Source organism: Grampus griseus (genome assembly GCF_964374135.1).
Source record: "Grampus griseus genome assembly, chromosome: 8".
In the NCBI taxonomy this organism is placed as follows: domain Eukaryota; kingdom Metazoa; phylum Chordata; class Mammalia; order Artiodactyla; family Delphinidae; genus Grampus; species Grampus griseus.
Window position 1 is genome coordinate 79,882,486 of NC_139002.1, and position 133,721 is coordinate 80,016,206.

Below are 133,721 nucleotides of genomic sequence, written 5' to 3' on the forward strand. Positions count from 1 at the left end.
ACAGGGCTCAGGTTTTTTTTAACATCTTTATTGGAGTATAATTGCTTTACAATGTTGTGTTAGTTTCTGCTGTATAACAAAGTGAATCAGCTATATTTACACCTATATCCCCATATCCCCTCCCTCTTGCATCTCCCTCTCAGCCTCGCTACCCCACCCCTCTAGGTGGACACAAAGCTCTGAGCTGATCTCCATAACAGGGCTCAATTTTAACAAGTCAAATTGAAAAACAGATTTCAACAAATCACACACACGTACAAGCCTATTCATTTTCATGAAGAATCTGTTTTCAAGTTCTGATGATCCTTGATGATTTCTCCCTGTTTAAATTTTCAGCCCATTTGCCCCAATACAGTTTTAAATAAATCAAGAAAAGTTGAAGAGGGAAACTGTTTTCCCATTGCTCCCTGCTTTTGTTTGGATGACCATTCACATTTGTCATGAAGTTGAGAAAGGAATTGTGAAGTGTAGAAGTAACCCACCAAGTTCCTTCATAGATACCCAAACAACTTAACTTCAGCAACACCCAGGTCTTTCCAGTTCTTCCACCCTCTCCCAGGTGCCTCAGGCAGCCTCCATCAACCACCCTCCTGATGTGGCCACTGTTCTCGAAATACCCTCCTCAGAACATCCATTTCAGGAGGGCTGGGGGGAAGAGTCTCAGGTTCCCCTAATACCTGGGAATGCACTTTCCCTCTCCAGTTCAAATTTGCTAAGCAGAAGAAGAAAAATAAAGAAAAAAGAGAGAGAAAGCCTAAAAAGGAAGGTTGGATTGTAACTAGTGTCTGTTAGTGCAGATACATCTATTGGTGTGATCAGTTCAACAGTTAGTGTGACTTGGCACAGTACCAAGTTAAGTACAGAACAGTATTTATTGTGGTAGGAGATGCACCCTTCAAACAATGTATCCATTAAGAATTCAATGTGTTATGACCCAGCAATCCCACTACTGGGCATATACCCTGAGAAAACCATAATTCAAAAAGAGTCCTGTACCACAATGTTCATTGCAGCACTATTCACAATGGCCAGGACATGGAAGCAACCTAAGTGTCCATCGACAGATGAATGGATAAAGGAGATGTGGCACACATATACAATGGAATATTACTCAGCCATAAAAAGAAATGAAATTGAGTTATTTGTAGTGAGGTGGATGGACCTAGAGTCTGTCATACAGAGTGAAGTAAGTCAGAAAGAGAAAAAGAAATACCATATGCTAACACATATATATGGAATTAAAAAAATAAAAATGGTTCTGAAGAACATAGGGGCAGGACAGGAATGAAAAAACAGACGTAGAGAATGGACTTGAGGACAAGGGGAGGGGGAAGGGAAAGCTAGGATGAAGTGAGAGAGTGGCATGGACATATATACACTACCAAATGTAAAATAGATAGCTAGTGGGAAGCAGCCGCATAGCACAGGGAGATCAGCTCGGTGCTTTGTGACCACCTAGAGGGGTGGGATAGGGAGGGTGGGAGGGAGATGCAAGAGGGAGGAGATATGGGGATATATGTATATGTATAGCTGATTCGCTTTATTATAAAGCAGAAACTAACACACCATTGTAAAGCAATTATACCCCAATAAAAATGTTTAAAAAAAATTCAATGTGTGAAATTTATAAAAATCCTTTCTACCAAGACATTTTCAAGCTCATTAATAAACACTTTATTGACAATGAGTTAAGCTTAGAATATACACTGATACACATGAAAGTTTAACGATAAAAATAAGAAGGTTTTTTTCCTTAATTGTCTTACTCCTTGGGAGAACTTAAGATGGTATCATCTGTATTCTGGTATTCCCCAACCTCTTTCTCCTGCTGTTTACTTGGGTAATTGCCATAGATTTTTCACTGGGCAGGGATGTTTCCAGTTAATTTGGGATAATATAACCAGACCCTTAAATAGCATACAACACATATGAACAAAAAGAATAAACATAGTAAACTCTTCTCTAGCTCAGAGGTTGGCAAATATTTTCTGTAAAAGGGCAAATATTATATTTTTTGGCTCTGCAGGCTGTATACATTCCCTGTCACATGTTCTTGTTTTATTTTTTCAAACCTTATAAGAATGTAAAAACTATTCTTACCTCATGAGCTGTACAAAAACTTCTGGCCCACAGGCGGTACTTTGCCTGTCCTTGATCAAGTTATGTAAGTCATGCTTTTACTTCAGTAGATACAATCTTACTTAAATACAGAATAGAGTTCCATTTTTCCTCCTCATATGTAAAGCTAGAGTTATCATTCAAACATATATTAAATATCTTCTATGTGTCTGCTGCACTAGAGGATACAAAGATCACCATGAAGTTTCAGACCTCAAAAAAAAAGTGAGATAATTATGAAAGTAAACAAAAAATAAGGAAGACTGGGCACAAATGGCATTGATAGTTGTCTGAAAGGCTCCAAAATGCCTCCTTAAAGATGTCTATATGAGTAAGTTTTAAAGGGTGTGATCAATGCTGCTGAATGCATATTAACTCTATCTTATTCTCCTTCCTCACTAATAAAACATTGATTTCTGCAGAGCAAGCATGTGACTAGTAAACAGCTATGTTTCCCAGCTTCCCTTGTAGCTAAGGTTAGATTGTGATATAATTCTGGTCAATGAAATATACTTGGAAGTTGCTAGATGGGGAAATGTTTTAAAATGAGGTAGACTTAGCTGCCACATGACGTTTTTCCTTTTCCCTTCTTCCTCTCTGGAATGTAGATGTGGTATCGGTGATGCAGCAGTCATTTTGCAAACATGAGGCAAGAAGTAGAAGGAGAAAATCTACCAGTAGCCTGGGCTTCCCATGGTTCTGTGAAATCACATTACCATCACTGGACAGTCATGTTAGGACTTCTTTTCACACAAGAAAAATAAACTCCTTGCTTATTTAAGCCTTTATGTGTCAGATCATCTGGATACAGATAGGTTGGCCCATGAAAAGAAAAGTTTGTGAAAGGTCATCCCAAGCAATGGGGGCAGAATGAGCTGAGGAGCTGAGATTTGAAAGTATAGAGGTTGAACGATAGAAAATATTTAGTTTGGCTGGAGCCAGTGTACTTGGGCATCAGTTAAAATAGCACAGGTATGATTACTACACTTTCAATTTGTGGAGTATTTTTCTCCCTTAAAACATTTCCAGAGCTTTTATGCAAACATAAAAGTGCCTGTGTCTTTGGTTCTGAACTTATGATCTAAAATTACTGTGAGAAAAACAAGGAATTCTTTTCATCTGGATCCTGACTCAGCACGTTTATCTTGTTTACTTTCAGTCACTGTGTTTCTGTTTACAGCTCATGAAATACTCTCATCAGAGCAAAGGTCCTAGCGTTGATAAGTGAAACCACAAACTCAAGCAAATAGCAGAAGCCAGAGTCCATTTGAATTGAAGTCAAGTTCAGAGCCGATCTTCCTGAGAGTCGTTTTAACACTGATTTGTCATAGCAGGTAGCTGACAAGATTTACCCTCAAGGACCAGAAACATGCACTGTGCCATCCAAAAGGCAGAAGCACTGGAAGGGGCTCATTTGATGCGAATCCTCTGGCAGGATGGTGTAGAGTCTGTCTACCCCGCTGTGTGGCTGAGGGACAACTGTCAGTGTCCCGACTGTTACCTGGATTCTGCAAAAGCACGGAAACTTCTCATCGAAGCTCTTGATGTGAACATCGGTATCAAAGGCTTGACGTTTGACAGGAAAAAGGTAACTATCTCTAAATTATCTCTGCCTTCTCTCTCAACTTAAATAAAGGAACTAGTCTCCAATAATTTACATAATGAATTATATTTTATTAGATCATATTTTATAAATAAAGCCGTGATTGCATAGTCCTTGGTGCGAAGTCCACATGCTTACTAAATGGAAGCTTCTGCTATTATTAATACTATTTTTATCACTACTGCTATTATTTTAATAAAATGTACAGTGTTGCTCATTATTCCTTCAGTGAGTGGCAGCCTTGAAGACACAATCAAACTATGTCTGTAATAAAAGGAATGCCCCTGGGCTTCAGTTTGCTCATCTAGAAATGAGGGATACTAACAAAATTTGTTCCTAGAGATGATGTGAAGATTCAATGTGCTAATATGAGTAAAACTCTTAGCATGTGGCTGGCATACGGTGAGCGCTCAAAAACTTGTATTGATGAATATTTTTAGTCAAATTCGTGAGTAAATGTGTAAGGCTTTGTATGGGATTCCTGAGAGCATAGCTCTCAAAACCACAAACTAGATGTGGCCTCACCCTGTGTTTCTCTCTTCCAAATTTGCTAAGATAGTTATCAGAAGAGCAAGTGTGACCAGCAAGGTCATCCTCTCCCACTCTTGTCTCCATCTCAAATTAAGGACTTTACCCCCAGGGTTCAGTGCTTGCTAGCTGTGGGACCTTAGACATGTTATTTCCTCTTACTTTGCTCACCTGAAAAATGTGAGTATTAGTTATTGCTTCTCCCTCAAGTTGTATGAGGACTAAGTGGGTTATATTTATAGCGCTCATTGTACAGTATACACTCAAAATGGTGTTATTCTTACTATTATTATCTGCCTCATCATCATCATTACTATTTCTGACACTCTTGGCAGGAATATTAATTGATCTCTAACCATCACAGAAAGTTTAGGGACCACAGGTTTTCAGAATATAGAACAAGAACTCAGATCTAGCCAGGTTTTATTTCTTTGTGATATTTAAAGGACCTCAGATCTCAGCTGTATCCCCTTGGCTTTCAGTTTCCTTGTTTTCCAAAAGCTTATTCTATGCCTGTGAGTATATAAGTTAAAAAACAGAAAGAAAAAAGAGCAAGAGCTCATTCGATTCCCTGATAACCTTAAATAACATTCAGAAACAGCAAGAGTGGAGAACCAAAGTACATAGAAGCATAATAAACGTTTAAGTGATATTTGCTTCCTGTATTATAAGGTTCATATCACGTGGCCAAACGACCACTACAGTGAATATGAAGCTGATTGGCTGAAGAAAAGATGCTTTTCACAGCAGGCCAGAGAAAAGCTCCAGAGAGAATTATTTTTGCCAGGTAACCTTGCTATGGTCTTCAATGTCCTTTAAAACTTGTCTGGTAAGAAATTTGCTCAGAAGCAAATTAAAACCCTTGTGCTTTGGTTAAAGTATTATTGTAATTTATGTGGAACGTTTAATGATTTACCAACACAGATCATGTAGGTAGAGATGGAAAGAAACATAGAGGAGTTCTAGACATTCTAAAGAGAAAGAAAGAAAAGAAATGCAGCAAATATTTATCCTTGTCATCTAACACAAAAACTGGCACACCGTAGATATCCATAAGTGTTCCCTGCAAAGCAGCAGGATGAACCAGAGGCAGACTTGCCCTTAAGAATTTTATCTAAGGCCAGAACCACACAGAATCAATAAGGCAGAAATTCCTAACCTGGCATCAGATAAAACTATGTGATCTATGAACCTCATGAAATGATATACACAACATTGACAACACTGAGTGTGCATGTGAGCATGTGTGTGTGTGTGTGTGTGTGTGTGTGTGTGTATGTGTGTCAGGCTTGTGCACAGCAAATTGCTTGGGGAGAGTTTATATGAATCCCAAGGGAATCTGTGAACACAGAAACGTTCAGAAAATCTCCAGTAAAAAGATTCGGTGGAAAAGGAAGACTTTATTCTTTGTTGGTTTTTTTAAAATTTGCTTTCAGTCTTTTTTCTTTTTTTATTGAAGTATAGTTGATTTACAATGTTGTGTTAATTTCTGCTGTACAGCAAAGTGATTCAGTTATACATATATATATATATACATTCTTCTTTATATTCTTTTCCATTATGGTTTATCACAGGATATTGAATATAGTTCCCTGTGCTATACAGAAGGGCCTTGTTGCTTATCCATCCTATATAGAATAGTTTGCATCTGCTAACCCCAAACTCACTCCATCCTTCCTCCACTTCCCCTTTGGCAACTATGAGTCTGTTCTCTATGAAGAAGACTTAATTTTTGATCTGAGAGACAAAGTAAATACTTAATATAGATAAAAAGTTATTTTTTAAATACGATTTTTGGAGATACACAGTAATACAGCTCAAACAGAGGTGCTGGGGAGAAGTGGGAAGTATTAATACTTTACTCTCTGTGTATTTTGAAGATTTGTGTCATAAGATGATGTGGGTCAAAGGCCCACAAATTCATGTTTTCAAATTCTGAAAACATGCTGATTCATATGTATTTACTAGAACCTTGACTTCTACAAACACACTAACAAGCCAACTTTCCCTGAACATTCTTTTCTGCTGTTTACCAGATATATTGGACCACTGTCCCTTTGGGCAACTGACCAGCCTTGTTGGATTTTATACACACCTCTTCTGGGATTTCTGGGTCATACACCAAGATAGAGATTTTACCTTACTCCTTTCGAATCTGAAATTCTCAAACATGTGTGGTAACTGCATGGTTTTCAATGTTAGACTTACAGCAGTTTACTGGGTGTGGAGATGTTACTAAATAGCCAACTTGAACCCCACAGCTTCACCTTGTCCCATGGTTATCAATAGGGTATGACGTGGTCCCCTTCCTGTTCGAGCATAGTCCAGTCTTATCAAGAGCTAGCTTCCTCCATTCTCTTAATCTCAACATTCTGACACCTGACAATGTTTTGCTCTAGTGCTTTCTGTCTAAACCACCAGGAATCCATTTTCCTCTTTATCTAGTCCAGCTAGCTGGTGGACTCCAGATGGATATCAAGGGAAAGATGTTTTTCCTGCCTTCCCCCCAGTGAGTGCTTTGCTAGATTCTTCAAAGAGTCTTCAATTACAAAACTGAGTGGCAACTGTCTGGGTCAAATAGCAATATCACAAGTATATTATTATTTTTTATTTATTTTAGATTTCTTCTGGTACTCAAAATATTTTTCCTTAACTCTGCCCTAATTTTGTAATCCTGTTGGATTTTACTCTAATTTCCTTCGAGTTCTTCTTTTGATTATTTTCAGGGAATAAAAGCCAACTTTTTATTATTACAGCTTATGCTTTTAAGCATTGTAAAAGTATATGGCCACCCCCTCCATTAATATTTCTTGACGGGTTCAGTTTTATAGCTTACATTTCTCAGTACTATCAGGCAGTAGCAGGATGGAAATGATACTACATTCAGTTACACAGTGGAAAAAACTAGTCACACTGACAGGCTGCAATCATGAATAATATAAGGAGGACTGGCTGCTAGTTAGACAACGGAAACTATTTTAATGGTTTAAAACAAGATCAGATTTTGAAAATATATTCTCAAGCTGTGCAATTGGTAGGTGAAAGAAGAAATTAATGGACCATTTTTGAAATATTGCTTCTATGGCTTTTTGCCTGTAGAATTTGACACCTTATTTCCCTGCCATTGCATATTTTCAAACATTCATACTCAGAACAAGTAAACAAACTCAGTTACATTTGTCAAAGAATTTTGTTTTTAGTCCTCAGTGGCAATGTTTCCTCTACTGCTCTTTCCTTAGAGTGAGGAAACACTTTTAAAATCTGGCGTCAAGATGAAGATCACTTTTCCTTGATCTTTGCTTGGCACTAGATGTTGAACTCAAAAATGAAAAAAACATCAGCCAGAAAAAACTCTTGTCATGGGACAGCCACAGCTGGAAAGAAGGCATGGGTAACGATCATTCCGTCATAAATTTCTATTCAACTGCATGTATATCGCGCACCTATCTCGTGTGGGAAGCTGTAAGGAAATATCAGGTTTTAAAAAGACATGGATTCTGCCCTAGAGGATTTATCCAGTCGAGGAGGGGACACTAGGCATGGAAACAAATAAGTATAGTACATCATTTTAAGTACATGAAAGTGTGCATAGAAGGTTAATTAGAATGTAGAAGGACTCTGAAGAAATACTTGAAATACTAATACTTGAGCTGGGTTTTGAAGAATCTGTCAGACAAAGATAGAAGGAAAGGAAATTCTCAACAGAGAAAAGGGCATGGAGAAAATCAGAGAAGCATAAAAGGGCAGGGTAGGTGCGGGAAACTGCAATTAGTTTAAAATATGGGTGAAGTTAAAATTGTTAGGCAACAAGGAAGGAAGTGGCTTAAGTACCCTACTAAGAAGCTCAGCCCTAAACCCTTAGGCAAGGAAGTTTGCCCAGCACAGAGGTCAAGTATGTTTCCTTCCATTAGTTTCCCAGGCTGATTCTCTTCCTAAAATTCCAGAGAAATGAGTTTAAGGTCTTTATAAGTTTAAGAAGATTGCTCTACTTATTTTCTTTAGGATGCATTTTATATTTTCAGAGTTGTATCTTTCTGATTTTTACCAAATGCATGTAATTTCGTAAATGCCTACAAGGTTGTGAATGTCTTCTTAGCTTCCTTTTTCTCTTGATGCATTCTCTCCCCCTCCAGTGTACCCCTTTGGTTCTTGGTTTGTACTTATCTTACTAAAGATGGTGAAGTGATCAGTTCTGTGTCGTAGAAAGGTCTTGGGCATGGTCATCTGTGCTGGATGGATTGGCGTGGGTAGTGCCTGGGAGCAAGGTAACCATAGCATGGCCTAGAAATTGTCCTGTAAGAGCCATTAAGAACTTAAACTAGGGAAGTAGCAGAGAGGATGGGGGTAGAATTTGTACTCAAGAGAAACATATCATTGACCTGGAGGACAGGAGGTTGCTGGCCCTCTAATCTCTACCAATTTAAAACCAGACTGTTGAAGCCTTGCATGTGAGTGTTTCCAGATAGGTGGATGAAGTGGAAGACTTTAATAAAACATTGGAAATATGAAGATTTTTTAATGTAATTGTTTTTTAACCTCCATGTGAAACTGACATAATTATACACTCATTTTTTGTGACTAACTTCATGATGCAAAATTCCCAAAATAAAATTGATAAGACTAAAATGGGGAAAAAAATCAATACATAGCATGATCTTATATATATATGAACCTAAATATCTGTTCTTCTTATTAACACGCAGAGGCAGAATGAATGCTTGTTTTCCTACCTATCTCCTTGAACTGGTACTGAAATGTTTGTATATTATTCTCTGACATCAGTAGTATTTGTCATTGCAAATTGAGATTTAAAATGTGGTAATTTGAAGAAAATCTTTTGTTCTATGGAAGCAGTCTGCTCAGTTTTCTCAGCAGTGCAGGGAGTGAGTACATTGCACTGTCAGAAAAGGATATTTCCCCTTGTTTCAATATGCTCCACTTTAGCAGAGCAAGTCTTCACCTGTGTACGTTATCAGACTACAACCCTTCGGTACATAGCTATGACTCCCTCCTTTGTTTCAAAAGGAATATGCCACAAGAGGAGTGAAAAATCTCAAGGAGATATAAGGTCCCTCTAAGATCTCTGTGCCTTGCACATGGTGACAAAAACAACCCAAAAAACAGAGCTCCCCCTTTCTTACAGAGGGCATGTGTTTCCTTGAAGATGAAGCTTTCTATTATAGTGCAAAGAACAGAATTGGTTTGGTACCCAGGCTACTTTTACAGAAACTTTCCAAAAGAGAAAAAATCACTATCTTTTAAAAAAAATTAACAAGTAATGTACACAATAAACATGCCTAACTCCCATGTAATATTTCACCCATGTCCCTAAGCTTTGCCCCATCCTTCCCCCTTTCTTAAACCCCTACAGGTGGGAATCTGCAGTGCATGTCGGGGATGGGTGAGGGCATTTTTTTCACATATTACTTGGTAATTATAAAAAGGACTGGGAGTTTGTTTGTTTCAAGCTGCCTTAGAACGTTCCAACTGTATCAGAACTGCCAGGTCAGAATGGCTTCAGAAGAGCTCTGTTAAATCAGTTGCATTAGAGCAATCAATTCACCATGTTATGTACCAAAATACATTCCCTTCCCAAGAAAGACCTTATAAAAATTCCTTCCCTGAGGTCATCCAGGCTCACATTGTCTGATGCACAGGTGGGAGAATGGTTCAAAGTCTTCGTAAGTTTAAGAAGATAGTCTCTATTCTACTTTGCCTGCCATATGTGAAATGAACCTACTGACTTTCAGAGAAATGTCTTTGGGGTTTTGATGAAACGAATACAGGTATCTTAAATGCTTGTGAGTTTACAAATGCATATTTTGCTTCACTTTTTCTCTGTGCCATAGTGATGTCTTCCAACGTGTCTTGTTCTTTTCTGAATTACATATCATTTATCCCACTCAGTTTCTGCATTGTACTTGGTAAATGTGGGCGTAATATGTAAAGGGTCTAATATCCCTCCATGGGCTGTGAGTCAGTGAGTTCAAGATGGGAGATTCAAGATTCCAAGACTGGGAAGTACCCTGCAGTGCTGTGTACCCAGCAGAGGCCCCAAATCTGCGGGTTGTTCCCACAGCCATCTGCCTAGTTTTTGATTCCACTTGTAAACTCTAGGTCAGATCCTTTTTCTTTTGCCTTTTCTCATCTCCATCCATACCTCCAATTAGAAAATACATAACCACATACTCAGAGATAAGTATTGGGTTGACCAAAAAGTTTGTTCGGATTTTTGTAAGATGTTATGGAAAACCCGAACGAAATTTTTGTCCAACCGAATATTAAAGATGTCTATTTTACAACTAGATACATTACAGAAATACTGGGGGAAAAAGGCCTGTGTACTATATCTATTACTTTTTTAAATTTTTAGGTAATAAACATTATATTCTTTTTAAAAAATCATTTTTTATTACTCAACAACTTCATAAAACAAAGAATCGTGTCATCATCCAATGTTAGTGCGAAATAGTATTTTGAAAAGCTGGTGTCTTCAAAAGCTGATATCTTTAAAAGACTTGAAAAAGTTTGAGGATATTTTTGAGAATCTAAAACAAATCCATTTTAAGGAAGAATTATTATGTTGTATTCCCTTTTCATATTTTTTCAGTATACTTACCACATCAAAAATTAAGAAAAATTTACTAACTTTTTTATTCTTGGAAAAGTAATTTTCTAGAGTTACACTAAAGTAAATTTATTTCTTTTCCTTCCTTTTTCTTCTCAAACAGGGTAGAGTGGGCTTTTTTCAGTGAGTGAAGAACTCCATTTCTCACAAACAAGACTTACTTCTTCTTGCAGCCCAGGAATAAGTTTTATAACATTGGCAATTGGACTGCAAATTTAGGATTGATAAATTTAGAAAATTCCAAAGTGTGGCAATTTCAAGAAGTAAAGTTGGATTGCTTTATACGCTAGCTTCACTTTTACCAAACCTACACATAAGTTATAAACAATTATTCTCACTTCTGGTTCTACTTTGTTCTTCAAGATGACAGAACACAGCAGAACAACTATAGTTTCAGGATAGTAGATATCTTCATCTTACTTAAATTTCTTCCTTAAGATTCCAGTCCCAAACTTTCAAATATGCCCATGGAAAAAATTGATTTTAATTTCTTTTTAAAGTTTTCTATCCCTGTAGGAAAAATTTGATTTTTAAAAAGAATCTTGATGTTGCTATTTACCCATTCTGTGTATTTGCCTAATATCTAGCTGAGCAAATTAGGTAAATAATTTTTAATCACTGCTCCATTGAATGAATTCTCTAACTTTATTCTTTTCCTCAAAATTCCATATATTTCTCAATCTGTAACTTTGCTCTTAATCAAAAGAGCAGTGTAGCACTGAAATTAAAAGTGCTCTTGAACTTAGGTCTTTCTAGGTCTGTGATCTTGAGCAACGTACTTAACCTGTCTATGACCCTAAATCTTTAACTGCATGATGGTACCTACTTATCACCTTGAGTAGCGCCATGTTGAGAGAAAAACAATGTCTCACTTTACATATTAACTCACTTCATCTTCACAAGTTTCTCTTGAAAGCAGTTGTAAATAACTACAGAGAACAGCCTTGAGAGCCTTCTTGAACAGTATATGTTTACTGTTCAATGAAACATATGAAACGAAAAAACGTAGAATCCTACTAGTAAAATTCTTTCTCCTTTTTTCCATTAGCTGTCAAGCTTCCATGCACATCGCCTGTTTGCCCAGAGAAGACTGACATTCAAAAGGTTTTAGGGGGAAAAGGTTGTATAGGTTGTCCTTCTTGCCAACAACTTAGTTGAAGCCTTTTATTATCTCACACTTGAATCCTCTGTGTTCACTCCCAGCTTGCAGAACTCTGCAGGGTAATCTTCCCGATGCCCACCATCATCTTTCTTCCCCCCTGGCTCTGGTGTTTCACTGCAGCACAATAAAGTCCAAAGTCTTCCCTGGGACTTTCTAATCATCCCACAATGTAGTGCCCCCTCAGCAAGCATGTGGATTCTTACTTCTGTCCAAACTCCTAGTTTCTCAGATCACTTATTCTATTCTTTCTGTCTGGCCAAACTTCACCTTTCCATCCTGCAAGGTGTAACTCACATCCCAAAGAAGCCCTTTACCAACCTACCCTATATTTATATTTATATTTATCCCCAAGTCAAACTACAAAATAGAGACCAGAAAGAAAGCAAGCCCAGGAAATGGACATAATTTCACTGGTAACACTAAAATGCAAAGCTATAATGTAACAATGGAAGCATATATATTTTTCTAAAAGAATTTTGTTAGAATTTGTTAGGAGAAGAAGTGAAAGAATGTGGTCTGCTAGGAAAGCGCTTTCCCCCGTGAAACAACACAGTGTTTTGAAAGGAGAACAGCTTTGGAGTCAGCAGAGGGGCTTTAGACTTTCTGCTCTGTGAACCTGACCTAGTGTCATAAATGATCTGACTCTCACTTTTTCCATATGTAAAAGAGGCAATGCCTCTCAGCTCCAGGATGTGAAGAATAAATGGAAAAATGTAAGTACTTTGCCTGCCACACTGTGGATGCTCAAACCCTGTTAGGTCCTTTCCTTTCCCTTCTCCTTCTACTTAGAGAGCCATGAACATAGCAGAGGCATAGTAAAGAGCATTCAGGTAAGGGCAGGAGAGAGAAACAACAGTGGCATGATCACCTCTTATGCGTGAGTTCCCCTTACTTGACGAATAATCACGTTATAATCCGATTAAACACTTGAGAGTGACTCAGAGGTGAATTATTGCCACGAAAAGGATTTTAGTTATTCAGACATTGGTTTGAAGTCTGGGCCAAATTTTTGCCTACCTGACAGATAGTTTTCTTTAAATAATACTAAGGAAGGCAATGAAAAGACTGGTCAACTATGACCCTAATTCCAATCAGTGTTGTAAAAATGTTTACTGAAGCTGGGATGATCAGCAAACTTGGGGAAAAGTGGTGAGTTATCTACTAGTTAGTCAAGGATCACTACAGATGAAAATACCAGCACTCAGTAGATATATTTCATGTACAAACCTAGATACTTAGATGAAAAAAATTCCAGACCCATCTAGATACAGTCTCATCACCATATAGAAAACAGACAATATGAATAAGGAAGATAGAGGAAAGGTATCTAAAGAGAACAATTGCTCATGCAAGGAGGAAGCAGAGTCTCTCAACTCTAACTTCACTGAGACGTGATGGAAGTTTCTAGCCCAGAATAAATTGGTCAAGCACAATATATGATGGACAACCAAAAAGGAGATTTATAAAGTGATTTACTTGGAGCAATAAGAAAAAATGAAGAAAACCAGAGAAAAGGTGAGTCCTCTGATGGGAGCAGATGGTCTTAGGTAATCCTGTTTCACACACAGTCTTTCCCATCTCAGTTGATGGCAACTCCATCTCTCAGGCAGCAGGACCACCCTAGAGTCCTCATTATCCCTTATACCACACACCCAATGTGTCAAGAAAATCTACTAGCCCTATTACCAAAACAATCCAGAATCCATCCACATCTCACTACCTCCACCACCAACCCTCCATCTGAACTACCAACAGCATATGCCCTCTTCCTCCCCTTCCTCTTCCCCTATCCTTTGCCAGTCTTCCTTCTTCATATTTTTAAAGCATTGCTATCTGCCAGGCACAGAGCTCAATGCTTGATATGTATTACTCTATTTAATCCTAGCAACAACTTTACAAAGGCAACATCACTGTAACCAGTTTACACATGAGGAAAATAAGGCTGATAAAAGTAAGTAACTAGTCCAAAATCAAAGAGGCAAAGAAGTAACAGAGCCAAGATTTGACTGAAGAACATCTGCTTTACTGAATGCCTTTCTGTCATCCACCTCTTCTCTGTGCTTGCAGCAATTGGTGCCGGCTACTCTTTTTGTGTCGCTGCAATTATTGCACTGAAGGGTCAATGTCGGTGTATTTGACTGTCATCCCCACTAGACAATTGGAATCCAGCGAAATAGCTAATATTAATAACAGGTACCATTTATTGAACATCTTCCATGCATTATATTTATTCAGCAAGTACTTAATGAGTGTCAGCTATGTACCAGCCGCTGTTCTAGGTACTGGGAATGCATTGATGAACAAAACAGAGGTAGACTTTATCTGTAAGGAGTTTACATTTTGGTAGAGAAAGAGATCGTGAAATTTACCAATTTATCTACATTACATCAAGTGGCCATAAGGACTTGGACACAGGCAGGTTGGTCGATGTGGCGATGGGGTGTATGGAAGTCTCTTCTGATTCCTTCTAATTTTTTACTGAAATAGGAAGCAAAGTTATCAGCTAAGCATGAATAGGAGGAGGAAGCGTGGGAAGTTTGAGGACAGGGAACGTGAGAAACAGTCAGCTAGGGGAGCACGAGATAGAGTTAACTATAGACTAACGGATGTGCAATAAAATCACTCATCATGGTATGTTTTCCTCCAGCCATGTTCAGCTGCTCTGGGTCAAGTGCAGATTTAATTAAGTATACAATGTCAAGTTCTTTCTAGGTATCATCTTATTTAAATTTCCCAACAACCCTGCAGGTTGTTTAACTCTGTATTTTCCAGATGAAGAAATTGAACTGAGAGAATGCATCACTTTCTGAAGGTCACGTAGATGGAAGTATCAGAATTCAGATTTGAATCCACATCTGTCACCTTCAAACCTTGAGTGATGAATTTTGACACAAAGTCCCTATCAAATTGGACCCGCATCCTCAACTCTGTATGTGCTTAGTATGTTCTCAGTGAACTAGCTTCAGAAACCTGGCTGAGGAGGAATTCGTACACATTCTGGTTGACCGAAAAGTTAGTATGCGTCAACAGACTTGAGACTGCCAAAAAAAGTTAATTAGATTTAGGCGGCCTGAATAAAAATGTAGTAGCGAGCCCACCGTGCCGGCACGCCTGTAGTATTATGTCTGATCTGAGATGCCCAGGCTGCTGTGGGACATCAGCAAACTTGAAAGCATCACCCAGAGGAGAGCAGAGAGAGTAGTGCAGGGTTTGGGAGCCATAAAACATGAAAAATATGGGAGAGAAAGAGACTATTTAGCCTTGGAAAGAAAAACTCAGCTCAGGGCCTGTCTTTATACACATCTCCAAGACTGCCATATTCTGCGTGATTCTGGAGCACAGAATTAGTGCCTAAAAGAAGGTGACAGACGTAGATGTGCCTCTGCATAAGGAAGAAGATAGTGTTGATGGGAGCCGTCTGGAACCAGGATAGGCTGTACCATAGAGAGATGTGTGCTCTGGAATTAAAAGCCATCAAGAGGGTGTTCTATAACCTTTTGAGAGATGTCAGAGGGGATAGTCACAACAAGGACAGAGGGTAAAACTGAATTTTCTGTTAGTCCTGCCGATTCCAATGAAGTCTGAGATAATAATCTCCCTTATCAACATCCTTTGGTGCTTGTTATCCTTTGACAAATTTTTTTCAGAATATCCAGAGTCTAGCTCTTCGTGTGGGTATCCCAGCCCTGACATGTATTAGCTGTGTGACGTTGCCTAACTTAGGTATGATCCTGATGCCTGTCTAATCTATAAAGGGGGAATAATATAGAATCTCTATTATGGGGTTGTTGTCAGGATTACAGGCATCACTCCATGTAAAGTGCTCAGAAGGGTGCCTGGAATTATAAATGCCCAATAAGTGTTCACTCTCATTTTTTCAAGTGTTTTTCACACACTCCCCTTTAGTGCTGCTTCATTATTTCATGAGTTCTTGTTTTTTCCAACTAAATCGTCACTCTTGTCATATATCTATTATATATATGACTTTCTCACTTCCCCACCTCCTATTGGTGCCTCCAGGGAGACCTCCTTAGTAAATTGCTTGCATTCAAATCCTCATCTCAAGGTCAGCTTCTGGAAGATCTCAATCTAAAAAAGGACAAGTGACCAGAATCTTGAAAGGCATGTCGAGTTCACTAGGCAAGAGGTAAAAGAATTTCCAAAGAGGGCAGGATTTCCTTAGTGCAGAGAAGAGAATCAAAGTCCCAAAATCTGGGGGTCAGATTTTGATTATGGCTGGGCCCCTGCAAGATATTTATAGGAAAAGACAGTAAGCAATCAGCTGATCATCAGCACATGAGATGAGCTGTTTCAGAGCCAACAGCACAGTTCCGTGCAGGTAGACAGAAGGTCCTAAACTCTTGAAATAACACATTGCAACCCTGCACGCCGTACTCATGAATCTTTAACTGAAGACCTTCTTTGTGTCTTTTCCTTTTTTGAAATACAACTCAGGATCCAGGAATGTGAGGCTTAATCCTGAAAAGGAAGCCTTGTACAAATGGTGTCTTGGAAGCCAGCATGTAGCCTGTTCATAAATTTTATGATGTGTGAAGCACATGTTCAAGGAAGCATTTATTAGTAAGTCCGTAAGTTAAATTAGAAAGGGTGGTTCATGCCTTAACTACTCCGTCATTTTCCACACTGTTTATGTTTCCAGACCCAAGTGTGAAATTTAAATTTTCTTTTAATGTATTCACCTAAAAAATGATTTACTCTAGGCCAGCATGTTTTCTTACGGTCCCCAGTAGTGGTGTTTTGCAGTTGGGGGGAGACAGGGAAAATGCTTCTAAATAACTTTTTCAATGTCAAAGTTTCTGCACAGAAATCATAGAATGATCTTACTGGTGGATTTATTAAGAAGATGTAGTTTATTTCTCCCGGAAGATTGGAGTATTTTATATCGGGGATGTTTTGATGAATTTGGAAACTGGCTAGTCATAGTGCTGTCTCTGAAAGTCACAACTGGCATAACTGAGTCTGTGAGTGGCTCGTATTAGGAAACAGATCCTGTGATGGGTTGCGGCCCTTGGTCACTGACTTTTTCAAAGCTCCTGCCAAGGCACACCAAAATAGGAGCTATAGTTGGAAAACTGTAAACTCTGTAGAACTTAAAAGGTATTGTGACCAACCCCTGATTGTAAAATCCTATGAACTTGAAATTATGTATAGGACAGACTATGCTACGTATGATATGAACAGCCTCATACTGAGTTTCATACTGAGTCTTGGTGTGAATATGGTTAATTTTACACATGTAAAGAGTAACAAATTTATTCAAAGAATCTAACTCATTTTGTCATTTTAAAACAAAGAATATCTTGTGTGTATGTGCGTGTGTGTTTGAGAGCATGTGTTTGTGTGTGCGTGTGTGTTATTCTCTAATGGGCAAATGACTCATGTAGAAACAAAAGTTCATTAAAATATGCTATAATTATATATAGATGTATATAGTGTGTGCCCTTAGCAGAGCCTTCTTGAATCCACAAAATGCTCAAAATACAAAAGTTTTGAAAATATTTACATCTTGTGAAAGTGTTTTTTCCATCTCTATTTATTACATTTCCCTGCTACACAGTCACCAAAACTCTCTGGAAAGTGATAAAGGCCTTAAGTAAAACCAGACTGGCATGGATCACTGACATATACTGGCATAAATTTAAAAAACGAAGCTAGCTGATTTTTAAGCCTTGGTTCATTTCACAAAAGCAATGAATAGCAATGCTGTCAAAGAGCTGTGCCTAGTCATAAAGCCTTTTCTGCATTTAAAATCCTGACTGGGAGCCAAGGTTTATCTTTAAACACTCATGCTTGAACATGTCCAGACAGAGTGTTCCTAATTGTAACTTGCCCTGCTTTCTTTTTCATCTAGAAAGTAGATTTCCTTTGTAAGGGATAGAATAAGCCGTGGACATTCAGACATAGGACTTAAGAATACATGTAACAACAGTATTTCAAGGCATTAAATGTTTATTTTCTGTGTAGTTGTTGAAATTACAGACTTTGGAATTAGTCACCTGAATTGGCCTAACTAGCTCTGCAAATCATTAGCTGAAAGACTTGGATCTCTGTTCCCTTCTCTGTAACATGGGAATACTGAAAGCATCTATCGCATATATTTATTATGGACATTAAAAGAAATAAGGTATGGAGAGCACCTAGCACTGTACCTGACACCTAGAAAGTATTCAGCAAATATTAACTATTATATTATTATTATTAGTCTACTATGTGCCAGGCACTGTACCAAGCTCCTTGCATAATCTCATTGCATGGTCAACATATGACCTGCAAGGTAAATATAAGTACGGTTATTTTATAACCGTACTTATCTGGAGGATCAGAGAAAAAATAAGGAAACAAACTGGTAAGAAGCAAGACAATGACTCAAACCCAGGCCTCTTTAGCTCCATGTTCTTTATTCTGTTCATGTCCTGTTTCATACAGTACCAGTGATATGTGGCTACTTAAGTTTAAATTTAAATCAGTTTGAATTAAATGAAGGAAAAAATTTAGTTCCTTCGTTCCACTAGCCATATGCCAAGTCTCGATAGGCACATGTTATTAGTAGCTATGATACTGGATGGTACAGAGAGAGAATATTTCCTTCATTTGTTCTATTTGACAATATTGCAGTCTAGACCATACTATTTCTCCAGGCTGGTTTGCTCTCAATAGGACAACAAATTTTTTCTTTTAAATATTATAACAAAGGCTCATCAATTAATGACTTAACCCTTTGTAATAAAGACAACACATTGCTATAGATGGCCATGTAGATCGTAGCTAATCCATCTAACAGTCTACACAGGAATGAAAAATTTGCCCTTGGCCAGATCATCACAGTGCCCAAGAACTAGGAGAATCCTCCGCTGTAGTCTAGATGATCTTTTTATTCAATAATAAGAACCCATGGTGATGGGAAATCCTAAAGCCAATGTGAAAATGCAAGATGAGTCTCCACCTCTCATCTACCTCTAATATGCTATGGACCTATAACTTTCATTTGGGGCTCAACAAGCTTAAAGCTGTTTTCAATATTTTTTAAGTTTCTGGGTGTAGTCTACTTAGGTGTAAGCTTTGGAAAGAGGAGATAGTGATTTATTATGTCGTTAACAATGATATTTTGCCCAGGAAATTTTTCTCTTAACTGGAAGCCAAATGACTTTTCTAGCGTGGTAGCCAATAAGTAATATTGATGATATTTATCACCTTCTTTTCACAGACTTTTTTGATTAGTACCAGATATTACAATCTGGAGACTGTAAGTGCGAAGGGCAAATGGGAGTGGCAAAGCAAACAACCGTATAATCCAATATTCAAAACAAAGTCAAATAGATTGCCTCTTTGAACAAAAGCTCTTTCATATAAAGCCAACTCTTGTTGGAGAGCAGAGTGGTGCAGCAGAACCGCGCTGGGCCCATAAAACCAACTTTGATTTCAGAAGAAATAGTTGAGGCATGAGGGACAGACCTGAGGAACTTCATGCATATAAAAGAGCAGCTGGCATCGTAGAAGGAGCATTAGGTAAGGGATCAGAAGATCTGATATCTCCATGGTATCCTGAACGTACTTCAACTATAGCATCTACCATATTATGTTTTAATTGTCAGTTTCCGTGTCCAAGTCTCCCATAGACTATGAGTTCCTGAAAACCTACTGCCTATCACTGTGTCTCACGACATGGTAAAATATGTATTTTACACCATCCACCCTCCAAAAAAAATTATGATTATATCCCAAACCCTTCACACCCCATTGTTATCGCTTTAGCCAACTTGCTCTGGCCCATGTGCTGAGCTGCTTCTCTTTGCCAAGCTGACTTGGTTTAATAGTAAATTCTAAGGTCTTTCTCTAAAAGCACTTGATAAGAAACACTGAAAAAAAAAAGGAACAGGAACGGCTATAGTTCTTTCAGTTACGGTTAGTCCCACAAAGAGAAGAGTTAAAACAAAAATTAGGAACCAGTGGCTGAATATAAACTTGACTTCCTGAGAAGATACAGTAAGTCACCTGGAATGTATTCAATACTGAAGAATATTAACATTGTCCAAAATAATGAATGCAACCCCTAGGGAGGACTCATTTAGAGTTTGCAATTTAGGCCCTGAAAATTCTGCCTCATTATGCATTATGCAATATTATGCAAACTTTGGCAATATATGTGTTTATAATCTGATTAGTTCTCCCCCCATCTCCCCGCCCCGACACACACCTGCTCATCTCTGTGAATGTCCTCATGCAACTCGCTGATGGGAGATCAGGAAGTGGCTTCCTGCACCTGTAAGTATCTTTGCTACTACTAAACCAACATCTGACTCCTGAGAAATCCTTGGTTCTGCAGAAACAGCCATGCTGACATCAAAAAAGAAATGATTCCCAATCTACAACTACTACAACGGAACACTGACCCAATCTTTTGTCTTAAACTGGAGGCTCTGGGGTTGTTTTCTGTAACATGACATATATTTCCCAGTTAGAAAAGGGAGGCATTGCACAGGATGATTTTGAGATCATAAGACCTCATTCTGTCACTTGTTAGGAAGGCTTGCCTTCCTAAGGTAAATTCTTTCCCCCAAAATGAAGAAATCAAGTGGATTAGCTAGAGTGGTCTTTGCTGAATGCAATTGTTAATATCTGAGTTATTTTCCTTGGCAAAACTATGTTTCCTCTATGTTCTACTTCCTTTGAGAGAGCCTGGTTTGTAAGCAAATTATTTTCTACATTTGTTTTCCTTTCTGTTTTTTCAAGTAAACATTTTTATGAGCCATAAATCATGAGGAATCAGAAAACAAAGAAAGGCATTTGACTTTATCTCATGTGGCATTGTCACCAAAGCGTTTGTGCGTGCCATGAGCACAACTGTCATCTTTTCCTCCCCATGGACAGCTTTTGCTGACTCCTGTGAACAAGCTGACCCTAGAGCAAGCTTCTTATCAGGTAAAACAAGAGGAAGAAGGAGCAATTCCTACCATGGCAAACACTTCTCACCCCGACCCCCAGGGATAGGCATACGCTGTTGTAGCACATGATTCTGATTTTATCTCTATTTGGAATTGAACAATATAACTTAGCTGTTAAAATACACACTATTTCAAGGCTATTTCTAAGCAATGTCCAGGCAAAGAAGCCCTAAGGACCTATGTATCAAGAGCCATCACAAGCTAAACAACATTCTCTTGACAAATGTGCTATAGTGAATACCTGTCGTGGGTCTTCCACAGCTGTAGGCAGAAAGCATAGAGTAGACTGGCTTGGGTCCAGGGAAGAAGAGCTGGTAACTTAGGCATTTCTAATATGACTGAAATTTAATCAATTCCATGATAGAACAAAGGTCAGCTTCCATGAACTAGTCCCTTCTCTGAGGTTCTCATTGTATGTTAAAAACAGTGCAATCCCATCTGGTTTCTTCTTTTTCTTAATTCACAGAATGTCAGTACTGGGGCTCAGAGTTCCAGCTACCTACTCTGGATTTTGAAGATGTTTTAAAAGATGATGAGCATGCATACAGGTGGCTCTCCAGGCTCAAGAAAGTCGGCATAGTGCGACTCACAGGAGCATCTGACAAACGAGGAGAAGTTTTAAAACTTGGGAAAAGGATTGGTTTCCTTTATCTCACATTTTATGGGTAAGTCACCCAATAGCTGGTGTTCTGCCATCATATATAGGGTTTGATATACTTTCCAGACAGGGACTCTTTTGATTGATGATATAGAAATTTCCACAATGTCTTGACAGGAAGTCAGATGAGAATCTAAAAGTGGAATTTCTCTGAGAATGACTGGAATGACGTCAGACGCCAAAGACAGGATAGTTAAAGGTTAAGGATTAGTTTGCTAGGGCCGCACAACAGAATACCGTAGACTGGGTGGCTTACACAATACAAGTTTATTTCCTCACAGTTCTGAAGGCCAGAAGTCCAAGATCAAGGTGCTGGCAGGGTTGGTTCTTGGGGAGCGCTCTCTTCCTGACTTGCAGTTGGCCACTTTCTCACTGTATCTTCACATGGCCTTTCCTCAGGGTACCAGCACTCCTGGTATCTCTTCCTCTTCTTATAAGGACACCAGTCCTACTGGATTAGGGCCCTGCCCTTAAGATTTCATGTAATCGGGAACTCCCTGGCAGTCCAGTGGTTAGGACTCCACGCTCTCACTGGAGAGGGCCTGGGTTCAATCCCTAGTCAAAAAAAAAAAAAAAAAAGGATGTCATTTAACCCTAATCACCTCCTTAAAGACCCTTTCTCCGAATGTAGTCACATTGAAGGTTAGTGTTTCATCATATGAATTTGGGGAGGACACAATTCAGTCCATACCAAGTGGGATAGAAGACTGTTTCTCTAAGGCTTTTTAAAAATATTCAGCTTTACAAATGTGAACGTTCATTAAAGTTTTACCTCCCAAGAGTTGGCACAAAATTAGGTTGGGCCCTGGGGAAATGAAACCAGCCACCAGATGTTTTAAATAAAGCTAACATGCAGAAAATTAAGTCTACGCACTTTAACAAGTAACAGGAAATACAATTGATTTTAACTTTGGAACAAGAGGCTGTTTGCATAAGAATTGCCTGGGAGGTAACATTAATTACGGATAAAGAAAACACTAGCAACAGGAAACACTACCTGGAAGTGGGGGTATGACTGTATTTCTAATCTTTAGGGTGAGCCTGTCATTTGCGATGGAGACACTTATTCTTGGGCTCAGAGTAGACACTAAAAGTGAAAAGGACCTGCAAAATGCAAAGTTTGCAAACTGGTAGCACACGGGCAGTATTCAGATGTGTTTTGTTTGGCTCACATGATATTGAAAAAAAATGGGATCAACACTTAAAAACTGGAAGATTTTACATTAAATATGGAGCTGACTTTTCTTGAAAAATCAAATGTAGCAACAACTGAGCTTAAACCCCTGCTTGCCAGCAACCTGCTGGAGGTAAGAAAAGGCTGAGCCCGGAAGACAGCATATTCTCACTCTCCAATTTCACGAATTCTGCCCCCAACTCCCACCTCAGACCTGCAAGAGCCCTGCTAGCCTTTGACTTTGCACTTAGGTTTGCTAATCTAGAGCAAGACCTCGTCTGTAGGTAAACAGAAGGTCAAAAATATTCAGTCACTTGCCTTCAATGATTTGAGCATGTTTATTCATGGTAGAAGACTCTATCATGTTTAGGCTTGGATGACCCAGTCCCCACCCCCATCCCAAGAACAAACTTTTACCATTAGCGAGTTTGTGTCATACAAAATTTTTATCTCCCCTACATCTGTAAGAATTCAAGCTGCTTTAACAGATTACAGCAGCAACAACAGACAATGGGAAGAGGAAGAGTCTTGAAATTATTAAGAGCCCCAACTGTATTATTTTCTATTTTTCACAACTTTCTGGAATAGATATTATCCCTGAGTTCACTAATGAGGAAGCTGAAGCCCAGAGAATTAAAGTATAAACCCAAGTTTCCACAGATAGTAAACAAGGAACCAGAGTTGGAATCTGTGTCTGTCCCATCCCTGGGCTTTCTAATCTACCTCACTATCAATCATAGTATGAAGGAAGCACATTGAAAAGATGCCTTAGGGCACTGGAGGTAAACAGAACACTTCAAATATCTTCTAAGTTCTTTTTACTTCATTTTTATTTGCTGACAACAGACTTTTTGCACTGAGGCCAACACATTTCACAGTTTCATTACAGTGGCCAAATTTGGGGCTCTTTGTTATGGCTCCCTAATTTCCACCCCCATCCATCACATTAAGGGTCAGATTCTTAGTCCTGATTTATAACTTGTGTTTTATTTTGTTTTGTTGTTACAAATCCTAAAAAAGGCTTAATAATTTGGCCACTGATCTAATATTGTGAAATTTGTTGGAATGAATACTAAAGGTTTGTTGTCAAAACAAATCAGACTTCCTACTACTCTTCCATTCCCTTTGTCCCAGATCTTTGCATCTGACCACAGAGTTTACCTACACAATTTCATCTTCAGCAGTTGATCACATTTCTTCCCTAAATCTCTCAAACTATACCACACTCCAGAAAATGCCTTTCTTTCCACCTTACTGCTTCTTCCACCAATAATTGCCAAGATCTCTTTTTTTAATTTTTTTTTTTTTTTTGGTAATTTCGAATTCCCTACCTCAAGAACTTAACGAAGAGAACAGTTTTGTTGTTGTTATTGTAGTAGCTTTGATTTTGTTTGTTTGCTTACTTGTTTGGGGGGATTTTGTCAACAGAATGAGAAAAGTGAATATTTTCCCCGAAGTTACTTGCCTTTTCTATACTGAAGTTAGGGTAACATGAGATTTAAAAAAAAGGGAGATATTTAGGACAATGTTTCTCAGCCTAGGCTGCACAGTGGAATAACCAATTTAAAAAATACTGACATCTGGGTCCCATCTCCAGAAATATTTTTTTTTAACAGGACTTGGATTTGGCCTGGGTGTCAGGAATTTTAGAAACACTTCAGGAGATACTCATTTGCAGCAAAGGTCATAAGCCTCTGGTTGAGAGGAAGGGTAGTTCAAGAGAAGGCAGGTCACAGGAGGTGTGGAGCTTGGTTTCTTTACATCCTCTGAACTCTCACAATTATGTAGACTAAATGGCACTTGTCATGTTCTTCTTTGTACTGTGGTAATGCCTGGACGTGACTTTAGAACAGAATCAGTAGCTGCCTTAGACAGGGTCTCTCCCTTTCATATCTTTGTTTCTCCACCGGCCTTACTCTTTTTTTATTTATTTATTTATTTATTTATTTATTTATTTATTTATTTATTTTTGGCTGTGTTGTATCTTCGTTTCTGTGCGAGGGCTTTCTCTAGTTGCGGCAAGTGGGGGCCACTCTTCATCGCGGTACGCGGGCCTCTCACTGTCGCGGCCTCTCTTGTCGTGGAGCACAGGCTCCAGACGTACAGGCTAAGTAGTTGTGGCTCACGGGCCCAGTTGCTCCACGGCATGTGGGATCTTCCCAGACCAGGGCTCTAATCCGTGTCCCTGCATTGGCAGGCAGATTCTCAACCACTGCGCCACCAGGGAAGCCCTGGCCTTACTCTTGTTTGAAAAATAACTGGTTGGTGATTGAGTGAACAGAAAGAATAAATGAAGGCAATAAATAATGAAGGCAATAATAATAATGCCAGAAATAGGAAAGAGACAGAGAAAGCAAAGTGGGGAATGTTAAAGGTAAACTTTGCTTTCCGGGTAGATTTTTCAAGGAGCCTGGTTTCCGCTCTTGCTTAGCTGCCAAAAACAATAATAACTTGATGCTACTTCACATGTGCTTGCCTTGGGAAACTAACCTAGTACTTTTCCATTCAAATAGGGTTACTAGTTTAGAGAATTTAAACTGTGTGGGTCTAAAGTGAGAATTATAATGTCTATTTTGGGGTTTTGGCTGTCATCTACATTGTTAGATTGTTGGTTGGATAAACAAAAACAGTAGATTCCAGAACTTTCTGTATTTTTAGCATAGGGTAGGCAAGGAATAAATATATAATGAATAAATTCACACCGAGTTTTTAAAAGACTATAAAGCAGCTGACGAATGCAATAATTATTAGAGCATTTCATGTTATAAAATTATGTCCACCTATCAAAATGGCAATAGCTTTGAGGATATATGTTTACATCATTTTCCACAGCTGTATTTTCTCAGATACTTGACATTTTTTGACAGTGCATCATCTAGGTAATATTTTTTCATGCAGCCATATGAAATGCTCAGTAACCTTACTGCCTTAATGATGAAATCTTTCCTGGGAGAAAAGAATAAGAGTTGGTAAAGAAACCCCCATTGTCAATTTTGTCAAATACATATACATGTGGAGCAGTATGTAAAAAGATGACCTTTTCAGGAGGATTTAAACCTTTGACTTGGAACAATGTAGTTTTTACAGAATGAGGCCAAAAGCCTCATCCCATGTCCCTGACCACACCCCACCCTCACAAAAGGAATGAAAATAGCTTTCTGGATCATTTCTTTCTTTATTGAACAAAATATCTGAATTTTATGACATAATTTAACCCAATGGGAAATAGTCATTGTAAACTACACTCCACTGCCATCTTCAATGACTGAATGCAAGTTAGAATAATGCATTCGACAATGCATCCCACAGAGTAAATCTTAAAGAAAGTACAGTCACTGTCAATGAAAGAGAATGTCCTGGTCAGTGGTATTGTCGTCTTACTCATCCATACAACAACCATTCCTTGAATACTTTACCACATGCAAGGCACCATGCCAGGCATTTTGTTCTGAACTAGATCTGGGTTTCTACTTTATGCGAAACTATCTTTGGTGATTGCTGTATATGGGTGAATATAAAGAGTTGAGTTGACTTCATCTAGATAATCTGGAACAATAAATATTCCATAAAACCAAGGAACAAAGTGTAAAGTACCCCTGGACTTTTGGCATTACAAATGAGGGAACAAGATAGTCAATACATGCCAACAGTAATTAAAAGGTAGCACATAGCTCAAGGGTGATACTCTCTCAGCCTGGTGAAAGCAAGGTGAAGATGGGGTGATATTCAGCTATCAATATGGCAGCTAGAGAGAATGAAGCCAGACTCCTCAAACTTACACAGGCTACCACTGTATAAATAGGTGTGACATTACTACATACACATTTAATTACGACTATATAATTCTATACTTCTCCTCCCCATCTCAAGCTAGCCCAACTTAGATGCAAACCATTTTTTTTTTTTTTTTTTTTTTTTTTGCGGTACGCAGGCCTCTCACCGTTGTGGCCTCTCCCGTTGTGGCCTCTCCCGTTGCGGAGCACAGGCTCCGGACGCGCAGGCTCAGCGGCCATGGCTCACGAGCCCAGCCACTCCGCGGCATGTGGGATCTTCCCGGACCGGGGCACGAACCCATGTCCCCTGCAGTGGCAGGCGGACTCTCAACCACTGCGCCACCAGGGAAGCCCTAGATGCAAACCATTTTATCCACCAAAGAGAGTTGGTGGGGAACAACTACAGCCATAGCTCCTTTCTCACGTTGCTCAGGTTGCTTTCCTCCCTTCCAACTTAACACCTTCTTTCTTGCATGCATCTCCCTCGCTTTTCCATCTCCTTTATCCTGTCTACAAACAACATGTTCCAAGTCCTCCTCTGATTTTGGCTGCTTTTTGGCCTTTCGTGCCCTAGTTGCTTGACCTATTAATCTTTCTCCTCCTGTGTTCCAACCACCATCCCTGCTACATCCTCCCTTGATCTGGTAGCCTCTGCAGTTTTAAGGGAGAGAACCCCTCTCCCAGCCTCAGCTCTGTGAGATCACTACCAGTGCCACATCCCCATGCCCAGGCATTACAAGAAAACAAAATAAGTACTTTACTACTCATCCTAGGAGCCAGTTTTGCATTCTGAACCGCCCATCCAGAAAGAGGGGTGGAAATTCCCTTCTCTCCCATATATTCCTAATATCTAGTTAGGCAATTTCTGTTTCTTGTGGAAGATTCCACTTTTAGGGATAATGCATACAGTGTGAAAGAAAATAAACTACTGTGTTGTAAGATATCACTACTGTTAGTTTGCTGGGTTGTAGTAATATTTGCTAGTCATCATATTTTGAGACTGTAATTAAGACAACAATGAGAAGTTCACATGCTCTTCCCTAAAAAGGCACAAGCATAACCTGAGAATTTCTTCTCTAATTAGTTGGACAACTAAATTAACTGGTGTAGTCAGGGTATTACTATTTATATATACTTGTGTGTGTGTGTGTGACACAGAGATGGGGTGGGAGAGGAGGGTTCGACATCGTATTTTTTAGTGTTTACCATTAATATTGTGTATTAACTAGTTACCTTTCTTGTGACTACTAGCCAGGATAACCTTTGAAAATAAGGCATGTGTATCTCATTGCCATTGCCACCGTCATATTGAGCTCTTTGCAGGCAGAAACAGTGGCCTGCTCAATACTAGCTTGGTGTCTCACACACACTTATCTCTCAGGAAATGTTAATGAAAGGGAATGTATGCTATGATATTGAGAAATTCCATTTGATTAAGACATCAAAAATTCTTTCTTAGCATTGTCGACATTTATCAGTCCTGAGAAAATTAACCTCATGAACAACTCATCAGAAAGTCAAGAGGAAGAAAAATACAAATTTCAACCTTAGCTAGCAAAACTCCTCTTTTCCAGATCAGAGCCCAGAAGTTCAGTTCTTTCTTCTTCTTTCTTCTCTCTAAGAATATTTTATTTTCTAGCACAAGCAAGATGCAGTAACACATGTAACAAGGATTAGACTAAGAAGAATAATCAGGTGAAAATTAAAAAATATATTTTTCTGAAACACTAACATCAGGAATAAAATAAAGATGATGAGAGACAATGAGGAATAGGTGTAAAAGCAAAGAAATTTATGAATCTTGGTGGTAGTCAAATTTTATCTTGTGGAGACAGCATGAAAGATATGTAAATGCTAAATAAAACTTATAAGGCCACAAATTGTAGTGGAAAATAAATAAATACTTTGAAACACTTCCTTCCGTAAAGTTTAGGGAAGAATTGAGGACCCAATGCCCCAGAACATCTGTATTGCCTTACTACCCAGAGAGCTGCCCATGGGACCACTAGGGAAGCAGAGCTTAATCATGGCTTCACCACCAGCTATTTGTAGGTGAGAAGTTGGTCTAAACTTTTAGTTTCCCAGAGTTCTATGATTCTCCTCTACTGAGGCCTTGTTTCTCTTTCTAAAGGAGTGTTTTAATACCTATCATGCCCTTTGAGGCCTTTGGATGAAAATTTGCTGGAAAAAATCTAAAAATGCTACTATTACTGCTGAGTTTTGCATCTGCATGAGTACCTTGCATGCAGGCTTCATGAGATGAATAAAATAATGTCAAACAGCAAATGTTTCTATTGGGCTGTTTGTCAAATGCACCAGCCAAGCCAGTTAAAAATTAACATTATTGAAATAGCCTCTGGGGAGAACAAACATATCTCCTTTCCAGCATTCACTGGATTTCTGCTAGCATTTCTGTAAGCCAGCCCAGCAGCACTTCACACATTAGCTTGTATTAGAGATTGAGGATGTATGAGTGAAAAATATGATTATTCTTTGGCATCTGGCCCCTTAGAAATTGCTCCTACCATTAATACTTCCTCCAAATCTGACTTTGAAACAGCTACTTGCTTGATATACATGTTACTAGAAAACATTTGTGAAGTGTGGGGACTGAAGAGGGGAAGAAAAAACAAGTTTACCCATTTTGCTGAAGTTTCTAGCCAAGCAATTGCTTGAGAAAACCACACAGCCCTTCTTGAATAAAAATGGCTATAAAATAAAAACTAACCTAGAAGCAATTCAGACTTGGGAAGAAAACTTGTCTGAGTTCTGAATTGAGTTGTAATTTCATCCTACTTTGTGAAAAATCTACCCTGAAATTTCTTAATGAGCTGTTTTAGATTTAGTACTGATCACAGTATTTGAGGATTGGGTTGGGGGAGCTTTAAAATGTGTATTCTCCTGAGTATTAGGGTTTCCCAAGCAGAGTAACAAGCTGTGTTCTTTCGGCCATTGTGAATCCCAGTTTACGTTATCAGCCAAGAGCCAGTCTCTGGAGTTCCGTTTGTTATCTTGGGTTTCACGGTAAAGTAGCTGCCAACAAAACCACTTGAGTATGAGGTCATCTCATGAATGAAAGGAAAAATAATTTCTGTATCTCATGCTCCTCTAGAAATCACTTGAGGAAATTTACAGGCTACCCTACTAAGGCAGTTGCTTTTCCACAAGCCCTCTGATCCCCATTACCTCTTTGGTTATACTCTGTGCAGCCAAGACAGGCAGCTGCTGTTATTGAGATGGGAGAAAATAATTTTCTATTAAGCACTTTTTATGTGCTAAGTATTGAGCTCCATGCTTTACCATCATGATCTTGAATCTTGACGATTTTGATAAGAATCATTATCCCCATTTTAAAAGTAAAGAAACTGAGGCAGAAGAATCAGCTGCAAACTGTGGTTTACTTGACTCAACAGTCTGTAATCTTTCCTTTACAACACACCACTGCGGTGGTTTGTTGATATTAACATTTTCCCATAATCCCTAATGCCATAATAATTGTTGACTATCAAATGTGTCTTCAACTCGTACTGCTAGTCCAGATGCAAGGGTATAATTTGACAGGATTATGTGGAAAGTTCTCAAACTAAACCATAATGACAGTACCAGACTATTCATTCCCTTCCCCTCTATTAAATTCAAATTATAGCCAACTGTTTATGCAAAGGGAAAATGACAGTTGACAAACAGATAACTTGTCACAAGAGAAGATAAAGTTTGTATTTATTTTTCTTTTTTTAAAATTTTTTAAATTTTATTTTATTTATTTTTTTATACAGCACGTTCTTATTAATTTTAGTCATCAATTTTATATACATCAGTGTATACATGTCAATTCCAATCACCCAATATATCACACCACCACCACAACCACCCCGCCACTTTCTCCCCTCAGTGTCCATATGTTTGTTCTCTAGATCTGTGTCTCAATTTCTGCCCTGCAAACTGGTTCATCTGTACCATTTTTCTAGGTTCCACATATAGGCGTTAAAATATTTGTTTTTCTCTTTCTGACATGCTTCACTCTGTATGACAGTCTCTAGATCCATCCATGTCTCAACAAATGACCCAATTTCATTCCTTTTTATGGCTGACTAATATTCCATTGTATATATGTACCACATCTTCTTTATCCATTCGTCTGTCGATGGGCATTTAGGTTGCTTCCATGACCTGGCTATTGTAAATAGTGCTGCAATGAACATTGGGGTGCATGTCTCTTTTTGAATTATGGTTTTCTCTGGGTATATGCACAGTAGTGGGATTGCTGGATCATATGGTAATTCTCTTTTTAGTTTTTTAAGGAAACTCCATACTGTTCTCCATAGTGGCTCTATCAATTTACATTCCCACCAACAGTGCAAGAGGGTTTCCTCTTCTCCACACCCTCTCCAGCATTTGTTGTTTGTAGATTTTCTGATGATGCCCATTCTAACTGGTGTGAGGTGATACCTCATTGTAGTTTTGATTCCACAGGCTGCAGGATTGTAGTTTTTCTTGCTTCTAAAGTTTATATTTTAATGTTTCACATTAATAATCTAAACTAGCATCCAATTCTTGTTCTGATGAAATAAATTAAGCACAGTTTTCCTTTCACCCCCCGAAAAACTATTAAATATGGTAAATGTGGAAATCTTATAGTTTTGTTTTTTTTTTTTTTGCAATGTACTACATTCTAAGTTTTTCCTAATGAAGGCCTTTGGAACTTTGGAGCAAATTGCTGTAACATTTTTCTTTATGTTTTTAGAGGCAGCTGCCATCTTTCTATCATTACCTGTCTTCATTTTTATTGTTGGGGGTATTATTAACCTTTAAAAATAAATTTTCAAAAAATACTTCTCATGGTAGAATATAGATACAGAAAAATCACATAAAACAAACGTATAGCTTAAAGAATTACTAAGGCAAACACCCTTAAATACCATTTAAGGTCAAGAAATGGTCAAGAAATGGAACATTGCCAGCCCCTCTACAGCCCATCCACAAGTCCTAACCAATCACAAACCTCTCTTTTCTCCCCACATGTAATAGCGCCCCTGAACTTTAAGGTATTCACTATCATATTCACTTACATGGTTTTCTAGTTTAAAGTATTAGCACCCAAGTGTGACTTCCTTAGCACTACAGTTTGGTTTCCCAACTTTTTAGTTTTCTGATATCTTTTTTCCTTACCTACAATCAGTTCTATTTGTAAACATAAATTTATTAATCAGCACCAGTGCTATGTCAATGTATTTCTATTCACTTCGCTTGCCTGAAGCCCATTCTCTCATAAATTCCTCAGGAAGAACTCATGGGAACAATACTCTCTGAATTCTTGCATATTGAAAGCAACTTAAGACCTTTATACTTGAAAATCAGCTTGGCTAAATATCAAATTCTTGTCTCACAGCATCTCTAAGATGTCAGTATGGTTTTATTGGTAATCTAATTTTCTTTTCCTTATAAATAATTTGATATTTTTACCTAGATTCTCAAAAGATTTTATTTTCTTTAAAGACCAATAATTTTATAGACTATTTCTTCATGTTGGTTGCTCTGGGGTAACTTTTTCAGGGAGTATATGGGTTGATCTTTCAGTGTGCAGTTTCGAAGCTCATTTTTTTAATTTCAAGAATTCTTTTGAGTTGTAGATTTTAGTATTTGTTCTGTTCTTTACTTTGAGTTTCTTCTCTTGAGGACACCTATTATGTATATATTAAACCATCTTTGCCTATCCTCTTAATTTGTTACTTTCTCTCAAATGTTCTTACCTTTTTTAAAAATTTTTAAAATTGAAGTATAGCTGATTTAGAATGTTGTGTTAATTTCTGCTATACAGCAAAGTGACTCAGTAATACACATATATACTTTTTTATATTCTTTTCCATTATGGTTTATCCCAGATATTGAATATAGTTTCCTGTCCTATACAGTAGGACCTCATTGTTAATCCATTCTATATGTAATAGTTTGCATCTCCTTACCCCAAACTTCCAATCCATCCTTCCTCCAACCCCCTCCCCCTTGGCAGCCACAAGTCTCTTCTCATGATCATGGTATCTTCCCTGCCAGGTAATTATACAAGTCTGTTCTCTATGTCTGTGACTCTGTTTCTGTTTCATATATAAGTTCATTTCTGCCATATTTCAGAATCCACATATAAGTGATATCATACGGTATTTGTCTTTCTCTTTCTGACTTACTTTACTTAGTATGATAATCTCTAGTTGCATCCATGTTGCTGCAAATGGCACTATTTTGTTCTTTTTTATGGCTGAATAGTATTCCATTGTATATATGTACCACATCTTCTTTATCCATTCATCTGTCAGTGGACATTAAGGTTGTTTCCATGTCTTGGCTATTGTGAACAGTGCCAACATGAACATAGGGGGGCATGTAACTTTTTGAATTATAGTTTGGTCCGGATATATGCCCAGGAGTGGGATTGCTGGATCATATGGTAATTCTACTTTTAGTTTTCTAAGAAACCTCCATACTGTTTTCCATAGTGGCTGCACCAGTGTACATTCCCACCAACAGTGTAGGAGGGCTCCCTTTTCTCCACACCCTCTCCAGCATTTATTGTTTGTAGATTTTCTGATGATGCCCATTCTGACTGGCATGAGGTGATACCTCATTGTAGTTTTGATTTGCATTTCTCTAATAATTAAGGGTGTTCAGCAGCTTTTCATGTGCCTCTTGGCCATCTGTACATCTTCTTTGGAGAAATGTCTATTTAGGCCTCTGCCCATTTTCTGATTGGGTTGTTTGCTTTTTTGTTGTTGAATTGTATGAGTCATTTGTATAATTTGGAAATTAAGCCCTTGTGGGTCATGATTTGAAAATATTATTTCCCATTCCGTAGGTTGCCTTTTTGTTTCGTTTATGGTTTCCTTTGCTGTGCAAAAGCTTGTAAGTTTGATTAGGTTCCATTTCTTTATTTTTGTTTTTATTTCTATTGCCTTGGAAGACTGACCTAAGAAAACATTGATATGATTTATGTCAGAGAATGTTTTCCCTATGATCTCTTCTAGGAGTTTTATGGTGTCATATCTTATGCCATTTTGAGTTTATTTTTGTGTATGGTGTGAGGATGTATTGTAACTTCATTGATTTACATACTCCTGTTCAACTTCCCCAGCACCACTTGCTTTGAGTCTTTCTCCCATTTTATATTCTTCCCTCCTTTGTTGAAGATTAATTGACCGTAGGAGTGTGGGTTTATTTCGGGGCTCTCTGTTCTGTAAAATTTATGCATATGTATGTTTCTGTGACAATACCACATTGTTTTGATTACTGTAGCTTTGTAGTATTGTCTGAGTGTAGGAGGGTTTTGCCTCCTGCTTTGTTATTTTTCCTTAGGATTGCTTTGGCAATTCTGGGTCTTTTATAGTTCCATATAAATTTTAGGATAATTTATTCTAGTTCTGTGAAAAATATAATGGGTAATTTGATACAGATCTCTCTTTTTTTTAACATCTCTATTGGAGTATAATTACTTTAAAATGGTGTGTTAGTTTCTGCTGTATAACAAAGTGAATCAGCTATATATATATACATATACCCTCATATCCCCTCCCACTTGCATCTCTGTCCCACCCTCCCTATCCCACCCTCTAGGTGGTCACAAAGCACCAAGCTAATCTCCCACTGTAATGCTGCTGCTCCCCACTAACTATCTATTTTACATTTTCCAGTGTACATATGTTCATGTCACTCTCACTTCATCCTAGCTTACCCTTCCCCCTCCCCGTGTCCTCAAGGCCATTCTCTACATCTGTGTCTTTATTTGTGTCCTGCCTCTAGGTTCTTCAGAACCATTTATTTTTATAATCTATATATATGTGTTAGCATACAGTATTTATTTTTCTCTTTCTGACTTACTTCACTCTGTATGACAGACTCTAGGTCCATCCACCTCACTACAAATAACTCAGCTTTGTTTCTATTTATGGCTGAGTAATATTCCATTGTATATATGTGCATCTTCTTTATCCATTCATCTGTCGATGGACACAAAGGTTGTTTCCATGTCCTGTCTACTGTAAATAGTGCTGCAATGAACATTGTGATACATGACTCTTTTTGAATTATGGTTTTCTCAGGGTATATACCCAGTAATGGGATTGCTGGGTTGTATGGTAGTTCTATTTTTAGTTTTTTAAGGAACCTTCATACTGTTCTGCATAGTGGCTGTATCAGTTTACATTCCCACCAACAGTGCAGCAAGGTTCCCTTTTCTCCACACCCTCTCCAGCATTTATTGTTTATAGACATTTTGAGAATGGCCATCCTGACTGGTATGAGGTGATACCTCATTGTAGTTTTAATTTGCATTTCTCTAATGATTGGTGGTGTTGAGCATATTTTCATGTGTTTGTTGGCAATCTGTATATCTTCTTGACAGAAATGTTTATTTAGGTCTTCTGCCCATTTTAGGATTGCGTTGCTGGTTTGTTTGATATTGAGCTGCATGAGCTGCCTATATATTTTGGTGACTAATCCTTTGTCAGTTCCTTCGTTTGCAAATATTATTTCCCATTCTGAGGGTTGTCTTTTCATCTTGTTTATGGTATCCTTTGCTGTGCAAAAGCTTTTACGTTTCATTAGGTCCCATTTCTTTATTTTTGCTTTTATTTCCATTACTCTAGGAGGTGGGTCAAAAAGGACCTTGTTGTGATTTATGTCATAGAGTGTTCTGCCTATGTTTTCCTCTGAGAGTCTGATAGTGTCTGGCCTTACATTTAGGTCTTTAATAAATTTTGAGTTTATTTTTCTGTATGGTGTTAAAGAGTGTTCTAATTTCATTCTTTTACATGTAGCTGTCCAATTTTTCCAGCATCACTTATTGAAGAGGCTGTCTTTTCTCCATTGTATACTCTTGCCTCCCTTATCTAAGATAAGGTGACCATATGTGTGTGGGTTTATCTCTGGGCTTTCTATCCTGTTCCATTGATCTATACTTCTGTTTTTGTGCCAGTACTGTACTGTATTGATTACTGTAGCTTTGTAGTATAGTCTAAAGTCTGGGAGCCTGATTCCTCCAGCTCCATTTTTCTTTCTCAAAGTTGCTTTAGCTATTCAGTGTCTTTTGTGTTTCCATACAAACTGTAAAATTTTTTGTTCTAGCTCTGTGAAAAATGCCATTGGTAGTTTGATAGGGATTGCATTGACTCTGTAGATTGCTTTGAGTAGTATAGTCATTTTCACATTGTTGATTTTTCCAATCCAAGAACATGGTATATCTCTCCATCTGTTTGTGTTATCTTTGATTTCTTTCATCAGTGTCTTATAGTTTTCAGAGTACAGGTCTTTTACCTCCTTAGGTAGGTTTATTCCTAGGTATTTTGTTCTTTTTGTTGCAATGGTAAATGGTAGTGTTTCCTTAATTTCTCTTTCAGAATTTTCATCATTAGTGTTTAGGAATGGAAGAGAGTTCTGTGCATTAATTTTGTATCCTGCTACTTTACCAAATTCATTGAGTAGCTCTAGTAGTTCTCTGGTAGCATTTTTAGGATTCTCTATGTATAGTATTATGTCATCTGCAAAGAGTGACACTTTTGCTTCTTCTTTTCCAATTTGGATTCCTTTTATTTCTTTTTCTTCTCTGGTTGCTGTCTCTAAAACTTCCAAACCTATGTTGAATAATAATGGTGAGAGTGAGCAACCTTGTCTTGCTCCTGGTCTTAGTGGAAATGTTTTCAGTTTTTTACCATTAAGAACGATGTTGGCTATGGGTTTGTCATATATGGTCTTTATTACATTGAGGTAAGTTCCCCCTATGCCTACTTTCTGGAGGGTTTTTATCATAAATGGGTGTTGAACTTTGTCAAAAGCTTTTTCTACATCTATTGAGAAAATCATATGTTTTTTACCCTTCAATTTGCTAATATGGTTTATCACATTGATTGATTTGTGTATATTGAAGAATTCTTGCATTCCTGGGATATACCCCACTTGATTATGCTGTATGATCCTTTTAATGGGCTGTTGGATTCTCTTTGCTAGTATTTTGTGGAGGATTTTAGCATCTATATTCATCAGTGATATTGGTCTGTAGTTTTCTTTTTTTGTGACATCTTTGTCTGGCTTTGGTATCAGGGTGATGGTGGCCTCGTAGAATGAGTTTGGGAGTGTTCCTCCCTCTGCTATATTTTGGAAGAGTTTGAGAAGGATAGGTGTTAGCTCTTCTCTAAATGTTTGATAGAATTCGTCTGTGCAGCCTCTGGTCCTGGGCTTTTGTTTGTTGGAAGATTTTTAATCACAGTTTCAATTTCAGTGCTTGTGATTCGTCTGTTTATATTTTCTATTTCTTCTGGGTTCAGTCTCAGAAGGTTGTGTTTTTCTGCGAATTTGTCCATTTCTTCCAGGCTGTCCATTTTATTGGCATATCATTGCTTATAGTAATCTCTCACGATTCTTTGTATTTCTGCAGTGTCAGTTGTTATTTCACCTTTTTCGTGTCTAATTCTATTGATTTGAGTCTTCTCCCTTTTTTTGTTGATAAGTCTGGCTAATGGTTTATCAATTTCATTTATCTTCTTAAAGAACTAGCTTTTAGTTTTATTGATCTTTAGTATGGTTTCCTTCATTTCTTTTTCATTTATTTCGATCTGGTCTTTATGATTTCTTTCCTTCTGCTACTTTGGATTTTTTCTGTTCTTCTTTCTCTATTTGCTTTAGGTGTAAGTTTAGGTTGTTTATTTGAGGTGTTTCTTCTTTCTTTAGGTAAAATTTTATTGCTATAAACTTCCCTCTTAGACTGCTTTTGCAGCATCCCATGGGTTTTGTGTCATCATGTTTTCATTGTCATTTGTTTCTAGGTATTTTTTGATTTCCTCTTCGATTTCTTCAGTGATCTCTTGGTTATTTAGTAACGTATTTTTTAGCTTCTGTGTGTGTATTTTTTCCTCTAATTCATATCTAATCTTATAGTGTTGTGGTCAGAAAAGACACTTGATATGATTTCAATTTTCTTAAGTTTACCAAGACTTGATTTGTGACCCAAGATATGATCTATCCTGGAGAATGTTCCATGAGCACTTGAGAAGAAAGTTTATTCTGTTGTTTTGGGATGGAATGTCTTATAAATATCAATTAAGTGCATCTTGTTTAATGTGTCATTTAAAGCTTGTGTTTCCTTATTTATTTTCATTTTGAATGATCTGTCCATTGGTGAACATGGGGTGTTAAAGTCCCCTACTCTTATTGTGTTACTGTAGATTTCCCCTTTTATGGCTGTTAGTATTTGCCTTATGTAGTGAGGTGCTCCTATGTTGGGTGCATAAATATTTACAATTGTTATATCTTCTTCTTGGATTGATCCCTTGATCATTATGTAGTGTCCTTCTTTGTCTCTTGTAATACTCTTTATTTTCAGGTAGACTGCCTATTTCCTCTTCATTTGTTTGGTCTGGTGGGTTTTTACCTTGCTCCTTCATCTGCTATTTGTTTCTCTGTCTTCTCATTTTGCTTAACTTACTGTGTTTGGGTCTACTTTTGGCAGGTTGCAGGTTTGTAGTTCCCATTGTTTTTGGTGTCTGCCCTCAGTGGGTAAGGTTGGTTCAGTGGGTTGTGTAGGCTTCCTGGTGGAGGGGACTAGTTAGTGCCTGTGTTCTGGTGAATGAGGCTGGATCTTGTCTTTCTGGTGGGCAGGACTGTGCCCGGTGGTGTGTTTTGTGGTGTCTGTGAACTTAGTATGATTTTAGGCAGCCTCTCTGCTAATGGGTCAGGTTGTGTTCCTGTCTTGCTAGTTGTTTGGCATGGGGTGTCCAGCACTGTAGCTTGCTGATGGTTGATTGGAGCTGGGTCTTTGCATTGAGATGGAGATCTCTGGGAGAGCTCTTGCCGATTGATATTACATGGGGCTGGGAGGTCTCTGGTGATCCAATGTCCTGGAGTCTGCTCTCCCACCTCAGAGGTTCAGACCTGACACCTGGCTGGAGCACCAAGACCCTCTCAGCCACAGGGCTCAGAACAAAAGTGAGGGAAAAAAAGAAAGAAAAAATAATAAAATAAATAAAGTTATTAAAATTAAAAATTATATAATTAAAATTGTAAAAATGAAAAAGTAAGTTTAAAAAGAGAGCAACCAAACCAATAAACAAATCCATCAATGATAACAAGTGCTAGAAACTATACTAAAAGAAACAGACAGACATAACCTTAGGACAAATGGTAAAAGCAAACCTACACAGACAAAATCACACAAAGAAGTATACAGATACACATTCACAAAAAGAGAAAAAGGAAAAATATATACATATATATATATATATATATATATAAAAGGAAGAGAGCAACTAAATCAATAAATAAATCTACCCATGATAATAAGCTCTAAATACTAAACTAAGATAAACATAAAACCAGAAACAAATTAGATGCAGAAAGCAAACCCCAAGTCTACAGTTGCTCCCAAAGTCCACCACCTCAATTTTGGGATGATTTGTTGTCTGTTCAGGTATTCCACAGTTGTAGGGTACCTCAAGTTGATTGTAGAGATTTAATCCCCTGCTTCTGAGGCTGCTGGGAGAGATTTCCCTCTCTCTTCTTTGTTCGCACAGCTCTGGAAGTTCAGCTTTGGATTTGGCCCTGCCTCTGCATGTAGGTCGCCCTCTGGCATATCTTCTTCGCCCAGACAGGAGAAGGTTAAAGGAGCACCTGATTTGGGGGCTCTGGCTTACTCAGGCCAGTGGGGAGGGAAGGGTACAGAATGCGGGGCGAGCCTGCGGCAGCAGAGGCCAACATGATATTGCAACAGCGTGAGGCGCGCTGTGTGTTCTCCCAGGGAAGTTGTCCCTGAATCACGGGACCCTGGCAGGGGTGGGCTGCACAGGCTCCCAGGTGGGGAGGTGTGCATAGTGACCTGTGCTTGCACACAGGATTCTTGGTGGCTGCAGCAGCAACCTTTGCGTTTCATGCCCGTCTCTGGTGTCCGCGCTGATAGCAGCATCTCGCACCCATCACTGGAGCTCGTTTAGGCAGTGCTCTGCCTTCTGTGGGCACTTGGGGAAGGAATGCCCTCACCTCACACACCCCAAAACAATGGTCTCTTGACCCTTAGGCGGTTCCAGACGTTTTCTCGGACTCCCTCCCAGCTAGCTGTGGCACACGAGCCCCCTTCAGGCTGTGTTCACGCAGCCAACCCCAGTCCTCTCCCTGGGATCTGACCTCCAAAGACCGAACCTCAGCTCCCAGCCCCTGCCCACCCCGGCAGGTGAGCAGACAAGCCTCTCGGGCTGGTGAGTGCTGGTCAGCACCGATCCTCTGTGGAGGAATCGCTCCACTTTGCCCTCTGCACCCCCATTGCTGTGCTCTCCTCCATGGTTCTGAAGCTTCCCTCCCACCCACCCCCTGTCTCTGCTAGTGAAGGGGCTTCCTAGTGTGTAGAAACTTTTCTTCCTTCATAGCTCCCTCCCAGATGTGCAGGTCCCGTCCCTATTCTTTTGTGTCTGTTTTTTCTTTTGCCCCACCCAGGTACGTGGGGAGTTTCTTGCCTTTTGGGAAGTCTGAGGTCTTCAGCCAGCGTTCAGTAGGTGTTCTGTAGGAGCTGTTCCACGTGTAGATGTATTTTTGATGTATTTTTGGAGGGGAAGGTGATCACATCTTACTCCTCAGGCCACCTTGAAGGTCCCCTATCTCTTTCTCTTTTTTTTTTTTGACATTTAAATTTTCCTCCCTTTCATCCTGTAGTCATCCAAAGGCATTATTTGTAATGCTTATTTGATCTTGTATTTCTTCTAATTTAGTTTTCATTTTCTAATTATTTTTAATTTTTTTTTCTTTTCTGAGTATGTCATCCCATTTTTGAGTTTCTGCTTCTTATGTAAGTTATTCTTTCATATATTGTACCAAAGTCTTCTGGATTCATTAGAAGTAGCTATAAGTAGAAAATAGAAGTTAGAAACAGAAAAAAATATATTTTTCATCTTTTAGGGGCATATCCTTCTATCAATGATGTATTTTCTGTAGGTGTGCTATTTCACTATTTTTTCTTTCTCTTTTATAAATTAACTATGAGACTAAACCTTAATCATTTGTATGTTGCTTATCTTTATATAAAATGTGTTTTCTTAACTATTAAAGGGAGATGTGATTCAGAAACCTTTTATAAGTTATGGTTTTAAGCTATATTTCAAAATTATGGGCAATAACATTCTAAGACCTCCCAGTCCTTCTCCTTTACTTTCATCTAGACGTTTTTCCTTTGTCCCTGTAATGCTCAACATAGGATCTTTTTCACAGAAGGAAGCTTTATCATGGAAGGGAATTTAGTAAGATTTTAGAGTTCATGGTGCTCAGACTATTCCAACTCCTTACTATAGACCTCTTGTATTCAGCTATAGTGGAATGTCAAAATCCCCTCCCAGATTTAATTAACATTCTCAAGTTGCCCTACTGCACTTTCCAGTGAATATCTGTCAGTAATTTGGGAATTTTTCTGGTCCATCAGACATCTAGTTGCTTCCCTCTGCTTCCTCCTACACAGTTGCTTTGGAAGGCCCATCTCTATACTCACTCATTTTGGGGGTTCATGGAAATAACTTGTCACCTAATTTTAATTAGATATTGTCACTGAGTTTTGGGGTTTGTACTCTAGATGTCTTGCAGAGAGAATTCAGAGAGATTAAAAACTTTGTCACCACCAACATTCCAGAATCCTCCTTGTTTACTTCATATCTTTATGTTTTATGGAGCTGTTCAGTTCCCTGCTGTAATGAGATTTTTTTTTTTTGTAAGACTCTACAGGACTATATGGAAGCAGAAAGTTGAAGAGAAGCCAAGAATAGCCATTGAGCAAATCTTCCTTGCTCATCTCTCACATCCTCTGATAGATCATATTCTTTCCCTCCACTAGGCCTTCTCACAAGCTATTTTTTTCTGCCTGCAATGTCCTTTAGCCTTCTAAGTAAATCCTACTCAATCTTCAGTTCTCCACCTGACTGTCACATCTTTACTCTCATAACACCTTGTACGTTAGCTTTGGAAGATAAATCACACTAATATGTCTTCTGCATAGACTGTAAATTCCATGAAGTGCAAGTACCATGACTATTCTATTCACTTCTGCATCCTCAGTTCCTGGCCCATTGTATGTGTCTAATAAATGATAATGGAAAAATAAATATCTGGATGTCTGATGAGTGACTGCATCTAGCAAGTCACATGTGGAAGCATCACAACTATAGTTAGAAATAATAAGCAATATGTATTCCTTTAGATGGTTAACTATAAATTTTTTTGGTTTATTTTAGCTAGGAGAGTGTTTTCCATGTTAAAACTTAAAAAATAAAAATAAGATATGAACATTATGTTTTTGATACAATGGGATAAGTAATGATGTTCAAAAAGGCATTCTTTCTTATATCTGACAATAAGAGTTTGCAGCAGGTCAACATTGGAGGTTGTAGCTGCTGGGAACAATAAATCCAGGTTGCAGGTTTAGAACATCTTTTCATATAAATAGTACTTCAAAAAAGAAAAAGATTACAAATAAATTCAGCATGATTTTCCAAGTGTGAGCCACTAACCAAAAGAGTATAAAATCTATCACCCAGGTTATAAAGAAAAAATCTAGTGAAAACAAAATTTCAGCATTCCATAAATACTGAAGGATTCAAATTTGTCACAAAACACTATTAATATCATGAAATGCCATGGTATCTATGACTGGTCATCTAGATTAGGGTGAATCTAGTAAATTAGCATTCAAACCAATTCCATGAAATACAGTGCTACCTTAACATCATGATTTTAATGTACAGAAGATTTTGACAAAATTCTTGAATAGATGAGGAAAAATAGGGAAAGTTCTAATTAAATGTTGAGAATGACATGAATAGCTCAGTGAAAATACTTAGGCTTGTTTAATAACATCTTTGGCAAAAGCAGTATTATTTGTACAGTGACAATTACCTGCCCCAAGTACAATTACAAGCAAGTCTACACCATCAGATTTAGATGCTACACTGAGCCTGCTTCTTCCTCTTTAGAACAATCTGGTCCTGCACCTCTATTGCATGACAGCTCCTGATAATCTGCTTGAGTTGTTTCCTTTCTTAGAACAACCTAAGAATATGTCACTAATAAGAGGTGCATGTAAGTACACCCTAATCTCACTAAGGCTCCACAAGCGGACTTTTTAAAAATGCTTTCTACACAGGCCAATGGATCATACTTGCATTTATTTCTGCTATGTTTCATTGGAGGTTTGGATTTGAGAAGGATAAGTGAAAGCTTAGAGTCATAGAAGCCTTCCTGGCATGACTCATTTCTATAAGGAGGTAGAAAGGTAAATCAAATGACATTTCTAAGATTTTTCCAGACTTATGCTATAACTATTAAGAGAAGGTTTTATGATTGGAACTGGCAAACTACTTTCCTGGGATTTATCATTATGTGTGAGCATAGACTTTTAGGCTATACATCCCATACCGTGCCTAAGACACTTTAGGGCTATAAAATGTTTACCATCCCCTGCCAGTTAGCTCAGAGGGCTGGAGAACTGCTTTGAAGAAGTCAAGTCACAAGCCCCATCCCTGTAGAAGCCAGTTAGTGTCAAAGAAAAGATCTGTTCCCTGCCTAAAGCTTGCACCTTGAATCTCAGCCAGCTCTTGGCCACAGCAAAACTCAGTTCATTTACCCTTGATCGTAGGAGGAACCAGGAAAGAGAATGTAGATGGATCAAAGCAAAACGATCATCACTCTTGGACAGAAAATCTAAATAAAGTCATTTCCTCCTGACAGTGTCGACAGCATCATCTTCTTAGAAGACATTATATATTCTATAATTTGATGAAATTACTCTTTTTGTACCTAAATCCCTTCCTATATGTAGATTATTCTTGGAATGCTGATGTTGACAATAATCTGAATCTGTATTATATACGGACCATGGAGTGACACGAACTTCATAGAGAACATGTATTTCTTGGCTATAGTCACAACAATATAATGGATTGCCTGACTCATACTTGAGTTGCAGCAGGCTATACATACCCTTTTCTCCTTTCACTATGTCTCTTTCCAGTTTATGCCCACATGTGGATGGCTCTTTAATTTTAATGAAAGTTATACCAGGCTTTCCACCCCAAATTTAAATGAGAAAAAAAAAAAAAAAAACAGAGCAAAATAGCTAGTTTCATTCTCAGTCCCAGAGAATGGGGAAAAAGCCCAACCTTTTCATTTCAGAGTCCTCTGCCTCAAATACATCTCTCAGACATTCACATTTCTCCTTCCCTTATTTAATTCAGGTTTCTATGAAAAATTTCAGCTCTTTCTAGATACTTCCCAAAGCATCATTTCCACCATGATGTTCTCCTGACCCCAAGCCTTATCTCCTTGCCTTGCTTTATTTTCTTTATAGCACTTACCTCTATCTGATATTAGATTTGGTGATTACTTGTTTGTCCTTTTTGTTCCCTACTATATTACTAATGCTAAAACAATACCTGGAATAGAATAGGTTTTTTTCAATATATATTTATTGAAAATGACTTAATATGAACATAAATTAACAAATAGACATTATAACAGCAATAAAATGGCATGCATGTATAGTGACATCTTTTCAAATCAGCTTTGGTTTATTTTGAGACACAGCTTCCTTCCAATTACCCATTGTTTCAATCTTCCAAGGAAAAGCCTTACAAAATCTGAATAACGGTTGCTTCTCTTGCCACAGAGTTGCAAGTAATCTCTAGTTATTTTTTTAATTAACTTTTTATAACGTTTAAGTCAAGCTATTCTCTGGTAATAGAGGTAAAATTGACATAACATAAAATTAACCATTTTAACATGTGCATTTCTCTGTCATTTAGTACATTGGCAATGTTGTGAAACCATTACCTCTATTTAATTTTAATCCATTTTCATCAATGATGTTACTTTTTAGAAAACTTATTATTCATCTTGGAGTGGTAGAAAACTAACCCATTACATAGCAAAATGGTAAATAAAGGAAAGAATCAAGCATTTATCTCATCATCCCTATTTAAGCTATTCTATGGGGTAAACAAATAGTAGATGAGGGAAAATGAATCTTTTTAAAAGTATTCCAACTGATAAATAAAAAAGAAATTATTAATTTGGTATTTCACTATTTGGAATCCCCAGTGAATTAGTGGGTCTAGCTATTGAGCACGAGCAACAAATATCACAAAAAGAAAGACATCTAGATATTCTGTGCCTTGTAATAAAAGAACACAATCACATCTACAGTTTTGTCCAAGAGAGAAGAGAGAGTCTGCCCAAGCCTCTGCATTTAGCTGCCAATTTTCCAGAAACACAGAGGACAGGGAACATGTTGAAGTACGCCATGAGTATACAATCTGCAAAGTCCAGGCTGTGAGGAACTCTATAGGGCAAATTCACTAATTCCTTCAAATAATAAATTGTAAGCAGTATAGGCTGGAAGAGAAACATATAGATTAAGAGACTTAAAAGACATAACAATTGTTTTTAATGGGCAAGATTAAACATAGTGTCTTAGGATACATGTTCAGGGAATAAAAATGTAAAGAAATGCAAAGAAATGATAAATATAGAAGTCACAGTCATGGTTATTCTAGAGAAGAAAGGATGGTGACTGGGACAGGGCATATGTTTGAGCTTAAAGTTCTGTTCCTTGATCTGAGTGAAGTTACAAGAGTGTAATTAAAACTTCATTAAGTTCTCCCTAAGATCAGGAATAAGACAGAATGCTGTTTTTTACCACTTATATTCAACATTGTACTAGAAGTTTCGACAAGAGCAATTAGGCAAAAAATAGAAATAAAGGCATCCAAATGATAAAGGAAGAAGTAAATCTATCTCTTTTCTCAGATGGCATGATCCTGTATGTAAAAAACCCAAAAGAATGCACAAAAAAGTTACTGGAGCTAATAAATGAATGCAACAAAGTTGGAGGATACAAGATCCATGCAGAAAAGTCAGTTGTTATATGTATATCAGCAATGAACAATCTGAAAAGGAAATTAAGAAAACAATTCCATTTACAGTAGCATCTAGAAGAATAAAATACTTATGAATAAATTTAACCAAGGAGGTGAAAGACTTGTAAAATGAAAACTACAAAATGTTGCTGAATGAAATTAAAGATCTAATAAATGGAAGGACATCCTATATTCATGAATTATAAGACATAATATAGTTAAAGATATCAATACTAACCAAAGTGGGCTACAGAGTCAATGCAGTCCTTGCCAAAATTCCAATGGCCTTTTGGCATAAATGGAAAACCCAATCCTCAAATTGATAGGAAATTGCAAGGTGTTCAGAATAGCCAAAACAATATTGAAAAGAATAAAGTTGGAGGACTTACCCTTCCTGATTTTAAAACTTACTACAAATCAACAGTAATCAAAATATTGTGGTACTGGGATAAGGATAGACATATAGACTAATGGAATATAAGTGAAAGTGCAGAAATAAACCCATACATCTATAGCTGATTGATTTTTAACAAGGGTGCTGAAACCATTCAATGGGGAAAGAATACTCTCTTCAACAAATGGTACTAGGACAACTGTATACCCACATGCAAAAGAATGAACTGGGACCTCTTACTCACACCACTTATAAAAAAGTAATTCCAAGTGGATCAATTATAGAGCTAAAATCATTAAATTCTTAAGAGAAAACATAGGGGTAAATATTCATGACCTTGAATTAGGCAGTGGATTCATACATATAACACCAAAAACAGCAACAAATATAAATTAATAGGACTTCATCAAAATTAAAAACTTTGAACATCAAAGGACATTCCAAGAAAATGAAAAGACAACCTACAGAAGAGGCAAAAATATTTGCAAATCATGTATCTAAGGGTCTAGTATCTCAGATATATAAAGAACTCTTACAACTTAACAAAAAAAAGAGAGACAATTTTAAAATGGGAAAAATACTTGAATACATTTCTTTAAAGTAGATATACAAATGTCCAACAAGCACAAATGCTCAACATCTTTAGTCATTAGGATATCACAAATCAAACCCACAAGCTACCACTTCACACCGACTAAGATGGCTATAAATAATTTTAAAAAAACAACAGACAACAAGTGTAGTGAGGATGTGGAGAAATTGGAACCCTCACACATTGCTGGTGAGAATGTAAAATGGTTCAGCTGTTGTGGCAAACAATTTGGTGTTTCCTCAAAAAGTTAAAGATATAATTATGACATAATCCCATAATTCCACTCCTAAGTATTACCCCCCCAAAAAAATTTGAGAACAGTTATTCAAATAAATGCATGTTCTTGAACATGTTCACATGTTCAAACCAGCAATATTCACAATAACCAAAGAGTAGCAACAGCGCAAATGTCCATCAAATGATGAATGGATAGAAACATTGTGGTATATCCATACAATAGGACATTATTCAACCATAAAAGAGAATGAAGTACTGATACATGCTACAACATGGATGAATCTCAAAAATATTATGTTAAGTCAAAGAAGCCAGACACAAGAAGTCACATATTGTATGATTCTATTTACATTAAATAGCCCAAAGAGGTAAATCCACAGAGATAGAAAGCAGATTGTTGTTTGCCAGAGACTGGAAAGAGGACAGAATGGGAAGAAACTGCTTAATGGGTAAGAGGTTTTAGTTTGGAGTGATGGAAGTGTTTTGAAACTAGATAGAAAGAGGTGTTGGTTATCCACATTGTAAATGTTCTAAATGCTTCTGAAGTGTTCACTTTAAAGTGGTTCCTTTTATGTTCTGTAAATTTTGCCTCAATGAATCATTTTTTTCAACTGCATTAAGCTACTAAAAAACATAACCTACACCCATATACACCTCTTTATAAATTCTGCACTCTCTTTTGGAGAGGAGAAGAGAAATGAGGAGATGCTGATTCTGAAACGGTTACTTTGGACAAAGAAAGGTCAGACTCTTTTCCTGACTCATAGTCATTATGGTAATTATTTCATAAAATGAAGTTTCCATTTGCCCCATGTCTCAAGTTCATTCTAACACATTTCCTCTGACTTAGTGACAGCCTGTTTAAACACGTTTCTTGTATTTTACAGACACACTTGGCAAGTGCAAGACAAAATCGACGCAAACAATGTGGCTTACACAACTGGGAAGCTAAGCTTTCACACTGATTATCCAGCCCTCCATCATCCACCTGGGGTAAGGTGAGCTTCAACATATTTTCCACAAGGCAGGCCAAGGACGAATATCCTCCTACATTTTGAGCCTAGAAGATTATATGTTTCACTAGCTAATTTGTCTTATGTAGATCTTTCTCCAAACACAATCCAAACTCAGAAAATCTCTGTATTTAAATCCTGAATAGCCTCATATTCCCAAGGAATAGAAGATTTTCATGTTTTTGTTTTGTTTTGTTTTGGGTTTTTTTAACATTTCTTCATTTCTCCCTGGAAATAACTATTGGCATTTGTTGCTTTGCCAAGACATTTTACCACAGTGGTACATCTTGAGGTCTTTTTGAACATTTACCATTCCCAAGAGAGTTAAAAGAGAAAATAAAACCAGGAAACACAATGTAGAGTTTTTCCCACAAAGTCACATGGCCACCATTCATATCAGTTAGCTATTGCTGCAAACCACCCCCCCAAAAAAAAAACCCACTCCATAACTTCACAGCTTAAAAGAACAGCCATTTACTTAGCTCATGTCTTTACAATTTGGGCTATGTTCAGCTGCGTAGTTCTGTGGTTGCTAAGTCTGCTAGGGACTGGTTGACCTAGGTGGTAGCTGAGATGACTTGCCCCTGCTCCATTTGATCTGTCATCCTCTCCCCTCAATCAGCAGAATGTCATCTCTGCCATGTTTTATTGGTCAAAGCAGGTCATGAGTTTAGCCCAGATTCAAGGGGTGAGGAAATAGAGGCCACCTTTTATGGGAGAAGCTGCAAAGATGTACTACAAAGGAGTATGAATACAAGAAGCAGAATAACCCTGTCTGGTTGTGGAAATCATCTACTCTCCCAGCTATCAGATACTTCATTGAGCAGGGAGATGTTCACCATGGAACCACAAATCCTCCAGATTTTCTGGAAGCCTCCTCTTCCACTACATTGTTACAAAATTACCATTTTACTAAACCAGCTACATTTTTACAAAAGCATCATTTTGTTAAACCAAGAAATAAATGGTCAGGAAACTACCTTTGAAAAGATATTTTGTTCCTATTTTTAGAGCTAAATGAGACTAAATGAAATAGCCACACAGAAATTTATATCTTCAACAGTAAATGGAAATTTGGGGCAGTTCCCTAGCTAATGAAGGTGAAATGGGGGAAAATCAAAATTTCTGTGTTTTTCATCATATTGACTGGACACATTTTCCCTGTGCCTTTGTTACCCATTGTCCTCATCAGTATTAACTAAGCTAGTCTAGTATTTGACTTCACATATTTTATTTTGCTGATTGTAAAACACCACATGATTTCTCTGAACTAAATGACGACAGTGAAATGACCCACAATAGTCACCTTTTTGGGTAGGGATTGAGGGGAAGGCACACAATGTGATTTCTTTTAAACGTGGTCCAGAAATTTTCTAAAACCCTGAGGGTTAAAAGCCAAACTAATCAGCTCAGTTCATCTGCCAAAGACAGGTTGGAGAAGTTAAATGGAATAAAGTTTTAAAAATTAGACTAGAAAACTAGATTCTATTTGAATTTTTAAATTGTCTGCTTTTTATGAGTTTATGTTTGTTTCTGGGTTAAAATTGAAAGCCTATGGAAAAGTAATTAAAAGACTTCATAAATGTCCCTGAAGTATAAGGCTTGACATTTTCATAGCATTTTATTTATTTTTTCTGCATTTTATATTCTTTCAAAGCATTTTTACTTATATTGCTTTATTTGATGCCTCTTAGAATTCCTTTAAGGTAGACAGGAGACATCATGTCTTTTTATGTTAAATGATGAAATGGTACCCAGCATGGTTAAATACTTTCACAGGGTGACATCTGATTAATAGGGAACTTGAACTTGAAACCAGGCCTCCATCAAGTTTTTTCACCACACCATAGGGATCTTGAGTTGGACTTTCTAATTACCATAATTTCTATAAAATGTTGATTATTTATAGACATTGTCATATATTACAAACTCTCAAAATACAGGAATTGAATCATACTTCCATAAATTTCAAGACTTAACCCAGCACCTTGCATGTAATAGAGACTTAATAAATATTCCAAAAAGAGGTTTAAAAATGCCACAAAATTGTACCAATCTCTACCAGCAAGTGCAATATCCAAATCTAAGTGATCTGATAGGAGATTTTTAAATAAAAAATGATTCCTGAAATGTCTAGATTCTGGTAAAAATAATGAATAAAATGTAGCCACCTGCTTGTGCTATTGTTTAAATTTCCATTTTGAATTATTCAGGGATTAAACCAAAGTTTGCGCTCTTTTATAACAAATAAAATAAATCAATGCTCTTTTCAGTACAGATGAAATGATCCGGATAATGAGTTACCTGTTGAGAGTTCAGTTTGATCAATTTCAATCACGTGGGGGAGGATAAGGAGACATCTTTAATGAAACACAGATGTTGCTTCCTTCACTGTCTTTGTCTGGGCCAAAAGTCACATGCTGCCATAAAGTAACATTTAAAAAGAAAATATTTTTGGTTCTGAATGACTTACATGACATCAAATTTGGTTTTATACACATCAGGCGTATATTTACCTTTTGAATTCATGATGAAAGTATTGTCTGGCTCCATCGTCTTTTTTCTTTCATAAGATGGCATTAAAATGTAAATGTACAAAAGAAGATTATTAGTTGGCCTTGCCACATGTAAAAGACATCAGCTGACCTTTTTTTTTTAAGATTTGTATTTGCAATATTCTGTGACTTCATTATGGCAGAGTATAAAAGGATTTAAAGAACACTCAGATCCTCCCAAAGACAAAGTTATGCTATTGCTTTGCCTTCTTGGAGTTTGGAAGACTTGAGTTTGATATTTCCATTTCATCTTCTTTTTAATCATGCTGTTTCACCCCTCATTACCCTGGCGATGAGATAATTCTCTACAATGACTTGGTCAGCTTATGCACATATTTTTTCAAGCTTAAAAAAAATGGCATAAGTTTAAGGACTGAACCATTATTCATTTAGATCAGTTATCTCCTAATAGCAGAAAATAAGGTCTTATCAACCTGTAATGGAAGTTTAAGTTTACAAAACACATAAACACACACACCACATAATACCAAATTAGTAAGAGTACTATAAAGGGACTTCTCCTATTACAGGAAAGGAACTTGCTGTATGAGGACTTTGAAGCAAATAGGCTGAGGTTTGAACATTAGCTTTGCCATGTATTAGCAGAGTTCTTACCAGCTGGCCAGTGTTTACACCTGACTCTCAGTTTCTTCATCTATATAATGGAGACGAAATTATCGAATTCTAAGGACTGTTGTGAGGAATTAATAAATATGCATTATAACATCATAATTTAAGATCAAGTATGTATAAAATTTTAAATATTGAGAAATTTTGTGTGGACTTGGGAGGAGGCAGAATTTGTGTTCTAGATCTGCACTATCCAATATAGTAGTCACTAGTCATCTATGATTGTTTACATTGTAATTTAAGCTAACTAAGTCACACTAACCACATTTCAAGTGCACAGTAGTTGTATAGGACTAGGGACTACTATATTGGGCAGCACAGAAGAACATTTCCATCAACACAGAAAGTTCTAATGGATAGCACTGCCCTAGCCATCTACGGAGATAACCAAGCCAAATAGATATTTTCCCCCCTTATACTGATATCCCCCTAGTCTGAGTATTTGATTATATTTGCCTCTTCCTTTCTACAAGAACTGTCAGACACTGGCTTTTATTTTTATTTTATTCAGTAAAGAGGAAGTTTTAGTTTATAGTATTAGTTTCTTTAAGCTGAATAGTGTTAATTTCTTTAAGCAGAAAAATTACTGTCTAAATTTAGGTATTAAAAATTTAGGTATTCAGGGCTTCCCTGGTGACGCAGTGGTTGAGATTCCGCCTGCCGATGCAGGGGACACGGGTTCGTGCCCCGGTCTGGGAAGATCCCACATGCCGCAGAGCGGCTGGGCCCATGAGCCATGGCCGCTGAGCCTGCGCGTCCGGAGCCTGTGCTCCGCAACAGGAGAGGCCACAACAGTGAGAGGCCCGCGTACCGCAAAAAAAAAAAAAAAAAAAAAGTATTCAAAATCACCCACCCATGCTGACTTACCAAAAAGAATCATATAACCGAGGAAAACAAATCAACTCCATTCAGAAGAATATTGTTAAAATATTACTACATTTAGTTTTTCAAAATGAAATAATGTTAAACATTTTTCCCTAACTCTTAGTAAAAGTAACTAACATTCCTTTTGGTTTCTCATTCCCAGTGTACCTTGGGCTTATTCATCCTCATAGCCACATCCTTCCTCATTCCCTTATCATTATGCTTGAACTACTGCATTAGATTCTCAAGTAGTTACTCTCTCACTAGTTCCCCCCCCTTAAAAAATGTATCTCTTGTCAACACCACTAGACTAATAATTTCCAACTCAGTCTTGACTACATTACTTCCATATTCAAAAGACTTTAACAATTCCCCTCTGTGCACAAGAAAGTCCAATATCTTTCATCTGACATTCCAGACTCTCCTGATGAAATCCTAGATTACCTTTCCAGCTGGATCTACTATTCCCAGTTGTGACCCTCTACCACAGCCAAACTTTTTGAGACCCAGTGAAGTATGCATTTTTGCATACCCATCAACACTGCCACCTGATTAGCTCTTGCTATTCCATTCTATGTATCCAAAATTTTATCCATCCTCCTTTGCCCATGTTAAATCCCACCTCCTCTGTAAAGTCAACACAGAGTGCCCACTCAAAAGATCACTGCTCTTATGATCTGTGCCTTTTGTTTACTAATGAACATTATATGCCTGTGCCCTTGTCTTCAACTATAACAATGTTTGAACTATAAATTATTGATTACAAGCAACTTTTTCTCCCTAACCTCTTTCTCTGTTGTCACCAAAGAGACAGATATAAAAGGTTTGCTGATTTTAATTCAGTAACTTTTATGAATCTTTTCTTAAAACTGTCAAAAATGTTAAGTGCATACCATTTTAAAACATAGTTCTCTGTTTCTTTTCATAGGTTCAGCTTCTGCACTGCATAAAGCAAACAGTCACTGGGGGTGATTCAGAAATTGTAGATGGATTTAACGTATGCCAAAAGCTCAAGGAAAAAAATCCTTGGGCATTCCAGATTCTGTCCTCCACCTTTGTGGACTTTACAGACATTGGAGTGGATTACTGCGATTTCTCTGTACAATCGAAACACAAAATTATAGAGTAAGTACTGTTTCTAAATTTGTCAGAGCAGTAAAACTGTTGACAGCAAAGGCTTCATTAACCTAAAGCTTAAACAACAGAAAAATTCAGTTAACTCACGAACTTTAGTTTTTATTAACTGTTTACTCCAGTTCTTGAATGAAAGAGGAAAAAAGAACACTATCACCATTAAAAAAATTCTTTATCAAATTCCCTGTTCTTAATCAATATAAGAAGAGTAACTAAGACTTCATGTATACTTCATTTTAAAAATATAAGTTCTACAGAGTTATAATCAGTGTGATTGTATGCTAATCAGGACCCTTTCAGAAGTGAAAAAAATATAACTCAAATTAGGTAGGTCCAGGAGTTTTAAAATATCATCTGATATTGATCTCTTTTTTTCCTTCACCTCTTAGCCAACATATCTTCTGTGTTGGCTTCATTTTCAAAGATAATCAATAGAAGCTCCAAGTTTTCATTGTTATTAGAGCTGATAATCACAGCACACAGAAAACACTTACTTCCCAATAGCTAACACAAGGATGTAGATTCGCTGCTCAACATGTGTTCAAGTCTATACTGGAAGCAATCACCATGGCTAGGAAGTCAGAGAATTTTGACTGGCTGTCCCTGGATCACATGTTCACCTCTGGAGTAAGGTCAGGCTCACCTGAACTACAAGGGCTGAGAATGAAACAGTGACATCTCCCCAGACTGATGCCAAAAACTCTTATGTTCCCTACACAGAATGTTTTGTGTGCTTTTTTCATTTAACATTATTTCACAATAATTTTTCAAGTATCTACAAGGACCACACATTTATTCTCTTATATGAGAATTATCCTACATTGTGTTTCTAGGACATGTTTTATTTAATCCAACCTCAGTTAATGAATGCTGGGGTGTTTTCCAATTTTATAACTGAGTTTGTATTCTTCTTTTAGGAGAAATAACCAAATAATATGAAAATAAACTCATTTAATAAATAATCAAATCCCCAGTATACTAACTCAGCTTTATTATATACACATATGATCTTCATTTATTCATTCAACAAATATTTACTGAAGCCAGTCACTCTTCTTGGTGCTTGGGATACATCAGTGGACAAAACAAAGATTCCTGCCTTCATGTAGCTTACTTTCTAATAGGGGAAGGGAAAATCAGGAATTTTAAAATATATGAGTAAATTGCAATGAATATTAAAATATTTTAAGTGCTTAAGAAAAAAGGAAAAGTAAGGCAGGATAGGGGAATCTGTAGAGCCAAAGACTTAGGGAGGATAAAATTTGTATCATTAAATAGTGTGTCAAGGATAAGCTTTACTGAGTAGGTGATATTTCAGCAAAAATTTAAAGAAGTGAGGGAGTTTTTCCAGAAGATGAGCAGCTAGAGAAAAGTTCCTAGGATAACCCTAAGAAGATGCTGGGTGCATTCAAGGGACAGCAATGAGGCCAATGGGGGGATGGTATTACAAAAGGAGGCCAGGTGGGGGTAAGTTTATATAGAGCCTTACTAGTCATTGTAATAACATTAGCTTTAATTCTTAGTGAAAAAAGGGCTTGCTGGAAGATTTTGACCAAAAGAGAGGCATCTATATTTATATAAAGTCATTTACATTTTAAGTGGATCACCATGGCTGCTGTGCTGAATATAGTGTACAAGAGCAAGGGCAGCAGCAGGAAGACCAGCTTGGAAGCTCCTACACGACCAGAGGTCAGAGATGAGGGTAACTTGAACATGAGTGGTCCAGGTGGCGATAGCAGCAGTATGGAGAAGGGTCTGCTTGGGGATATATTTTGCATATCAAAACAGCATATTTTCATGACAAATTGAATGATGGTGTGAGAGAAAGACACATGTGAAAAATAAATCCTAGTTCATAATAACATACCCTGAGAGGTAGGTCATTGAGGTGGGAAGAAGATAAAATAGCTCCTGAGATTCCCAGTTTTAACAGGACAGATTTCACTGTTTAAAAGTTAACTTAGAGGGCAAACAGCAGAATCAAGAAGAACTACAATCCTGCAGCTTGTGAAACAAAAACCACATTCACAGAAAGATAGACCAAATGAAAAGGCAGACAATTATGTACCAGACGAAGGAACAAGGTAAAACCCCAGAAAAACAACTAAAGTAAGTGGAGATAGGCAAACTTCCAGAAGAAGAATTCAGAATAATGATAGTGAAGATGATCCAGGACCTCGGAAAAAGAATGGAGGCAAAGATCGAGAAGATGCAAGAAATGTTTAACAAAGACCTTCAAGAATTAAAGAACAAAGACCTAGAAAAATTAAAGAACAAACAGAGATGAACAATAAAATAACTGCAATGAAAAATACACCAGAAGGAATCAATAGCAGAATAACTGAGGCAGAACAACAGATAAGTGACCTGGAAGACAGAATTATGGAATCCACTGTTGCAAAACAGAAAAAAAAAAAAAAATGAATGAAAAGAAATGAAGACACCATAAGGGACCTCTGGGACAACATTAAACACACCAACATTCACATTATAGGGGTTTCAGAAGGAGAACAGAGAGAGAAAGGACCTGAGAAAATATTTGAAGAGATTGTAGTCAATAACTTCCCTAACATGGGAAAGGAAATAGCCACCCAACTCCAGGAAGCACAGAGTCCCAGGCAGGAAAACCCAAGGAGAAACACGCTGAGATACATAGTAAACAAATTGACAAAAATTAAAGACAAAGAAAAATTATTAAATGCAAAAAGGGAAAAATGACAAATAACATACAAGGGAACTCCCATAAGGTTAACAGCTAATTTTTCAGCAGAAACTCTACAAGCCAGAAGGGAGTGGCACAATATATTTAAAGTGATGAAAGGAAAGAACGTACAACAAACATTACTCTATCCATCAAGGAACTCATTCAGATTCGATGGAGAAATCAAAAGCTTTACAGACAAGCAAAAGCTAAGAGAATTCAGCACCACCAAACCAGCTCTACAACAAATGCTAAAGGAACTTTTCTAAGTGGGAAACACAAGACAAGAAAAGGACCTACAAAAACAAAAACAAAACAATTAAGAAAATGGTAATAGGAACAGAGATATCAATAATTACCTTAAATGTGAATGCATTAAATGCTCCAACCAAAAGACACAGGCTAGCTGAATGGATACCAAAACAAGACACATATATATGCTGTCTACAAGAGACCCACTTCAGACCTAGGGACACATACCCACTGAAAGTGAGGGGGTGGAAAAAGATATTCAATGCAAATGGAAATCAAAAGAAAGCTGGAATAGCAACACTCATATCAGTTAAAATAGACTTTAAAATAAAGAACGTTACATGAGACAAGGAAGGACATTACATAATGTCAATGGATCAATCCAAGAAGAAGACATAACAATTCTAAGTATATATGCACCCAACACAGGAGCACCTCACTACATAAGGCAAATGTTAACAGCTATAAAAGAGGAAATCAACAGTAACACAATAATAGTGGGGGACTTTTAACACCTCACTTACACCAATGGCCAGATGATCCAGACAGAAAATTAATAAGGAAACACAAGCTTTAAATGACACAATAGAACAGATATATTTAATTGATATTTATGGGACATTCCATCCAAAAACAGCAGATTACACTTTCTTCACAATTACACATGGCACATTCTCCAGTATGGGTCACTTCTTGGGTCACAAATCAAACCTCGGTAAATTTAAGAAAATTGACATCATATCAAGCATATTTTCTGACAATGACACTAAGAGATTAGAAATCAATTACAGGGAAAAAACGTTAAAAACACAAACACATGGAGGCTAAACAACACGTTACTAAATAACAAAGAGACCAGTGAAAAAATCAAAGAGAAATCAAAAAATACCTAGAGACAAATGACAATGAAAATACGACGATTCAAAACCTCTGGGATGCATCAAAAGCAGTTCTAACAGGGAAGTTTATAGCAAGAGCAGAAATCAATGAAATAGAAACAAAGAAAACAATGGAAAAGATCAATAAAACTAAAAGCTGGTTCTTTGAGAAGATAAACAAAATTGATAAAACATTAGCCAGACTCATCAAGAAAAAGAGGGTGAGGACTGGGCTTCCCTGGTGGTGCAGTGGTTGAGAGTCCGCCTGCCAATGCAGGGGACACAGGTTCGTGCCCTGGTGCGGGAAGATCCCACATGCCGTGGAGCGGCTGGGCCCATGAGCCATGGCCGCTGAGCCTGCACGTCCGGAGCCTGTGCTCCACAACGGGAGAGGCCACAGCAGTGAGAGGCCCGCATACCACAAAAAAAAAAAAAAAGAGGGAGAAGACTCAAATCAATAAATTTAGGAATGAAAAAGGAGAAGTTACAACGGACACCACAGAAATACAAAGCATCCTAAGAGACTACTACAATCAACTCTATGCCAATAAAATGGACAACCTGGAAGAACTGGACAAATTCTTAGAAAGGTATAACCTTACAAGACTGAAACAGGAAGAAAGAGAAAATAGGAACACACCAATCACAAGTAATGAAATTGAAACTGTGATTAAAAATCTTCCAAAACAAAAGCCCCAGACCAGATATCTTCACAGGAGAATTCTATCACACATTTAGAAAAGAGCTAACACCAATCCTTCTCAAACTCTTCCAAAAAATTGCCGAGGAAGGAACACTCCCAAATTCATTCTATGAGGCCACCATCACCCTGATACCAAAACCAGGCAAAGATACTACAAAAAAAAGAAAATTACAGACCAATATCACTCATAAATATACATGCAAAAATCCTCAACAAAATACTAGCAAACAGAATCCAACAACACATTAAAAGAATCATACACCATGACCAAGTGGAATTTATCCCATGGATGCAAGGATTCTTCAATATATGCAAATCAATCAATGTGATACACCATATTAACAACTTGAAGAATAAAAACCATATGATCATCTCAATAGGTGCAATAAAAGCTTTTGACAAAATTCAACACCCATTTATGATAAAAACTCTCCAGAAAGTGGGCAAACCATGGGAACCTGCCTCAACATAATAAAGGCCATATTTGACAAACCCACAGCAAACATCGTTCTCAATTGTGAAAAACTGAAAGCATTTCTCTAGATCAGGAAGAAGACAAGGATGTTCACTCTTGTCACTATTATTCAACAGAGTTTTGGAAGTCCTAGCCATGGCAATCAGAGAAAAAAAAGAAATAAAGGATACAAATTGGAAAAGAAGAAGTAAAACTGTCACTGTTGCAGGTGACATGATACTACACATCGATAATCCTAAAGGTGCCACCAGAAAACCACTACAGCTAATCAATGAATTTGGTAAATTTGCAGGATACAAAATTAATGCACAGAAATCTCTTGCAATCCTATACACTAACAATGAAAGATCAGAGGGAGAAATTAAGGAAACAATCCCATTCACCATTGCAAAAAAAGAATAAAATACCTAGGAATAAACTTACCTATTAAGGTAAAAGACCTGTACTCAGAAAACTATAAGACACTGATGAAAGAAATCAACGATGATACAAACCAATGGAGAGATATACCATGTTCTTGGATTGGAAAAAACAATATTGTGAAAATGATTATACTACCCAAAGCAATCTACAGATCCAATGCAATCCCTATCAAATTACCAATGGCATTTTTTTACAGAATTCAAACAAAAAATCTTAAAATTCGTATGGAGACACAGATGACCGGAATAGCCAAAGCAGTTTTTAGGGAAATAAATGGAGCTGGAGGAATCAGACTCCCTGACTTCAGACTTTACTACAAAGCTGCAGTAATCAAGACAGTATGGTACTGGCACAAAAACAGAAACATGGATCCATGGAACAGGATAGTGACCCAAGAGATAAACCCACGCACCTATGCTCAACTAAACTATGACAAAGGAGGCAAGGAAATATAATGGAGAAAAGAGAGTCTCTTCAATAAGTGGTGCTGGGAAAACTGGACAGCTACATGTAAAAGAATGAAATTGGAACACTCCCTAACACCATACACAAAAATAAGCTCAAAATGGATTAAAGACCAAAATGTAAGACCAGACACTATAAAACTCTTAGAGGAAAACATAGGAAGAACACTCTTTGACATAAATCACAGCAAGTTCTTTTCTGACCCACCCACTGGAGTAATGGAAATAAAAACAAAAATAAACAAATGGGAACAAATGAAACTTAAAAGCTTTTGCACAGAGTGAAGTAAGTCAGAAAGAGAAAAACAAATATATATTAAAGCATATATGTGGAATCTAAATAAATGGTACAGCTGAACCAGTCTGAAATGCAGAAATGAGACACAGATGTAGAGAACAAACGTATGGACAAAAAGAGGGAAAAGCAGGGGGGTGGGTGGTGGTGGTGGGATGAATTGCGGTTTGGGATTGACATACATACACTAATATGTATAAGATGGATAACTAATAAGAACCTGCTTTATAAAAAATAAAATATAATAAAATTCAAGAAAAAAAGAGAAAATGAATGGTAAGATTGTAGATTTAATCATGACCTTATCAATAATGACATTAAATATAAATGGGCTAAATACAACAATTTAAAAAAAAGTTACCTTAAAACCCTATGACAAATTACCATTTTGTTGTGACACAATATGGGTGCAGACTCTTCAGGGCTAGAGAACAGAGGCAAAAAAACAAAAACGAAAAGAAAACAACACTTAGCTATTGAGTGATTTTTTTTTTAACAGCTTTACTGGAGTATAATTGCATTACAATGGTGTATTAGTTTCTGCTTTATTACAAAGTGAATCAGCTATACATATACATATATCCCCGTATCCGCTCCCACTTGTGTCTCCCTCCCTCCCTCCCTATCCCACCCCTCTATATGGTGACAAAGCACCAAGCTTATCTACCTGTACTATGCAGCTGCTTTCCACTAGCTATCTATTTTACATTTGGTAGTATATATAAGTCCATGCCACTCTCTCACTTCATCCCAGCTTACCCTTCCCCCTTCTCCTGTCCTCAAGTCCATTGTCTATGTCTGAATCTTTATTCCTGTCCTGACCCTAGGTTTCTCAGAAACTTTTTTTTTTTTAGATTCCATATATATGTGTTAGCATATGGTGTTTGTTTTTCTCTTTCTGACTTACTTCACTCTGTATGACAGACTCTAGATCCATCCACCTCACTACAAATAACTCAATTTTGTTTCTTTTTATGGCTGACTAATATTCCATTGTATATATGGCCACATCTTCTTTATCCATTCATCTGTCAGTGGACACTTAGGTTGCTTCCATGTCCTGGCTATTGTAAATAGAACTGCAATGAACATTGTGGTACATGACTCTTTTTGAATTATGGTTTTCTCAGGGTATATGCCCAGTAGTGGGATTGCTGGGTCGTATGGTAGTTCTAGTTTTAGTTTTCTAAGGAACCTCCATACTGTTCTCCATAGTGGCTATATCAATTTACATTCCCACCAACAGCGCAAGAGGGTTCCCTTTTCTCCACACCTGCTCCAGCGTTTATTGTTTCTAGATTTTTTGATGATGGCCATTCTAACTGGTGTGAGGTGATACCTCACTGTAGTTTTGATTTGCATTTCTCTAATGATTTGTGATGTTGAGCATCCTCTCATATGTTTGTGGGCAATCCGTATATCTTCTTTGGAGAAAAGTCTATTTAGGTCTTCCACCCATTTGTGGATTGGGTTGTTTGTTTTTTCGATATTGAGCTGCCTGAGCTTCTTGCATATCTTGGAGATTAATCGTTTGTCAGTTGCTTCATTTGCAAATATTTTCTCCCATTCTGACGGCTGTCTTTTCATCTTCTTTATGGTTTCCTTTGCTGTGCAAAAGCTTTGAAGTTTCATTAGGTCCCATTTGTTTATTTTTGTTTTCATTCCCATTTCTCTAGGAGGTGGTTCCAAAAGGATCTTGCTGTGATTTATGTCATAGAGTGTTCTGCCTATGTTTTCCTCTAACAGTTTTACAGTGTCTAGCCTTAAATTTAGGTCTTTCATCCGTTTTGAGTGTATTTTTCTGTACGGTGTAGGGAATGTTCTAATTTCATTCTTTTACATGTGGCTGTCCAGTTTTCCCAGCACCACTTATTAAAGAGGCTGTCTTTTCTCCATTGTATATTCTTGCCTGCTTTATCAAAAATAAGGTGACCATATGTACATGGGCTTAGCTCTGGGCTTTCTATCCTGTTCCATTGATCTATATTTCTGTTTTTGTGCCAGTACCATACTGTCATGATGACTGTAGCTTTGTACTATAGTCTGAAGTCAGGGAGCCTGATTCCTCCAGCTCTGTTTTTCTTTTTCAATATTGCTTTGTCTATTCAGGGTCTTTTGTGTTTCCATACAAATTGTGAAATTTTTTGTTCTAGTTCTGTGAAAAATGCCATTGGTAGTTTGATAGGGATTGTATTGAATCTGTAGATTGCTTTGGGTAGTATAGTCATTTTCACAACTTTGATTCTTCCAATCTAAGAATATGGTATATCTCTCTATCTGTTTGTACCATCTTTAATTTCTTTCATCAGTGTCTTATAGTTTTCTGCATACAGGTCTTTTGTCTCCTTAGGTAGGTTTATTCCAGTTATTTTATTCTTTTGGTTGCAATGGTAAATGGGAGTGTTTTCTTAATTTCTCTTTCAGATTTTTCATCATTAGTGTATAGGAATGCAAGAGATTTCTGTGCATTAATTTTGTATCCTGCTACTTTTCCAAATTCATTGATTACCTCTACTAGTTTTCTGGTACCATCTTTAGGATTTTCTATGTATGGTATCATGTCATCTGCAAACAAACAGTGACAACTTTACTTCTTCTTTTCCAGTTTAGATTCCTTTTATTTCTTTTTCTTCTCTGATTGCTGTCACTAAAACTTCCAAACCTATGTTGAATAATAACGGTGAGAGTGGGCAACCTTGTCTTGCTCCTGATCTTAGTGGAAATGGTTTCAGTTTTTCACCATTGAGAATGATGTTGGCTGTGAGTTTGTCATATATGGCCTTTATTATGTTGAGGTAAGTTCTTCTATGCCTACTTGCTGGAGGGGTTTTATCATAAATGGGTATTGAATTTTGTCAAAAGATTTTTCTCCCTCTATTGAGATGATCATATGGTTTTTCTCCTTCAGTTTGTTAATATGGTTTATCACATTGATTGATTTGCATATATTGAAGAATCCTTGCATTCCTGGGATAAACCCCACTTGATCATGGTGTATGATCCTTTTAATGTGCTGTTGGATTCTGTTTGCGAGTATTTTGTTGAGGAGTTTTGCATCTATGTTCATCAGTGATATTGGCCTGTAGTTTTCTTTCTTTGTGACATCCTTGTCTGGTGTTGGTATCAGGGTGATGGTGGCCTCATAGAATGAGTTTGGGAGTGTTCCTCCCTCTGCTATATTTTGGAAGAGTTTGAGAAGAATAGGTGTTAGCTCGTCTCTAAATGTTTGATAGCGTTCGTCTGTGAAGCCATCTGGTCCTTGGCTTTGTGTGTTGGAAGATTTTTAATCACAGTCTCAATTTCACTGCTTGTGATTGGTTTGTTTATATTTTCTATTTCTTCCTGGTTCAGTCCCTGAAAGTTGTGCTTTTCTAAGAATTTGTCCATTTCTTCCAGGCTGTCCATTTTACTGGCATACAATTGCTTGTACTAATCTCTCATGATCCTTTGTATTTCTGCAGTGTCAGTTATTACTTCTCCTTTTTCATTTCTAATTCTATTGATTTGAGTCTTCTCCCTTTTTTTCTTGATGAGTCTGCCTAATGGTTTATCAATTTTGTTTATCTTCTCAAATAACCAGCTTTTAGTTTTATCGAACTTTGCTACTGTTTTCTTCATTTCTTTTTCATTTCTTTCCAATCTGATTTTTATGATTTCTTTCCTTCTGCTAACTTTGGGGGTTTTTTTGTTCTTCTTTCTCTAATTGCTTTAGATGTAAGGTTAGGTTGTTAATTTGAGATGTTTCTTGTTTCTTGTGGTAGGATTGTATTGCTATAAACTTCCCTCTTACAACTGCTTTTGCTGCATCCCATGGGTTTTGGGTCGTCATGTTTTCATTGTCATTTGTTTCTAGGTATTCTTTGATTTCCTCTTTGATTTCTTCAGTGATCTCTTGGTTATTTAGTAGTGTATTGTTTAGTCTCCATGTGTTTGTATATTTTACAGATTTATTTCCTGTAATTGATATCTAGTCTCATAGCGTTGTGGTCGGAAATGATACTTGATATGATTTTAATTTTCTTAAATTTACCAAGGCTTGATTTGTGACCCAAGTTATGATCTATCCTGGAGAATGGTCCTTGAGCACTTGAAAAGAAAGTGTATGCTGTTATTTTGGGATGGAATGTCTTATAAATGTCAATTAAGTGCATCTTGTTTAATGTATCATTTAAAGCTGGTTTCCTTATTTATTTTCATTTTAGATGATCTGTCCATTTGTAAATGTGGGGTGTTAAAGTCCCCTACTATGATTCTGTTACTGTCAATTTCCCCTTTTGTGGCTATTAGCATTTGCCTTATATATTGAGGTGCTCCTATATTGGGTGCATAAATATTTACAATTGTTATATCTTCTTCTTGGATTGATCCCTTGATCATTATGTAGTGTCCTTCTTTGTCTCTTGCAATAGTCTTTATTTTAAAGTCTATTTTGTCTGATATGAGAATTGCTACTCCAGCTTTCTTTTGATTTCCATTTGCATGGAATATCTTTTTTCATCCCCTCACTTTCAGTCTGTATGTGTCCCTAGGTCTGAATTGGGTCTCCTATAGACAGCATATATAGAGGCCTTGTTTTTGTATCCATTCAGCCAGTCTATGACTTTTGGTTGCAGCATTTAATCCATTTACATTTAAGGTAATTATCAATATGTATGTTCCTAGTACCATTTTCTTAATTGTTTTGTGTTTGTTATTGTAGGTCTTTTCCTTCTCTTGTGTTTCCTTCCTAGAGAAGTTCCTTTAGCATTTGTTGTAAAGCTGGTTTGGTGGTGCTGAATTCTCTTAGCTTTTGCTTGTCTGTAAATGTATTAATTTCTCTGTCAAATCTGAATGAGATCCTTGCCAGGTGGAGTAACTTTGGTGTAGGTTTTCCCTTTCATCACTTTAAATATGTCCTGCCACTCCCTTCAGGCTTGCAGAGTTTCTGCTGAAGGATCAGCTATTAACCTGATGGGGATTCCCTTGTAGGTTATTTGTTGTTTTACCCTTGCTGCTTCTAGTATTTTTTCTTTGTATTTAATTTTTGATAGTTTGATTAATATGTGTCTTGGTGTGTTTCTGCTTGGATTTATCCTTTATTTGACTCTCTGTGATTTCCAGACTTAACTATTTCCCTTCCCATATTAGGGTAGTTTTCGACTATAATCTCTTCAAATATTTTCTCAATCCTTTTCTTTTTCTCTTCTTCTTCTGGGACCCCTATAATTCGAATGTTGGCGAGTTTAATGTTGTCCCAGAGGTCTCTGAGACTGTTCTCAATTTTTTTATTCTTTTGTCTTTATTCTGCTCTGCAGTAGTTATTTCCCCTATTTTATCTTCCAGGTCAGTCATCCGTTTTTCTGCCTCAGTTATTCTGCTACTCTTTCCTTCTAGAGAATTTTTAATTTCATTTATTGTGTTGTTCATCATTGTTTGTTTGCTCTTTAGTTCTTCTAGGTCCTTGTTAAACGTTTTTTGTATTTTCTCCATTCTATTTCCAAGATTTTGGATCATCTTTATTATCAATACTCTGAATTCTTTTTCAGGTAGACTGCCTATTTCCTCTTCATTTGTTTGGTCTGGTGGCTTTTTACCTTGCTCCTTCATCTGTTGTGTGTTTCTTTGTCTTCTCATTTTGCTTAACTTACTGTGTTTGTGGTCTCCTTTTTGCAGGCTGCAGGTTCATAGCTCCTGTTGTTTGTGGTGTCTGCCCCCAGTGGCTAAGGTTGGTTCAGTGGGTTCTGTAGGCTTCCTGGTGGAAGGGACTAGTGCCTGTGTTCTGGTGGTTGAGGCTGGATTTGTCTTTCTGGTGGGCAAGTCCACATCCAGTGGTGTGTTTTGGGGTGTCTGTGACCTTATTATGATTTTAGGCAGCCTCACTGCTAATGGGTGAGGTTGTGTTCCTGTCTTTCTATTTTTTTGGCATAGGATATTCAGCACTGTAGCTTGCTGTTTGTTGAGTGGAGCTGGGTCTTAGTGTTGAGATGGAGATCTCTGGGAGAGCTTTCACCATTTGATATTACGTGGAGCCAGGAGGTCTCTAGTGGACCAATGTCCTGACCTCAGCTCTCCCACCTTCTCGGCTCAGAAGAAAAGGAAGAAAAAAGAAAGAAAGATTGGAATAAAATAAATAAAATAAAATAATTAAAAAGTAATAAAAAAGAAAAAAAGAAGGAAAGAAGAGAGCAACCAAGTGAAAAAACAAATATACCAATGATAACAAGTGCTAAAAACTATACTAAAAAAAAAAAAATGGACAGACAGAAGCCTAGGACAAATGGTCAAATCAAAGCTATAAGACAAAATCACACACAGAAGCATACACATACACACTCACGAAAAGAGAAAAAGGAAAAAAATATATATATATTGTTGCTCCCAAAGTCCACTGCCTCAATTTGGGATGATTCGTTGTGTATTCAGGTATTCCACAGTTGCAGGTACAGCAAGTTGATTGTGGAGATTTAATCCGCTGCTCCTGAGGCTGATGGCAGAGATTTCCCTTTCTCTTCTTTGTTCACACAGCTCCCGGGGTTCAGCTTTGGATTTGGACCCGCCTCTGCGTGTAGGTCGCCTGAGGGCGTCTGTTCTTTGCTCAGATAGGACGGGGTTAAAGGAGCTGCTGATTCAGGGGCTCTGGCTCACTCAGGCCGGAGGGAGGGAGGGGCACGGAGTGCTGGGCGAGTCTGCGGCGGCAGAGGCCAGAGTGACGTTGCACCAGCCTGAGGCGCGCCGTGTGTTCTCCCGGGGAAGCTGTCCCTGGATCACGGGACCCTGGCAGTGGTGGGCTGCACAGGCTCCCGGGATGGGCGGTGTGGATAGTGACCTGTGCTCACACACAGGCTTCTTGTTGGTGGCAGCAGCAGCCTTAGCGTCTCATGCCCGTCTCTGGGGTCCATGCTTTTAGCCGCGGCTCGCGCCCGTCTCTGGAGCTCCTTTAAGCAGCGCTCTGAATCCCCTCTCCTCGCGCACCAGGAAACAAAGAGGAAAGAAAAAGTCTCTTCCCTCTTAGGCAGGTCCAGACTTTTCCCTGGACTCCCTCCTGGCTAGCCGTGGTGCACTAACACCCTGCAGGCTGTGTTCACGCCGCCAACCCCAGTCCTCTCCCTGCGCTCCGACAGAAGCCCGAGCCTCAGCTTCCAACCCCGCCCGCCCTGGCGGGTGAGCAGACAAGCCTCTCCGGCTGGTGAGTGCCGGTTGGCCCTGATCCTCTGTACGGGAATCTCTCGGCTTTGCCCTCCGCACCCGTTGCTATGCTCTCCTCCGCGGCTCCAAAGCTTTCCCCCTCCGCCACCCGCAGTCTCCACCCGGGAAGGGGCTTCCTAGTGTGTGGAAACCTTTCCTCCTTCACGGCTCCCTCCCACTGGTGCACGTCCCTATTCTTTTGTCTCTGTTCTTCCTTTTTTCTTTTGCCCTACCCAGGTACGTGGGGAGTTTCTTGCCTTTTGGGAGGTCTGAGGTCTTCTGCCAGCGTTCAGTAGGTGTTCTGTAGGAGTTGTTCCACGTATAGATGTATTTCTGATGTATCTGTGTGGAGGAAGGTGATCTCCACGTCTTACTCTTCCGCCATCTTGAAGGTCTCCTTGAGTGAGATTAACAATATCTATCATCATAATTTGCTTTTGTTATTTTTTGCAATAACATTCTAGAATTTGGCCGTTATCAAGGTCTCAGGGATATCCATAAAGAATATCAAGTGGTTAACATTAATTCACTTAAAATGTATTTTTAACAACAGGAGATGAAACAAAGAGAGTTTTCAGTTAATCAAGGGCCTCGGTCCCCTGAGTGTTTGGGTTAATTTTCCTGGTGGTTAAATCTTTTAAGTCTTTTGAGATGCTTATGTCTTATCTAATACAAAAAGATCTTGGAGGCTGCTGAGAAAGTTAAGTATCATGCAGTACAATAAAAAACAAAGTAACTAGGACGAAAATAATAGTGAGATTAAGCTATAGTGTTGCATCCTACTGGTTACAAATTCAGTCACATGAACACAACTCCTCTTGTTATCTGTGAGTTGTTGGTCAAGTGACTTATTCTTGCTAAGCCACGAAAAGGAGTAATTCTCAGTAAAAAAAAAAAAAGTGATATTAATACTTACCACATAATAATTGTAGTGGGAATTATAGAGATAATATACAGACAGCCCTGTCAAAGTGTCTGGATCAGAAAGGGCAGAATAAATTTTAGCTAGCCATAATTTTCATAATCCAACACATTTACTGGTGATAGATTTTAATTTCAGCTCTGAGTTTCTAAAGACCAAAACAAGGAGGGAACATAATCCATTTGCAAGATTTGAGATGCTTTTAAAGTCTGAAATAAATTTTTCTTGCATAAAATGTGATGTGGTGGGCAAGACCATAATTCTCACAACAAATTCACATCACCTCTCTCAATGAGAAACAATATTTTAACTAACGAGGCGTGTCCACAGCATCCACCTGGATTGTAGGAGATGATTCTACAGTCTTTCCCTTGGGTTCTTTTATTGGCATCACTGATGATGTTTTGCTTTTACTAATTTGCAGTCATCATGTTGCTTGTTTCTGTTTAAATGCTTGTCCTTTATGCATAGCTAATACATAGCTGGTTATTCCTCATCTTTGGGGGCTTTTTACCCTTCCTCAGCATATAATCCTGCATCAAGACCTTCCTTTCATTCTGTTTTTGCACACAGAATATCCTGCTTACTAAGATTCAATTTTGCATTTTAGGTTGATCTTCAAGATGCCAGCCACTCATCTCCTCTAACATTCTTCAATCCTCAGGATAACATCTTCTCTAGACCTCATAACTAAATTTACTTTCTATTTCTCCTCAGGTCATTACTGAGAATGCTAAATAACAAATTTGTTTCTTATTTTCTCATATAGAAAGTAGATACCAGGTGAAAAGAGACAGAGGCTGTGTTACACACACGTACACACACAGAGAAATTGCTTCTTTTTGCCCACATGTGTGAACTCTGAGAAATGAAAACTTAATACAATGTACCATGGGACACACAATCCTGATTTCATGAGATTAATGAATCACAAAGTTCCTTTCAAAGATATGTGAGGATACATACATGGACTCCAAAAGAGAGAGCTCATAACTAGCATAACCATTCCCATGCAAGAATTACGGTGTTAGTGGAAAAAAAAAAAAAAAAACATCACCAGAGTGGCTGGGATGGAAGACCCCAAGAAGTTTCAAAGATGTGACGTACTTGTCAGTATCATGGAGGATGACACAAAGGGTGTCATTGGTATATGTACAGAAAATAATGCAGGGGGAGAGGAGGGAATGTGGATCAGGAGCAGTCAGGCTAGAATTTTAAAGATAAGATGAAAAGGCAAAATGCCCTCAGAAACTGTGAAAGGGGTCTGAAACCAGCAGTATGAACACTAATGGGGCAATTGAAAGGCCAAGCACTGTCCTTTGTACCCCTCAAACCCAGAGGTCCACAGTCTCTTCTGCTGACTGTCCTCTTCCTTGATTCTTTGTTCATAAAGCCACAACCTGCAGGCCAGAGAGCATCCTTTATCTATGTGGAGAAGATGGGGCAACAGGGGAGGGCCCTTCACTGCCTATTCAGTCATATTTGTATTTTATCAATATATATAAATTCAATTTCTAAGAGCCTTTTTTGAAAACCTGTTCCTTTCTTACATTCTTTCCCTATATGGTTCAATAGGTAGTTTTCAGTCACTGTTCAATAAGCAAAGAGTTGCTGCTAGTCACTGTTTCTTAGAGTTTATCATTACATTTGCCATTGGCTCAGAGGATTGACTATTAATCTGAGGTACAAAGCACAGGGGCCCAGATAGCCATACTTTGTATACCACAGGCCATTGCATCCTTCCTCCCATAACCTAGCTTGTTGATAATGGTTCACTCTGTGTGAGCAGCCAGCTAAGTGTAATCTAGACCCCAAATCAGTGTCACCAACCCCTGGAACATGTGACAGTCTGTTCGGTTTGACCCATCAGTCAGCTGTTGGTTCACATTACCACCTCCTAAGCTGGCTCAGGAGTAATTCTTGGCACTTTGTCACCATCCTTGCCCGCCTTCAGTTTTTATCCATCACTCCTGTACCTAAAGAAAAGGTAAAGTTGGCTGATGTTTTAGAACTGGAGAAAAGTTCACCTTCCGAATAAGCTTAAAAAAAAAATTGTCTCTTCCTTTTGTCTCTGTGTCTAAATGGTCATGCCTTCCTAATTATAACCAGCAAACTTAAATTTAGAAATAATGTTATCATTTGTTACATTGAAAACAGTATTATGTTACATTGTCATGATCAATATTCTAAGAAAGAATATAGAGATCACAATATTAGGCTCTCCCAAGGTACTAAAAAGACCTTGGTACTCTCTAAAGGTACTGAAAAAATATATACAAAGTTACATATGCAACAGATATTTAATAACTGCCTGTTATATCCAGGATCTATGTTAATTGCTGGGAATACAACGTTAAATGACATTCAGTATCAGTCTTCTAGAAGCCTATACACTAAGATACATAGTATAGATGGAAAGATCCAAAGAATGTGCCTCAGGCTAGACTCTTCTTTCTCTGTGCCTCAGTTTCCCCATCTATAAACTAGGGATTGAAATAGAACAGAGTATTTCCAATTTTTAAAAAACAATTTTTTGGGGCTCCCCTGGTGGCGCAGTGGTTGAGAGTCCGCCTGCCAGTGCAGGGGACATGGGTTCGTGCCGCGGTCCGGGAAGATCCCACGTGCCGCGGAGCGGCTGGGCCCGTGAGCCATGGCCGCTGAGCCTGCGCGTCCAGAGCCTGTGCTCCGCAACGGGAGAGGCCACAACAGTGAGAGGCCCGCATACCGCAAAAAAAAAAAACAAAAACAAAAAAACAATTTTTCTTCCCAATATTGTTCCAGTAAAATCATATTTAAAACTTCCATAGATGAAACATATAAAGTGATTGACCTATGAACTGTAACATAAAAATATTTTAATATGTAAAAGCTACTGTTTTAAAGAATAAAGAAAGAATTTATTTTCCTAAACAAATTTTAACTGGAATTTCTCAGAAACATTTATTTTAAATTAATTTGAATCAATTCTGGAACTTATGTAGTAAGATTTCAAAAAATTCTTGCTAAATGAATATGTGAAAAAAACAAATGAGTACATTGTACCACAGATAACCTTAATATCTTCTGTACATGTGTTTGGATTCTTTAATATTGTATTTCAGAAATATCTTCCAAGATGAAATGACCCTTACAAATGTAAATAGATATTTCATGACTTCTATATTTTAACTTTTTCTCTTTGAAAAATAGATTAGACGATAAAGGCCAAGTGGTTCGCGTCAACTTCAATAATGCAACTAGAGACACAATATTTGATGTACCTGTTGAAAGAGTTCAGCCTTTTTATGCTGCTCTGAAGGAGTTTGTTGACCTCATGAATTGTAAAGAATTCAAGTTTACTTTCAAGATGAATCCAGGTCAGTGAACACATTTTCTCAGACAACTGAAAGAATGGATTTTCTTCAACCTTAACCATTTAGCACAATATCTAGAGCAGTGTTTCTCAAACATGGCATGTGGAACACTAACAACAGAGTCTTGGTGAGCAGCCAGCTTGCTTAAATAGCAGACTCCTGGCCCCTACCCTTCCTCTAAATTGACTCTCCAGACTTTAAAATACTCATAAGTCCCTAGGTAATCCTTAAGCACACCAAAATTTAATAACCTCTAACATAAAGAATAAATATTGAAAGACAAGCTACAGACCAAATAAAATCTCATGTCTGATATGAAGACTGATGACTTATATTTTCTATTTTGATAGCCAATCAATACAAACTGAAACCTGTACTTAATTTTCCTATCTTGGTAAATAAATAAAATTATCTCCACGAGTCTCACTCTAAAGTACATGAGTAGGATTTACTCGTTACGCTTATCTGATCTGGCAAACATGGTGCTACCTGAAATAAAGTAGTACTTGAAGTATTCCAGCCACTTGGATAAAGGAGCAGAAAGCACTATGGTTTGTCTGGACCATCTCTACTCAATAAAGTGACATCAAACTTGAGGCTTTTGATATTTAAAATAAAAAGCATAAATTCTCCCTCCTACTGATTGGGCCAAGTGGAAGATACTTTACGTGTGTGATTATTTTTTGAATTGATCTTTGGTATAATAAGGTAATACTAGAAATCTCCATAAGTCCGCTGCTATGAAGTCAACACCAAGTTGAGTTTAAGAGCAGCAACATGTAAAATGGAAATACCGTGGGAGAAAAGTACCCCCAAAATAGGAGTTGGAATTCAACCTTCACCATTCAATGGCAGTGTATCTCCTGGCAAGTGCCTCAACTGCTCAGAGCTTCAGTTTTCTCATGTATGAAAATAGGAGATAATACTCTCAAGATTTTTATGAGGCATAGAAATTATGTACATAAAATACTAGGAACATGAAAGACAAACCAAGAATGTCACTACCCTTATAATTGTTTGAAGCTGTTAAAGTAGAAATAAATACTTCTTAAGTCAGGAGGAGAAAAACAAATACCATATGATACCACTTATATGTGGAATCTAAATTATGACACAAATGAAACAGACTCACAGACATAGAGAACAGCCTTGTGGTTGTCAATGGGGAGAAGGTTGGGGAAAGGGATGGACTGGACATTTGGGGTTAGCAGATGAAAGCTATTATATATAGAATGGATGAACAACAAGGTCCTACTATATATCACGGGGAATTATATTCAATATCCTGTAATAAACCATAATGGAAAAGAATATAAAAAAGAATGTATATATAACTGAATCACTTTGCTGTACAGCAGAAATTAACACAATATTATAAATCAACTATACTTCAATTTAAAAAAAACCCTTCTGAGTAAGAGATAAGTAACCATTAGGAAGACCAATTCAAAGGTTTTATACAGAGATAATACTTTAAGTAAGAATTATAAAGGTGTCTACAAGGGCCCCCCCCCAAGCTATGTAGTTCAAATGTCAAAAGGTCTAAAGCAGTCTCCATTCCGTGGGCCTGATTTGTATGAAAAAGCAAATGTGCAGTTTCATGTAAAGAAATAAACATATTGCATCTTGATGTGAACCAAGTAGCAATGCTGTTTTGCAGTTTACATTTTCTAGCTCAGAAAATCATTTACACATAGAATTATATTCATATTGAACAAAATCTTTTGTCTAGGTGATGTGATTACCTTTGATAACTGGCGCTTACTTCATGGCCGACGGAGCTATGAAGCAGGAACTGAGATATCCCGCCATCTAGAAGGAGCTTATGCCGACTGGGATGTGGTCATGTCAAGGCTTCGTATCTTAAGGCAGAGTGTCCGGAATAGAAACTGAATCTCCTGTCGATAAGATTCCAGTGAGTGTATTTTATAAGATATGGCAAGGTTATTTGTCTTCACAGGCCATGAGCCATGTCAGTAACACATTAATTTCTTTAACACAAGAGTTCTCTTTTCTTTGTAGTCATATACACTGCCAACTTTTTAGATGTTGTAGCCATGCTCTCTCTTTTTCAAATAATAAAGCATCTCTTCTGTCCAATTGCATGTATGATCTAATTTCTTTTGCACATCTGTGAGAGTCTCCAGAATACCTTCAAATAGTTTTGTATCAAAGTCTTTCTTCAAGTAAGGCTTCTTCTAAATAAAGCTTTTGTTTCAAATAAAGGTTGTGTTTCAAATAAAACTTGTCTCAAAACATGTTTCTGCTCTGTTGCCTGGAGGGTCTCATTTTTCATGACTACATGTGACTGTCCTTAGCATGCTTGGAAAGAGGCTTCATATTTTCAAAGATCTCTTTTGTTGACTCTTATTATAGAATTACGTGACCCCAATTTCCAGACCTCACCAAACTGGTGATCTCAGCATTTCTTTTAATACCTAAATTATGATATCAAACCCAAGAATATGCCAAATGAAAAGAAAATCTAGTTCCACCCCCCACCAAGTTGCTCTTGCCCCAAAGAAATACTCCCAAGGACTGCCAGCATAGCTTACCCCTGTCCGTGGGTCAGTTCTCCTCACTCCTTGCCTTCAACTAATAACTAGAAAAGGTAGAACCAAGATGCATGCAACACTCATAAGTAGACATGATGTTTTTTAACCTCTGGACAGCTTGACTTGCTGGTCTTGGCTTCTTATATGGCCACAGCCTTGCTTCCAGTGATGGAACACAGGTGTCACCACCAGCCATGAAAGTTCCACTCTGGTTGTGCCCAGTCCCTTCCCTACCTCTGCCGAAAAGGGGAGTCTCAGCATTTCCATTTGCTGAAATCCTGGTAGTACATAGATTTTTAGTCCATACATTTTGGGACCTAACCAAGCCTCCTATTTCAAAAGTCTTAATCACTGCCACCACTGTAGCGCTCTACCTGTCACCTTAAGACCGAGTGAAAACACTACTTCCATCCATGCTTTAACTTTTGTTTCACACTCATAGTGTGCCCAAGGCACAGGGAGTCTGGATCAAAAGTTTCTTAGGCCTATGTCAGCACACCCCTCTATTTTCTGAACTCTGGTAGTAAGTCCATGTTGCCTGCCCAGGCTCCTCTTTCTCTTGGAACACTGCCCCTTTCTGGGGCCTTCTTTGTCCTTTCCCATCATCTGGTCTTGCCTGGGGCTACTATAGTACACCACACATGTTTGATTCCTCTATACTTCAAATGAAATGGGTTGTGTTCTCAGTCTCACCTCTCCTAAGAGACTCCTAGAATGAAAACAGGTAAGTTCAATGGGGGCATGGCTTGATTTGAAGAGGCTGCATTCAATAACTGAAAACAAATAAGTTTCTGGACTAACCCTAGCTCCATCCATTTACAGCACCTAAACCACAAACACTTGCAACACTAAAGTGACTTGTTAGACTTTTATTCATTTGACAGATATTTAATCACATACCTGGTATATATCAGGCACGGTGCTAGACTAAGGACATAGAAGGACTTGGGATGTGCCTGCTTATAGTCTGGTAGAGGAACAGATAAGGATGTAGATGACGATGTGTTATGTTAACAGAACGGTTCATAGGGAGACAACCAATACTGGGGAGGTTAATGAAAGCTTCAGTGTAAATTGAATGAGTGTTAACAGTAGTTTTCCTGGCAAAGATGGGAAAATGACTTTCCAAGTCAAAGGGCAGAAGAAGCACAGAGAATTGAAAGTGATCACAATGCAGGCACTGAGAGAGTAGAGTATAGCAGGGCTGTAAATCCTGGGATTGGATGCCTAGGTTCAAATTGTAATAATGATAATCTGTTAACTATGTGCCTTTGGACAAATGACTTCTTCCCTTAAGCCTCAGATTTCTGTCTATAAATGAGACTAATAATAGTTCTTATCTCATTATATTTTTATGTGGATTAAGTAAACGTTCATGTAGAGCAGTGTTTTCCCAAACTTCTCAGATGATAAGAGTCATGTGTGTGTGTATGTGTGTGTGTGTGTGTTTAATACAACTTCCCAGACTCGGTCCCTGAAGACTAGGACTCAGTAGATCTGGGCTAAGAACTAGGAACTGTATTTTGAGCAAAGATCCCAGGTGATAGGCATCAACAGAGAAGTTTGGAAAAAATTAATGTAAAGCATTTAGCATGGCTCTTAGCTGAGGGTAAGCACTCAGTAGATGTTAACTATAATTAGTTATAATAACAGAGGTTGTAGAGGGAGAGGGTAGATAAGGATGGAAAGAGATATATGATGCCAGAGACGGAGATAGGGACCAAGTCATGAAATGTCAAAATGTATGTTGCACTAAAGAGCTGACATGTTATCTTGAAAGCAATGAAGAGCCATTTAAAGGTTTTTAAACAATAAAGTACCTTGGTCAGATATTCTTTTTTTTAAAGATCCGCCTGGCTACATTGTGGAGGAAATTGTAAATGAGCAAGGCTAGAAGCTGTACATCCACTTATGAGGTTATAAATCTACTTACTGTAGGAAGCCAGATGAGAGATTAAGAAAGATTGAATCAGAATTCTGGGAGAGGGAACAGAGAGATAATTAGAAGGCTGAATCTAGAGAACTTGGTGCCTCTCGGCATGTAGAGAATGAATGAGATGTCCAGGATGCCTGCTGTATTTCTAGTTAAGAAAAATGGATTAACAGTGATTCCATGCTTAGGAAGAGAAGCCACAAGAGCAGAAGAAAGCTTGTGGGCAAGACAACGAATCCAGTTTTGAACAGACTGAACTTGAATTGTCCTTGGACTAGTCCATTTGGCAGTTGGCTCTGTATATACCTACAGCTCAGGACAGAGACCTGGATTGGAGATCTGCATGTGGAAAGTATATAAATGATGGATGAAATCATTACTTGTTTTCCTGGAGACATTTAGTGATCATGATCAAGATTACAAGCCTCATGATATGATGATAAACTAATGATATTGGCCTAGTTTGTGGAATCAGTTACACCCTGAACATATCAGTGGTGGCTTACATTCAAAATCAGCTAGACCTCTTACATATCATATTTAGTCACTAGATGACAACATTCCAAACCAGCGCCCCATGGACTGGCTGCTTCCTTCTCTGATGAAAAATTATTTCTGCCCTGGAAAGAAGGGACAAAAGGATTGGATGCCATTGCAAAAATTTCTGAAGTATTATATAGGACATGACATATTATGGGCTACGACAACTGGTGCTGACTGAAGATGATTAGATTTCCTGGATATAATAGTCTAAAGATTTGACTTTCCTCCAAACTCATAATAGATCTGATGCAACTTGGATTAGAATTTACCCCTATTTGGCAGCGCGGACTCTTACTGTCTGTTCTATTTCTCCAATCTGAATTGCAGAATATTAGCTTCTTGGCTGGTTAATCAGAATAACTTCACAGGTCACCAGAATGACATGTCACAAGGTATCTTTGTTGTTCTCTATTTCTCCCCCTAATGGACCATTAAAAGGTAAATAAATGAATTTCATTAGAGGGAATTTATGCAAAAGAAAGAAATCCATGGAAAAGCTGAGTAACACTGAGGGTAATTTCTCTGTTCAGAATTTAAGCTAAGAAACAGGAGACACTTTATGAACAAAAATACCCTTTTATGTTAAATATCATTTTGAGGATAGATTTGAACCAAAAGTTCTTGCAATGAAAATGTGATCTGTTCAGACTAAATAGCTTAGAACATACCTCTGTGTCGCTGCACATACTTTTCCAACTGTCTGGACTATTCTTCCCTACCACCTTTTATGCCAGGAAAACTCGTCTTCCTCCTTTCACCTCTCTTGTGAATCCTTCCCTGATACTCCAAGTCAGGCTTAAGCACCCTTTCCTCTGGCTCCCAGTGAGCTTTAAATAAATGTTTGTATATTCATCTATTTATTCTATCAATATTCATTAGCACCTACTATGTGCCAGACACTATTCAAGGCATTGGTAACACAGTGGTGAGGAAGACAGACATAAGGGCCCTCATAGAGCTAATGGTCTAGTGGTAATATCAGGCATTGATCAAGTAATCACAGAAGTAATTAATTACAAATTGTGGTAAATGCTATAGATGAAAAGTCTAAGAAGTTACAAAAGCATAAAATAAGAGAATAGGACTAATTTGAAGGGAGTGGGGCTCAGCCTTCCTTGAGGAATTGACTTTTGAGTTGTTTGATGAAGAATGATATATATAATGGTACTTTTGACATCAACAGAAACTCTTAATCTAACAATAAATAAAAATTTTATCTCACAACACTTGAAGTCCAGGAATGAGGCAATCTCCCCACATCACATTTCGTCAGTCCCACTCCTCTGTATCTCTCTTGTTTCTGCTTTACTTCATATGTGTGCTTCATCCTCAAGTTGGTAAAATGGCTACAGAAGTTCCAGGCATCACATCAAGACACGGCTGTGTGAAAAGGAATAAAAAGTCTGATATTTTTCTTGGAAGCAGAGAAACATTCCTAGAAAGCTCTCTTTCTTGGAAGCAGAGAAACTTTTCCTAGAACCCCTCCTACAGGCTTCCTCTCATGCCTTCTCAACCACAATTGTGTCAAATACACTCTCCTAAGCTAGTGACTGAAAAAGAAAATGAGATTTCCATGTTTAGCTTAGATGAATCAGGATCTGCCCTTGGACAGGGGAGGTAGTCTCTATCACTGGTGCAGGTGGTTGTGTGGAGAAGAGCAAATAACTAAAACATCAGGATGAAGATTAAGGTTAGATGATGTGTAGGCAACCACCAGTGTCTGCTCTAGATAGGAGAGACTTGTCTAGGTGAAGGAGAAAAACAGGCAAGGAGAGCATAGCAGGCAGACCAAAAAGAGTAAGTGCTCTGATATGGAAGGCAATATGGTACCTCTGAAGAAATAGATGAACGCCATGAGTCTAGAAGCTGAGTAGCCAACCAACAGTGTCCAATAGATTATATACTCTTTAGACAGAGATATTTTCATTAGTATATCCCCAGTGCCTAAGTATGTGGAATAAATGATTGAAGCTAGGGCATACTAGTACTCTCCATTTTACATCCTAGGTCACAACCCCAGAACCTCAGTCATCTAGAAAAACCTCAGTTTTTGTGTCAGGTGGGACCTCATTTCTTTTCCCTCTTCCACTTGTATAACACATTTTATCTATGCACATACCCAGTTTTAGCCTCAGAAGCTTTTTCATTCTCTACCAGGATCAGTCCATTCACCAATTTAAAACAACCCAGCAGGGAACTTTCAGTTTTCAGACCAGCATGCAAGGAGCTTCAAAGCCCTTGCTCTCTTTACAACAAGTAAAAAGTAAAACAAACTGAAAAATCAACAACACTTCCTAGATCCATCAAACAAGTGAGATCACAGGGTAAACTGCTGTGACAAACTCTACAGACAAAAAAGCAAGTACAGAAAATCACAACTTATCAGAGCAGAAACTTCCACAGGACCAGTACCAGGGTAGGAAACCCTAATTTATAATTGACAAATTGCTGGAGGCTCAGAGTAGACATATCTAAGAGGGAAAATCTCTAGGGGACCCCAGTCATAGGGAGGCCTTCACATTTTTGTGAGTTTTATCTTCAGGAGCTCTACAAGTTCTCATAGTGAATATCAGAGAAAAATCCCCTGCTCTTCCAGCAGCGGGAGGGGAAAGGAACCATTTTAAAATGTGCCAGATCATTCTGTTCTTAACAAGGCCTTCCCTCAGGGGAAACTATGTTACCAGAGCCTAATCTGTTGGTGCTATATCAGAGCCTAACCTACCTGAGGGAAGGGAAACACAGAGCTCCAGACCCCTCCAGTCACCCTGTCTCACCTAAGAGAGTGAAACTGAGATGTACTGGTGAAGTTCACAGTCCAGGGGCATAAGTTCACCAAAAGACTGAGACCTAATCATAAGACTAAGGAACACTTTCCTCACTCACCATCTTACCACTACATTATTAAAGGCCTAGTTACTAGTTTCTTTTACCTAGTGTATCATGACCACATTTCAACAGAAAGTTACAAGGCGTACTAAAAGACAAAAACACAGTTTTAAGGGACTGATCAAGTATCAGAAACAGAGTCAGATATGGCAGTTAGAATTATCAGACCAGGAATTTTTTAAAGTTATGATTAATATGCTAAGGTCTTTAATGAAAAAAGGAGAAAACTTGCAAGAACAGATGGATAATATAAGCACAGAGATGGAAATTCTAAGAAACAATCAAAAATAAATACTAGAGATAAAAAAACACTATAATGGAAATGAATAATATCTTTGATGGGCTCATTAGTAGAGGGGCCACAGCTGAGGAAAGAATCTCTGAACTTGAGGATATGAAAATAGAAATTTCCAAGATTATTAATCAAAGAATAAAAGGAATGAATAAAAAGAGAACAGAATATCCCAAAACTGTGATACAACTACAAAAGATATAATATATATGTAATGGAAATAGGAGAAAAAAGAGAGAAAGGAATAGAAACAATATTTAAAGCAATAATGACTAAGAATTTTTCCCAAATTAATGTCGGACATCAAACCACAAATCCAGGAAGTTCAAAGAACACCAAGCAGGATAAATATCAAAAGCTACACACAGTCATATCATATTCAAACTTCAGAAAATCAAAGAAAAAGAAAAAATCTTGAAAGAAGCCAGAGGAAGGAAACAACTTACGTATAGAACAGTAAGGATAAGAATTACATGTAACTACTTCTCAGAACCCATGAAAGCAAGAGATTAGGGTGAAATATTTAAGGGGTTGAAAAGAAAAAAAAACACTAAAATTCTACAGAATGCAAAATTTTCTTTCAAAAATTAAGGAGAAATAAAGACTTTCTCAGACAAACAAAATTTGAGGGGATTTGCTGCAAGTAGTCTGCCTTGCAAGGAATGTTAAGAAGTTCTCCAGAGAGAAGGAGAATGATATGTCAGACACTCAGCTTTACAGAAATAAAGGAAGAGCACTGGAGAATGGATAAGTGAAGGTCAAATAAAATATTCCAGCACCTGAAGCAACAGGTAGGTCCTCAAGTATTTGGTTAAATTAATCCCTCAGCCTCTGTCTCTGATTAGTCCACTTTTTACTAGATTCTTTTAGTCAGGACCTGAAACAAGTTGATCCAATCATCTTCTCACAAAACATTTTTCTTGAATCTAATATAAGTAGATAGCACTGAGTGCTTTCCATATTGATAATGTTGATACAGGGCTATAGTATTAGCCTGTTGATATCAGACTCTAGTCATTATATTGTAAAACCAAAGAATCTTACTATCTCTTTCATGGACTTCTAGGTCCAGTGATTTGACTTTGAGAATTACATGAATACCCTGAAAGTGTATGTAAAAGTCTGGGTGTATTTATGTGTGTAGTATGTGTGCACATTTTTCTGAGTCAAAGGATCATAATTTTATCAGATTTTCATAGCTCACTTAGATCCAATGTAAAAATTAAGAAACTATTCTTATAAATTCTCATTATGTCCTTATAAGAAAAAAATATATAATCTCTTAGGCTATTAGTCTTTTACAACTTTTGAAAATACTTTCAATCTATTATCTTATCCCCCCAACAGCTCTCTGAAAAAGGCAGAAACTGTTCTACCTTTTTCCCAGTAGATAATACAGGCTTCTCATCTTATTTAGTATAACACTACATCCAAATGAGATGAGTTTGTGTTCATCTTTACTTTTTCAATACTACCAGTTAACAGAAAAAAAAAATCAGTCCCATAGAGAGTTGTTAGTCTTTACCATAGGTAGTTTTGACTATCTTTTTTATTTTTACTAAAGAAACCAATTATTATGTTATTGTTTTGTTATTACAAAACCAAAATGAATTCCTTTGATGAAGGATATAAAAGACCTATACTCGGAAAACTATAAGACTCTGATGAAAGAAACTGAACACAACACAAACAGATGGAATGATATACCATGTTCTTGGACTGAAAGAATTAATATTGTTAAAATGACCATATTACCCAAAGCAATCTACAGAGTCAGTGCAATCCCTATCACAATACCAATGGCATTTTTCACAGAACTAGAACAAATAATTTTAAAATCTGTATGGAAACACAAAAGACTCTGAGTAGCCAAAACAATCTTGAGAAAGAAGAATGAAGCTGGAGGAATCACGCTCCCTGACTTCAGACTGTACTACAAATCTATAGTAATCAAAACATTATGGTACTGGCACAAAAACAGACACATAGATCAATGGAACAGTACAGAGCCCAGAAATAAACCCACACACTTATGCTCAATTAGTCAATGACAAAAGAGGCAAGAATATACAATGGAGAAAAGATAGTCTTTTCAAACTGGACAGCTACATGTAAAAGAATAAATTTTCTTATACCATATACAAAAATAAAATCAAAATGGATTAAATACCTAAATGTAAAACCTGAAACCATAAAACTCCTAGAAAAAAACATAGGCAGAACTCTTTGACATAAATTATAGCAATTTTTTGGGATCTGCCTCCTAAGGCAAAGGAAACAAAAGCAAGAATAAACACCTAACTAAACGTCAAAGCTTTTGCACAGCAAAGAAAACCATCGACAAAACGAAAAGGCAAGCTATTGAATGGGAGAAAGCATTTGCAAATGATCTAACAAATAAGGTGTTAATATCCAAAATATATAAACAGCTCATACAACTCAATATCAAAAAAATAAACAACCCAATCAAAAAATGGGCATTTTTCCAAAGAAGACACACAAATGGCTAATAGGCACATGAAAAGATACTCAACATTGCTAATTATTAGAGAAATGCAAATCAAAACAACAATAAGATATCACCTCATGCCTCTCAGAATGGCTATCATCAAAAAGACCACAAATAACAGATGTTGGGGAAGATGTGGAGAAAAGGTAACCCTCATACCCTATTGGTGGGTTGTAAATTGGTGCATCCACTGTGGAAAACGTTATGAAGGCTCCTCAAAAAACTAAAAGTAGAACTACCATATGACCCAGCAATTCCACTCCTGGGTATATATCTGAAGAAAATGAAAACACTAATTTGAAAAGATACATGCACCCCAAAGTTCATAGCAACATTATTTATAATAGCCAAGATATGGAAGCATCCTAAGTGTCCATCAACAGATGAATGGATAAAAAAGATGTGGTCTATATATAGAGAGAGACCACATCTAATGCACAGCACTGTGATTATAGATAACAATACTGTATTATTAATATTTACTTGAAAGTTGTTAAAAGATTAGATCATAGATGTTCTCATTACAAAAAGAAATGTTAATTATGTGATGTGATGGAAGCATTAGATAACACTATGGTGTAATCATATTGCAATATATGTGTATCAAATCAACATGTTGTACACCTCAAACTTACACAATATGTCCATTATATCTCAATAAAGCTGAAAAATGATGCACAATAAGTATATTGTGGACAGATTTCAAATTTCATTTATGCTAAAACTGTAATTTTTTTTCTAATTCTGTTCTAGTTTTAGTCATTTGAAAAAAGAAACAGATGCAGTTAAAAGATGTTATTAAGAAAAATATTTCTTGCTTAAATACTGTATACTTAATATAAGCATTTAATTAAACATTACAGTAACATTAAATGCCATTTATTTTGAGGAAAAAAAAGTCATTTTTTTCATAGCTTTTGTTATGATACTTTTTCCTGATAATCATCCAAGGTTGATTTTTCAGAAACTGTTTCTCAAGTTTAAATTTTTTTTCCTCCCAGAAATAATGAAATAATTGGCATGACACTCCAATAAGTCCTTAGATTTATAAAACAGAAAATGGTCTTAAATACTATTTAATTAGCTGTTTCCCCAAGTATGGTAATAATAATATTAAAAGTAGATTTGATTATTTTAGCACTTCAGGGATAGACTTTTTAAATTTTTAGTTGTTATATATTTTATACTTATGACTTTCTAATTATCGTGATGATTGGTTTTCCATTTATGGTAATGATATGAAGTTCCTTTTTCAAATTAAACTTAAGTAACAATTAAAAGAAAAATATTTCTTTTTTTTTAAGTTACTGGAATTGGGATTTTGTTTTTTTTGTGTTTTCTTTTTATAAATTTTATTTATGTTATTTTTGGCTGCATTGCGTCTTCGTTCCTGCATACAGGCTTTTCTCTGGTTGCAGCAAGCAGGGGCTACTCTTCATTGTGGTGCACAGGCTTCTCATATCAGTGGCTTCTCTTGTTGCAGAGCACAGGCTCTAGGCGTGCGGGCTTCAGTAGTTGTGGCACGCAGGCTCAGTAGTTGTGGCTCACGGGCTTAGTTGCTCTGCGGCATGTGGGATCTTCCCAGACCAGGGCTCGAACCCATGGCCCCTGCATTTGCAGGTGGATTTTTAACCACTGCGCCACCAGGAAAGCCCAAGAAAAATATTTCTAATAGCACAGGTGATACTATTTTCAAGGTGATACTCCACTGACTGAAGTTGGGAAAATGTGGATCATCTTATGAACAAACAGAAAGAGAGAGGAGAAATTACTTTCCATGGTTATACATAGTGAGTGACAGGGCCAGAATTCAAACACATATTTTGGTTTCCCGTTCAGGTTTCTTTCTTTCTCACATTGTGAGGATTTCAGTTTCACGTGGAATTAGGCTGGCTCCTTGCTGCTTCCAGATTTCTGACCAATGGCTTCACTTTACTTTCCCTGTGAAGTAATCCCAGAATTGATTCACAGACAAAAGTGAAAGGGCACAAAGGTCATTTGGGGGTCTAATAAACATGAGAATCTAAATCAGTGCAAAATTCTCAAATTATGGAGTACATAAGAATCACTGGGAAGCTTGTGTAAAATGCTGACTCCCGATACATCCCCATTTGAATTCAGTGGACCTAGGTCTTGGAGTCTTGATATTTAACAAGCATACCAGGGAACTGGCTGTAGGTGGTCCATGGATGACACTTTAAGAAACACTGTTCTGAACACATGGCCCAAAGGAAGTATTGCAACCCTTACTGAAAAGGCCTCTGGGACTTTGAATAGCCACACATTGTCTGCACTTGTTTCACTGTCCTCTCTCAAAGATTTCTCTTATTTTCCTTTGGTATACCAGTAGCAAAAGAAGTGTCACAGAGAGTCTCCTTACCCTATTCTATGTTAGTAGAGGTCAGCAACTACATCTGTCTGTCAGCCCCAAGAAGTCATATTTCTTCCTCAGCCTCTTGTCTACCACACATTTTCTTTATAAACTGAACATTTCCTTGGAAGCATTTACTATAGCTGCAATACAACGGTTTTCTGAATAACTAATTATTTGGGTTTATTTTTCTCCCTGGACATTGTTATACTCATAATACACAGTATACATGGCACCCAGGAGACACTCAATGAAGGGTTGCTGAATAAACAAGCAGAGTATCACTTTGGGATACAAACTTTTGAAAATGATCCAAATTTCACACTTTGTAGGTAGAAGAGAGGAAAAATTTCCCTTCCTTTTCTTTTTGGAGAAAGTGACATTTCCAAATGTCATACTGTGATATGGCCTGGAAGATATTGGTTATAGACGTTCTCAAATTGTTGAAATCAATATAATGAAAAAACATTTACCATGCATGCAAAAATGGTGTTTTGGCTTGTTTATGTATGATGTAAGCAGCGGCACTGAGCTAAGCTTTACATTCTCTGGAGACCATATGGAAAATATCACTGTCTATGATGCTTGATGAGCCCAAATATTGCTATGGTTTCTCTCCAGGAAATAGCAGTGTGCTGACCCAGCTGCTTGGTGTTCATTATGTATTTAAAAATACAAATCACAAGGTTTGCCTTTTAATACATTTATGCAAAATTAAAGATCTTACCATCTGAGATTTTCTAGGTTAAGTCATATTCAGAGAAACCTAAATCATCGTAAGGAGCTAGGTAGTGAGGAAGCAGGGTACAGAAGATGCAATTCATATAGATAGTTTTCATTTTAAGACATAAATCAAGCATTTCCTTTTTAATACGCTTGGGCAAAATTGCAGTCCTAGTTGTTTTGAGTTAAGACATACATAGAGAGATTTAATTCTTGGACCAGTGGTGGGTCAGGGTCAGATGGAAACAGGATGCAATGAATATAAATATGCACATGAAAAGAAACCGTATTTAGTGGTTTGTTTTTCCCCCATACAATTTGCTTTCAAATTTTAGGCAGTGTCTTTGAAATGTGGGATTCAACCAGCATTAAGATGAAACCCTTGTGAAAGCTATCATTTAATGATTTCTGGAAAGTCCTGCACTCTTTCTTGGATACCACTGAAACTATTGGTGGTGATAAATAATGTACCTTCTTTCCCAGGAACCAAAGGAACACCTGATATCAAGTTTACAGAAGTCCACATCTGAAGCCATCACCAAGGTGTTCCCCACTGGGATTATCTGCTGAAGAACCAGGATCCAACTGGAAAGCCTCTTAAATAAGACAATCAAAGATACCATTTGCTTTCCCTTAGCAGCAACCACTAATAATGTAGCTTTTTAAATTAACTTTAAAAAACAATGTGGTATTTAAAAAGAAAAACAGAAAAAGGTATGATTTACTTATCAGTAAGCCAACCAGACTAGATGACCCTTACATCAAAAGCTAATTTTTGGCAAGTTTTATTTTAAATATTTTGACATATAAAAAATGATTCAGTAAGTATATCCAATTAAAATCGGGAGCCATAGCCAGCATTAGTGACGCTGGATATGAGTCCCATCCTTGGTGATAGGACTGTCCTGAGAGTAACTGCAGCTAATTTACTACTGATTCAAGAGCTTAATAACAAAGCCACTTTATTTATTATGGTATTGCTACTGAAATAGCCAAACAGAAATAAAAGGATGAGTACCTTATTAAGTGATGATAAAACAACTGACTGTCTTTCTGGAAAAATAAAATAGAGTCATCCCTATCCTAATCTTACATCATCCACAAAAATAAATTATAGATGGATAAATGACTTTAATTTTTTAAAAAGAATAAAATCTTGAAAATAAACCTAGGAAACTGCATGCACAATCTGCATTGAAAACCCAGAAGTTATAAAATAGAAATTATAGCCATTTGACTATGTAGAAAAATTTTTACAAGTTTTTTGTCTGAATAGAAAACCAGCAGGTGTTGTTGCTGGCTTCTTGCCAAATGTCAAACTTGATGGAACCATAGACATAAGAAGGAAATATGGATTCCCAGAATCATCAAGAAAACGTGAGAAACCCTGGCGAGCATGATGACTGTCTTGACCCGATTGTATAAGAAACAGATCAATGCAGCCTGGGGCCAAAGATGGTCTGAAAAGCAGTGAGAAGATAAATTGGAGAAAATCTTTAAAGTTCTCTTCTTGTTCTCAGGCTGTTACTTTGAAAAAATCATGGCCTGTCCCTTCAACACCCAAATCTACAGCAATAGCACAACCACAGGGGCCAGCTAGGTAAAATCTTGATTTTATGGCAGCTCAGTAGCCGTAATGAGATGAAGAATTATTGAAAATGGGTACAGTTGCCAGATTCTATCCTTCTACTCTAAAAACCCCAGGATTGGCAATATTACCACCTACAGTGTTGACAACCTCACCATGCTATTTTTTCCTAAGAGTTAAAAGAGAAATTACCTGGTAGAGTGGCACTAAACAAGAACGATCTTATGGTGCTATGTTGTAAGCCCTCTTTCTTCCCCTCTCCTCAAACTCACTGAGGTGGACACAGACTAGGGCCTGACTGGTGGCCCTTCATTAATATTCATTTCCAGTGTAATTGTTACCCCTAGGTCAATTGATCTCACAAGATAAAATAATAAGTCACATGAAGATATGGCCATTATAAAAGAAAGGGAGCACTAAAGAAACAGCCAGAACAAATGGCTAATAATTTAAAATAAACATGAAAATATATATTTAGGGAGATAAGGAAAGATAGTAGTAATATGAGTAATAATAATATTCATAAAAAGATATTAAGAAAAATAACAGATATGAATAAACACAGTACTTAAAATTGAGAGCATAATATATGAGACAAACAGCAGGATGAATTCAGTCAAAAATAAACTAGGGAATTCATCATAGGACAATTCAATTAAATAGAAATAAAAAGACAATATAGTAAAATTTTTAAATAAAATAGAATGACAAAAATCAGTCCCAATTTAACTGCAATTAGAATAAACAAAAAATGGATTAAGCTCACAAATTAAAAGAAAGGGACTATCAAGTGGGAATTTATTTAAATTTTTGAATTTTATTTTATTATTTTGTAAAGCAGGTTCTTGTTAGTTACTTATTTTATACATATTAGTGTATACATGTCAATCCCAATCTCCCAATTCATCCAACCACAACCACCCCACCACCCCACTTTCCCCTCTTGGTTTCTATACGTTTGTTCTCTACATCTGTGTTTCATTTCTGCCTTGCAGACTGGTACATCTGTACCATTTTTCTAGGTTCCACATATATGCGTTAATACACAATATTTGATTTTCTCTTTCTGACTTGCTTCACTCTGTATGACAGTCTCTAGGTCCATCCACATCTCTACAAATGACCGAATTTTGTTCTTTTATGGCTGAGTAATATTCCATTGTGTATATGTACCACAACGTCTTTATCCATTCATTTGTCGATGGACATTTAGATTGCTTTCATGAGCTGGCTATTGTAAATAGTGCTGCAGTGAACATTGGGGTGCATGTATCTCTTTGAATTATGGTTTTCTCAGGGTATATGCCCAGTAGTGGGATTTCTGGGTCATATGGTAATTCTATTTTTAGTTTTTTAAAGAACCTCCATTCTTCTCTCCATAGTGGCTGCACCAATTTACATTCCCACAAACAGTGCAACAGGGTTCCCTTTTCTGCACACCCTCTACAGCATTTGTTGTTTGTAGATTTTCTGATGATGCCCATTCTAACTGGTGTGAGGTACTACCTCACTGTACTTTTGATTTGCATTTCTCTAATAATTAGTGATGTTGAGCAGCTTTTCAAGTGCCTCTTGGCCATCTGTATGTGTTCTTTGAAGAAATGTTTATTTAGGTCTTCTGCCCATTTTTTGATTGGCTTGTTTGTTTTTTTAATATTGAGCTGCATGAGCTGTTTACATATTTAGGAAATTAATCCTTTGTCCATTGATTCATTTGCAAATATTTTTCCCATTCTGAGCGTTGTCTTTTCATCGTGTTTACAGTTTCCTTTGCTATTCAAAATCTTTTCAGTTTCATTAGGTCCCATTTGTTTGGTTTTTTAAGTTCCATTACTCTAGTGGGTGGGTCAAAAAAGATCTTGCTGTGATTTATGTAAAAGTGTGTTCTCCCTATGTTTCTCTCTAAGAGTTTTATAGTGTCCAGTCTTACATTTAGGTCTCTAATCCATTTTGAGTTTATTTCTGTGTATGGTGTTAGGGAGTGTTCCAATTTCATTCTTTTACATGTATCTGTCCATTTTTCCCAGCACCACCTATTGAAGAGACTGTCTTTTCTCCATTGTATATCCTTGCCTCCTTTGTCATAGATTAGTTGACCATAGGTGAGTAGGTTTATCTCTGAGTTTTCCATCTTGTTCCATTGATCAATATTTCTCTTTTTGTGCCAGTACCATATTGTCTTGATTACTGTAGCTTTGTAGTGTAGTCTGAAGTCAAGGAGTCTGATTCCTCCAGCTCCGTTTATTTCCCTAAAGACTTCTTTGGCCTTTTGGGGTCTTTTGTGTCTATATACAAATTTTAAGATTTTTTGTTCTAGTTCTGTAAAAAATGCCATTGGTAATTTGATAGGGATTGCATTGAGTCTGTAGATTGCTTTGGGTAGTATAATCATTTCACAATATTGATTTTTCCAATCCAAGAACATGGTATATCTCTCCATCAATTTGTGTCATCTTTGATTTCTTTCATCAGTGTCTTACAGTTTTCTGAGTACAGGTCTTTTATTACCTTCATAGGTAGGTTTATTACTAGGTAATTTATTGTTTCCTTAATTTCTCTTTCTGATCTTTCATTGTTAGTGTATAGGAATGCAAGAGATTTCTGTGCATTAAGTTTGTATCCTGCAACTTTACCAGTTTCATTGATTAGCTCTAATAGTTTTCTGCTGGTATCTTTAGGATTATCTATATATAGTATCATGTCACCTGCAAACAGTGACACTTTTACTTCTTCTTTTCCAGTTTGTATTCCTTTTATTTCTTTTTCTTCTCTGATTGCTATGGCTTGGACTTCCAAAACTATGTTGAATAAAGTGACAAGAGTGGACATCCTTGTCTTGTTCCTGATCTTAGAGGAAATGCTTTCAGTTTTTCACCATTGAGAAAGATGTTTGCTGTGGATTTGTCATATATGGCCTTTATTATGTTGAGGCAGGTTCCCTCTATGGACACTTTCTGGAGAGTTTTTAACATAAATGGATGTTGAATTTTGTCAAAAGCTTTTTATGCATCTATTGAGATGATCATATGGTTTTCATTCTTCAAGTTGTTAATATGGTGTATCACATTGATTGATTTGTGTATATTGAAGAATCCTTTCATCCCTGGGATAAATCCCACTTGGTCATGGTGTATGATTCTTTTAATGTGTTGTTGGACTTTGTTTGCTAGTATTTTGTTGAGGATTTTTGCATGTATATTCATCAGTCATATTGATCTGTAATTTTCTTTTTTTGTAGTATCTTTGCCTGGCTTTGGTATCAGGGTGATGGTGGCCTCATAGAATGAATTTGGGAGTGTTCCTTCCTCTGCAATTTTTTGGAAGAGTTTGAGAAGCATGGGGGTTAGCTCTTCTCTAAATGTTTGATAGAATTCACTTGTGAAGCCATCTGGTCCAGGGTTTTGTTTGTTGGATTTTTTATTTTTTAACATCTTTATTGTAGTATAATTGTTTTACAATGGTGTGTTAGTTTCTGCTTTATAACAAAGTGAATCAGCTATACATATACATATATCCCCATATCTCCACCCTCTTGCATCTTCCTCCCACCCTCCCTATCCCACCACTCTAGGTGGTCACAAAGCACCAAGCTGATCTCCCTGTGCTATGCGGCTCCTTCCCACTAGCTATCTATTTTACATTTACTAGTATATATAAGTCCATATATACGTCCATATATAAATCCATAAGTGAGCCACTCTCTCACTTCATCCCATACTAAAGTCCGTACATTTAGTAGTATATATAAGCCCATAAGTGAGAGCCACTCTCTCACTTCATCCCATCTTACCCTTCACCATGTTGGAAGTTTTTTTTTTTTTCTTTTTTTTTGTGGTACGCAGGCCTCTCACTGTTGTGGCCTGTCCCATTGCCGAGCACAGGCTCTGGACACGCAGGCTCAGTGGCCATGGCTCATGGGCCCAGCTGCTCCGTGGCATGTGGGATCTTCCTATACTGGGGCATGAACCCGTGTCCCCTGCATCAGCAGGCAGACTCTCAACCACTGCGCCACCAGGAAAGCCCCATGTTGGAAGATTTTTAATCACATTTTCAATTTCATTACTTGTGATGGTCTGATCCTATTTTCTATTTCTTCCTGGTTCAGTCTTGGAAGGTCATACTTTTCTAAGAATTTGTCCATTCTTCTAGGTTGTCCATTTTATTGGCATAGAGTTGCTTGTAGTAGTCTCTTAATGATATTTTGTATTTCTGTGGTGTCCGTTATAACTTCTCCTTTTTCATTTCTAATTTTATTGATTTGAGTCCTCTCCCTCTTTTTCTTAATGAGTCTGGCTAAAGGTTTCTCAATTTTGTTTATCTTCTCAAGGAACCAGCTTTTAGTTTTATTGATCTTTGCTGTTGTTTTCTTTGTTTCTATTTCATTTATCTCTGCTCTGATCTTCATGATTTCTTTACTTCTACTAACGTTGGGTTTCGTTTGTTCTTCTTTCTCTAGTTCCTTTAGGTGTATTGTTAGATTGTTTATTTGAGATTTTTCTTGTTCCTTGAGGTAAGATTGTATTGCTATAAACTTCATACAGATTTCCTTTTTACTATTCTTGCAACTTTTCAGTAAATTTGAAAGGAGAAAGGAAAGAAGGAAGGAATCTTTGAAATGAAGATAATAATATCTACCTTGTAGATTTAAGTAATATGTGTAAAGTGCTTTGTGCTGTGACTAGAATCTAGAAGATGCTCAATAAATGACAGCTATTTTACAGCCTGAAGCTCTCATAATATACCTATGCAGTTGTTCTAATGGACTTTTGAAAAAGGTTTCTGACAAGTTTACTTCTCTTTAACTTAAAAGGATATTGTAACATACAGGGATATTTGAGTTATAGGAATCTTCCAGAGCTTATTAAGTCCATAAAAATGTGTACTCACTCACCATTTTCCCAAATGTTTTAGTGAAAAGATTTCTACTGACAGTCCTTTACATTTATATAATGCATATTCCCAAATACCATCTCACTGGATACTCATAATGACCCTATGTGTAGTTAAAATTATTGCTCCCATTTTACAGATAAGAATCTAACCAAAAAAACCCTTATGATTACATATTATATGTAAATGATTTACATATAATAAATGGTGGGTGCAATCTCATGTTTCATGACTCTAAATCTAGCATGTTTTCTTCTACTTAGAATTAATGTTACCATATTGTTCAGCATGACAGAATATTATATAACTCAAACAAATTAGTTCCTCTGAGGTGAGTCAAATCTTGCTGAAACAAGACTGGCAGTACCATTTAGAGAAGACAATTTAAAAGGAAACTAGACTATATAGGAATAAATAAATCTAACAACAAACATGAAAGATTTAGATAAAAAGCAATGTTAACTTCACTAAAGTGCTTTAAAGACCTGAACACTGTAGAGATACCATGGTCCTGGATATAAAAGTTCAATATTATAAAAATGTCAGTTCTGTTCCAGTTAATAAATTCATAATAAAATGCAATTAGAACCATAATTCCAACTGGATCATCTATAAACTGTGACAAGTTAATTCTAAAATTTATGTAAAGATAAAATGTGTAAGTATAGCCAAGAACATTAAAAATAGTATAAGGGGAGGAAAGGGGATTCTTCCCTACCAGATATCAAAGCAAACTGTGTTGTATTGACAAAAACAATGGTATTGACACAAGAAAAGAAGGCTCTTTCATGGTATAAGATAGATTCCAGAAACATATCTATAATTTTATTTGTGATAAAGGTGACATTTCATATCAATGGGGAAAATATGCTCTTTTCAATAAGTAGCATCAAAAACTATTGGCCATCCACTTTGAAAGCATTAAATTTAGACACCCCCCCCCACCTCACTCTATATACAAAACTAAACTCCAGATACATTATGGGGTTAAGATAAATGCACAAAATATGAACATATAATAAGAACTATAGGAGAATATTTTATAACCATGGAGGAGGAAAGATCTTCCTTGACAAGATAGCCTGGAAAATAGAGGAAAAGATTGGACTTCCCCAAAATGTAAAACGTCTATACAAGAAACATCATCATACAAAAAAACAAAAATCAGATGATGGACTAAAAGCAAATATTTGCAAAATATTTAACAAATGACATTATAGGAAAAATATAAAAAATTGCAAATCATTTCTTAAAAGTTACTAATAAGGAAATGGTAAAAAAGACATGAACAAGCAGCTCACAGAAGAAGAAATGTGATTGGCCAATAAATATATAAACGATACTCTATCTCACTAGTAATTGGGAAATTATAAATTAAACAACAGTGAGATATTTATATCTATCAGATTGGCAGAATATTTTTAAAAGACTAATATCAAATAATGAGTCAGAAGTGAGGAAAAGGATACTCTTACCCAAAGGAGTCAGAAAGACAAGGCTGGTGAGATGTGGGAGGACAAGCAGAAGTTCTAGATGAGGAAAGATGAATAAAAACAACCACGCCTCCTTTCCTGAAGCAAGGCCAAGATGAAATAGGGATGAAGCCTCAACTTTAAATCAAAGCCAGATTTTTGTATTATGACTTGGAATTTAGCATGGTAATTAGTGCACTGAGATGGTATTTTGTGACTTGAATTGACTAGAGAAGACACAAGACCTAAATGTGCTCTCATCCAGGGCAGGGGAAGAACTAGCTCCCCAGATAAGGACCAGTGGGAATACAAATAAAATTGCTCTATGATTATCTATGAGTTATGCTTAGTAACCATTGTATACATATATATAAACAATATATGTATTATATGTGTATGAATATATACATATACTAAAAAGATACAACTAAATTGTTGCCAGAGGTTTCCTCTGGAGAAGGAAGTGGGAAGGTGGGAATTCTCATAAATGGCACATCTCTTTCAACAGTGGTTCTTAAGCAATTGTTACTAAAGAGCAGCAGTTTAATTCTGTGGCATATAATGAATTGAAAGAAAGAAGGAAGAATGATTCTGAGGCTAAGAAAACCATATCTTATTCAAATAACAAAGAAGGAAAGATTCCATCCTAACTCATGCCCTCATCATTTCTCACCTGAACTGTTGGAATCAGTCGGAACTTGACTCAGTTCTTTACCCTGGTTTCTTATTGGCTGTGTGATATTGGGCAAGTTACTTAGCTTTTCTGAGCCTAAATTTCCTCACTTGTAAACGGAGGTTAATATTGTTATATTTACCTCTAGATATTATTGTGCAGATTAGATATTATGCAAGAAACAAATGACATTACGTTTGAAAATTAGCCCAGTGTCTCAATCCTTATGCTTAATATAAATGTTTAACACTGAATACTTATGATAGTACAAATACTTAATACTTATATTAATATACCATACTTAATGCTCAGTATATGGTAGCTTTTGTTACTATAAGAAATTCCTAACTGACCTCCCTACCTCTAATCTCACCACCATCTAGTCTCACTATGACAAAATTTCCTTTCCAAAATAACAGTTACGTCAACTCCCTATTTTAAAATTTTCTGATTTTTCATTACATTCAAGATGAAGTCTAAAATCCTGAATAAACATCCAAGCCACATTTTCTATTCCTTCCCCTACCACCTATGACCCCTATACTCTACGTATAACAATTTCCAATCTCCCAGATATGTCATATGCTTTGGAACCTCTGTGCTTTTGAGTCTGTCCTTCCTTCTCATCCTCTAAGCCTCAGCTTGGACATATCTTCTCCAAGAAGTGCTCCCATTTCTTTCCATACTGTGGGAGATAGTCCTTCTTCATGGCTCCTCTGTATAACCCTTTGTTAAAATCTATTTCATTTTACCTGATATATGTAATCCCCCTTATTGGTGGAGCCATACAAAGTGAGAGAAACGAGCATATACTGAGTACATCTAATGTGAAAAACACTGCTTAGCATTCCACATTATGTTTTTAAATTATCCTTAACAGGTAAGGAAACAGATGCTAAGTAGCTTGCCCATGGTCGTTGGGTGACTCAGGTGGAGAGTTGCTAGAGAAACCCAGTCTTTCTACTCTAAAGTCCAGATTTCAACTCCTTGGCCTTGTACCTCTTGGTGTTCCCAGAACTTGCTACATGATTTAGTAAATACTTTCGTAAGTACTAGGGATGTAATGTACAACATGATAAATATAATTAACATTACTGTGTGTTATATATGAAAATTGTTAAGAGAGTAAATGCTAAGAGTTCTCATCACAAGGAAATTTTTTTTCTTTTACTTTATGTCTATATGAGATGATGGATGTTTATTAACCTTATTGTGGTAATCATTTCATGATGAATATAAGTCAAATCATTATGCTGTACACCTTAAACTTATACAGTGCTGTTTGTCAACTATATCTCAATAAAATTGTAAGAAAAAAAAGTCAACCCCAAAATGACCTAGATTCAGGGATTATCAAACAATGATTTTCAAAAAGCGATTATGACTATGCTCAAGAGATAAAAGAAAATATGCCTTAATAAATCAAAAATGAGGAAATCTCAAGATATGGACAGAACCTGTGTCCATCAATAGATGAATGGATAAAGAAGATGTGGTATATACATGCAATGGAATACTACTCAACCATAAAAAAGAAAAAATGCCATTTGCAGCAACATGGATGGACTTGGAGGTCATTACACTGAGTGAAATAAGTCAGACAGAGAAAGACAAATACTGTATCATGTCACTTATATGTGGAATCTAAAAACTACAACAAACTACTGAATATAAGAAAAAACAAAGAGTCACAGATATAGAGAACAAACTAATGGTTACCAGGGGAGAGAGGGAAGAGGGGAGGGGAAATATAGGGGTAGGGGAGTAAGAGGTACAAACTACTAGGTATAAAATAAGCTACAAGGATATATTGTACAACATGGGGAATAGAGCCAATATTTTATAATAACTATAAATGAAGTATAACCTATAAAATTTTTGAATCACTATATTGTATAACATATAATAGTGTACAGCAACTATACTTCTGTACTTCAGTAAAAAAAAAAAAAGAGTCTGTACTTCAGTAAAAAAAAATCTTTATTCTTGCAAAAAAAAAAGAAAAGGAGGAAATCTCATCAGAGAAATAGAAAAATTTTAAGTGAAATTTTAGAACCAAAATATACAACATCTGAAGTAAAATTAGCTGAATGTGCTTATGATCATAATGGTAATAACAAAGAAAATACTCAGTAAACTTAAAGATAAATTAATAGAAATTATGCCAGCTGAAGAAGAGAGAAAAAAAGATTGGCAAAAAATGCACAGAGGGCTTCCCTGGTGGCGCAGTTGTTGAGAGTCCGCCTGCCGATGCAGGGGACGCGGGTTCGTGCCCCGGTCCGGGAAGATCCCACATGCCGCAGAGCGGCTGGGCCCGTGAGCCATGGCCGCTGAGCCTGCGTGTCCAGAGCCTGTGCTCCGCAACGGGAGAGGCCACAACAGTGAGAGGCCCGCGTACCGCAAAAAAAAAAAAAAAAAATGCACAGAGCTTTAGGAACTTGTAGGAAAAACTCAAAATGTCCTAGCATGTGGATAATTTTAATCCAAATGAAGAAAAGAGAGAATGGAGAAGAAAAACCTATTTGAAGAAAGAATACTGAAAAATTCCCAAACATAGTTGAGGATATATGTACTGATCCACAGTTTCAAGAACCTCAGCAAACACTAAACAGGATAAGTATGAATAAAATCACATCTAGGCATATAATAGTCAAACACCTGAAGCCAAAGATAAAGAGAAAAAATCGAAAGCAACCAGAGAAAAATATATTTCATAAAAGGAAACAAGGATGCAAATAACCATGAACTTCTTATCAAAAATTATGGGGACCAGAAACTAGTAGAACAACATCTTTAAATTGCTGAAATAAAACTGTCAATCTAGAATTCTATAGCCAATGAACACATTTTTCAAGAATGAAAGTGAAAAAAAGCCACCTTTTTATAACATTAACTAAGAGAATTGATTGCTCGCAAATCTACAGTGAAAGAGGTACTACAATAAATTCTTCAGACTAAACAGATTTGATGGCATAGGAAAACACAGTTCTTTAAGAATGAGCAAAAAGCATCCAAAATAGTAAAAACTGAGTAAATTAAAATCCAAGTTTTCTTTCTTAATGTCCTCCAAATACATATAAATACTTAAGGCAAATATTCTTGTGATACTTAATTTTTTGTGTCAACTTGACTGAGCTATGAGATGTCAGGTAACTGGTAAGACAATATCTCTGAGTGAGTCTGTGAAGGTGTTTCTGGAATTTTTAGGACAGTGGAAGTTTTCTGTATGATACGATAGGGGTGGATATATGTCATTATATGTTTGTCAAAACCCATAGAATGTAAAACACCAAGAGTGAACCCTAATGTACACTATGGGCTTTGGGTGACAATGACAAGTCCATGTTAGTTCATCAATTATTACAAACGCACTCTGCGGTGCAGGAGGCTGTGGGTGAGGAGGAATGATCTGTCCTTTCCACTCCATTGTGCTGTGAGCTTAGAACTCTTAAAAATTGTTTACTAATTTAAAAAATAATAAATAAACATAAACTCTAAAAGCACATTTACATGTTCAATACATCTGTCCTCCTCTAGCTATGGGTCTAATGGAAATACAAAAACAGCAGGCTCTAGTATTGTTAAATTCCCAAGATTTTGCTTTTTAATATTTTATTTAAAGAGGTCCTAACTTTGATCCAACCACTTAAATGAAGAAGAATCTGGACTGAATCAGAAACTAAATTTTATTTGGAAAAGTTTTGAACAGTTTCCATCATTTGACTCTTTATAAATGCATCCCTTAACCACTCCCTGATTTTCTATTTGGGGAATTCTAGGTAAAGAAGGTGTTTAGGCTACTGTATGGTCATCAGTGCCTACTGATATAGGAAGAAAGAAGACGGGGAGGAAGAGAAGGACGGGGTGGGGAAGGGAGGGAAGGAGAGAAAGAAGGAAAATGTAGTTTTAGGTACTCTCTTTTTTTTAGGGTTTCCCAGGTGGCGCAGTGGTTGAGAGTCCGCCTGCCGATGCAAGGACGCGGGTTTGTGTCCCGGTCTGGGAGGATCCCACATGCCGCAGAGCGGCTGGGCCCATGGGCCCGTGGGGCCATGGCCGCTGAGCCTGCGTGTCCGGAGCCTGTGCTCCGCAACGGGAGAGGCCCGCGTACTGGAAAAAAATAAAAAAGTACTCTCTATTTATAACTTTGCCCTTGGCTTCTACAACAGATTATAATTTGATAGCCTAAAAATAACCATTTTACTATTGTCGGATCCTGTCCTTATGGAAAAGGGTTTTTTCATAATATTTGGGTTTAGAAAAAATATAGGTCAAATTCCAATTTTGCCAGGTGCCTTATCTGTGCTGTACTGTCAAGAAATCTCTCTGTAGAATCACAGCAAGTGAAACCAGCATATGTTGTATTTAATAGGGTTTATAAAAACTTATTTTGAAGGAAAAAAATAAAGAAAACATAACTCTTAATAGAATCATAATGGAAAGTTTTTTTTAAAATTGATCTTAAATACCACCTAAGAACTATCTGGACCTAATACAAAGGAGAAAGAGATTAGACTAGAGGGCTCCAAATTTAATAAAACAAAACCTACATACAGAAGTGCTGGCAGGCTAGCAAAAAGGGACTTAGTCAACAGTTATGTCCCCATCACAGTAGGCACAATTACAAGCCCCCTAAGCTGGGCTGGCACAAAATGGTACCCTTGATGCAGAGATCTTTTCCATTCCTGCATAAGGGTTTTTCCCTTTCCTTGAGTACCTAAGTTATTCACTAAGCCATTAAAGGAAAGACCCCCAGAGGTTGCCAGAAGGTCTAGTACCCCAGCCAAGTTAATTCTACATCTTCCCTGCGTACTTCATACCTGCTTCTTTACCCTGTCTCCTAACTCAGTGAAGAACTCCCATCATCCATCCCATTGCCCAAGCCCTGGGAGCAATCAATCCATGGCTCTCGCTCTCCCTCAATCTCAGCATCCAATCACTCACCTAAACTCCTTTGATTCTACATTTAAAATGGAGTTAAACTCTGCACACTCTCCTACATTTCCCTTGTCACTTCCCAAGTAGAGGTTCCATCATCTCTTTCCTAGTCTAATACTCTCCTCCCCAGCCTCCCTTGAATCTTGTAGGGATGCCTCCCATCTATTCTGCCCTTAACAGCTAGGTCAACTTACAACACACAAATTCAGCTCATCCTTAGCTATTATGTAGCCGTATTGCCATAACAGTTCTTTAAGACTGAGTGGTCATTGCATTTTACCGGTTGTTAAATACTGAATATCAGCCTGACTGATAATCCTATCACTCTCTGCATTAAAACCATTCTCTTATCTAAGATTTATTGCCTTCAGGATATAGTCCAAACTGCTCAGCAATACAAATAAGGCAAGATAATTTCCTAAAATATCAATTTGTTGTTTGTTATTGCCATTTCCACGTAATGCTTCTTCCAAACAGGTAACCAAGCTTTGTAATTTCTTGCTTTGGGAATTCCCAAGGAAGAAAATTAGAAGCTGAAGTGTTTTGTAAATGTCTAAACCTTTTAAAGAAATTAGATTATGTTAGACTGCCTGGAAGGTTAGGGGAAGAGAGAAGTGATAAAGTCGCAGGAAACAATTGTAGGACACTGGGGGGGAAGGAGAGAAGTTTATGAACCGTAGGGATCCAAGCCCTACACCTCAACAGTAAAGCAAGAAAGTGGAAAGACCTTGAGAAGGAAAGCAGAACGGCTTAATCTGGGAATCCGGATCCTAGACACTAGAGTTCCCACCTCAACAAAGATTCTCCTGGGTGACGGGAAAGCAGCATTCGCGCAGGAACCATGAAGGCTGAAGCAATGGGTTCTCCATGACAACCACTGTGGACAGATGACCGACACCCTAAGAGGCCTCACTAATGGCATGACCCTGCAAACATGGGATGCTTCAAGAATATCTAAAGTGTTGCCTCTCTTATGCCCTCCTAAGGCATCCTACAGTATATTTCCTTTCACTGTTTTTACTCTCAATGCAGTTACTATTTATTTGTCAGCCCAGTGGATGGCAACCTTTCTTTGTAAAGCGCCGAATAGTAAATATTTTAGCCCCAAATCACAATCTATGCAGTCTGTTGCAGCCACTCAATTCTACTAACGTTGCATGAAACAGCCAAAGACAATATAAATAAATAATGGGTGTAACCCTGTTCCAACAGAACTTTACTTACGACAAAAAGTGGTGAGCCAGGTTTGGCCCAGGGCGATTTTTCCAACCTCTCCCCACCCCGCCCCGCCCAGTTCAGCATATTAAACTATTAGTTCACTGAAGTCAAAGATGGTATCTTTTCCTAATTCAGCAAAAATTTATTGAGAATTTACCATCAATATCCCTGAAAAGCTGAGCATCGGGGTTTCGTAGTGAATAAGATAAAATCTGTGCTCTAATGCAGCCTAGATTCTAACACATGGGGAGAGAGTAAATAAGCAAAAATCAATAAAATCTGAGAGCAATCAGTCTTGTTGACCAGTGAGGTTCAGCTTCCTGGCCTAGCATTCAGTACCCATAAGGACTGAGAATACTTTTATGCAATGAACACGTTTGGTACTAGGAAGTTTACACTCGACCCTCAGTGCCCCTATCCCTAAGCAGCCAGGGGCCTAAGCTGCTGAGAATTCTAACAGGAAGTGGATCCCCAAGCTGGCCCTAAAGCAGCTGGCTCAATCACTCATCATTTAATGAAGCCACAAGGCAGTACCTGCCTTCAGCCCCCACCAAGAGAGTCGTGAGGACCGGGGGCTGGAGGACAGCCATCCTCAGTGTGGGTGATTCTCCAGAACACTGTGCCACCTGCTGAAATAACAAGGGATAAATGCTTTTATGGTAAGCTGGATAAAGACCCCCAAAGTTATCCAGGTCTTAATCCCCTGAACCTGTGAACTTTGCAGATGTGATTAAATGAAGGATTTTGAGATGGGGAGATTATCCTGGATGATCCAAGTGGACCCAATCTAATCATAAGGGCCCTTCTAAGAGGGGTTCCAGAGGGTCAAAGTAGGGAGCAGAGGTAGGAGAGAGAAAAGGGGAGTGGGTGAAAGGTCAGGAGGGAGATTTGAAGATGTTATGTTGTTGGCCTTGAAGATGGAGTAAGGGGCCAGGAGCCAAGGAGCATAGATAGTTCCTAGAAGCTAGAAAAGGCAAGGAAGTTATTCTCCCCTAGAACCTCCAGAGGAAACTCACCCTCCCTACACCTTGATCTTAGCCCCATAAGACTCATTTCAGACTTCTGACCTTTAGACCTGTGAAATAATAAATCTGTGTTGTTTTAAGCCTGTGGCAATGTGTTATAGCAGTAATAGGAAATGAATACGGTCCCTCACGCCAGAGCTGGCACAACTCTGAAGACGCCTGCAGATCCTTGGGGTCTTACCGTAGATGACCGGACCCACCACGCCAGCTCTGTGCTTGTGGCCCCTGCTCCAGAGGCAGCTATGCAGAGATGCCCAGGCACCACCAGAGAGGCTGGGCGAAGCGGGGGCCAGCCCAGGATCGTGCTGTGCTCTGCATCTTTCTTCCCCTTTGGGAACGTTCTCCATCTGCTCCAGCAAACCCAGCCTAGCCAAGGCTTCTGCAGGACTATTCTCCCCACTCCTCACCTTCCCATCAGCCTTGACTCACACCAGGCCAGCAGGGCTTCCTGTGTCCTTGATGAGAAAATCCTGTTCCTGGACCCATCTCAGCTGTGCAGCTCAGCTCGCTACAACCAATCCACGAGGAACATCAAACAAGCTTGTGTCAATTCCTAGATTTCAGATACAAGGAAAAGGCTCATTTAGGAAGGTGCTGAGAGTACGATCTTTAGTTGGACAGGTCTTGTAACCAAACGGCGTGGCCAAGAAATGTTCCCTACACCTCCACCTATTCAGCCCCGTCACTGGAATTACACCTCTTTCTTCAATATAGGCCTTAGTGCACAGCTCTATAGACAGGTGATTGGACTAGATGTGTTTTCTTAGGAACCATCTACCACACCACGATCTGTGACCTACACAGTCAATTAGGTTTGAAGAGAAGGGTTTCCTTAGTAGACTGAAGCTGCATTCCAGCATCCACCTCACAGCCCTGAGGGCCCTCTGCCCTAGAGTTCTTTCCAAGGAGTCCTTCAAGGCCTCTCGAGTTTACAGGTCTGGCTTAGCCAGTAAGGCCAAGGTTGTTTTCACATGGCAGGGCTAGACAAAGAACTCCTATGGTGCCAAGTCCACATCTAATCTTAAACTGATTTCTTTTTTATAAACCTAAACCTGTCCTTGCTTTTATCTCTGCTTAGCTTGATTTAGTCTTTGACTCTTTTATTCCTTTCATTTTAACTCTTTACTGTGTTTCCATTGTCCTTGGTCTACTTTGTGTTTTTATTATTATTTATACTGCTTCCTTATCTTCATTCTTTTTAAGACCTTATCATGATTCAATGTTATTTTATTCTTTTCTCCTGTCTGTTTTCATCGTAATTTTAATGTATTCTTTTTGGTTTTCTAGTCAATTTATTTTGTGTTTTATCCTTCCTGGTTTTTAAGTTACATAATTGGAAAGCATAAGACTAACATCTGCAGGAATAACCCACCATCCAAGCAAGAAAAGTGGAATCTATTTTCTCCTCCAGGGGCCTACCAATCTGTTCTGTGGGTAATTTCTGAGATGTTAGTAAGAATTACTAGCTGTCTGCTCTCAGTGTGGAAAACTAAAATAAAGTGCAATACAGAGTCTCTCTCTGAGAACCAGGAGCTTGAATCCCCTTCCTGTGGAGATTAACTGTCCATAAGTGGTTAGAATTAAGGGGACAAAGAGATGAGAGACTATGACCTTCCCCTGCGGGTGCTGTCAGGAGCTCAGAGTCAACAAAGCGCACTTCTCAGCCTGACTGCCACAAAGGCCTTCTTGGGAAAAGTGAGTCTGATTATTTTTTAATACTTACTGATTGATCAACAAATTGGTTTTATTGCATGACTGGATCTACAAAATAGATTAATTTTAAAACTATATTTAAATTCATTTTAAAAAGTTAACATGACATTCGTCTGTATGCATGCAACAATTGTTAAATCTTTAAACTGATAATGTGAAACTTTAAAAAAAAATGAACAGAATATTCTAAGAATATGCACCTGGGTCTAATCGTGTGTCACACAATATGCTACTGAACACTTTGTTTCGCATAATCTTAGTTTGAATTTTTTCATAAAATTGTCTGAAAACTTCAAAGTAGCATTTTATGGTTATTAAATTGATAACAGCTTTAACTGACTCTTCTCAGGAGTTCGTTATATATTTAATTTGAAAATACTTTTTTTCTACAGGTGCTAAGGTTCTTAGCAAACTCAGGGCAAAATCTACTAAACAGAGAACGTCAACATTTTATTTTTTATTAAATGTATAAAAGTTCAGCCCAAATGTGACAAAAGGCACTTTATTTTTGCCTCTATTTAAATCATCTTTATTTGATAAATATTTTATTATAAGGCAACCGTTATCAAAAGCTTGTCTCTGGTTCTTTTGAATGTGTCACCAAATTTAGATTCTACAAACTTATAGGCCTTCTTGTTTTTACTCCATTCTGGAACAGAATACAAACATACCCCATTAAAATTTAGAATCTCCTTCAAAAATATTCTTCCCAAAGTCAAGATATTACCAAGCACCATTCAGTTTCTCCTATGATTTTGTCTTTTATTTGGAGCATTTAGTCCATGGCAAACTCTGTTTCTAATTTTTATCTCCCCAGCACCAGCACTGTAAGATTGCCAACAGCTGTTGCTTCTCCCCTCACCCCCTTAGATGCATGTTTCTCTTGCCTTCTCTGCCTCTCTATCTGGCCACTTAGAAATCAGTGAAGACCTCCAGGGGAAAGGCAATTTAGAATGCTTCACCACCTCCATGGGCTTCCCTTCTCTCTGGGATCTTGGCTCCTTGAGTCCTGACTGCTTTAGTAACAATCTGATCCCTTAAAACAGATTTTTATTTTTATTTATTTATTTTTTATTTTTTGGCGGTACGCGGGCCTCTCACTGCTGTGGCCTCTCCCGTTGCGGAGCACAGGCTCCGGACGCGCAGGCTCAGCGGCCATGGCTCGCGGGCCCAGCCGCTCCGTGGCATGTGGCATCTTCCCGGACCGGGGCACGAATCCGCGTCCCCTGCATCGGCAGGCGGACTCTCAACCACTGTGCCACCAGGGAAGCCCCCTTAAAACAGATTTTTAAAACATCTTCCACCCTTTCTAGTATTTTTCTGTAGGGAGTTGGTCTGTTGTAAGCAAACCCAACACAGCCTAAAAGAAATGGACTTAGATCTGGGATAAAGGCATGCATTTCTGATCAGCAGAGATTGAAGACAAGGGAAGTGCTTAAGCACAGGTGGTGAGACAGGAAAGCACACAGTACTGGAGGAGTATATCCTATTACAGCTTAGGTACATGGGTCTGAGCACTGAGACTTCTAGAGGCCCCATGAGAGCATGAGGCCTGTTCAAGTAACACTGAGGCTTTTTTAACAGAAGAGCAGTACTCTTGAAAAGAGAAGAGTCTTTTCAAGGTCAGCTGCCACTATGCTAGGAGCAGTCCCTCAGCTAGTCCTCACAACAACTCCAGTTATCAACCCCCAACAACAGATGAGGAACTTGAGATCCAAAATGATATAACTACTTGCCTAGATCACGCAGCTGATAAGCAGTAGAATGGGAATAAAAACTTGGATCTCCAGACTCCAGGTCCAAGACTATTTCCATGACCCCATAGCTGCTCACCTTTAGGAAGGCAACAAGAATTTCAGGTTCTACAAACAAGAGGATTCTATTGTCCCCTCTTTATTCTACAAGTATTACTGAACACTGACCCTGTGTCAGGAGATGGGGAAGAGAAAAAAAGGTGACCTAGTAGAGAACTCAAGGAAACACTAATATTTAGGGTCATGCAAGGAGCCAGAAGTGTTTATAGAATATCAAATCCTCAGTGAGACTAGGTCCAGAGGCAGAGTCAGTGGACAGATGGAGGGACCAGAAAACGAGCCCTGTCACAGGTGCCACGTCCTCCGAGAGCCTGCAACTATGTAGCATAGCAGACACACATTTCCTTATCACACGGTGATGCAAATCTTTTTTTGCGCGGGCGGGGGGTGAGGGGAGGAGAGAAAATATCTAAAGAAGCAAATAAATTAACCCTACGTGTACATGCAACAATTGTTAAATCTTCTTTAAACTGATAATGTGAAACTTTAAAAAAAAATGAACAGAATATTCTAAGAATATGCACCTGGGTCTAATCCTGTGTCACACAATATGCTACCGAACACTTTGTTTTGCATAATCTTAGTTTGAATTTTTTCATAAAATTGTCTACGAGCTTACAGGGGTAGAAGACCTCTGTACAGATAGAAGACCCACAAAGCCAAATATGTTTACTATCAGACCTTTACAGAAAATGTTTGCCAACTTCTGGTGTATGGTGAGTTCAGCCAATGGGAGGCATTACTGGGAGACTGAAGAGCCAATGAAGGAAAAAGCCAGGGTATTTCTCCATCCAGCTCTGCCTTGGGTATCATCTCAGATGGGGTATGCCTCTTCTCCACGGCTCAGGCTCCTGTTGTCAGCCTTCTCTGGCTCCAGGTTCTGAATGGTGATCCTAGCCCTTGGGATCGGGTACCACCTTCTCTCTTTGTCCCTTCCAGCCTGGGGATAGTAATGACTTCGTGTTATTGTTGATCTCTGTGTTGCCTTACTGCCCTCTTAGGCATCATAGCTCTTTCATCACTTGTGTAACCAATTACGTGCATTGTTTCCTATGTTTTAAATATGAACTCAGAGTAGCTTAAGTTATCCTGGTAGATCCTGGTGGTATTGCCCTGGTCTAGTTGGCTGGGATGGTAGGATACTGCTGCCCTCTTCCCAGTCTCGGACAGGGAATGGGGTGAGCATGCAACTGACAACCATGTCCCCTGCTGCTGACCTGCAGGAAGTAACGAGATAAAGAGAGACAAAACAGTGGCAGAGACCCTACCTGAGCACCGAGGACATTGGAAAGAAACATCTTCAGCCCGCAGTTGTCTTTCAGCCACCTTGACCTTGGCCAGCCCAGCAAGGAGGGATTCAGAGGCCATTTGGTCTAATATTTCCCCAGGCTAACATTAATGTAGCCTAGTTCTCCATCAGGCTAAGCAAGAAAACAAATCACTCTTTGTCAAGTGCAAAGTTGTCACCTCCTGACACACAAAAGGGAAACAGGCAGACCCTGTGAATTGTCAGTTCACTCATAAATCTCGAGTGTGAAGCTTTTTGTTGGAAAAAGTGTCAAATATTTCTGAATTTATAGCTCATTAAATCGATCTATAGTATGTTTAAATTCATGGAGTTTTTATTTGCAGAATAAATGTGCACTTGCTTCTAGTAATCCTCGCAATAAAAATAAAGTCTGTCCCGAGTTCCTTAGCTATGGGGTAATTGGCGTCAGTCATGAAAACTCAACTCAACCCCCAGAAAGAGAGGTTAGCTACCTTCAGATTTATCTGAGTTCCTTTACTGCCTTGCTTGCACTCAAAATTCTCATATTGAGAGAATTACCTCCGTTTGCAAAGTTTCCTTTCAAGGAACAAAGAACGCTACACAGGCGGCACTTAAAGCTCATAAAATGGAGAATAAAAGACAAAACTGGCCTTTCTGACATTCAGAGGAATAAAGCATGGAAAAAGTAAACATTCTTATGGTTGTCTAAGTGTAATGAACCATGTGGCAACAAATGACCCATATTTGGAGCAATTCCTGCGTAAGAAAATGGAGACTTGCTGAAGCAGATTGAGAGGAAGTGTGTTCCACGATGAAACAAGATCACAGGGCCCTTTGGGTAGATTAGGGTTTCACCCGGTGCCCCCAACTCACGTTTCCATCTAGAGGAGGAAGCCTGCAGATTGCAGTGCCTGGGCCTTCGAGCGTGTTCTTTAGGCAGGACCTCCATCTAGTGGTTTGTCCTGGAAATTGTCCCACAGCCTTGATCTCACACACACCCAAACACACACACACACACACACACACACACACACAATTTCCTTGCACAAACTTGTTGAAAATAGAAAAATAGATTTCTCTCTTGTTGCCTGGAAGGGTTCCCCTTGAACCCACTGGACCCTGTCCCTCCATCCCCAAGAAATGAAGATTTCTTAACCTCTCGATTTTGTCATACCCTGTCCATGCATGGCGATGTCATCCAGTTTACCTCTTTGCACATAGAAGAAAAGTGATTTCTAACGACCTAGAGGAGCAAAGCTGTGAGAGTGTGTATTGTGTTTGTAGTATGTAGTGTGTGTGTGTGTGTGTGTGTGTGTGTGTGTGTTGGGTTGGGGTGTGCCGAGGACAAGTTCAGTTGCGGAACAGAGTGGGCTATGGCAATTGCTAAAGGTGGGGATGTAGGATACAGATCAGTAAGGAAGACAGGAGAAGGAATGAATGAGAATGAATGAATGGGCAATGAGATACAAGTAGATACACAAACACTCAGGGTAGGGTCAGCACGGTGCCTCGCAGGACTGCAAAGCAGAGTGTGGCCGAAATGCGACCGTATTGGACGTATGTGATTCATAGCCCTGAACAAGTGACCTCAGGTTTCCAGAGCCGCCCCCCTCCTACCTGCATGTGGCTGTGATCACGTCCTTCTCTGACTGAGCTTCTGACATTCTATCAGTGTATTTCAAAGATTCTTTGGCCACATACCACTTTGCAGTTCCAAGTGCTATGGACCCTCTTCTTCTGTGTGTGTGTGTGTGTGTGTGTGTGTGTGTGTGTAAAATTTGGTACACAATTTTGATGGTTTCAGGATGCCCCCCAAACCATCCCAGATCTCTAGGTTCACTCTTCTATAAATAACACGCCTGTGACAATACTTAGCACTGGTGCAGTTTTCCCTGTTCTTTAGTATTTCCTTACTTCCACCCTTCAGTGTTTTTCAGTGTCTTCTTCGTGTGCTCTCACATATCATTCAACACCACTGACTCTGTTTTCCCCATCATTGTTTCTACTTGTGTTTCCCATTATTTATTTGTGTCTTTCCCCTCCACTTATGTGCTTCCTTTATTTGACATGCCTCCTTTTAGCCACACGAAAAGCAGAAGTGTTTTTAAAGGAAATCTTTATGCCCACTAAGGGAGAATCAGAAAACACGACATGGGAAAGAAGATGAATGATAGTAGGTATGGAAGGAGTTCTAAGAAGCCATGAAGGTGTGAAAATAGAGGGAGAGAAATACAGAAAGGCATCAGATAAAAACCCGTCGATTTTAGGGCAGCAGCTTTCAGCTTTTGTTTAAAATGTGTTTATGGCACATTTACAAATGCTAGAGTTTTTGGCAGCATAGCTGAGGTGAATGTGTGGCAGAATTTTTTTTTGCAAAGATGACCAAAACCATGTCATTCCACAGACTCTTCTTAGAATGTGACTTCACCCAGTGAAAGGTGGGTCTACGTCCCCTGCCCTTGAATCTGCGTCGTCTGTGCCTCAGAACCAATAGGATGCAATGATAGTAAATCCAAAGCTGGCTCAGAAAAGGTGAGGCTCCCTCTGCCTTGTCCACTGAAATACCTGCACTGGGGCTGTTAGTCAGTGTGCAAGCAGCCCAACTGTTCTGAAGCTGCCATGCTGTGAGGAAGCCAAACTAGTTCATGTGAAGAGACCACATGGAGAAGCCCCGAGACTTCTCAAGAAGGAGGGATACAAGGACGAGAGATACCTGAGTGGTCCCCAGCCGCTTCAGGCCCCTGTTCCAGTGGCAGCTGCCAAGTGACTGAAACCTAAGGAAAGGCTCCAGAACCATCCAACAGAGCCTTTCCCCCAAATCATTAACCCACAGAGACCAAGAGACATAATACAGTAATCGTTGTTTAAAACCACTAAATTTTGGAGTAATTTACTGTACAGCAGCAGGTGGTTGGAACAGAATGAAAGACGTGGACCAATACTGAACAAGTGAGGAATCATTAGAAGGTGGTCACTGCTACACAACCATCATGCCTCACACTGGCTACAAAAACGTGCTCAATTTCTTCCACAGACTCCCCTCAGCAGTGTCCGCTTTGGAAGATACTCAAGCTCCAGTAAATACTCTTTCTTGGACCCTGGCTTGATATTATTAGCCTATATCCTGCCCTACAGGGCCTCTCAGACCAACTCAACTTAGTGTTTCATTTAACAGACATTAACAGGAGAGCAGAAGTATTTGCATCAAAATCTGGTGGCTCCTCCAGCCCTCACACCTTGGTTTCGAATACCTTTCTTCAGTGAAAGAACAAGGGCTCCTCGGTGGAACGGCCAATTCCAGAGGTGGGGCAGGGGAAATACAAAGTGGGTCTGGAGAATCTTGCAGTGGCAGAAAGTAAATAAGTGCTCAAAAGAAAAGAAAACACAAAAAAACAAAAGGGGTGGGGGGGAGGAGGCATGTCAAAATTTAGGAGTTTGGGATTAACAGATGCACACTACTATATATAAAATAGATAAACAAGGACCTCCTGTATAGCACAGGGAACTATACTCAATATCTTGTGATAACCTATAAGGGAAAAGAATCTGAAAAAAAATATATATATATGTGTGTGTGTGTGTGTGTGTGTGTGTGTGTGTGTGTGTGTGTGTATAACTGAATCATTTTGCTCTACACTTGAAACTAACACATTGTAAATTAACTATACTCAATTTAAAAAATTAAAAAAAAAAAAAACAGGAGTCAAACTGAAAGAGCTTGCAATGGCCAAAGCTGGAACAATTTCATCAAAATAACATAGTATTACATTATTACCCAAAGTACAAAGTATGTATTCATGAATACCCCTCTTATAGACAGCAGTTACATAACTATATTATAACTATATTGTTATTAATAACAATAATTGCTTACATATATTACTTACTATGTGGCAGGTCCTGTCCTTAAACACTTTTAAATATTAATTATGTTAATCCTTACAGCATCCTGTCAGGTAGATATTATTATCATCATTTTTACAGATGAGGAACCCAAGGTTCATCACATCAATGAACAAATAGAAAAGGATACAATTAGTACCGCACATTGTAGGTACTGGCAGCCATAAGAAACCATCCCTGGGTCCTGGCACCTTAGGCCATCCAGCCACCCAAGAGCTGGGGGCATTAGTGTACCCTTTCAAGTCATACCAAGTGGCTCTGATATAATTTTTTCAATATCGGCCTAGGACTTAAACCTAGATGTCTCTGTCTAACAACAAAATGCAATCTCTTGAGTTCTCTGCCATACAACCAAAATAGTAAATGCCAACACTGTGATAATAATTATATTGAGATTATATGAAGATGATACAGTTTTACTAAGCTGCAATGTAGTCTCAGAAGTTCTATGAAGTCTCTAGGGCCCGGAGGAAAATGTTGTTAATAATCTGTTAAGTAAAGAGACAGTAAATATCTGCCCAAACAAGAGACCCGGAACAACCCACTCAATGTAGAAACACACAGAAACCTCTCAAGCAGAACCCCGTTGACCTGAACGCTCTGTTCCCAGAATTTTAGCTGAGTTCCACCTCTTGGAGGAGAAACACACAGGGAACTATCTGACTTTTTTTCTCTTGAACTAAAACAACAATCACAACAACATCCAGAGGTCTTCCGGGGCCAGAACAAAGTCAAGGTCCAGCCTCCAGCCCCTCCCACTGCATGCATATTACTGTAGTAGAACAAAGAATAATGGCTCTGTGGGGCAGAGCAGAGAGCAGGACTTGGAGAGGGGTGGGATGCTGGCTACAAAGTACCTGCTTTGTGCTAAGAACTGTGCCAGATATCATCCAGCGTTCTTTATTGTTTCTCATAACAAGCTTTTGAGAAGAGTTTTATTAACACCATTTTACATATGAACCCAAGGTTCAGAGAGGTAAAATAATTTGCCTTCAGGATTAAAAGTGGGATGTGTTCATCAAAGGCAAAACCCCCTTGGAAAATTGTCCTTCCTCTTCCAGTGATTCCTTCTCAGAACTCTTTCTTCCCTTCTTACTTGTAGAAGTTTGAGTTTAGTTTTTTTTTAAAGAAATAATTCTCTTATCACACCACCTACCCCCCATGAACATCCATGATTTGAAAATTCCAAACTCTAACAGTTTCTGCCCACACTATGTGGAAGGAAGCGTCAGAAGCACATTTCACAGTGAGCACGAAACGTGGTAAAACTAGACAGAAAAACACCCAGTGATGGCACAATTCTGTTAAGAGCAATGGGGCTGCTTCCTTTACCAGGCAGCAAAGCTTATTTTAGAAGCATACCTATCTATCTATAAAACAAATTAGATTCTATAAAAAAATAATAATAATTTGCCTAAGGTGACACAGCTAAAAAGAGATGAAGAGAGTATTTGAATCCAACCAAGAGTGGCTCCAAAGCCTTTGTTTCTCTTTGTAAAACCACAACCAAGGAAGGGTAGTTAAAGGTACAGCCAGACCCCCAAGCTTGAGGGAAGGCGAATTCCTAAAGACAAAGCCCCAGAAAGGACCTCGTGGCTCTGTGACCAAATGCAGGCCCCAAACTCCATGTTTGAAAGTAAGGGTCAATCCACAACTGGGTAGTAGATGATAACATCCTCTTAAATTATGGTGGGTAACTCAGCAGGAGATAGCCAATTGGGAGATAATCAGGGAATCATAGAAGGCTAGATTACAGAGGCAGGTTTCCTGTCTCTGGGGAAGTAGAGAATGAGTTTCATTTGCATATCCTCGAGTTCTCCCCTTATAACCTAACACTTTTATTGAGTGCTTACTGTGGGCAGGATACTTTCCTGCTTTTTCTCATTCAATTCTCCTTACCTCCGATTCATAATGAGAAACTGAGAACTAAATTGCTTACCTAACTAACCTAATGTCAGAAAGTCAGGGAAGAGCCAGGTACTGTGTTTCCAGAATCCAAGTTCTTAATCACTAAGAGGAAAAAAACAAGGTTCAAATACTGAGGTTTGATCCATATTATGTAGTCTATTAAGAATATTAAGTTTTATTGCCATTACAATACTGAATTTTATTTTACTCTAGTAATAAATTTTATTAGCATTGAGTTTTATTACCATAGTTTTGAATTTTAGTACAACTACAATACTCGCCTTGTTATTAATACTATATTATATGTATTATTTTAGTACTATTATTTTAGTTTTATGACAATAATTATCATTTTTACAGTTCTAGACTTTATTATTGCTACCATGTTTCATGTTTTAGTAATAGTTTTTTAAAATTTTATTGAAATATAGTTGATTTACAATGTGTTAATTTCTGCTATACAGCAAAGTGATTGAGTTATACATATATATATATATATATATATTCTTTTTCATATTCTTTTCCACTATGGTTTATCGGAGGATATTGAATATAGTTCCCTGTGCTATACAGTAGGACCTTGTTGTTTATCCATCCTCTACATAGTAGTTTGCATCTGCTAATCCCAAACTCCCAATCCTTCCCTCCCCCACCCTCCTCTTCCTTGGCAACCACAAGTCTGTTCTCTATATCTGTGAATTTATTAATAGTTTTATGGCCTGAGTAGAAATGGAAAATAATGACAATCACGGTATGAAACCAATCTCATGTTTGCATATGCCAAACGAAGAATGAGTAAATCTAGCGCACTGCAAGTTGGTTTACCCAATACGTGTTCAAAAACCTTTCCCATATGCCTTCCTGTACAATAACTGCAGAAAGTGGAGGAAACTACATTTCCCAGAATTCTTTGCAGCTAGGGTACTCATATGACATAGTCTATGAAGAAATACATCCACTCAGTCCCTGGAAAGCAGAAGAGACACAAGGTAGAGTAACATTGTGTAGTCATCACACTCCATGAGACCATATCTGGGGTACTTGGTCCTTCTGGGTAGCTATAATTAAGGTTCTGGCATCTCAGATGATAAGAGCCAGACATCACTGGGAATGGAATTTCTTCTAGATGACTTCATTTTGCAGCCGGGAGTTTCTCCTTGCTATGTTCTTCCAGCTGTGTAACATTAAAACAAGTTTCCTGGCCCTCATGTAAATGTAAGAAACTTATTAATGTCTTATAACAAATCCCATTCCCAGAGTGGATTCTGCTTTTTATTACTAAGATTCTTGACTAATGCACATGCTTCCACTGACTGACAGACTTTTGAAGTGGGAAAGAATATTTATAGGTTACTAAATTTGAACTATCTCTTAATGTGAGAGAACTTTTTAGAGTAATCTTGACATTCAGCCTCCTTTTTATTCCTTCTAGGAAAAGGGGATTCACTTTTGCTGCTTGAAATCCTTCGCAGTACACAATGCTTTCATCTGGCATCCCTAAAATGTCTTCCATAAGAAAATTTTTGAATGTACACATTTAGGATGCCGTGGTTGGTTACATTTGGAGAATAACTGCTAAGTTAAATAGTTGCATAGATTTCTTTACTGCAGAATTTCGCAGAGCCTTTCACATACTAATATTCATAGATAATCTTCAAGAAGTAGTAAACTGTGCAATTATTTTCCAAACATTTAACCAAACATTTTTCTTTTGTGATGAATCTCCAAGAATTGATGTCACACAAGATGCCTTTTATGATACTTGCCTTAAATTAGTGGGTTACCAGAAGAATAGGAAATTCAGCTTCAAAATAGACCAGTGAAGAGGTTATTTGTAAACCAAACATCATTTGCCCCCCTCAGAGGACATTACAGAAAAGCCACCGACTACCCAATCTTGAGTTCAGTACTTTTTTTCCAAGATCCGCAACTCAAGAAGAACCCTGCTGGAGTGATCTGAGCTGCTGCCTCTGTTCTGGTGTTTCAGGTATCTACTGATACATTACAGATCACTCTGACACTGTTACAAAAATAGTATAGAGGGTTCCTACACACCCATCACCCAGGTTCCCCTAACCTTAATACATGACCACAGCTAAGCTAATGTGGTACAATGCTACTGACTAAACTACAGACACTATTAAACTTTGTCAGTTGACCTACTAATGATCTTTTTCTATCCCAGAATCCTATCCAGGATCCCACGTTATATTTAATTATTATTTCTCCTTAGTCTCTTCCAACCTGTAACAGTGCATCAGCCTTGTCTTTCATGCTCTTCACACCTTTTTGACAAGTACTAGTCAGTTATTTTGTAGAACGTCCCGCAATTTGGTTTTGTCTGATGTTTCCTCATAATTGGAATGAGGTTACCGTCAAACTCTATACATGATATCTGGCTTCTAAGAGGGAAGAGAGAAGCTGACTGTCCTCTTAAAACCTGCCCAGCAACACTTCGCCCATCCCAGATTCAAGGAGAGGAGCTGGATGCAAGGAGCTGATTGACCTACAGCAATGGAAGTAATAGATGGTGGCCATCTTTAAAGACCATCTATCACAACAGGGTTTTGAAAAATACTTTAAAAATCCGCTTAACAAGACAGCCATGAAACCTGGGAATCTGCCATTATCACACGGAACGTCTTTAATTATCTGAAACCTTTTTAAAATAGAGCTAGTAGTACCTGCTCTGCCTACTTCACAGGGTGTGTCAGCCATGGAGCATTGCTGCTAAGATCTTCCTTAAAGAAGAAAAACTTCCAGGAGGAGTACAATTAGCCAGCAACTTCCGGCAGCTGCACCTTGAGCATCTGTGATAGTATTCACGCCAGGGCCACACCCTCCCCAGGCTGCTTCTAGCTAGTGACTGAGTAAGGCAGTGAACTAGAGCCAGACCATTTCTGCTTGTCACAGGATTCCTCCGTGGAGGTCCCCGTCAGCCCGTAGAGACCTACTCAGAGCTACACTGCAGTCTGAGGCTCTTCCTATCCAAGCCCTTTCACAGACATTTCCCTCAATAAATCTCTTGCACTTTTCATTTCATCTTAGCCTCTGCTTCCAGGAGGCCCTGACTTGACACACACGGTGCTGGGAGGATCAGATGAGATCATGGAGGCAAACATCCTTTGAAAACCTTATCATGAGGAACAAGTATCAGGTATTATCTTTAAAAAACTAGTGGGAGCAAATTGTTTTATACAACTCATATTGTTAGTCCATTCACTAATTAATTTTGAGGCTCTTTTTGGTTGTTGGTGTTCATTTAAAGAATAATTATATTCTTGTGATAGTCTCAGTTTACAAAAGGGTTGTATTATACCTAACAGGCCCCAGTGTGAGAAGGTAGCTAAATCTGTATTGAATTGAAAGAGACTTTCATCCAAAAGAGAATTTAGTTCTTAAAGGGACGTTTCAGTTATCTGGGATACTCATTCAAGGTGAAAAGCTAGGTGTCTTTCTTTGTTGATCCTCTCCCTGGGACACCACCTTTTCCTGGTAATGGGGGGAGAGATGGCCACCCCAGACTAGCAATCTTGCTGGCTGAAGCCCCCACTAAGAGCTCTGAGATGATGATCATTCCTCCTCTTTTTATTAGAATAACCCACAAAGCAGGAATCCTCTGGAGCCTGCCTCTTCCCTCGATCTACCAAATTTCATCTTGTTCCCATCCAATCCTATCCACACTCGACGGAAGGATTGTCATTCTCCTGTTTGATATCCTTGTTAGCGTAACACTCTTAGGATACAGTTGAAATGCCTTAAGACATTTGGTCTGACCATAGGCTACCACTTGCCCATCTCACCCTGCTCCCTGTAACACACACACACACACACACACACACACACACACACACACACACACATACACCCTCTCTGCTTTAGCCATATTTTATCACCCTTGGAGATGCACATTTTTTTTTCACATCATAACACCCGCCCCCTGAGATTAGGATGCATTTAAAAATCATTCTAGAACAGACAACAGTTGTTAACTAATTGGTTTGGTCTTGCATGCACAAACATGAAAGGCAGCAGCTTCAAAACTGTCAAAATGGGTGTTAGCTTGGAAGAAAATCCCAGAAACAACAGTGGGCCACCTCTTCACCTCTCTGCACCAAATGTTGTGGGAGGTGGTGAATCAGAGGCGTTTAGCAATATTTCCCAAGTGGGACTCAAAAGACAGCTAATTCCATGTACTCACAAACCCAGCTGAAGAGCCCAGCCCCAATGGCGTTCAGCTCAGCCATGAATTCTATCACCGAGGCTCTTGACCATATTGTGTGGAAAAGCTCAACATCGATGCCTCTGAATCAAAAATGCCTTTCAGAAGAATCTAACTCTAGAAGTAAGTTTCAAGAATACTGAAAGCAAATTACTTCACATATATTTTTATTTGCCTATATTTGATAGAGCACTGTATGATAAAATGTATGTCCAGTGAAGAATTTAATACACTCTTTCAAAAAGTATTAAAACCCTAAATGATAAAACTTTATGCCATAGTTCGACTGGCAATATTTTTTCTCTCAAGGGTATATAAAATAAGGGCACATCTTAAAAATGAATAGTGTCTCAAAGTAGATGAAATACGGTAGAGCCACCTGATTCTCTTGCTTTCCCCAGTCGCTGGGCTTTCACGTGTGTTCCTCTCTTCTTTCCTAGAACACTTTTCTCTCTCTTTGCCGGTTACTCCTACCCATCCTCTGGGTTTCAGTTTAATTATCGCTTCCAAAAAGTCTTCCTTAACTTCCCTACCTCCACCCACAAAATATGTGAGTACCCCTGCTGTGTGTCTCCACAGCACCCCATACTCTGCTCTCATAACTCATAATCATAACTGCTTGTATGACTTTCTGTGCCCCCCACAGACTATAAACTCCTTGAAAACAGGGAACTCCTCTGTCTTGTTCACAGGGTACCCGGCACAGCTGGCACTCAAGAAAAATTCATTCAGCAAAGAATAAATTATCAAACGAATAAGTGTCTCCATTGCATAGCCCATAAACTCAATCAATGTTTAATGGGGAGCAATGAGGAAACTGAGGCACAGCGAGTAAGAGGCTAGTTAATGATAGAGACAAAACTAAAACGTCTTAAGCTTCCACATAATAGCAGGGATCCCCGACGTTTATTAGGTATTTACTATGTGCCTGGCAGAGTTCTGACCTCTGTGTATGTATAATTTCACTTAATTCTCATAATCACTCAGGGTTAGGTGATGTTATTCATATATCCCATTTTATGCAAAGGGAAATCGGGGTGCGAAGAGGTAAAATTTCGTAAGATAATAGAGCTAATAATTAGTGCAGCTGAGACACAAACCAAGGCAGACTCCCAAAGTTCTACTCTCAATCGCAACATTAGAGAGCCTGGTAAACTGGGTCAGAATATTTAGCTATAGTAAATACTGTTAGTTACTAGCAGGTGACTTCTTAAGAACATGTTTTCAAGCTCAACCAAGACAAATCTTTTTATCTCAGTGGATATCGATACCAACCCAAACAGAATTAAGTCTAGCATGGTTGGAAAGTCACTTTAATACAAGTTAGGAGCCCTCAGTTCTTTCTACACAGCCCACTCATCAAGTGGCTATATAAGCCTGAGTGAATCACTTAACTTCTCTGAAACTCAGTTTCTTCCCTACTTTAAAAAAACCAGTGGGGTAATGCAAACGAACTCACAATCTTCTGATGGGGTCTGTCACTTTATCTCAAAGCAATTAACAGTTGTATCAAGTGGGAGAGCTCAACAGTGATTATTATCCTATGCCAACTATTGAATTCGAGGATGTAACTTAAACTCCAGTGTTTGCTCTACAGAATTCAAATAATGTTTGGCAAGGTGAAGGGCTCTTGATCCTGCACCTGAAAGCACAGGTTTTCATATTTCAGCCATGGACTTTTTTTTCCCTTTCTGCTATTAACAGTGTTTGCCTTAGTGGAGAGAGGGAAGTCCAGACTTGTGTTGACAGAGTTTGACTGTTGGGGCAAAGTACATACCTGGAGGGGGAACAGTGTTTAACAAGAAACAAGGCATCAGTCTCCACCTGACTCATTCCGAGCTGGGCCTCCCTCCACTGTTGCTTTGTTCCAACACTAGATCAGAGGCTCGTGTGGAAACTTGTTGAAGTCAAACACTATCAGAAACTCCAGCCCAGCTATGCTGAGGAGGAAAACAAGATTCTCGCCAGATGGGTGTTGGAGCCAAAGCTACTGGGAAGAGCTGGAGACACTTACCAGGGCTCCAGAGAGTAACCAGCCCTCCCTCCTCAGTGTCACAGGGCTGCTGAAACTATTCATACTCATCCAGTCCTTTGGGGAATGCTTCTCAAATAGTCCCTGGAACCCCTTTTCTTTTCTTGGCTTGGTAAGAAGTGAACAGTCATAATAAGTCATCCCCCAGCTTTGCCTCCAAAGCCAGATTCTTATTCCAAGGCAGCCATTATTTTCAGGCTTCGTGATTATACTTCGAGCTAGATAAATTTGGATGAATTTCTCAAGCTCTCAAAGGTTAAGTTTCCTCACCTGTAAAACGAAAATAATGATGCCCACACTTGAGAATTAAATGAGATTAAAAAGTACCCCTAATATACAGTGTGCTTAATAGAGGGAGCACTTTTATGATTCCTTTCATGAAGGGTACCCAAAGGTCAATCATTTTTTTAACCCTCTAAAACCAACCAAACTTGGGAAAGAAGCCCTCCTACTAAAAGATTTTCTAGAAGATTGTTTTTTGGTGACTTACAACTATTCTTCACATAAGTAGGACCAAAACAAAAAAAGAAAAGTTAATAGATAAATGTATAGAGAGATAGATAAATTGCATTTCCAATTAAGTATGTATTTCAACAAACATTTAAAAGCATCAGACTTTGTGTAGGATAATAACTGCTTCCTTTTTAAAGTGCTTTTAGCTTACAATGTTTTTATTACAAACATTTATTCATTTGAAACCCCAACATACTCTATGAGAATAGACAAGGATTTTTTGATTAAGTATAGTTGATGTACAGTATTACATAAGTTAAAGTGTACAATATAGTGATTCACAATTTTTAAAGGTTATACTCCATTTATAGTTGTTATAAAATATTGGCTGTATTTTCTGTGTTGTACAACATATCTTTGTAACTTTTTGCGGTATGCGGGCCTCTCACTGTTGTGGCCTCTCCCGTTGCGGAGCACAGGCTCCGGACGCGCAGGCTCAGCGGCCATGGCTCACGGGCCCAGCCGCTCCGTGGCATGTGGGATCTTCCCGGACCAGGGCACGAACCCGTGTCCCCTGCATCGGCAGGCGGACTCTCAACCACTGCGCCACCAGGGAAGCCCCTTTTGTAACTTATTTTATACACAGTAGTTTGTACCTCTTACTTCCCTACTCCTATATATTGCCCCTCCCCTCCTCCCTCTCCCCACTGGTAACCATTAGTTTGCTCTCTATATCTGTGACTCTTTCTTTTTTGTTATATTCACTAGTTTGTTCTACTTTTTAGGTTCCACATATAAGTGATATCATACACTGTTTATCTTTCTCTGTCTGACTTACATGGAAAGATACACCATGTTCTTGCATTGTTGTTAAAATGACCATACTATCCAACGCAAGCTACAGATTCAGTGCAATTCCTATCAAAATACCAATGGCATTTTTCATAGGCAAGGATATTTATTCACCTATTAGAGGTAGGAGTGAAAGTCATAAGATCATAGTCTTTGATATCAGACAGACCTCCGTTTGAGACCTGGATCTGATATCAGCTCTGTATCTCATTGATCAAGTTACCTTTCTGCATTTCATTTTCCTCATCTGTGAAATGGAAATAATATACCTATTTCATAGAGTTATTGTGAGGATTAAATGAAGTAGTACGTGGAGGGTACTTATTACATACACTGTCTAACACACAGCTTAACACACTATCAGTGAGTGTTCATCGTGGTCATTATTATAGCGTTTATTATTGTTCAAGGTCATAGAGTTGAAATAGCAGAATCAGGACTAAAACACTTGTTTGCTAAATTCCAATCCAATATTTTCTACCATACCAATAGTTTCCAAACATTTCAGAGCATCGAAATACCTCTATAAGAGAACAATATTTTACATAACTCACATGTATATAACACAGCAGAGGTGCCCATGTTAGAGTTGGAGGAGGGAAGCTAAAGTGCCTTCCGCCCATCGCTACTTCCCACCACCACAGACAAATGTGTCTCCACACCCCGCCACTGCATTTACTACCAAGTTGGCTGCCTGCAGTCACCATTGCCTGAGAGTCACCAGGGACTTCGTCTCAATGAACTAAGAGGACAGGTGGGCAGCAACGCTTCCATTTGCCTTGTCAGTGCCACTTGTTTCTTCTCCTACTTGCCTTGCTCTGCTCCTAATTTCCTCTTGGTCCTTTGACCATCCACCTTTTTCTGACTCATGAGCTCCATCGACTTGACAACTTCCTGAGTGTTACTAGGACCTGAGGTTTCCCATTTTGTTCTGCCAACCAGAATCTGTGCTCTCCTCGCTCGTGGACTCTCACCCACTTCACACCCACCACCCACGGCTGCCTGTAGGAGAGGGAATGCTTCCGCCCCTCTCCTTACATCATGCAAGATTTTGCCATCGCTTTCTAGCTCCCTCCCTAACTTTTCAAGAGAGGAAGAGTTATTAATCTGCTTGATCAAAATTCTAGATCATTTTTCATGTCACATTTTCTTTGGAGCCATAATCCTGTGTGTTAAAAGTACAATCCCATCTATCCCTTTACCTTCTCCACGTGACTAGAAGTAGACAGGCAGGCAGGCCCACCATATCTCCATCTGCATGCCTGAGCATGCTGGCCTTTGCCTCTCTATATAATTCAGCTAGTCAGAAGGATTCAGATTTAAGTTTTTAAGACTTTAAGCCCAACCTCGTCTTCAAGCTAAAGTCAGCATTTTGTCCAGAACTCGACAGTGAGGGTTATTGGGTACTCCCAGGGCTAATTAAAGTTCTAGTTAGCTGCTATTTCTGACTTTATTTCAACAGGGAAATCAACAGGGAGAAGTGGCTGGTGGGGTATAATTAGCCTTCCCAGGCCCCTGGACATTTAAAACCATTAATAATCCCACTTCAATTCCTAGCACCTCTGTGACCTTCTACTTTAACAATGTCCCGTTTCCTCTGCTCCCAGCCATTCACAGGTCCCTCACCCTACAGCCATCCCCTGGTTAAACAGAACATTGCAGACACTCCAGCCTGTGCTCCTCTGGACCCTGAGCCCAGCATGTCTTCCCACCACAAATCCCTCACCTACCTGAAGTCTTCCATTAGCCCTATCGGAATGAGGTCTCCCTCCTCTGGTTCACATAGCACGTACTTTTTCATTCAGTTATAGTATTTACTTCCTTTGGTCTCATGTTTTCAAAAGTTATTTACAACAGGTCAGTCTTTCCCTCAAGAATGGAAGCAACACAAAAGCAGGGAGCCTGGTTAATCACTTCTGATACCCCTCAGCTTCTACCATTGGGTTTTGGAAAGCACAGATGCACAAAAATATGTTGTGATTTGAGAGCCAAATAATGTCCCAATAAACCTGATCAGAAGAATTATACATAGTATAATATATAATTAATATCATAATATATAGAATGCATCTGTAGTTTGCAAAGAACAATTATAAATAGGTAAATGCTGATAGATACTTATATTTTATATTTTTATATTTATACTTATAGAAAAATAAATAAATAAAAATTATATATATATATACATACACATATATATACACATATACGTACATACATATATATGTATATATATATATATATATGTCAGGTTGAATTGTTAAAGAACACAGTATTAGAAATTCCAGGGCCACTGGACACTTTTGGGCCTCCTGAAGCATGAATGCAGAGCACTTTGTCAGAAGCAGGAAGGAACTCATCAAAGCAACCATCATCTTTGGCCTGCCTATGAGTCCACTTGTTTTCCCAGGGTTTTTTTCTCATTTTAATTTACAAACAAGCTGCCTCACATGTTTCCTTTTTTTGCTACTGGAACCTGCTGTCAGCTTTGAGTGTTGGTCTAAACACTGATGCAGGAAGTGCTATTCATCAAGGCTGGGCCTTGTTTCCTGGGGCACGCAGAGGGATTCCAACACCCTGGGCCAACAGTCAGGCTTCATGATGAGCTCCTGCTTCCCTCAGAAGGTCAGGTGGCGCTTCTGGGAGGTACTGGGAAGAGCACAGGGTGTGGAGACTGAAGATTCCATTCAAGTTTCAACCCCATCACTGGCTTCTTTTCTTTTCTTTTTTTCTAAAGATTTAATCTTATTTTAGTTTTGGCTGCATTGGGTCTTCGTTGCTGCACACAGGCTTTCTCTTGTTGTGGCGAGTGGGTGCTACTCTTGGTTGCAGTGCTTGGGCTTCTCCTCGTGGTGGCTTCTCTTGTTGCAGAACATGGGCTCTAGGCGCGTGGACCTCAGTAGTTGTGGCTCGCAGGCTCTAGAGTGCAGGCTCAGTAGTTGTGGCTCATGGGCTTAGTTGCCCCATGACATGTGGGATCTTCTGGGACCAGGGATCGAACCCATGTCCCCTGCATTGGCAGGCGGATTCCTATCCACTGTGCCACCAGGGAAGTCCCCCTGTCACTGGCTTCTTATATGACCTCGTGCAAGTTGCTTAACCTCTCTGAACCTCTGTTTCTTCATCTATAAACTAAGACCAATGAGATTTAAATGAGTTCTTATGGAAAAGCAAGTATAGAAATATTTTGTAGACTCTGGTTCTCTGGAAAATAAGATGCTATCATTCTCTTATGTCAAACAGCTTTGTCTGCTAAAGGGATGAATGTATCTCTCCTAGAAAGGAAATTGCCAAGGCCCAGTTTGGGGTGAAGGATAAATAATTACTACTAAAAGACAGTGGGAATGAAAGGTCAGATATTAAGTCTCCTCCAAGGACTCACCAAAAATACAAGTGCTTAATGACTGGAAAATATGCTCTTTTGCAAATAGGCTGCTGCTTTCTCCTCATTCTTCCTTAAAACTCTCCCATCTGTTGATGGGTTGGCTCTGAAGATAGAAACGCCAGACAAAAAAGGGGCCTGCCTCTGGGTACCTTTGGAGAGACTAGCGCATTGCTGTTGGCTCCCCTGCCAGAGGTCTGCTTTCAAGTTCATTTGCGAGGCCCTGGACAATGAGACTATGTTACCACCCAACATTTCTTCACTTGCCACATGCAGGCAGGTCTGTGTGCCAGCAGCCGACAGCTGTGTTTACAACTTCCCATCACCCTTGTTAATTAATGGATTCTGGGCCTGTTGCTCACCCTGAATAGACTCCTGCCGCATGGGATGGCGGCAGGTCATCCCTGCAGGAGACAGCATCTGGGCACTGGTCTTAATTGGAGGCAGTGCAGGGCATGCGTGGGGATGGGTAAAAAATGGCTGAGACAATAGAACGCAAGCCTTATGCACAAAGGTCAACCATCCTAATAAAATTCACAGAGGCTCTCAGCTTCAGTTTCCACAACTTTGAAAACTGGCTCCCAATTTACAAAAGTACAGCACATTTCAGATCACATGTCATACAAAGTGTCCCTGAAGATGTGAACCAAAAATTATAACCACTTCCACTGAAATGATCGATTATTCCCTGGATTGTAAGATGTGCCAATAAATCTTATCAGAGGGTGTAAAGAAGCAGCTACCAGGTCCTGTGGCAATTCCAAGGGAGAAAAGGAGTCTGTCTCATTTTCTCAAAAGCCCTGCCTCAACAGAGACTCCAACCTTGGAAAGCTCTAAAATGAAAGCAAGGAGGGGGACTCACCTGGTGGCGCAGTGGTTAAGAATCCACCTGCCAATGCAGAGAACATGGGTTCGATGCCTTGTCCAGGAAGATCCCACATGCTGTGGAGCAACTAAGCCCGTGCACCACAACTTCTGAGCTGGCTCTAGAGCCCACGTGCTGCAACTACTGAAACCCGCGTGCCTAGAGCCCGTGTTCTGCAACAAGAGAAGCCACCGCAGTGAGAAGCCCGCACACCACCACGAAGAGTAGCCCCCGCTTGCCGCAACTAGAGAAAGCCCACGTGCAGCAAAGAAGACCCAACGCAGCCAAAAATAAATAAATAAAATATTAAATTACTTTTAAAAAATTAGAAACTAAAAAAATGGAAGCAAGGGAAATTGAACTAGAAAATGGCCTCAGTCTTTAGAGTTTTACTCTAGAGACAAAAATGTCTATTTGTGTGATTGTAATGGCAAATGAATTATATCCTCAAACCAGGTTGTTCTGTGTGACTAGAGGCAAGCATAAATAACATGACAGAACAGACTTGCTATCAAAATACTCATGTTTTAGAAGATCACCATGAACAGAAAAACTTAGGTTTTCATAGATAAAGAAATTATCCCTGTCTTTTAGAATGTAATAGATCTAAGAGTCTTTGTGATTATCTAATAGAAAAAAAAAAAAAACCTGCAATACCAGGTGCCTAGTAAGCATAATTGAACTCAGGTTTTCCATCATAATTCCGGCTCTATCACCAGCCAGCTGTGTGACCCTTGACTGCTCCCCTCCCCGTATGTCATCACTTTCCTCGTCTGCAAAGTGACAGTAACAACACCTGGCTTGGTTCCTGCATTTCCCAGGGCCGTTGGTTCATAACAGAGGATGGATAGGAAACTGACTGGCAAACGTGCAGGAGGAATATGATGATGACGATTATATTCTGGGGTAGAGTGTTTTAATGTTTTGCTGCTGCTGCTGTTGTTATTGTTGTTGTTGTCGTCGTTTTACTCCTTACAAAGAGCTTTTACAAGCTCTGTGTCTCAAAATATATTTTTTAAAGTTTGTTCCATTTTGGAATGTTTGGTGGCATGAGGCAGGGATATACTTATGAGTTGTCTCTAAAACATAATTTACAAAGACAGTTAAGGAATACCACCCTTTAAAAATATTGTTTGAAAAGAAGAAAAAAAGGAAATATTAGCCTAATAAAGGAAATATGAATAAACATTTTATAAAGTAGAACAAATACTAAGTGACAGTTTAACTAAAGACATCAGATGGAGTGTGTCTGGGAACGAAACTCAGTACATGGTGTCACACTTGAAAGAACATACAGACAAATACATTGATATATTCCTGGAATAATTTAGACTCTCAACATTCATGTGAGAAATTGCTGTTTTTCTCTGGAGTCACAGAATTTTACTATACCGTATTTTCTTTACAGCTGGGAAACAAAGAAAGAAAAATGTTCTCAAAACCCAGTTATGGATGGCATTATGCCGCTTGAAAGAAGCAAAACTCAAAAAGCTACATACAGTATTGTTCCACTTATGTGACATTCTCAAAAATACAAAACTATAGTGACAGAGAATAGATCAGCGGTCACCAGGGGTTCAGGTTGGGGGTGGGTGAGCCCAGAGAGGGATAGCATGAGAGTTTTTTGGGGTGACTGAACTGTACTGCATCCTGACTCAGATTGTGGTTTACAAATCTATACCTGTATTAAAACTCATAGAACTGTACACCAAAAATAAATCAATTTTATTGTATGATTGTTTAAAAATAAAATGAATAAAAGGGGGAAAAGAGAAAAAATAATCACATCACTGAATCATACGTAGGAGAACACAGGCCTTGTCCTCTGAAATGTCACAGCTGTATTTGTAAACAAGCTTTACCACAGCACTTTCCAACATTAATGGGCACAGAATTCACTTCGCTCTTTAGTTACAATGAAGATGCTCATTCCGTGGGTCTGGAATGGGGCCTGAGTTTTTGCATTTCTATAAAGTTCCCAAGTGATGCTTCTGCACCTATAGATAACACTGTAGAATGTGTAGGCTTTGTAGAATTTAGTACAGGTAGAACAATTGCAGCAAATATATATAGGTGCTGTCATGCTAAACGTCCGCATCACTTACCCGTAGCAGAGATCACTAATTGGTCAAACACATTTTCTTCCTAAGCCCAGATTAGGACCACCAGATAGAGTGCAGTCAAGGGCAAGTGAAGCTCAATAAGGAAGATTATGTGAGATGAAACCTACTGGTCACCTTGACCCACAGTGCTGAGGCAAGTCCCATCCATCGACATTGCAAAGAATCCACTTAGAAAACCCACTTCCTTTCTCAGGCCTTAATGTCCTGGCTCCAAAACTCTGTGTCCCAGCCAAATTAGCCACAGCTAATTACAGATGTATCGCCCCCAGCAGAGATAAACAAGCCTATCTTTCCAATTAGGCTGTAGATGGCTTCGGGGTTAGGGATGTGTCATTTACTTCATTTATTTTAGTAACTCCCTTAATGTCACTTTAAGCCTCAGTTTCTTTATCTACAAAATAAAGATAATAATACTATCTCATAAGGTTGTTGTGAGAATTAAGAAGAAATGAATGTGAAGTGCTTAGAACAGCACTCTGCCCAGAGTAAGACTCAGTCATTGATAATTGTTATCACTCTTCCCCAAGGATGCCCAGGGCTGTGCCACGCCCATGGCAAATGTTCAAAAATACCTGCTATAGGGAAGCCAAGAATGAAGAGTGAAGCGAGCACTGAACCTGGAGCCAGAAGATGGGGGTCACAGCATCAGCCCTGTTGCTCTACCTGTCTGAACTTTCATTTACCAGGGTAATGAAAAATGGAATGTTATTTTTGTGATTACCTTCAGTTGTGACATTCTGTATACATGTCTGTATGTATCGATAACATTACATAACACTCCTGGGCTTCGTTCCACCATTAAAAAAAAATCTGTATAGTATCCTAAGTATCCACATGAGAGCAAAAGAAAATTATACTACTTCTAAAATCTAGGCAATAATGGAGAGTTCATTTTCACCTGAGTTACTGGCTTTCTGCCACTGGAGGGCGTGTGGTGCTTGGTTGTAAACTATCCCTCTGGGCTTTCGCTGATTTACTCACAGTTTCAATGTCAGTCCATCGAATTGGAATCAGAGCATCAAAGAAACCACCTCCCGCATTTGACAGTTAACGGATGAGGTGTAGCCCCAAGAGATTATGTGAGTTGGTAAAGTCAACAGAGAGAAAAGTCTACTTAATCTGCCTGGTGCCATTTCGACTACCTTTATTTCCCCTTAAAAGTAGCCCCATACAGACCTCCAGGCCACATCCTCTCTTAACCCACTTATGAGCGAATGTCTTCTGCTCCTCTCTCCTGCGCGTGGCTTCTCGAAGTTGCCTTGTCTTTTTCACAAATCTCCAGCAGAAACTAGATCCTGGTCCTCTTGAATATGGCCTAGTGGGTGGAATGGGTTTAGATCATAGACAGCCAGAGTCCACTTACTGAGCTATAGAAGATTTGCTCCATTCGTTATCTGGGATATGAATGGTGCAAAAGGTGGAAGAAATGGTGCTTTCCAGGCAGCCAGTTTTTACTGAAACTCTAGTGTCCACTAAGTGCAAGGAATGGGTCCTACCCTTTAAAGAGCTCCCAAACTAATTAGGGTGATTAAATAGAGAATGGGAGGGAAAGGACACAAAATGACAAGTCTTGAAGGAACTTTAGGAATCAAGTGTTAGGAATATAGACTTCTCTCTTGCTACGTGTGATCAATTGAAGTTCTATGTTGGAAACAATTGGGAGGTGTCTTTCCAATTTGGAGAGAATGAGTGCTGTGATCAATTACTCATGCCTGCCATGGGCACAGAATGAAGTTAAGATATGCATGGATTTACCAACCCTGATTTCCAATCCAGACCCCACATTTATTTTTTTTCAGTTGTGGAAGCTAAGGCCCAAGAAAAGGAAAGGAACCTGGTCAAGGTCTTTCAGTTAAGTGTCAAAGGATAAGTGTTCAAAGCATTATAACCCTAGGCAGATCAATCCAGGATTAGAGGAGGGTGTTTTTACTGTTCTGAAAGCCCTGGATGGTTCTCCCCACCTCACTTAGTCATTCCTGGCACACTGTGGACTGATTTGTTTCTTCTTCTGAAAAAACCCCATAATTTCTTCTTTCTTTTTCATTTTTTCTTATGCAGTTGTTGCTACTTATAAAAGAATGCATGTCACACACATAAATAACAAAGCATAAAATGTAATACATTTTATGTATTCTACCCCTTAATTCTACCCCCTGTGATCTACCCCTTAATTTAAGAAATAGACGCTATTCTTGTGCTCCTCCCTCATCCAATCTCTTTACCTCCCTGCCAAGAGGTATCCACTATCTTAAGTTTAGCTTTTTTTCTTCATTCCCTTAGTTTCAAGATTTGCTACATAAGTATATATCCTTAGACATTGCACTTCTTGTTTCTTTCATTTACTTTTAAATGCTGTGTAATGGAATCATGGAGTTTGCATTCTCCTGCAGCTTGATTTTTCACTCAAAATAATATTTCAAAAATTTCCAAAGTTGTAGTTTATTCATCATTATTACTGTATAGTATTCTATTGTGTGAATATATCACAATTTATTTATCCATTCTATTGTTGATAAATATTTGAATGCTTTCCAGGGTGTTTTTTTCTTTTAATTGTTAAGGATAATTCTACTGTGAACAATTTTTTTATGTGTTTCCTGGTACACACAGGCAACATTTCTCTAGAGCAGTAGTTCTCAATCAGGGCAATTTCGCCTCTCATGGGACATTTGGCAATGTCTGGATACATGTGTTGTTGTCACAACTGGGGGGATGGGGTGGAGAAAGCAGGGGGCAGAAAACTGCTACTGGCTAATGGGTAGGGGCTAGAATGCTGATAAACAACCTAAAATGCATAGGCTCCAGGAAGAGAAGGAGGAAACGATTTATAAATGGCAGAACTCCAGGCATTGGAGGCACTGGGGGATGTTTACGTAGGGTCTACCCAGAACCACTCCAGAAAGAACAGGAGGCAGCTGCCAACTTGTGAGGAGGGAGGCCCAGCTCTCCACACATCTTGTGGCTGAGCCTGTGGCTCCAGCTGCCCAATTCTCAGCCCCAATCAGTAGCCAAAGGCAGAGAAGGCAGTGAGGGAGGTGCTCAGTGGTGTGCTGGAGCCAGTAGCACAGGCTCCTAAGAGCCAACTGCGCTCACCTTGCCCCGATTGCATGTTCAGTGACATCACCTCTGCAGCTTAAAATGAGCCATTGGCCCTCATGCCCCTAGTCAGCCTATCTGCAGCCTATTTCCCCAAATATATCATCTCCCATTCTCCTCCCCATCATGAAGCTCCAGCCACATAGACTTTCTTTTCCTTCCTCAAACTTGCTAACGTCTTTGCCATTGCAGTTTTGTGAGCCTGGCACGTTCTGTATATGGCTGTCTCCTTCTTACCTCAGTACAAAAATCATCTCAGAGAGGTCTTCCTTGATCACTCAGTAAAATTCCACCCATTCTGCCCCCCACCCCAAGGCATTCTCTATCACAGCACTCTGTTTTGTTTTCTTCCCACTCCTATCCTTAACTGAAATCATATGATTTTGTTGTTCACTTGTTTATTTTCTGTGCTTTCCCCTAGGATGTAAGCACCACCAGGTCAGGGACCCTGACTGCTTGGCTTTAATCTGTGCCTTCAACATCCTGCGTAAAGCCTGGCACGTGGTAGACGATCAACGAATATTCGTCGCACAAATGAATGAATTTAACGTTGTTGAATGTTTGGTCGTAGATGGTGGCACAAGAATCCAACCAGACCTGTCCCGGATGTTCACAAAAGCGACATTCTCTTACTATCCTCATCTTCCAGTGGGAGGGCTCTGCTTGGTACTTATACTCCTATCCTCGAAGGGAGATGTTCACTTCACCCTGAATTGATTTCAGAAGTGCAAAGAAACTCAAATGCTCTACAGTACAAATAAAACCACCCATGTCCTTAACTCTTTTCCTTCCAGTGTGCATTATTTTTCTGATTTGCAGGATACTGGAAGAAGGTCTGGGACCTAATCAGAGAAAGAGGTCCTCCATAATACAGCTCCTCTACAGGGAAAGTTCCAACATTTGATCTCTTCCCAACAACTTCACAGCCTCCCACTCCAGTGCTGTGAGTTTCTATCTGTGTGATCTGTGTCCTATTCTCTCTCTCTGTCTCCAGCTGTGCATGTATGTCTCTCTGATTCTCTGCAGCGATTGCCAAAAATCTCTTAATCTCCTTTGGATATAATCTCCTGTTCTATTTTAGTCTTGCAGTTTTTTCTCAATCTCAAAAGAAGCCTAAATTGGGCAAAGCCGATTTGGTCAGTTTATTTTCAAATTTACCTGAAGGGAAATCTTGGTATCAATCACATAAAAAGAGGATACCTTTCTCCCCTTTCTTTTAAAGAGAACCCCAGGGCCTGGTCTAGACCCCAAAAGCAAGATCTGGCCTTTAAAGCTTAATACAAACTTTGGTTTTCTCAAGATCCCCCTGTTGGATCTGCTGTCAAAGGAATATGTTAAATGAAGATGAAAATAAATGCCTAATAACTCTGCTGTGACCATAAAGATGATATACCCTGCCCTGTCTACACAGCTTTTGGTTTTGCTCCCTGAATTCTCTCCCTTCCTTAATTATGATATATATTGCTAAGAACTTGGTGTTCTGTGTGAGTTGTCCATTAGGAGATTTTAACTAGATAAGGAGTCCTGACTTTGCCCCAAGCCCTACCCCCATGATACTAATAATCTAGCTAAGTTGAAAAGTGATTTAACACAGCTTTTATGCTCTACAAGCTAACAGTAAACTTCTATTATTTGCCCAACATATGTCCTGAGGTCTTTGCAAATCTCTAATTTTGAGACCACCCATGGCATAGAATTTTCCCTGGTAAATGTATATTTAACCTTGCAGTGCAATCCTCGTCTTACTTGATCCCAGCTAATATAACTGACTGTTCCTTCCTTTTTGAAATATTCTTCCTCTGGTTTCCATTCTCTCAGTTTCCTTTATTGGCTCCACCGTCTCTGCTAAATATTGAAGTCCTCAAAGCACAGTGCTGAGCCCTTTTTCTTCTCACTTGACATGTTTACCACAAGGGTTCTTACTCATTTCCCGAAACTATAAAGACCATCCTTATGCCAATGATTCCCGTATTTATCTCTCTATTCCAGATAGCTCCTTGACCTTAGTCAATACTTGCAACTGTTTATTGCATGCTTGTGCCTGATATCTGCTTAACATTTCTATAATTGAACTCTTGATTATCTCTGTTAAGCCTTTTATTCTGGCAGTCTTCTCCATCTCAACAAATGTCACCTTTATCTACCCATTTGCTCAAGCCAGGAAAACTTGAGTCATCCTAAATTCTTCCTTCTCCCCCACCCTCATCTTCTCACATTCAATCCATCACCAAATCCTATAATTCCTATTTCCAAAATGCATCTCAAATCCATCCCCTCTTTCCCATCATAATTGCCACTCCCCAAGTCTAAGATGCCATGACCTGGCTGTCCCCTTCCAAAGCATAAGTACACAAACATCAACTACACAAAGCAGCCAGGATGATCCTTTAAAATTATACCTCAGATCATGTCATCCGCTGGCACCAGTCTCTTTAATGGCTTCTCTCTGCACTGTAATAAAAACCCCAGATCCTTCCCAGGGCCCACAAAGCACGCTAGGATCTTATCATCCACCTCTCCAGCCTCATCTGCCACTCTCCCGGCACCCACTCTGCCCAGCCACCATGTACCAAATCAATACACAGAAACCTTAATGAGCTGGAATGCTCGGGGTGACAGAGGGATAAGCAAAACAGATTTTGTGTTTCCACTCTTTGGGGTTGAAAGTCTTTCCAGAAAGTAGGAACCCTCCGTGCTGTTCTGGAAGTCAAAGTCAGCAAAAAATGACAGTAGTGTTCTTTGTAAACTGAAAATTTGCCAGGGCTTTGGCACCATTTTTCACCAGTAACAACTATACCAGTTACTGTTCAGGGTAGTGGGTAAAGATGAAAAAGTCATCGGAATGAATTTTTACAGTTTTCACAAAATCCACCGGGATTGACTTGTGCTATTTTTTTAGGAGAACTAAGCTACTTATGTAGCTGTCTGTTCACTGTCCTCTTGCTCTTAACAGTGGAATATGGAGAGAGCTTCTTAATCGTCAACACACATGGCTCATCAATCCCACTTAGTCAAGACAGCTTTCATCTGTGTATGTATGTGTATTTGCATATGCAGCTCTGTGTCATGGGAAAGTTATTTAAGTTTTGTGACCCTCAGTTTTCTCAGTTGTGAAAAAGGATGATAAAAATCAAGGTAGTCACAAGTCTATATGAAGCATTCAGAACACTAAGCCCTTAAATTGGTTGTTATTAACAGCAAGTGGGGAGGGAAGATGCATAAATAAATCTTCCTCTATAGTTTACCTCACTTTCTCCCAAACCAAGATTATCTCACTTTGCTGTTACCAATTGTTAAAAATTTAGGCTCATAAGTACTATATAATTTGCTTTTCCCAACGACATCTCTGTACTCTCCAAAACAGACATTCTAGGGTTGGGCAGTGGTTAGGGAGACCCTATTCATGCCACAGTGGCCATGTTTTGAGCCCTTGCAAAATTCCTCTTTCTGGACATAAACACTTTTAAAACAGAGTGCTGTTATCTCAAGGTCTGGCCCCTGGGTTTTAGATAAGCTGGGACTTTCCATCAGTCTCCTTTCCTGCTCATGGTAAACATCATCTCTCTCAGAATGTGCCCTGTCTCCCTTGTAGGGCTCCAGACAAGTCAGATATTCAAACAAAAGATTCCTGACACTGCCATGAAGAAGGATGATGCTGGGAGGGGTTTTCCATGTTACACCAGATTTGAAGGCCAAAGGGTCAACTTGGGCAACTCGGGCCCTCCATCAATAACTCCAGCCAGGACAGGAGCATCAATTCCCTTCATCTTAACCAAGACCTATGATCACTCTGTTGGAAGCTGAGTCAATGGCCCCAGATAATTTAACATTCTTCCCCTTACTAGGTTAGCCTCAAATAGAATATCATGGGCCCATCTAAAGCCAGCAAGATTTAAAGAAAGTTGGGGAGTTTCCAGCTGTACATAGAAAACATATTTACTCTATGGGAGATAAAAATGCAGGGGAGAGGTAGCTTTCTTTGGGAAAATTTATTGAACCTTTTTAAAGAGTGATGGTACAGAGATTCAGATGTCTAAAGCAGAAGCCCAGAGAAGACAATCACATGGTTATTCCTTTAAGTTCCCATAATTAACTTATACTGCAAATTTGTATAAACGAATGAGTTATGAAACAACAGAATGCAAAGAATGACTCTTCCATTTCTACAAATGAGAGATTTATACTAGCAAATTATAGGTCATTGTCCAAAAGCTAACCATATCAGAAATCCTTGAATATGATGATTATGTCACTCTTGTTTTTATTAGTATTCACTTATAAACAAAAGAGTCAATAAAACTCCTGGTCAACGTGTAAGACATTAGAAGACCAATTAGCAAAAATTATCTACACCAAAAGAGTCAAGGGTAAACCTGGTTTCAGTTATTAAAAGGGGAAAACACACACATGTGAAGCAAAACAAGTATGGTCTGTAGCTTTCGAAGAATTGGAAACAGAGATATTTAAGGAAAACCAGTTGTCAACCGCGTGGCAACATTGGTGTAACACATACTGTTTGGGGGTTCATTCTGTACTAGTGACAATGTGAAAGAGATGTGATATGTCACCAGGAGATATCTGTCATCAGAGTCTGTGTGTGTCTCGATTTGTTATGCTATATTAATCTAAAAGAGAACAGTAATTTTTTTTAAAGGGCTGTGTCTGTAAGAAATTATTTTTTAACCTTCCAGATCACCTCCATACCTGTTATCTTATGCCATTTCCTCTCCCGGGTCCAGGAGGAGACCTGCCTGTCTGTGAACTGAGAGATAAAGAGGGAGGCTCTGGGTTTTGGATGGGCATCCACGCTGGTCACACATCATGCTGGAGGCCAGAGTTTTATGGCTTTTGAGTTGCCTTCTACATGATCCTCAAGAAGGGGATACAAAGATCCAGACTCCAGAATTTAAGGTAAGTATGAAATGTTCTAATAGTCATTTTGTTTCTAACATCTTACGCAGAGAGGTGAAAAAAATTTCTCAAAGGAGTCTGCTTCAGAAACAAGGACTTGAAAAATGATGCTAAAGCTTTCAATTTCTCTTCTTTCTTGGTTCACTTCCTACCCATCTCTCCTTCCTCTGATTTGCCCTTTCTTCATTAATACATCTCTAACTTGGTAGATTTTCAAATAGAACATCTTTTCCAGAACTGGACTGTAGTGTTCATTTATCTTTAACCGGAATACAATGCATGATATGGAATCCCCTGAAACATAAGGTCAGACTATTATTACTGATTCAACATTTTTTAAACTGATGAATTTGAAATGCAAATTGAAAACTGTCTTTTTTTAAAAAAAAAAGAAAAGCTAAATTAGTAATTTTTTTTTTCCAGAATCAGTCTCTATACTTTTTGTCCCAGAGCAAAAAACAAACAAACAAAAAAGGCATATGCAGTTCATTTTGCATTATGAGGTCATCAGCGCTTCTGGTTGCTCCTCTGTTTTATTCTTAAGTTCCCCTAGGCTTCCACATGAATGCCAACACAACAAGGAAAACCCTCCCCACCCCCTACTTTGAATTTTAAGGAGTAAATACTGATGTAGACACAACCAACCATGTACTTTCTCAACACTCTCTTCTTACTTCCCATAGAAAGCAGGAGCAGAAGGATGATAAAGGAAGAAGGATGAAGATGAGATGGAACCAGAGTGGTTTTCAAAACATCAGATCTACTCCTAATATGCCCCTTCTCAAAAGCCTTCGTGTTGACTCCCAGCCAACAGACCAGCCCACCCTGTAGAGAAAAATTCAAGCACCCTAACCTAGCCTTTCTCTGTCTCCCCTCCCATCATCCTCTTCATTCCAGCCACACCATCTGCCATCTGTCAGTTCCTCTCCAGACACATTCTGTCCTTTCCAATTCCCCTACTCTTCATAGGTTTCTTACAGACCATGACTGG

The 133,721-nt window shown here is 38.4% G+C and overlaps 1 protein-coding gene across 1 annotated transcript; it reads left to right on the top strand.

Annotated features, from left to right (window-relative positions):
- The first annotated feature begins 3,390 nt into the window (after window positions 1–3,390).
- BBOX1 (gamma-butyrobetaine hydroxylase 1) lies at window positions 3,391–72,771 on the top strand. Its single transcript, XM_082659862.1, has 7 exons — window positions 3,391–3,706; window positions 4,922–5,036; window positions 21,469–21,667; window positions 47,635–47,740; window positions 52,738–52,934; window positions 70,410–70,576; window positions 72,306–72,771. The coding sequence occupies exons 1-7, from the start codon at window positions 3,488–3,490 to the stop codon at window positions 72,464–72,466; spliced, it is 1,164 nt and encodes a 387-aa protein (XP_082515988.1). The 5' UTR covers window positions 3,391–3,487; the 3' UTR covers window positions 72,467–72,771.
- Window positions 72,772–133,721: the final 60,950 nt, after the last annotated feature.

Bases quoted from the DNA above. Each gene is read 5' to 3' on its own strand.
- BBOX1 (XM_082659862.1), top strand. From the start codon at position 3,488: ATGCACTGTGCCATCCAAAAGGCAGAAGCACTGGAAGGGGCTCATTTG. The intron at 21,668-47,634 runs GTAAGTCACCCA...TGTATTTTACAG, and splicing joins CTTTATCTCACATTTTATGG to ACACACTTGGCAAGTGCAAG. The intron at 70,577-72,305 runs GTCAGTGAACAC...TCTTTTGTCTAG, and splicing joins TACTTTCAAGATGAATCCAG to GTGATGTGATTACCTTTGAT.